The sequence below is a fragment of the Camarhynchus parvulus genome, chromosome 19 (genome assembly GCF_901933205.1).
Source record: "Camarhynchus parvulus chromosome 19, STF_HiC, whole genome shotgun sequence".
NCBI classification, from domain to species: Eukaryota; Metazoa; Chordata; class Aves; order Passeriformes; family Thraupidae; genus Camarhynchus; species Camarhynchus parvulus.
In genome coordinates, this window is record NC_044589.1 from 650,675 (window position 1) to 792,429 (window position 141,755).

At 45.8% G+C, this 141,755-nt stretch overlaps 5 protein-coding genes across 7 annotated transcripts in view; 3 read left to right on the forward strand and 2 right to left on the reverse strand.

Annotated features, from left to right (window-relative positions):
• Positions 1–2,936: 2,936 nt before the first annotated feature.
• On the reverse strand, positions 2,937–57,598 carry MYBBP1A (MYB binding protein 1a). The gene is made up of 27 exons (XM_030962880.1): positions 57,410–57,598; positions 57,148–57,243; positions 56,245–56,328; positions 55,779–55,853; positions 55,250–55,357; positions 54,238–54,428; positions 53,781–53,948; positions 53,482–53,599; positions 51,878–52,167; positions 51,138–51,245; positions 50,428–50,553; positions 49,484–49,687; positions 48,740–48,848; positions 48,250–48,337; positions 47,048–47,199; positions 46,247–46,336; positions 45,492–45,617; positions 44,635–44,799; positions 43,480–43,637; positions 42,488–42,622; positions 41,185–41,290; positions 38,798–38,929; positions 37,236–37,304; positions 16,119–16,232; positions 5,294–5,395; positions 4,081–4,205; positions 2,937–3,556 (listed from the first exon to the last, which is right to left on the reverse strand). The coding sequence occupies exons 1-27, from the start codon at positions 57,596–57,598 to the stop codon at positions 3,058–3,060; spliced, it is 3,927 nt and encodes a 1,308-aa protein (XP_030818740.1). The 3' UTR covers positions 2,937–3,057.
• Positions 57,599–59,487: 1,889 nt separating this feature from the next.
• Positions 59,488–71,082, forward strand: EIF4H (eukaryotic translation initiation factor 4H). 2 transcript variants are annotated; one of them, XM_030962509.1, is made up of 7 exons: positions 59,488–59,633; positions 64,962–65,143; positions 66,074–66,138; positions 66,247–66,346; positions 67,005–67,070; positions 68,936–69,094; positions 69,215–71,082. In XM_030962509.1, the coding sequence occupies exons 1-7, from the start codon at positions 59,575–59,577 to the stop codon at positions 69,349–69,351; spliced, it is 768 nt and encodes a 255-aa protein (XP_030818369.1). In that variant the 5' UTR covers positions 59,488–59,574; the 3' UTR covers positions 69,352–71,082. The 2 variants fall into 2 exon arrangements, with proteins under 2 accessions (XP_030818369.1, XP_030818370.1); XM_030962510.1 differs by lacking the exon at positions 67,005–67,070.
• Positions 71,083–84,133: 13,051 nt separating this feature from the next.
• Positions 84,134–94,038, forward strand: LAT2 (linker for activation of T cells family member 2). The gene is made up of 12 exons (XM_030962905.1): positions 84,134–84,218; positions 85,412–85,451; positions 86,985–87,028; positions 87,824–87,878; positions 88,513–88,556; positions 89,312–89,350; positions 89,901–89,931; positions 90,065–90,144; positions 90,529–90,594; positions 91,800–91,862; positions 92,634–92,718; positions 93,959–94,038. Exons 1-12 carry the CDS (start codon positions 84,134–84,136, stop codon positions 93,975–93,977), a joined length of 651 nt encoding a protein of 216 aa, XP_030818765.1. The 3' UTR covers positions 93,978–94,038.
• Positions 94,039–99,098: 5,060 nt separating this feature from the next.
• On the reverse strand, positions 99,099–107,426 carry RFC2 (replication factor C subunit 2). The gene is made up of 11 exons (XM_030962521.1): positions 107,233–107,426; positions 105,519–105,588; positions 104,671–104,712; positions 104,213–104,319; positions 102,981–103,082; positions 102,187–102,287; positions 101,363–101,520; positions 100,947–101,012; positions 100,398–100,478; positions 99,953–100,066; positions 99,099–99,315 (listed from the first exon to the last, which is right to left on the reverse strand). Exons 1-11 carry the CDS (start codon positions 107,352–107,354, stop codon positions 99,205–99,207), a joined length of 1,074 nt encoding a protein of 357 aa, XP_030818381.1. The 5' UTR covers positions 107,355–107,426; the 3' UTR covers positions 99,099–99,204.
• An 18,594-nt stretch (positions 107,427–126,020) lies between these two features.
• Positions 126,021–141,755, forward strand: part of CLIP2 (CAP-Gly domain containing linker protein 2) — a 78,969-nt gene continuing 63,234 nt past the window's right edge. The window contains exon 1 of one of the 2 annotated variants that reach the window (XM_030962502.1): positions 126,021–126,437. The gene's annotated coding sequence lies outside the window, so the exon portion shown is untranslated. The remainder of the gene's footprint in view (positions 126,438–141,755) is intronic. The other variant, XM_030962500.1, reaches the window with a different exon arrangement.

The window sequence follows — 141,755 nt, forward strand, 5'->3', positions numbered from 1 at the left end:
TGCCAGGGCCTCAGCACCCTCCTCACATTTATCCCATGGCTTTGGCCATTCTCCAGCACTGCACTCTCCCCTGAGCTCAGTGCCCAGGGCCTGGGGCTGTTCTCCTGCACCCAGAAGATCCATGGAGCTCTGAGCCCAGGACAGCTGAGAAGAAAAGGCTTCATTTAAATCAGAGCATGCTCAGTCATCTAAAGCCCTCATGGTCGAGCAACAGACAGGACCTGAAATCAAGTAAAATGAGACTTCTGTGATTATTAAAAAGCCCAAATAAGAGCTGGTGAAGCACAATTTGACTTGCTATATTAGTGACTGCATTCTATAAGCAGTGCAGCAAAGCCAGCCCAAAATCAGGTAATTTAACTGGCAAAAGAGGGCAGCATGACTTGCCCTGTGCCCTGCAGCTCTCCTGTCCCTTTTCCCCTTGCCCACTCTGCCAGTCCTGGAGGCTGAACACACCCATGAACACAGAAAGCAGAGGTCAGCCAGCCTCTGCAGCCTGACAGCTGGCACTGCCCAGTGGCCATCCCTGTGTCAGGAACAGCAGCTGGCACAGCTCTGGCCTCGTGCTCTGCCCTTCCCACAGTGACAGTGACAAACTGATCCACACGAGCTCCTCACTGCAGCGGCCCTGGCAGGAATCCCAGGGAGCTCAGCCAGGCCCTGTGGCCTCAGCGTGGTGGCTCTGGGTGCCTCAGCTGCTGTCCCTGCAGGCAGGTGAGGATTCCCTGGACAGAGCCCTCTCCTCCAGCTCACTGCTGCCTCCCACCCACCACACCTGCCTGCTGTTCCTCCTCTGGTTCCACGCAGCAGAGGCACAAAATCCCAGCATGTCCTACATAACAAGCACAAAGAAAGAAATCATTAGTGAGACATTTCAGATCTGAAGCCCCTTGTCCCCTTTGGAGCCCCTCTGGATCATTAAACCAGGGACAGCCGTGACCTGCTGGCCTCCCGTGGTGCTGCATTTGCATAATACATGAAAAGTCATCACTGGGGACAGCTGGAGGGGCTTAGCTGGGATTGAGGTTTTAACGAGGCAATGAACCAGCTTTCAGCAGTAAATGGCAGAGGCAGGGCAGCATCCCCAGGGTCAATCCCCAGGCCCATTGGAAGCAGAGGTGCCCTTTTTCCTGGAGACAGGATTGGCAGTAATTGCCAACACCTTCTGCCTGGGAACAGAGATTTGCAGCTCTTCTTTAGGCTGCGACAGCAGCAATTCCAGCCTACAGCCACCTCCAGATGAGGAAGGGCTTTGGGAGAAAAGCTCCAGCAGGGTGAGTGCAGCCCTGAGTTGCTCAGACAAGGATGGGGGCACCATGGAGAGCAGGATTCAGCCACCTCCTGCAATGTCCTGGTGACACATCTGCAGCCCAAATCTCCACCTGTCTGGTACCACTGCAAACCCCTCCAAGGCTGGAAGCCAACAGTCATCCAGGGTGGGCACAAGGAGAGCTGCCCTTCACCTCCTGCCCAATCTGTGCCAACCTTGACCTGGAGAGCCCAGAGCCTGCCAACAGCTCCTCATCCAGCCTGCACAAGGGCTGTGTCCTCCAGGGCAGCAGCACAGCCAGTGCCTGACTGCCCCAGTGCAGAGGGAGCAGCTGTGGGGCAGGCACAGGGAGGATTCCCTGCTGAACTTGGGCACAGAAACTCCAGCTTCACCTGCTGCTCACAGGAGCCAGCACACACCTTGGATGTGCAGCCCAGCTTGGGGGATCACTGCTGGGACAGGGAAAGGGGAAGCTGTGGGTCTGCAGTGGGATGTCTGTGCTGCTGTCTCCCAGGAGTTCTGTGCCATTTGAGCAGAGAATCATTGCAAAGGCAGATAAATAGCCCCAGGCAAACACAGCCCTTTGCAGCTCTTCTCTCAGCCCCTCCAAAAGCAATATGACATTTCCAGTGCCCTTATCTCTGCCTGGTGGCACAGACCCACCTGCAGGATGAGAGCTGAAGGCACAACAGGCACAGCCCTGCTCCCAGCAGCAGCTTCTGCCAGGAGCCAGCACCAAACTCCCCTGCAGCAGGGAGGAGAGCAGTGAGGCCTTCAGGGAATCACAGAAATCACTCAGGCTGGAAAAGACCATCAGGCCCAAGCATTAACCCAGCCCTGCTCCCGCAGATGCTGGAGAGGAGTCAGGGCCAGGCACCAACACCCACGTTCTGGATCCAGGAGCAGGGGAGGCTTTGGTGGCAACTGCAGCTTGAGCAGCATTTCAAACACTTGGAGCCTCACCTCTCAACAAGGACCAGGTACCCAACGCTTGGGAGAACTTGCTCCTGGCACTCTCCAAAGGGATGGTGGCATCCCAGCATTCAGGAGCCTGGGGATAAATCAGCAGATGCAATTCCAGGCAGTCACTTCCAGACTGCTGCAGGCCTGCTGTTCCAGGTGCCTTGCATGGCTGCACACAGGCCAATCAATCAACCATTTCAATTGTTTCACTGATTTATTGATTCCCTGCACTACCACAGGGGCCATGACCCCTCCAGCACCCAGCAGCAAAAAGGCAAGAGAAACCAGATCATGGTGGTTATGGACAGTACCAGGGTGGTCAAACTGGGAATAGCTGACCCCAGTTTTTCTGTGCAAACCCACTCAACCCCAGCCATTTCAGAGGCTGCATCTCCCACACTGGAAAAGCTGTGAGCACTGCTGGGCCTGGGCAGGACAGGGATGAGCCTTTAGGAGTCACTTCTGAATCTCCCACAGGGCTTGACCACCAACCCAGCAGTGCCAGCACACCCACCCCAACTCCCCAGGGAATCCAAACCAGACTCTTGCTTCTGCCTTGGGAAATCATGGAGAGAGAATTCTCTGGCACTGCCAGAGAAGAGAGAGTGGCCATCTCCCATAGCCTGGAGGGTATGTAACCTCCTGAAGCTCTCTGTGCTCTACGCTGAACCCTTCATACAATCCAGACCCACAGCTTTAGAGCTCAGCATGATGGAAGGTTTATTTAAAAGTCATGGAGAGTATAAAAACTATAGATATTAAAGATATTTCAGCAGTCTACTGAGCCATGCTAGCCATGCCAGGCCTGGCTGAGTCCATGGAGTTCACTCCTGCACCACTGGAGCTTGTTTCACTTTTCTTTTTTTTTTGGCTTTGTCTTGCTTCTGCTGGGTCTCCTGGACATTCCCCTTGGTTTTCTTTGTAGCTGGAACCTGCTCAGCTTCATCACCTGCAGCACCTTTTCTTTTTCTGTTTTTTCTCTTCCTTTTCTTCTTCTTCTTGTCAGCCACAGCATCCCCTCCATCAGCAGTGGGGAAGTCCCCACCGCCGGCCTTTGCCACCCCATTCTCCCTGCTCCCCCTGTCTGGGTGCTTTTTGCTGGCGCCAGGCACGAGGCCTTTCTTGTTCTTGGGGGTTTGTGTTCCCAGGGGCTGCTCCTCTGGGGCTGCTTCTCCATCCTCCCCTGCTTCCACCCCGTTCTCCTGGGTGCCTTTCTTGCGATTCTTGCGTTTCTTGGTCTCTGGCAGGAATCCTTTCTTCTTCCGCTTCAGCGGCTCCACTCCCTGGCTGGGCTTCGTGGCCGTCTTCTCTTTCTTGGGCTTCCTGCAGAGAGAATGCCAAAAACCAACAGCAACTAAATTTACAGCCAGGGAACAGTGTGAGCCACGTGACAGGCAGTCCACGAACAGGCAGCAGCACCAGAAAGGTGCAGGAAGCACAGGGTGAGGATGAGGGCTGTGAGGATGAGTATCACCCATGGGGCTGGGTACTGCCAGCCTGTGGCCCTGGCTTTGCTGTCTTCTGGCAGCACAGGACAGCAGACATGTCACCAGTCACCTGTCACAGCCCTTCCCATCAGACATGCCATTCCCTGCTACACCCTTCCCATCAGACATGTCAGTCACCTGGTACACCCCTTCCCATCAAGGACAAATCCCAAGATGCAAGCACAGGGAACAATGAGCCCGGTATTATTCCAAACAAACATTAATGAGAGTCTCAGCCCCACCAACCAAGGAGCTCCATTAAACTCCACCCTGAAGCTGCTGCCTTGACTGCCTTTCCCTCCCCAGCTCCCTGCAGAGCAGCAGGACAGGCAGGCAGGCCCAGGGACCCAGCCCACGTACGTGTGATTGAGCCAGCGCATGACGTTCCAGTAGAGAGAGTCCAGCCGTGGAGAGCTCCCAATGTCCTCCAGCTGCTGCAGGGTCAGCAGCACCTCCTCCACCTCTGCCAGCTCCACACTCAGCTTCTGCAAGAGCAACGAGAGGCAATCTGCAGAGTGGGCTGGGGAGGGGCATGCACAGCAGCAGGGCACAGGCCATTCCTAGGGAAGGCTTTGGCAGGAATTGCCAATCCTGCCTGGCTCCTCCTGGAGCCCGTTTGCACCACTTCAGCCTGGTGAGTCACACCACACCTGCAGGTGCTGGGTTTGCCTGAAAACCTGAGTTCCCACCATGAGAGGCAGGAGTCTAACAGAACTGTAGTGGCATAAAAAGAACTGGAGGGTCCTTCAGTCTGCTCTCCTTTCCTGTCCATGGCCGGGAGCAGGGAAAAGAAGACACATGATTGACTCTGTACCCATCCAGGAGAAAAGCAGCAGCATGTTCAGTCTGGTTTCTAAAGATCTGGCACCCTCTTCTGTAACCCACTGCATAATCTCAGTGAAACCAGGCAGAAAGGGCTGTCTCAAAGGCTATTCAGCTCCTACAAGAGCCTTGGAAATAATCTCTCTTCTCCACCCATTTTCCTATTAGGTCTTCACAAAGAAACAGGCTGTGGTCTGAGCTCTGGGCTTATCAGTAGGAAACTGGGCTTCAGCAATTCTGCTGCTTGTGGTGTTTTCCTCCAGTAAATAAGACCACATTAGGCACGTATTTTGTCACCTATAGAAAATCTTTACATGCTCAAAAAGGTAATTTTTTATTAGGAAAAAAAAAAAGCCCCAGAACAAAGCTTCACCTCTGCTCTTAAAGCTATTAAGTCTGGTTTTGGGAACCATGATCTCTGGAGTTCTGTGGAGAGGAAAGAGCAATCACCTGGGATAAAACCCACCCTCACTGTACCTCAGGCTGTATTTCTGCTGCTAAGAAAGCAGATGCCACAAGTGTTTGCTGAGCACTGCACAGATTCTCCTCTGGAGGTCAGCTCATGAAGACTGTGGATCTCTCCTTCAGACAGGAGGGCTCTTCTGCCCTCAGATCCAACCAGGCATTCCCTCCAGAGGTACTTTTGGTAGGAAATGAGGTGGCATGTAGCAATCACATGGCAAAATCCAAGTGTGACATTTGGAAGAGCCCCAAAAAACAGCCATTTGTCACATACTGGTCACACACTCACCTGCCCTTTCACAGTTTTAAGGAGAAAGTTCAACAGCTCCAAGCTCTTGGCAACTTTCTCCTTCTCAGCCTTCATGATGGGTTTTCCAAGTGTTTTCAAACACTGCAAATTAAATTAGAAGATTGAGAAGAAACAGACATTAGATGGGGAAACAAATCACACTTGTCAGGAGAAAGCAGAAAACAAGGAATGAATGGCAGGATTCACCTGTCAGCAAAGTAATTCTGGAACACAAACCCCACCAAACTCTGGAAAAGCTCAGGAAGGCACTTGGTGAAAGCTTCTGATACCTTTTTGATTAAGAAATAATATTACAGAAGCACAACCTTGCTGTATTCCAATCAGATGGGAAACAATTTAAGGACTCAGCAAACTCTTCTCCATCTACATCAGCATCACGTTGGCAAATAAAATAAAAAATCCTTGCAGACACAGAGAGATGTAGGAAATTTATTCCCCAAAACAAATTCTTTCAGGAATGACACAACAGAAAAAATAATGATGGTCAGCAAGAGTGTAGGGAACACTTTTAGCATAGAAAGTGGGGAGACAAGGTAACATGTCTGCAAAACCAGCAGCCTTCAAGCAGAATTATTATATCTGTACAGGCTCCCCACCCTGGGAGTATCTTTTTTAAATAATAAAGACACAGTTATGTCCTTTCAGGATGGTCCACTCAAGCCCTGTATTAGAAAGCCATTCTGCTGGCTGGAATTCAAGCTGCAACTTCATCTGACTATCAATAACTTGCTAATTACTCCCTCCTGATATAGACAGATGCACTGCAACTCTATTCCAGAGCTGTCATTAGCCCACAAGGTCACACAATTCCACAGCTCTGAAGTCTCCCAGGTAAAAACAGAGACAAATATAGGGGCTGTGATTGGAAAAAAAAAATCTTTACATGTAGGATGTAACACCCCATGGGTCAGTTTATTAGGCTTACCACTAATAAAAAAACAATAATAAACAAAAAAAGACTGATTTACATAAACATCTTCTTTCAACATTTTTCTTTGTAATTTGAAGAACAAAATATTGCCAAGCTAATGCTCTTCCTTGTGGTTAGATCACCTTTCAGAGAGATTATTAGGCTGAGCTCCTTATTTTGCTAAGTTGTGCACAAGTTCACAGTGTGAGAAAATCAGCATGGATTGTCAGCTCCTTGGGACAGGAAGAATCAGGGCAGTGCTGTGAGATGGAGCCAAAGTGAAGTCAACTGTCATTTCATCCTTTCAATATACAAACACTTTAGAATTAAAAAGGTGTTAAAAATAAATTGCATTCTCTCTTCACTGTATATGAGTGATGTGGACAAGTGCATTTAAATCATGCTGGTTTGGCTCTGCCTGTTCTTGCTGCCCTGATGCTTTGAAGGGTTTGAAATAAATCCTACTGAAGCCAACAGAAAAGTTCTGTAGCTCTGAAACAACACCTGAGGGGCTGATTTTCAGCAGTACACAAGTTTTCAGGTGCTGGAAAAACTGGGACATGCATCTAGTGGGGGGTACCCAACCAAATTCATGCAGACCTGTGGAAAGAAAAGAGTGGCTGGCCCAGCTGGAGATGGAAAACATCACTAGCCTAGTGACTAAACATCTATATTTAAAGCAGTGTTTTGCATGAATCTGGAAACACAGCCACACTTCCACCAGTATAAATAGCCAGAAGCAAACTGGTACAATTTAGATGCTCTGCAAACAAAGAGCTCCCTGCTGAAATGGATCACTTGAAAACAGCTCTCCAAAACCAGGAAGGAACAAGGAGGGTGAGTGGAGAAGCCAGAGGAGCAGCAGGTAATTCATCCCTGACAGACTGTACAGTTTTCTTTAGCCCAGAAGAAGGACTGGCTTTAAGGAAGCTGGATTCACATAAAGTTTTAGTGTTTCTCAACATTTGCCTCCTCCCTTTCCCTTCTGCTACAAAGGGTGTAAAACAAATTTGCTACTAAAACACAGAACCACCAGCAGCAGCTCTGTATGTGGTGGGCAGAGACAGTCAAGCCTCCCTAAAGACTTGAGCCCAAATCCTGCCCAGCCCAGAGTCTCATTATCTTCATCTGAGCACTCAGAGCACTTGCCATTAGCATTCCATGAGATGCTGTCTCTGATTAGGCATTGCTTCATTCTCCTCCTCCAGCAGCAGGCAGTGCACAGAATGGAGCATTTGCTTCCATGGGATTTGTGTTATTTGTGTTAGCATGAGATACCAACACAAACATGCTCACTCTGGTTATGTAAAAGAAGCTGACTTTGGGCTGGGAGTGCTGGCAAGCCTGAGAAAAGGGAACCCAGGGAAGGAAATCCAAAGCCCCTTCAATGGGAACCGGGTCCAGAAGTCAAAAGCAGCTTTCCCAAGAATTTATATAATTTAATCTCAAGTAATTATAAAACTTCCTACATAGGACACCAACCACAGTCTGCATGCAGTGTTCTGCTCCCTCACTCAGGTCCCTGAAGATGAAATCAGCTCTGCCACCCCAATTGCAGAGGTCAATCATTTTACAGGCCTAGCCTGATTTTATTTGGGGAATGGGCACCATCCAACCATAAAATCAAAGCAAAAGCTATTATGTGACAGATGGCAAACATGCCTTTGAAAGAGAAGTTGTATTTCAGTCCTCTGCAGCACCCTTGGGAGAGCCTTAAACACTGATCAGATCACAAACACTCACACAAGGCTGGTAAAGATGTGTTTTACATAGCAAGACTGAGGCACAGAGCAGGGCTTTGCTTCCAGCTATGCTGCAGGTCAGTGCTGGAGAGTGAAAGGAAAACCCAGAAGAACTTGTCTAACCACTGTTCCTTGATTCTCTGCCATGAGCTGTTCCACAGGTACCCAGCTCCCTGGCCTCTGAAAGCACTACCAGCCCAAGGGTCACACAACCCAATTACACAAGACTAAAAGCAGAGAGACCTCATGATTTATACCCAACAGCTACACTGCCATCACTTGCTGATTTATGCTGCTTTTCTCCCATTTTCTGCCTTTCTTACTCTGCTGCTTCAGGACAGCCAGTCCCATTTCACAGGATAGCTCAGTTCCAGCTCCAGCTCAGCAATACCTGTGATGGTTAATCATGTCTGCACATCTGAGCTGTCAGCAGATCTGGGCAGGTCATTTTCCAAAAGGAAAAACTATGGAGGCAATTTCCACAGCTGGAACTCCCATCTCAGCTCAAGGCAGCACAGCAACAGAGCTGCTGCCTCACCCTGTGTGGATGCAGCTGGCAGAGTTGGTTCTGTCTGGTTGTGTCAGACGTGCTGCTTCCAAAGCCTCTGGCTGTTTCTGGAGGAGGGCACTCCTGGATCCAAAGGTCTCTGCTTCTCAGATTTCTACAAGAACTGCACACTGCCAGCATCTTAACCATCAGTGGGGTTCATTACATCACTCATTCCTGTATCACACATGGAAATATCCCAGCTACTGCAGGATCCAGCCTTCATTCCATGTCACACTGCACTTCACAGCATTCCCCATCTTCACAAAGTGTGGAAACAAGTCAGAGCACAGGAGGTGAGTATCTGCAGTAATTCAGCCACACAGGTAGGACAGAGAGCTGGCAGGTAGTTATAACCACACAGCTCAAAGTCCAAAACTCCCCTGGAACCCATCACACAGCACAGAATCACAGAATGATGAGGCTGGAAGAGACCTCTGAGATCAGAGTCCAACCTATGCCCCAACACCTCAACCAGACCACAGCACCCAGTGCCATGTCCAGTCTTTTTTAAACACATCCAGAGATGGTGATTCTACCACCTCCCTGGGAAGAGCATTCCAGTACTTTATTATTCTTCTAGTGAAAAATTCATATAGCACAAGGGCTGCATGCACACCTGGAGCCAAAGTCAGCATTGCAGGCAGGGCCCAGCTCCCATGCAGGGGAGATGCCAATCTGCTGCCCCAGGGAGCCATGCAATGTTCCTGCAAGTCTCCACACCCACACCTGCCTGCACCTCTGCCCTTCCACAGGGACCATGCTCAGCCCAGACTCAAAGTCACAGTAGAACTCCAAGTGCCACAGAGTGCCCTGCCACCAGAGACAAGCTCAGTTCCCAGCTGGGAGTTTGAACAGCATTTCATATTTATGTGTGGCATTCACATTCTCTGGAAAAATCCCTTCGCCCAGGATTTTTCCCCTGGGAAGCTGAGAAGCCTCAGAGAAAAGGAAAACAATTCTTATCTCATTTGCTTCCCCTGTGTTGTGCTCCCTTGGAATGTGTTTGGAGATTGTTTACCCGATTGTTCCATTGGATTCTGCTGTGAGTTGTTTTCACTCTTTGACCAGTCAGGGCCAAGCTGTGTCGGGACTCTGGAAAGAGTCAGGAGTTTTCATTATCTTTTTAGCCTTCTGTAAGTATCCTTTCTGTATTCTTTAGTATAGTTAGTATAGTATTCTTTCATATATGATAGTATTATAAAGTAATAAATTTGCCTTCTGAGAACATGGAGTCAGATGCATCATTCCTGCCTTCGTTGGGACATTCCCAGCAAATTCCGTATTTATGCATTCCCAGCATGTCCTTCAGCCTAGCCCACTGCTGAAACAAGCAGCCCTTCCCCTCCACGGGATCAGCCTGACAGACCCATCACTGCAGAAGCCCAGCCAGCCTGCATTCCTGCTCTGTTACCTCCATCCCTGCCCTCCTCCCACACAGCACACCAGGAGCTGATGGATCGGTGTGTGCATTCATGGCTGGGCACCAAATCCTCCTGCAGACACAGCCCTGCAGCTCCTCACAGCCCTGGACAGCCTGGGGCTCTCAGGGAAAGCCTCTCCTGCAGCAGCAGAGCTCAGCAAAGGTTCCACCCCACAGAGTGCCAGAGGTCCGAGCTCCGTGCTGCACCAGGATCCCAGAGCAATGGCACAGCCTGGGATTTGGCTGTGGTGTGGCTCAGGTCCCTGGGGTGGAATCACACCCAGAGGGGCCCAGCAAGCTCATCTGGGGTCCTACAGGCTGTGTCCAGTACCTGAGCCTAGGCACAAGATATCCCACGTCACCAGGCAGGTGAGGCTCAGGCAGGGCAGAGCCTTCCTGTGTTACTGAGAGGCTGAGCATAAACTGAGCACCAGCTGAGAGCCTGCAGTGCTCTGTGTGCTCCCAGCTCCTGCCACTGTCCCACACAGAATGCTGGATGCTCAGTATCCCCTCACCTGTTACTCTGCTTGTGCTTCTCCTGAGGAAAGAGGTGAGCCAGCATCATTCCCCATTCACAGGGATGCTGCCACACAAACCAGGACAGAGCCAGGAATCAACTCTGAGCTTCCCAAACCCAGACAAGCCAGCCCCAAATACTTCCTCTCATGATAATAATCACTGCACAACAGATCCCAAACCAGAACTCAGGGCTAAACCATGGAAGACAAAGAAGAAAGGAGGGAAGAGCAGGATGTCTCTTCACTCCAGTTTTCATCCTTCCAGAGCCACATCCATTTCCAAGCCCATGGACACCAGGTAACAGGCACACAAAGGCAGAGAAGAAGCACTGACAGTCCCTCTTCCATCCATTTTCTCTCACTAAGTTTCTGAAGACTGAAAGTATCAATGTTCAAACCTTATTTCCTTGCATCTCTAACACAAACAAGTCATGAAGAAATGCTCCCAAGTCCCTGCTTGCCCCTGACTGAGAAGAAGGGAAGGCAGGGGACTAAGCAGACCCACGTGCTGAAGGGTGTAAATAAAGACATTTCTGGTGATGTGTAATTTGGTGATTTGTAATTAAGAGGGAGGAGACAAAAAATCCAGAAGCCATCCTCACAGAAGATGTCAACACGTTCCAAAGTGTAATGATCTTGATTTTTTTTTATTTTTTCAAATGCCATATGAAAATGCAGCAGGGAAAAACCACACAGGACAGCTGAGGGAACAGAGGAAAAGGAAATCTCCACAGAGACATCCAGTATTCTTAAAGCTATCAGTTAAATCAGTACTGGCCTCATTTTACAAGCTAAGAGGCTGAGAAAGGGCAATGAATTAAGAATTTATAAAGATGGACAGATAAAGGTTCAGGCAATCTTCAAGGAAAAAAAATGAAGGATGGCTTTTTTAGAGATTTGATGAAGCCACTTTAATAATTTATCTCACTACAAATTAAGACACTGATAATCAAATGTGATGCCCTTCAGAAATTAAGGGCATGTCTACACTGGAAGGACAGATAGTGTATCCCTCTCTCCCCCACACATTCTCAGTGGCCCCAGACAGTTATTTTAAATCCCTTACTGAACAACACCATATTAACAAAACCCTGGAATGCTGTACAACAATGATCTTCAGGGAGCACACAGGAACTTCCTCATGCTATGGAAAAGAGCTCTGGGGTTATCTGTGCCATCCCTTCCCAGGCCATGTCATTCCCTACCTGTCCTCATCCATGTCTGCCTTGTCCAAGCCTAACCAACACCTGGAGGCATCAAATGCATCCCATGGGATTATGTGAATTATCTGAATTATCCAGAACTGGTGACTGGGAGTGCTTTGGTCTTGCCCTGAATTTAGGTATTGGATTCTGTCAGTGCAGGGTGCCTTGATCCCACGTGGGTTTCAGACAGCCAAGTGGAACCCTGTCTGCTCTGCCCAGTCCTTATGACACTGCCAAAGCAAGCAAAGGGAAAATGAGCAGTAAAGTTTGTCTCTTCTTATGATGTTCTTATTGCAGAAGAAAAAGGGAACCCTCAGGAAATCACTGTGTTCAAGGCAGAAGAAGCAGTTTTAACAACAGTTTTCTGAGGGCTCCTCTGTTTTGAAGCTCATAACCATCAAAACATGTATTTTCTGGACTACTCCCACTCCCTTTGACTTTCACATCATAACTGGGAGTTTCAGCATAAGCTGGGAGTTACACAGAACACCTCAGTTCAGGAGGACAAGCTGGTCCATAGGAAAGGGATGACAAAAAAAGGTAATGAAATTATGTATTCAGAACCTGGAGCTTCCTGCCCTGAATCTGTCAGTGAGTTACTGAAAAATTGGTACAGGTCACTCCAAAAGCCAAGACAGCAATTTTGTAACAAATAAAAAGAAAACATAAATATGTCTAACAAGGGAAACAAACACCAAAACGTGCCTACAGTGACAAGTGGGAGAGCTGAAAGATCAAATGGAGAGATGCTGGCTAGAGTAAAAAAGAGTGTGTGGGCCCTAGCAGCAAACCCAGGGATGCCTCACCAAACTGGGTGAGAGCTTCCTGTATGGAATGGGGAACTGGATCTCAGGCTCTGCAAATATTTCTCTCTGTTACTGAGGGCAGCCTCAGCCAGCACAGGTGAGCTGGGACAGAGATGACTGCCCAACACTCAGGGATGTTCTGAAGTGATGGGCAGATTGTCCATGCACAAAAAGGGTCTCTGAGATGTCTCAGGAGAACCAAGTTTGATTCTTGGCTCAGCTCCCAGCCAAGGAGTGTCACCTGTAAAACAGGATGAGCAGCTCTACCAAACCAAATCCATTATGTCTTGGGTTTCTGCAAAATACTTTCTCCATTACATCAACAACTCAATGCTTTGAACTTCCTCTGTAAAGCACTTTGAGACCAACTGATAAAGAACAAAGCTCTCCAAGAGGAAGATGTTTCTGTCAAATGTTCCAGCGTCCCAGGTGAGCTCTGTCACTTACAACATGAACTCTGTTTCTTTATACCATGAACACAACTGAACCATCCAGATCCCCAGTTAGAACAGACCTGAACAACTGTAGCAACTTTGTGTAAAGTAACCATACAGGTTTTGGGAGGCTAAAACTGTGCCAGAGGTGTTTTTCTGCTTCCTCACCTTTGCAGTGCAGGGCTGTGGACAACACTTTCTGTCCAGGTGACCCAGCAGCACCAGCCATGAGCACCAACAGCAAGCAGGGCTCTCACACAAACAATTCAACTCCAAAGTACCTGATGGGACATCCAGAGCTGCCTCACTGACTAAGGAGAGGCAAACATGGATCCCTCATGGCTGTGATGTATGTTTTATAAGCATGCTTAAACAATTTGGGAACAAATAAGGTCAAGTTAGCTTATGTAAGCACAAGAGCCACTGCCTTGCAGCAGCCAGAGCTGCTATTTCAGGAATCTGTCTCTTCACTTAATGTTCCTGGCTGTTGATTCTCCTTCATCTGCCTCTTAGCTTTGCCTGCATAATTCAGTGATATCCAAGAGTGCACTTGTCTCACATTGCCTGTTCCCCAGTTCCAGCTCACATCCCTGCCTACCCAGCCCACATTTCCCTGGTGAGGATGCTCCTCCCTGAGGGATCCCAGCAGGTATGCAGTGCAACCCCTGAGGCAAGACAGGCCAAGCAGGCAGACACCAGGAGAAGATATCCTGTCCTCTGTGACAGCCCTAAGCCTGCCAGGGCAGTCCTGCACCTGGGCAGCTACAGCCTCCCAGCTGCCAACGTGCCCCAGGACAGAGTGTGGCACAGTGTCCTTGTGAGCAACAGCACCACCTGAATGACAAGAGCACATCAGTTAAAGAGATGCAAACCTCCCTCTGGGTCAAAGAAAGGTACAAAATTCACTATTATCATTTTTTTCCTCTTAAAACAGTTATTTGTGAGGGACAGTGGCAGGAATGGCCAATACAGACATTTCTACCAGAGGCAGGGCAATAAATATCATCATTTTCCACAGCATCCCACAGCTTCCAGTCCAGGTTCTCCCAGGTAAGCACCCACCTCTGCCAGCACCTACTCACTCACAAACTCACCTCTAACACCACAGCTGACCTAGAATGGCCCATGGAAACAAGTCTCAGAAAAAAAGGGATGAGACTGAGCTGCAGGAGAGCTCAGAGCTCTGCAAACATCCTCCAGCTCAGCAGGAGTGTGTGAGGACAGCAATGGCAGAAAGGGCTGTTCACTCCAAGCCCTTCCCAAACAAACTCACCCCAGAACTTCAACATTGTCCTGGAACCTCTACCCCACCTGCAGCTTCCCTGTGAGCTAAGCACAGAGCTTCCCCCTGGAGACTGAGGGCTAATAAACCCTTCAGCAAGTTACTTCAGTGCTGGAATAATTTCTTTGACAAATACATTCTCCCACAGATTCTAAATTTGCTCAGTTCCCAGCCTCTGACTTCTACTACAAGAGATTTTTTTACCATCTTTAAAAGAGATCAGTGACACTGTGAGTATTGTTTTACTACACCATGGAGCCACTACCTGTTCTTACAGCTCTTAAGCAGAGAAGTGAACATTTCTGCACCATCAAAAAGACACAGCATTTCTTTTGCAGCTTTAGAAAGTCTTTCAGCACAAGTGCCAGCCTTTGGTTATGAATCAAAACTCTTTTTATGTGGAATATAAAGTCCCTGACCCTTCTCACTACAGCAATATTGAATGTGCAGCTGGCCCAGCCCCACAGAGCCACACCAGCTGGGTTAGGTACATGGGGGAAGCAGGAGGAAGGGAGACAAAACCCCCACATGTATGAACACCACCAGCAGTCTGTAAAAATGTTATCTCAGGACTTTTTCAGGCCAAAAAGAGAACCAGCAGCTATATGCCACTGCCACTTCACAGCATGGGAGGCCTCCTGCCCACAGGGTAAACCTTGGACAACCCAAACAAACTGACAGTATTTCTCAGGAATTTTTCTTTAAACACACATGACCACAGAAATGAGAGACACTGAGGAAACTTTAATAGCAAAGCTCATCATAATCTTGGATGGGTTGCAAGTTGCTAAACTCTCCCTGACAAGAACAACATAAAGGCATTGTAAATGTCTGTGGTTTCCCAGTGAATCACTGAGTTCTGCCTGCATTCAGCTGCTAGAGAGAAACATGGAAATGACCAGGCTGGGAGGAGGGGCATGTTTTATGTAGCTGAGAAACAAAATCATACCTAACTCCACCCACTGGATTCCTGATGTAATCTTTAAATAAAAAGTGTGTAATGAAACGGAGGATCCAGATTATAAACAACAACTTTAAATTCTCTGTTTTAAACTTGCTTAGATTTTGTCCCTCCTTGACAGAAACAAACAGATCTAATTGTTCTGTTTCAATATAGCAAATTATAGAACAGCCTAAATTACCATGGAGCCAGCATGTGAGTAAGTAATGAAAGAGGTAATTATTACAGTTACATAGAAACTCCAAGACTGGAATCTCCCATGTCATCAAGTTCAGTCACCACATCACAACATTAATTTGGCTGCTTGGTTCCCCCCACATCAATCCACAAGAATAAAAGTGAATGGCATTTGCTTCTTCAACCTCCTGTCCCCACAGATCATCTCCCAGGTAACAGCTGCACCCAAACACTGTCCTCAGGTACAATTTGTACTTGACTCAGGAGCCCTGCAATTTCTGTCACTGTTTCTACTGCAGAAATGATTTTCCAATGTATTTTAAGGTTTCCCTGATGAGCAATATTAGCAAGGCAGTCTGGTCCATAATATCTGCAACGCACCAGGAGTCACAAGTCCAGTGCACCTCAGCTCTGCTTTTGTGGCCCTGAAGTTCATTCCAACACAGAATTTGCATGACATATCCTGAAATTAATGTTCATAATACCACTCCATTCTTTTTCTTTTTAATTTTTTTTTAACACCCTAAATTGATCTGTATGAGTATATTCCCTAAATTCAAGCTCTGTCTCTTGGATGTATATACAGCCTCACTGAGCTGCACCAGGAACATCACAGTGGTGTTCCAAGAATTCTGGAACCTGGTGGGCACCACTCAGAGCTGCTGCCATCAGGGACAAGGTCTCTAAGACCATTTAAGCTGAGCCCACCCCAGAGTGCAGCTCTGAGACCAAGCAGCAGACAAATGAGAGCAGCACCCATGAGGTGTCAGCTGTACTCAAACACGCTGGGGTTTGTTACCTGTGTCACTTGGCTGATGCTCCTGGTGATCAATTGCTCCCACTCCTCCTCTGTGACAAACAGCTTCAGTTCATGAAGTAGCAGAACTCTGTGGAGAAGCAAACAGGCCATGGCCTGAAAGAGAAAGGGAAAGAAGAACATGAAACTCTCCAGGGAAGGTGTTAGCAATGAAAATACCCTGCTAGAGCAAACAGCTCCACACACCATCCAGGGGAGGCCAGCTGACAAAGCTGCACATCTTCACCAAACAAGTGTCACACACTGATTTGGGCTGGAAGGGACCCTAAAGATCATCTCTGCTCCCCTGCCAGGGACCAGAACAGGGACAGGGACACCTTCCATTGTCCCAGGTTGCTCCAAGCCCCATCCAACCTTGCTTGGACACTTCCAGGGATGGGGCAGCCACAGCTGTCCTGGGCACCCTGTGCCAGGACCCCACCACCCTCACAGGGAAGAATTTCTTGTTAATATCCCACCTAAACCTGCCCTCCTTCAGCAAAAGGCTCTGTTTGAAACATTCTCTAGCTCATTACAGAGTCACCCCTCAGGAGACAGGGTGGTGGGTTATGGTTGAATGCATATCTAGAAAAGAGAAGGTCAGAGGGGAGTGGAGGATCATTACAGTTCTAGATTGAGGCACAAATACCCAAAACATGCTTCACAGCAGCTGCTCCAAGGGCATCACTGCCAGTCTCCCCAAGTTTTCAGGCAGGCAGCACCTTTGAGTGACTGCATCCTTTACTGTGCCCTGACCAATGCAATAGGCACAAATAATAAAAAATAAGAGCTGGCAGGACAGCAAATTCTTCATTTCAAAGGAACACTAGATGGGAACTGCTGTTCAGAGCAGCACTGGGCCTTGCCCTGGAGTCAAACTTGCTCATTAAGCCTCTACATTAACACAGCAATGAAAAGAATGGCCACCAGAAACCAACAGTAATCTGCAATCTTCTTACATATCCTTTTCTATTCCAGAATTCTTATTTTAAGGCTTTCTCAGGTACAAGAGAAAAATGCAGCATTAGTCAAAGGCAAAATGCACAAAATACAGTAATGAGGATTAGTACAAATAGCTTCGAGGATTTAAGGGGGAAATTTCTGCAGCAGCACAGAGTTAGTGAGCAAATTCTACTCATACAAAAAAATGTTGCCTCTAGCTGCCATCACACAGACCAAAATTGAATGCAGTTACAAATATCAAAAACCAGAAGGATTTACAAGAGCTAATCTCATCCAAAGAAAGCAACAGCTGCTGTTCTTTAACCACATATCACAGAAAACAAATGAGCAAAGTTTCTAAAGCTCCTTACAAAAGACATCATTGAGATTAAGAGTCTGAGACCTCAAGGATAAAAGCAACCTGGTGATTCCCAACCTGGCCTCCAGAGACCCCTGGGGTCAGAGAGAAGCAACCTGAAAAACATGGAGCAGGAGGATTAAATCTTCCATTGGGTCATTTCTAGGGAAAATTCCTATTGGCTTTCTAGGGTTTCAATTTCTAGGGAGCTATTTACTGAATAATTCAAAGTGACCAAAGACAAGGAATCCCTGGAATTCCTGGGAGCAGTGTGACCAGCCAGAGTTGTGGCCAGTCAAACAGAACATGTCACAACTCAAGGAGGTCTGTGTTTCCCACACAACACATTCCAGGCTCCTGGGACAGATGGAACACAGGTTGCTCCCTGGAGAGCATCAGCACTTGTATCTGTTTCACAACAGATAATGTCACACATCCTTGTAAGCTTACCTCCAGTTTGCACCAGGATGGCCAGTGAAGAGAATTACCCAAACAGAAAGAGCTTTTATTACACACAGAAATCCTGTTCTTCACTGGAAGGTGAAAATGCAGCAGGGAACCAGTGAGGCCATGTCAGAAGATTTATGTTCATTCAGTGACAGAGAACACCCCAACACCATCTTCAAGGCAGGCAGCCTTACATATTCCTTGTAATTATGGGAAGGCTGTGTCTTACAGAACAAATTATGGCATGTGTCTACCAAATGTAGTGGAAAGTCACTTCAGTGCAATTAAAAAGAGAATGTGACCCTTGGAGCAGATGAAAGACTGTAATTCATTCTGAAAGGCCCAGGCAGGGTCACAAACCCCCGGGCAGCAGCTCTTCTGTGACAATTACAAACACATTCATACTGCAAGTGGGTGTAGAGCAGAGAGCAGGGTTCTGTGAAGGTGTCCTGGGATATCTCAGCACTACAGCTTAACTCCAGAGGCACCAGTGCCAAGGGGCAGCTGGGAGCTGCTCCAGTCAGCAGTGGGCAGCAGCACTGCAAGCTAATGAGGAAAAGAACTGGGAGGAAATCAAAGCTGTGCAATGGAATGGGAGCTCTGGAGACTTGAGACTCATCCAGTGCACTGAGAACAGTCCCTGGATGGCACCTACTCCTCAGGAAGCACTAAGCCTGAAAAGTATTTTAAAAGGGAAAAAAAAAAAAAAAACCAAAACCCTGAGCATTCCCTTCTGTGTGACACAAATGAGGAAGTCAGGCCCCCAACATCTGAGGATCCTGGCTGGTGCTAGCACTCTTTAGTAATTCTGTCACACTCAGAGCTTTCACATCTCCAGCCTGTGTATTGGATTCCAGTAAAGTGAAAATATTTTTTGAGTTTCACATAATTAAAACACTGCTATTGCTCTACTCAATATTATTCTTTTTCCTGATCGTTTTTGAAACCAACGATAATTTAGTACTAAGCATGAACAACTTTTCTCATTTGAAACAACAAAAATAAAATATTTACTTGTTGGTTGAAATAAAATTTGGCTTAAGAACATCTTAATCAGAGAGTAAATACGACACTAATAACTACAGCCTATTGTTTCACAGCAAACGGAACAGTTCAACAGCAAAAGTTAAACCACAGGGAGAGGGACTGGCATCAGTGGACTCAGCCAAAAACATCAGGGGCATAACCAAAACTAAAATCAAGTTCTTCAATCCTGCTCCAAGGATAAACCCAATAAGAAACAACAATTTCTCAATGCTCCTGCTGGTGCCATCCCACCTGAGCAAATTCAAACCAAAGCAGGAGGGGCACCAAGTTTTCTTTAGAAGGTGGTGCAACCATCACACATCAGTCAGAGCATCCATAAACACATGAAAAAGGATCGTGAATGTCATCAGAAAATTGCTTAACAGGGAAATGTACCCAGAGAAAACAATCTAGCAATCAGGAGCACAAAGGTGCCACAGCCCCTTGGAAAGCAACAGCCTCAGCAAAGGCTTTTCAGCCACAATTCATCTGTCAGGGCTGAGAAACACCAAACCACTGGCTGGAAAGGCACGGAATAGCTCCCTGTAGAATAGTGCCCAGCAGGATTTGCAAAAAGGATTTTGAACACTCAAAGAGCAATCACTTTGATGACCTTCAGGAGCTTCACCAGGCAAAAAAAAGCTTTGCTTTATCACCTAATATAAGGAGAGCTAAGAGTTATGAGTGCTTTTCAAAAGTAAGGAGAGACCCAAAGTCAGTCAGATCTTCAGGAACAATCTCCTTGGCGTGGCAGAGAAACAGCTCTGCTGCTGCGTTTCATTTTCCTTGTTTTATCTTCTCAAATACATGGGCACAATGCAGCTGAAAGCAGATGTGTTAGAGGTGTGACATCCATGCACATGGCAGTGAACATTCATCACCCCACACCTGCTTCAGAGGGCTACCCAGAGATACCACGAGCCACTTTCTTGCCTATCTCAACACATCCCACTTTTTGGTAAGGCAAACGCTCAATGTTTTTCATGAAAATAGCCTAAAAAAGAAAATGAGACTGGCTCAGGGGATTTTTGAAGCCATGGAATGAGGATCTTCCTATCCCCAGCCAGTTCTGGGAACACATCACTGGAGCACCACCCAACAGTGGCAGCAATACCAGAATACAGAAAGATCTTTTCAAAAATGAAGAATAGTTAAAAAAAATTACCTATGTTCAGTTCTGTGATGCAGAGGTTTCATTGAGACTTTTGAAAAACAAAACCACACACAGAGCACCTCGGGAGGAACCAAGCCACCCCAGCTAGCTCAAATCTTTTGCATCAATACTTTCAACCCTTGTCATGTCTCACAGCTCATCATTTACCCTTAATATATCCATGATGTGTATTTAAACATGTTTTACCATCAAATCACAGACCAGCGCAATTTGAAGTTTGGAGAGTACTTCCACAAAATCCAGAGCTGGAGTTCAACCACTTGACAGCCCAGTTGTCTCTGTCCCTCCTGCCCTCCCCAGCAACACTGGTATTTTAGAATATCTTACAAGCATTTGGCAATTTTGGAGGCTGGCAGAACAATATTGTCCCCAAGAATGTCAGAGAAGATTCTCTGCAATTTTTCAGTGCCAAGTCAAGCCTGCTGTGTTCCTGACAGAGTGTTCTACGAGAGAGCCAAGCATGATCAACACTTCACAAATGGACAAAAATAGCAGAAGACTCAGGAGTCCCAGCTACCAAACTCCAGTCCAGCTCAGAGAAGAGGACTGTCATCCCCCCCAATATGCACAGTCTCTGAAATGAGAATGTGTGAGAATAGTTACAAGCAGATGACAGCCAGATTAGAGCTTTTTCTAAAGGGAGTTGTGTGCTGCAGTGCATCCTGTGCACTAGGAGCCACTCAGCTGCCTAATCAAAACATTTTCTCCTTAATGTCAGTTTTTAAAAAGATTGTAAAATAGTTAAAATAGTAAAAAAAAATAAAACAAATACAAGGGAAGTCTATACAAGCAGGCACCGTAGATACACTTACAGACTCCCACATATTTTATCAAGCATACAACTAAATAAGGCAGAAAGGCTCATTATCAGTCCATGTGGGAGCAGGGAACAAACAATAACTAAGGGCAGTGCTGACCCTAAGGTCTTCTGTGCCTTTGTTCATTTCCCTCTTATCTACAACAATTACACAAAATACCACTCTGTGCAAATGGCTGTGATTTCTTTCTGAAACAGGCAATGTGCTCTCTGCAGTAACCAAAATGTGCTGGTAACTCCCAGGTGTGCTCACCCACCTCAGCCAGATACTAAAAAGGAGTGTGAGAGGAGTTTGCATACAACCCAGCTTTATCCTGCACAAGACATCTGGCCAAACCATTAAATATGGTAAACATGGATTAAACCCCTACCAAAGCCCCTGCTCTCCCATTGAAAGCAGGTATCTAGCTCAAGTAGGTCACAAATTGCTCTCCCCAGCCAACAGCCAGATGAACTGGATGGAAGGGAACAGATCAAGATGTTTTCAATCACTGCAGTTGTGAAAGAGAAAAAGAACAAAACAAATAAGCCTTTGCAATACTGCAGAGATTCTGTTCGCAGTCCTGAAGAGATGAAGGCATGACCTAAATTCAGAGTTGTTTTTCCAAAGAAAAGCACTCTGTTAATATAAGAACATTTGTTACTGATGCAAAAATACACACTTTTCAGTCCCAGGTGGTTCAGGATACTGGCTGGAGATGGTTTTGCAAACAAATGAAAAAAACCTGCCACCTAGGCACACTCCTGAGAGAAAAGAGACTGAAATCAGCAGCCACCACTGCCACCATCAGAGGAGCAGGAGCCTTAAGATGTGCCTGCACTGTGACACTCCAAAGCCCAGCTCTGAGTTTTCACACAGCTGCTCTGCTGGGTGATCCCAAAGCAGTTTGCAGGCTACAGCTGAGTAACCCTTCCAAATTCCCTGACAGCCAACCCCAGCTTTCAGGAAAGAGGCTGCAAGTTCACCTGGCTTGCCTCAAGCACATGGCAGGACAGAAAATCTCACTGAACCTGACCCAGGACAGTATTAGAGCTTATCACATCTCCTTACACTTTGTAAGGAGTGGGGAGTTTAAATGCTAACCAAAGACATGAAGATGGATTTTCCTCGTCTTTTTGCCTGTTATTTTTGCAGCAAGTTCATCCACATGAAACTTGTCACCAGCGTGGCAAGAGCATCTCATTCCCTTTATGTTAAATATATATAAAGAAAACATTTTACCTGGAAAATTACAGGGTTGTGCAACCCAAATACATTTTTAGAAGTGAAGAAGCATCAGGATTTTTAGTAGTATCAACATTCCACTGCTCTTGGAAGTCCAGGAGACAGAAATACACAGCTGGTATCACACCAGAGAGGCCACTGGTATTCCAGAGCACTGATGTCTCCCTTGTGGCACAGAGCCTGCCCTGCCAGCACATCTGATTCAGTGCCAGCACACAGCATAAAACAGCAGCTCCCAGTGTGTAATCCTCAGCATTAAGACTATTCTACAGCAACAGGGATATGGCAAAAAATAATTGCACTTCTAGAAAATCTCTCCTCCCAAGCCCTCTGAGACTGCAATCTCATGAATCACATGCTGCATTTGTGACAAATGCTCCCAGGAAAGCTGGGTAAAAGAACAGAGGCCAAGATTATGAGTAATTCTAAATGAGTTTTCTTTGAATTTCAGTGAATAATTAAACTATGAAATAAATTTCTCAGCTATCTGTAATTTATTACATGTTTAAAATAAACCAACCAACCCACTCCAAAATCCAAAAGCTGCACCTTACAGTGGTATTGGTTACAAGAGAACAAGCTGTCATTTATTACCACAGAGCAGGAGATCCAGAGCACCACAGCAAAAGCCTCTTCCAATTACCTTTTTATCTTTTTTAAAAAAGAAAACAAAGAGCATCCAAAGCTATGAGCAAGTGCCAATCTACCCCCATTTCTGCTCATACAGTCAAACTATTTTAATTTTACATTCACATTGGAGACAAAGGCTCCAATGGAGCAGTCTTGAGTTTCAAGGTTTCTTATTTCTCAACCACATTTGATTCATCCACTTGAGTATTTCTGAGCCCAGGAGCTACAAGTCTGTTTGATACTGGTTTGGGAGCTAAGTTAGAAACTCAGTCTTGAAGATTATTCAAAAGGACAAATTCTGAGAGGGATGGGACAATAAATCACAACAATGGATCTGTTCCACCCAGCAAGTTCCCATTCCCAGCAGGTTGCTCAGAGGCAGTGGCTGTGTCAGGTGGGCTGTGTGTCCCACACAATCATGGAATTGGCCTACATGGGACACCTTAAAGCCCATCCTGTTCCACCCCTGCCATGGCTCCCACTGTCCCAGCTTGCTCCAAGCCCCATCCAGCCTGACCTTGAGCACTTCCAGAGAAGTGCTGCCAGCTGCTCTGGGCACCCTGTGCCAGGGCCTCAGCACCCTCACAGGGAACAATTCCTAATTCCCAATATCCCATCCATCCCTGCCCTCTGGCAGTGGGAGCCATTCCCTGTGTCCTGTCCCTCCATCCCTTGTTCCCAGTCCCTCCCCAGCTCTCCAGGAGCCCCTTCAGACCCTGGAAGGGGCTCTGAGGTGTCCCTGGAGCCTCCTCTTCTCCAGGTGAACACCCCCACTCTTCTGGCCTGGCTCCAGCTCTTGGAGCACCTCCATGGCCTCCTTGGGGAAAAACAAAGATTCCTTCCAAACTCAAGTACAAACAAGAAATTATGCTTCAAGATCCTTAACACGTGTCCTCACTGAACAAGCACCAAACACCAATTATTTACTTAAAACATACAAAACTTTTTGGAATGTTTTAGATATAAAAAGTGAAAGCCAGAGGTGCTCAAGAAACATTTGCCAAATGGCTTTTCCTCAGTCCCCAAGATGTCACTGCAGTATCTCTCACACAGATGTGATCCATACACATTTCAAATCCAACAGGGAGGGAGGATAAGACAAAGCCCTGGCAGTGGCTTAAGAAAACTATTTTTGGTAACAAAAGATAATTTTTCCCATTTACCACCACTGCAACAAGGCACACACAAATAGTGGAGCCAAGACTGACATTTAGTAGCTGTCTAAAAGGTTTCAGTGTGGAAACTGCTCACACCTTCTGGGATAAGTCAGGAGAAAGTGGCTGGCATGTTCAGCTGTGCAGAACTGCCCATGCAAGGACACCTGAGCAACAACACAACTGTTTCTTGGTTTAAAAATTAGACATCAACTTTTACCCTAAATTTACCCTGTTATCCCTCTGGTTAAGGAACTTGAGAAGAGCCTTCCCTGACCCTGTTCCTGCCTGGCACAAGGACATTGTCAGTCACTGGACAGACTCCTGGTGCCTAAAAACGCAGTCACAGGGAGCCCACACTCCCCACAAAGACCATGAAAACATCTCCTGTATGATCACCTGGCTCTGGAGCTGAATTCAGTAATTCCTGCTACACCCAGTGTCCTCAGAGTAATGAAATGGCTTTTTCAGGGCATTCCCTCAGCCAGCCCTGACAAGGTGTGATGTTGCTGTCCAAGGTCAGCAGAACATGAGCAGGACACAGATGACAATTTCAAGGTCTGTCCTTCTGCCTCCAGAAACAGAGATCACAGAAGAATGCAGAAGTAAAAACTTATCAAAACCCTCAGCCATCATCCACCATCCCACACCTTCACAGTGCTCCCAACATCAGGCTCTGGGCCAGAAAGCAGCAGGTTCCTCCCTCGGCCTGGCCTTGCCAAAAAAATAGATTTTTTTGAGATTTATAAGCTCAGGAATAAAATTCTCTGTGCTAAAAAGTGATGAAAACAAATGATGTTTTACAGCTTAAATTAAGTTCCTGCGACAAATGGATGAGAAAAATTTTGCAAGGCTGGTTAATTACAACATGCAAAGCATTTAAGTGACACCTAAATCACGTTTTACAACCTTGGACAAGAAAGGCAATTTCAGTGTACTCCCACCAAACATCCTAGATCTTCAAACTCTTGTAATCTTCAGTGGTTTGGAACCAGCCAACCCGCACTGCAGCCCAGCTTCAGGCACCTTTACCTGTTCTTCCTTCCCAGGAAAAATGCAGATTTCCACAGATCTGGCAGGAACCTTAAAACCACTCACAACAGCTGACATATCATTAGTACATTGAAAATAATTGCTATACAAGACATGTTTTGCTTATTTGACCATCACCATCATATAGATGATCTGTTTAGGCCTTCTCAAGCACAAAAATGATGAATGAACTCTGTGGGTTTAACTTTTATTCCCAAACCTCTCTCTGGCTGGTTTAAACATGGAGAACAGCAATTTACAAACTGAAAGGGGTTGTGTGTCCTCCTGGGACTGTTAGAACATACATCCATACAGGAATTCCCAGTGCAAGTCAACTTCCCAGTCACTATCTCAGTAATGGAAAAAATGGAAGAGCAATCACCTGCTCATCACCTGCTGAAGTAGCAGGTGAACTGGATCCCTCAGCTCCATGAGAAAGGCTCAAGGCCAAGACTCAGGGATGGCAAAAGTGCCTCCAAGTAGAGGAAAACCCCAGGATGTGGAGCTAGATCAGACCTTGGTCCCTACTTTGGATGCTCTACCTTTGGGTGTCAGGTTTTGCCACCTTTCCTCTGAAAAAGAACAAAGCCTGCTGGAAGCAGAGACAAAACTGGCTGTGAAGGAATCTCCATCTTTCTTCCCACCCCTCCTGATAACTCCCCTCTCCTCTCTATTTTTATTCTCCATAAATCTCTCCACCTGTGGCTCAGATGTCCTGCTCTGGGCAGTAGCAAGGAGAAGTTGAGCAAATTGTTATGATCCCACTACCATTCCCAGGGCTCTGCAGAGCAGCACTTCATTGATCAGATGAGCTGCTCACTTCATTCTGCTGTGACTGAGCACTTGCCAGACAACAGAAAGTTTATCCCATAAGTTACACTGGCTCATCCTCCTCCACAACCTGAAAATGGCTATAGCATGACAAGCACTTTAACCACTGCTGCTCAGTCTGGCTGAAAATGTGGACTGAGCTCCATCCCACACAAACCATCTTTATATAATGCAGCTGCACCTGCATGGGCTGTGTCAGCCCAGACCCTACAGGTAAAAGCACTCATTGATTTCACTGACACAGTCACAACAGATGGGTTTTAAATGTACTTGAGACAGCAGAAATCCCAGGACTAGCAGTCCTGGCAGATATATATACAGCCTGCAGACCATATACACAGCATTCACCCACACAGGTTTCTTCATGCCCTAAACCATCATTACTTTGTTCAACCAGGGACTCTGCAAATCACATTCTGCCAAGGAATGGACTTTTTCCATGCTTGGTTCTCCTACAAACAGTGCTCTGGAGGATGTTCTTGCCAGAGGAAAAGCCTCAACTTGCACTTGACAAACCAGAGGGGTCACTTGGGAGAGTCTGCTCACTGCAGCAGGACATCTATGCCCAATACAGGAGTGCACAGGTACAGCTGCTTCCTTCAGCCCTGCTCTGCTGGCAGCTAGGAGAGGCAAAAAAATAATTAGAAGACAAATTAAAGCTTCCTCCTATGGTCACCAGAGTCTAACAAGATGTAATGGTACAAATAAGAAGTTGCTGTATTTTAAAGGGAGTAGAGAGGAGTCCATACCCACAGAGAGATCTGACAGTGCAGTTTTTCAGAGGATACCTGCATGATAAATACTGGCAGGTTTTCTGCCTCAGATGAAGGGTCTGCAGGACATTTGTGCAGTCAAAACAACAAACATAAAATAATACACAGGACTCCTGGGCCAGGCCAGGTATTAGATACCAGCTCTGAGTATTTCAGTGGCAAACAAACAACAAAATGGTGAGTGTTGGATTAAGCCCTTTTCTGACCCAGAGATGGGGCAACTGAGAGGTGTTTTAATAACTTTTATTCTATTTTCAGTCTCATGTGAAGAGTGAGACAATACAGATGTTACAATTAATGCCATCACAATCAGAAGCCAACTAATTATGATGCACTATAAGTGTTTCTTGGCCTATTATATTTTGCCACACCATGCTGTAAATGCTTTAAAGCAAATCATCTCAAATCACCCCTTGTGAGAATTCTGGGCTGGGGAAAACCTTGTGCTCTTCTTTCACAGAGGCCAACAGGCAGACCCTTGGGACACAGCAATCCAGATACTGGGCTGCTTTGGTCAACACAGAGATTTATTTCTCCCTGGGGTAACCACTCACCATATCATGAAGGCCAATCAGTCTTAACGTTTTGCTCCAAAAAAAAAAGTCAATCTATTATTACCCTAAATTCTTGAAAAATGAAAAGATGCCATAATTAAGTGAGCCATGAGGACACAAGATAAATCAGCAGCAGAGCACAAATTAGCATCCACGAGCTCTGATGTCTTTTTGCTCTTCCTGTAATGCACAGTTACAGGAGTGAAACCCTGGAGGGGAATACTGGTACCATGGGACACACTGAGACCAGAGGAGAAAAGAAAAGGAATGGACTCTGTGCAATGCAACCAAGCCTCCCTTTCCCACATTAAAATAATAATCAGAAAATACGCCCATTTTCTTCTTCTCTCCCCAGTTAAGGATACAGTCACAATTTTAAAAAATAATCTAAAACCTGGCTTCTTAATACGATCCTGTTTATTTTGGAACATTTCTACTTTGTTTTTACAAGTTTCTCACTCTAAACATCAGAACAAGAAATGTTCTTTTGTTAAGAAATCAAAGCAAAGACTCTTGCAGGACATCCCAGTATCTGAAGCTCAAAGAAACATGACCAAGAAACCTCTCAGGAAATCATCTGGGACATTCTCCTTTCTCTCAACTCTGGCTTTCCTATTGAAAAAAAAAACAAAACCAAACCAACCATCCCTAGAGCTTAATTTTATCAATTTCTATTTATTTATTACTTATATATTGTAGTATTGAACACCAAGAGGCTCCACTGACACCTCAAGTTACTCACACACGTTGGTAAGACCAAGACCAAAACTGGTTTATTTTGCTCCAGTTGCCTCACCCTCACTGCTCCTCCCAACACTTTCCAATCCAGTTCTCCTCTGCACAGCAAAACCCTCAATTCAGAAGAGACTTGCAACAGGATTTTCTTGAGGCAATTCAGAAGGCAGCTACAGCATAATGCAGCCTATTTAAGGAGACTTTGCTGAAGTTTAATTTAATAATTTAGGAGATTTAAGAGCAGCACATGTTTAAAAAAAGCCCATGTTGCCTAGGCACTGTGTGCTTTTAGCTGCTGCCCCTGATACACCAGACCAGGCTTGATGCTGCAAGAACAAAGGTTTCCATCTTTTGAGAACATTTATCAGCAGATAATGAGAAATTAGAATTCCAATTCACTCAAACAGCAGCCACTGAAGTTTAGCCTGCATACAGTATAAAAAAAGGTACTTGCACAGTAAAATTGTTAGCTTGGAATATTGAAATGAAAAGCATTGCTAAGCAAAAAAATAAAAAGTTGGAAATTGTACTGGGTTGAACTTTAAAGATTCATTGTTTTGGATGCTCACCAGCAGACCTCTTTTCATTTTGCAGAATCCACTGAGAGAGGCAGGATGACAATTCAGAGGGCACAGTCCCCTTGGGAAGAGGGACAGGGCTGGAAACCCTGCTCTGTGTGGAGGCTGCTGAGAAATCCTGCAGAGACACCTGAACTCCTTTCTTGTGCTTCAATTCTGCAGGGTGGCATTTTAATCTGTGCCAAGGGAGAGCAGAAAGAGAAGCAGCCCAACCCCACTACTCCCACACCCCCATACTACAACAAAAATGGACCTGCCACTTGGTACACAAACACTTGGGGACATCCTTGTCAGTGAGCACAGCCCAGATTGGCATTTCATTTCATGCTGCAGAAGCCCTAATCTTTCTTCACTTGCCAACAAAACACCCTTCCAACACACCTCCTAGTACTCCCACACCAAGATCTCACTGTAAAGGGAACATAAATCAGTCCCCAGAACTTCAACAGGATTCTATCCTGATTTTTTTATATTTTGCAACATTAATATCTCTTGAGTCCATATGAGAGTAGCTCAGTTTCTCACACCACTGCCACTTCTTCCCCTCCTGTGTTTGTTATGCCATTATTAAATACATGGCAATGACCTTGTCTCTGAGCAAATTTATCCCATTTGCTCCACACAAACACCTACTCCTCAAACTGCTGGAGGGGCTGTGTTTGAGAGGCTGAGCACAACACACTTGGGTGGTTCAACTCTTTTTAAAAACTATCAACTTGCTTTTTAAAAACTATCAACTCCCCATGTGTCAGATGGCAGGTTTAACTTAGTAAGCTAGGAAATTACTCAGAGTTGGAAAATCACTGCAATATGGTTTAGATCTAACTCAGCAAGTCCATCCTACGTGCAGGGCTGTCACTGCTCCTGAGCACTTCCCTCCTTGGACAGCTCTCACCAGCAGCTGTCTACAGCAAGAATTAGAGTTTATGTGACCTTTTAATTTTCTTATTTCTTCCCAGCAACCAACTAGAATGTTTTCTCCATTACTGATGATTTGCTACACATGATCATCAACACAACCAGCTGAACAGCAATTAGCAGAATAAATACAGCCCAGATCTCCAGAATCACAATAAAGAGGCAAACAGAAGTTTTTTCATGTTCTCAGAAGCTTTTTCATGTTCTGCTTGTGCTACACTGAGGGCAGTGGCTCTGTGCCAGTCAATTAATGCTGGTATCACTATGGATTTGTTTGTGGGCAATGCAGGCAAGTGTCTGACACTTCTGGCAAAAGACAGAGGCCATTAGAAGGCAACAAGAAGTTCAACAATGACAAAAAACCTGTATGAAGGGAAAATAAACAAAAATAACCAGCTCACAACATGTATGATGCTCCCAAGGGGCCCTGTAGGTTCAGTGACAGGGGTCCCACATTAAACTGAAATACACCACAAACACACCAAGTTCTCAATGCAAATACAAGTGAAAACTCATGCCATGGGATTTTGAGCACTCAGCTTTAAATGCAGTCAGGAGGACCTGAAAAATGTTAACAGACCTTTTTAAATTTCCAACCATCTCACACAAGTAAGAGAGAAACACAGCTTAGAAAGCAATTCCTCAGGGAGACACGTTTTGCTGTGGCATCAGACACCTTTCCAAAGAACATCAGAGATTATTTATGGATGCTGTCAATGTTCTCCCGCTCATCAAAGGAAAATGGTTTTTCTGTGCAACCCACTGCAAGAAACACTCTCAAAAATGCAAGGTTGGGATGCAATAATCCACATGTACAACCCTCCTAAAGGTCTGGGAACTAAAAATCTCCACACAAAAATGTAGAGCACTCTGGCTCTGACCCAGCAAAGCATTTCAGCATTCAACTGCTTTCCCTTCCACTTCAGTGGACAGTTTGCAGATCTAGAGCTAGCTCATGTCACAGGGCTTCGCTGGCTTGTGATGAAATAGATCAAAAGTGCCCAAGAGCCCACCCATAGTTCAGCTTCACCTTGCAAAACACAGACTCCCCTTGACCATCCCCTTACACAAAATACAAACAGCAACAGGACACTGACTGGAGCCAAAGCTTGTCAGTTTGACATAGATTTTCCAGCTGCAAATGATTTCTTTTTACTGAGGAGAGGGCACATACTGACCCAAGGAAGATGAAAAGGATGGATTAGACGGGCAGCAGCCCCTCCAGCACTGCATCCCCTGGATCTCAGTGCCAGGGGACAATTCACCTCCTGAATGTGACCACAGTGCCACCTGACAGAGGACACAGGCACAGGGGTGTGACCTGTGCCAAGGGACAGAGGATGCTCTGAGGGAAGGGAGCCTTTCACTCATGGCCCATTGCTCAGCTCTCCCCAGCTGCCTGCCCAGTGCTCACTCCTCATGCAAAGGAGGTAGAGCTGAACTGGTGCTGGTTCTTATCTGGGGAGGTTTATTTTGCTTCATTTTTAGTAACAGCTTATGCAAAATGTTCTATAACAAGCTCTTCCTCTACTACCTGCTGGCAGCTATCTGTGAGCACACAGGCAGGGCATGGTGCATTAATGTGGGGATCCATTCATCTCCCCCAGCATGAAGTGAAATACTCCCAAACACTCACACAGAGGGGTGCTGGCTTCTGAGGCTTCGCAGCACTTTCACTGCTCTTGCTGTATTAAAGTTTAATTAATTTTTAACTTAGATATTTACATAGAACATAAACTGTTCAGAAGGACAACTGTCAACCAGCCAAGACCTCTCTGGCAGGAATTTGGGATCATATTTTACTCTTCTGGTGATGGCAGCTCTGGCACAGACCTGCTTCAGTTCTGTAAAATTCTGTCTATATATGTTTGATCCCTTTGGGGAGACTGCCAAAGCACCAAGATTAATTAGCAACTTACCTAAAATACACTCTCTCAGATAGATCTTAAAGGGTTCCTTGACACAGACAGCTTTATAAAAACACATTCGGAAATACTAATGAATCTGTATGACATAAGATGACATTTTGAACTCTGTCTCAGTGCCCATTCTCATTTCCACACTAAGTAAAATTACTTTTATTAGTTTCATGACAGCTCTGCACTTACATCAGCTCTGCAGAGTTCCAGCCAAATCACAGAAAATAAACTCACTTGATGGACAAATACTGCCTCATTATGCTTCCAGCTACTGCAACATCCTCAATCAATATAGCTTTGAATGTAAATAAGAAGGCAGGAATGTATTCAAATGGATGTGTGACCACAGCGCAAAAGTAATTGCAGAGCCTCTTAGCAATTGTGTTGATGTGTACACTCCCAGTGCCTTTCCCAAAGGAAAAGAACAAGGGATGGATATGAAACCATTTCTGTAAACCCATGGAAAAAGTTTCACACTAGAAGAGGTTTTAAGTGTCTGCCACGAGCAAGATGGAGACAGCACCTTACTCCTGGCAGCAGTCATTTTCATTTATTAGTGCTCATTTCCAAACTGGCTCCAATACTGCTGGCCAACATGCTGGAGCTCTGAGGGAGAAGCACAGCTGTTCCAGGCCAGGCTTCCAGGGAGGCTGTGCTCCAGCTGGGAGCTGGCAGGTGCCCTGGCCTGCAGGAGCCTGCATCAGCAGCACACCTGGGTACTGCAGTGCAGGGAGCCACACTTCTCCCTCTTCACCTGATCCTCACACTCACAGAGAGTTTTTAGGGTAGAAACATCACCTCATGGACTCATCAGTCCCCATAAATGGGGATAGTGCAGTGAGAACCTCACCACAATAACCAGTGCAGCACTGAGGGGTTTGTGCTGCAACACAGTACTGCACAATTACAGAATTAGATGTTACCGTAGCTCTGCTCATCAGACCAATACAGCTAAAAATAAACCAGGAAGACATTCCTCACCTAAGGCTCAGGAGGGTTCTGGTATGTAGCTGAGTCATGCAATAATCATTAAATTAAACACATCTTGATCCCTGCTTTATGCTCCATCAGCACAAACTAAAAAACCAGGCTTTTGTGCATATTGAAGGAGCAACACTACACCCACCGAAACAGGCACAAGGAAATCTGAAGGTCAAGGTCACCTGGAAAGCAACTACAGCAGTAAGAACGAATTGTCCTAAGAGAGGAGGAAGTGGGGACTAGCTCACACACGTTTTTCTCCAAACAGAATTTGAGAGAATATGTTTAGTGCTTGTGGAGGACATCAGGCTGACAGGAACATCCCTCATCCATGAAACAGCACAATCTCCCCCGTGCTGTCAGCATCACACACTTTCTGCTGGCTAATTGCACTGACAGTGAGCTATCTGTGCCAGACACTTACCACAATCCCCTGGCACCAGGACAACTCCAAGGGACAGTGCAAGCTCCACTGTCATTTTCCCATATCAGCTATCCCTGGGTCTCTTTCCCCAGCTGCCACTTGTGCTTGAGCACTCAGAGCACCAGTGTGTGCCTGGTCACTGCCCTTCACTCTACTGTAGCACTTTGTGTGTAAGGGAAAGCTCTCAGACCTGCCTGGATGTACCAAAACACTGTGATGTGCCAATGGCCCCATTCTCCTGCCACTGAAGACACTTCTGTAAGGACAAGGTCACAGTGTGACTGATTCTTAGGACCTCAGTCTGCAGAACTGCATTCAACAACTTAGATTAGACTGCACTACAAAGTCATTCTTTTCCTCTTTCTTCCTTTTTTTATTTTAACTTGTAGCACTTCTCCCACTCTAAAGGTCCTCTTGAAAAGCTTCACAGTTGCTGCTTGCAATCAAATGATTTTGTATAGTTCATAGTCCCTTCTTTCTACAACAGAGAGCACTGCAAGGGCACATAGCAGGGATGAGCCAGGTCATATTCTGAGAAGAAAGTACAGCCTTAAGTTATATGTTGGTTGAACATACATATGGGATGGCAAGGATCAACAGAAGTTTGTGAAAGGCATCCCAACTGCTACTGTAGAAAAAAACAAAATTAAAAAGCCCACAAACAAAACAAAACAAAAAAACCACCCAAACCACCACAAACCCCACCAGATTTCTCAGTTCAATAAATAAGTGACAACCAAACACTATTTTTTTAAAGCCTGAAGCATTTTAACTTTCACACAGCATGTCTGGGACTTAAACTTCCCACTTGAAGAAAGGCAGAGTTTGAAAACAGGCCAGCCAATATCACTGAGCATTCAGAGCAGCAGCTGCCACAGGCACAATGCATCTGAACTAGCAGAGGGTCCTGCAGCCAGGGTGGTCTCACAATGGGTCAGAAGTCCAGCTGAGAAGCATGAACTGCCTGGAACGAGGTGGTTTTGCAGACCCACTGTCACACACATCTTGTATTTTTCTGATGCAGAGGTTTAAACAGGTAATAAATTAATTCATGGTGGAATGACAGCCCCCCTTCGCTGGTTAAAACATCCCTTGCCTTTGTTTCCCCGCTCATAAATAACACCAATCTCTCCATCTCTTTCCTTTTCCAGGGAAACTGCTGCATTTCTGTCTCCTGCAGGCATCTGTGCCCCAGTAGTAACACCAGAGGAGCAGAACTTGGCCACAGGTACAAGCTTCAGTCTCAGAAACACCACTGCAAATTCACCTTTCCAGTTTAAAACTTGTTACACAGGTTGAGCTTACTGCTAAAAAACCAACCCTATCACTGTGAGCCATACTCAAAACTGCCTTGAGAGCTCTCACCCCCCCTAAAGTGTTGTTTTATCTCACAAATGACTTCCAACATGGAGCTGAACAACCTCACTGCTCCTTTAGGCATGTAGGAACAGTGTCACAAGAAAAGGGGTGACAATGTCAGTCACACTAGCTGAAGTTTAAAAGCTTTTCTTTTGCTAAATTTTGCATCAAGATGCAACCTTGGAATATCTCCAAAACACTCCACAGCGAACACCCAGGCCAAAGGAAAGTAGCTCCCAGAAAAACATGGAACACCCACCCAATAGCTACAAACACCTCTGCTTGTAAAGACACAGCACTGCCACTGAGGGTTTGCTGCTCTCCAGGTTTTAGAGGTGACCAACTGAGGGGCACAGGATGCACAGAAAGGCTGCAGCAGTGCAAGACACAGTTGCCTGGGTCATCAGCTACAGCCAACAGCTCACATTTGTATGAGATTGTTCTCTCCTTTACAATGTTCTTCTACTGACTTCACAGAAGCTATAATTTCATGTTAATGAGCACTGCCTCTGATGAAATAAATCACAGCTTTCAGCCAGACACTCCTGCCCCTGAACAGACTGTCCCTCTGCTGTAAGTGAACTGACTCAAGTTAACTTTAACATGGCAAAAGGGGGAGAAAAACTGTGTGTGCAAGGGCAAGGGAAGTTTTCAGCCAAATCACCCTCATGTCCCATTTTGTGATGTAAATGCAGGAACACCTGGGCAGCAGGCAGGCAGGGAGGTACCCAGGAAAAATGGCTGGGGCTGGAGGGGCCAGGCTGCTCCTCTCCAAGCTGAGCAGCATCTGAATGGCTCCTGCATTTCCCACAGGATCTTCTCTGCTACCTCTGCCCAGAAACTGAGTTTGTCAGACCTGCAGCAGGCACAGGAGGAGTGCACACACAATCCAGGTTTGCTGCTTCTTAACCAGACCCCAGTCTTGCTGTACACAATGTTCTGCAAACCACCTCAGCCAGGCTGGTCCAGGGGAATCTCTTATTGACCAAGTTTAACTTTACACTAGAGGCCCCAGCAAGAGCACAGATTCTCGAAGTAAGAGCTGGGCATGTAGGCCAGTGGCCACAAGATCTTACTTAGAGGCTCTAAAAAGAGGAACCAGTCTGGCTGAGAGGAGCTGTGGAACAGACCCCCTGCCTCCATGCTGCTCTCACAAACTTCCAGGTATAGAGGATGAGGAGGAAGGAACAGCCCACTCACACCCCCTTCACTGATCATTTTCATTTTGTTCACAACCACCTTAAAGCTCAACCTGAAGGTGCATCTCCTTTTCCCCCAGGCTGGCTGGACAGTGGCCAGCAGTTCTGCTGGCCCAGAGCCCCAGGGCTCTTTATCAGGCCAACACAAGACACCTGCCCAGAGCTGAGCCTCCACCTTCTGTGCAGAGCATGGCCCTTCCCAGCTGGTGTGGCCCTGGGACACCCTGCTGAAGCTCTCTGCACAGCCAGGAGATCAGAATCCCTGTGGGATCAGCTGTTCATAGATGCAGCAGCCATACCCAGAACAATCAGCACTAACAAGAGGAGAGTTAGAACAGGAGTTAAGCCTCCAGTCCCTGGGACTAAGCTAGTTTAATGATCAGAAGCCAATATTCAGGGCTAAAAGTGGAAGACCACCCCATGTGCCTCCCGGTCATCAGGGCTGGCCAAATTCAGAGTATCATGAGAGCTTTGGTGTTTTCAGGACCCTTGAATTAGTATAGCCCTTTTGGAAGCTGAGTCCTTCCACCTCATTTGCCCAGAGCCTGCCAGGGAGAAGTTACCCCCCTGCTTTACCAACATCACTTTGTCACATACACCCACCTAGCCTGACTCCTACCCTACCCACTAGGTTACCACCAAAACACATTTGCATTGAGAACCAGTGGGAAAATTTAACTGAAGACCTGACAAATTGGACATTTGATGCTGGGAAGCCAGAATTCCTGAAAAGGAAGCACTGTGTAAAAAATGTAAAGCTGCAACTCCAAGCTGCACAGGCTTCCCTGAGCTCACCCTCCATGTGCCTTTGTTTGAACAGCAGTATATCCATGTTCTGTGCCCAGCTCCCACACACTCCACACGTCCTCCCCTACTCCTCCCACCCACAGGCAAACAGGCTCTGCAAACAAAGCTCAAGCAGCTTGGTGGAAGCCCTGGAAGAAGGAGAATGCTATTCCCTGTGGAGAGGCAAAGATAAGGGAAGCTCCACATAATGGAGCTGTCTGCTTGGGATGCTGTTCTGGTCTCTTGAGGATGGGATCAAGTATGTGCCCTACAATTAATTTGTTGTTTGTGTAACACGTCCTTATTACCATCCACTGAAATTAATAGCTCGATTCACTCTTTTTTTTTTGTCTTCTTTAAATCAAAGCCATTCCTGTTGGGTAAAACAGTCTGAACTGCAATTTACACTGACAATGCAAAGCAGCCCTACTGTGAACACATACCTACCCCTTGACATTCCCTCCAATGATCAGAAACAATAAAACAGCTATTTATGACACAGGGAGATCAATCTAGGATGCATTTCTGCAGGGGACAGACCCAGGGTACAGCTGGGGGGTGGGAAAGTTTGAGACAGTGCTACTGGGGGTAGCACAGAGGGGTTTTGGTTATTAACTGTGTGGAAGGCCCCTCCCAGTGCAGGGGAAATCCAGACAAGCCTCATTCCCTGCTCCAGAACACTGAGCTGTGCACTCACCCTGCAATGTTTTATTGATAAGGCTCCACTAATTTTGTGTTAGTCAGGCACAGGCAACCAACCATCAAAAATCAGATCTGTGGTACAGGTGGTTTTAAACTAAATACAGCAGCACACAGACTTTAAAATGCAGGGCAGCTTGCAAGGCACAGAACAGGCTCAAGAACCTGACCCTGAGGTAGCATGAGGAGGCAGGGACTAAATCATACTCCATTAATACTGAGGAACATCTTACCAAGGAGGAAATCAAGGAATAAGCTGCTGGAGTCAACCCCTACCACAATCAGGCCTCAACCCTGAGAGCTGCAGGCAGTTTTTAAAGGAGATGCTACCAAAGAACCTCCATGATTGTAGATATACTGTGTGGCACTTCCACTACTTCACACTCCTGAAGCAGCAAGGCAGTATTTGCAAAAGCTCTGCCCCCCTGAAAGCCACTTCCAAAACTGGGCAGCCCTAAAAGCACATTATAAACATATTAAAAATCATCTGAGCTGCCAAGTTTAAGTTACTTCTCTGATTGACTCTTATACAGCTTTGTTTGTTTACTTTCATTCTTACCTGCTGATGTTGCCTGGCTGCTGCTGTGATAAACTCAACCAGAGTATCTACTAATGGCTTACACATGATCTGTAACAAAGAAAGACACAGTCTCTCATTAGTGGTTTGTTTTTCAAGCAAAACAGTCTATATTTTACACAGCCTCCTGAGTAAGAAGGAAATGACACAAGAAAGAGAAATGCCCAGAAATCAGCAACAGTTTATTTGAAAATTAACAGCTTTCTTCACACCAGCTCTGAGTGAAATCTTGATCACAACAAAAAGCAGCAGCAAAACTCTTCACCTCTTTTCACCTGGAAAAATCAGGCAAGCATTTTTCACTCCCTGTGTTCTGCTAAGTGAAAACTAAAGTCTGCATCTGGCTGACACTTTCTGTAGTGATGGTTCACATTGTGCACAGCCCCAGTCATAGGCAAAGAAGAACATGTTGAGTTGTAGCCAGGTGTGGGCTGGTCTCTTCTCCCAGGGAACAAATGACAGGATAAAAGGAAAGGACCTAAAGTTGCACATGGGGAGGTTTACATTAGGTATAAGGAGAAATCTCTTCACTGGAAGGGTTGTCAGGCACTGGCACAGGCTTCTCAGGGAAATGGTTGAGTCACCATCCCTGGAGGTATTTAGAAACACATGTGGATGTGGTGATTTTAAAAGATAATTCTACAAGGAACAGTTATCTGGAATCCAGAGGTTTTAGAAATCTGCAGATGGGATCTTAAGTTTGCTGTCCATGTGGGCAACACACAGCCCTGCTCTCCCTCCATTTCTCAAACTTAGGTACAAGGCATCATGGGCTGGTGCCCTAAGAAACCTGGCAAGCACAGGAACTCTCTCCTGGATGGAGTCCTCAGTCTGAAAGCATCCTGCCCCAGTTACATCTCCTCCCACCCTCATATCAGACATCAATTCTAAAAGGTTGGAGAAAGGGTTTCTGTCAGCTGTCTCTAGCATGCTCTGACCTAAAAACCCCTGAAGAATTGTATGACATTCACGCCCATGGCCTGTTTCTTAAAAACTGGCTGTCCTCATGGAGGAGACCAGCCCCAGGCTTGGGTCAAGCCTGCAGGAAATACATCAAATATTTTAGACACTTGCACTGTCTGGCTTGAAGATTAGATTCCAACTAGACTTCACACTCCTCAGCTTTCCTGGAAGAAAACTGAGAAACTGAGCATGCAGTGGGAGCAGAGCTGGACAGGAGCTACATTGGTTGTTCAAACAAGGTGACCTGTTTTGCCTTTGTGCAAAACTAGCTCATCCATGTTGTCTTGAATACTGGTAAAAATTTAAAGCTTCTTAGGCTATGTTTTAAAGAGCAACCTGCTGTTCACCTGCTTTCTGCATGCAGTATCCCAGTCCAAACCATAAATAAGATCCTGGCCTCCTGCAGTGCTGCTATAAAAATTGAGTCTGAGTTTAAGAGTCTGAGCAGGTGAAAATCCAAGGGAACCTCACAGCAGTTTCAAAAGTCTGCAATACAGCAGAGAAGCTTCTCTCCCTACTTTGCCCAGAATTATAATCATACTTTGGAGCCAGCAGAAAGCAACAGAGCCATCAGCACTTACTGGGAAGCGTTTGAAGAGATCATGGAACATGGAGCATGTGAGGGGACTGTTCCTTTTGCTGAGGAACTGGGTCAGTGCCTGCTGATAGACAGCAGCCACCTTCTTCACATTCAAACAGCCTGGGTTCAAAAGCTGGAGGGAAGAACACAGAACAAAAGCATTTCCAGTGAAACACAAGAATGAATCACTAACAATGAATAAATCAATTTTCATCAGTTCTAAGAGGTTTTCCCAACAACGTTATGCTTGAGATATGACACAGAACCATGAATAAACAGCCAAGTGGGCCCCAAATATGCTCTCCCAGGCACTGACAGCCATGTGACCTTGTCACTGACGGGCAGCACAGCTTCCTAGCAGGACTACACACACTCCATGTAGTGTGGGGGCTGTGCTCTAGGTTTGTGGTTGGCATGTCTAGTACACAAAGCTCACAGGGCACTGCAAGCCCATCCTGCAGTCGCTGGGCTGTGCACATGGTGTTTGCTCTCAGCTGAGGAGCTACTTGTACCTGTAAATTTTAATGTATGTACACATCTGTATCTACACACACTCAGCACCTATGTCCAGGACTCCTAGGTACTCAGCAGACAAGCCCTAGCACTGATCAGGGATCCAGCAATCCCAAAACTGTGTCCATGCTCCAATATCCCCCTCTGGTGGGGAACAAGAATCCCAGACACACAGCAACCTGCTCAGGCTACATGGATCTAAACAAACAGGAGTCACTGAAGAGCCAAGTGTGGAGCACTGCATCCCAACGTTCCTGACTGTTCTCATACTGCCAGGGAAGTACTGCTGTTTGGGAAGAGTGAGAAATTAGGGCCCAGGAGGGAAAAGCTGTAATCTTCACAGTAGTGAACCTCTGCCCAAGAAATCTAGCCCCATGGAAATCTAAAGCCAAGTTAATGTGGTGTCCTGTTCTCAGGTCAAACTCCCAGTGCTCCTGCAGCTGAACACTAAAGGCTAAAGTGGAACAAGGAAGATGGGTCTTGAAATATGACCTCAGTTTTTCTAGTTGAGTGTCTCTACTTAGCACTTATTTGACATACACATCTGCAGGGGAAAGATTTCTCCTTCCATGCATGTATTTACTAGAAAAAAATTCTTCTATAGTTTTTCCGTAAATTTGGCTACTGCATCCTAGTGTCTGCTCTAGTTCCACTTTCCTGCTTATTAAAAAGCTCCAAATTATGCTCACAAAGCACAGCTCACTGGAAACACACAACATCTGTCTCTGGTTCTCCACTGCAAAACCTCCCTGGCCTCAACACAATGTCAGTCAGCATCAGCAGCATGACATGAACTGAGCTGTCATTTCCCTCAAACTGGCAGCTCTTGTCAGCTGCTGGATCTGTCCCTGGCTGACCAGGACCAGAGCTCTGCTCCCACTGGAATAAAAGGCTTCCCTGTGAAACTGCAGAAGGATGCTGTGAAGCATGCCTCACTCTAGCCTCAATGTCAAGTATGTTGTTTACATTCCCCCCAGATCTCCTGTTTTGTTTTTCTTTCACAAAAGGCCTGGCACAGCACAGGAGCTACCTGGATTAACACCCTCCACCTCTCCCTAAGCCCTAGAAACACTGGCTGTCTTTTCAGCCTCCAGCAATACTTCCATGTATGTAATTTCCAGGAGGGAGCTCTGTTTATTTTTCCACCCCACAAGATGTCAGCAAGATGAAGGCACTAATTCCTGTGCTCAATGTGAGGGGTTCAGAGGCAAGGCCAGGGTCAGCTGCTGAGACTGAAGCATTGCTTGCTATGTTTCTAGAGGAGGTGACTGGAGTGGGCTGCCCAATATAAAGGGTCACCTACTCTGAGACCTGTGAAATGCAGCAGAGACAGTAGGTAAAAGGGGATCAGACTAAGGGTCTCCTAGTAATGGACACCTGTAGCACAATCAGATGAAGTCTCCCTCCAAACAACTACCACTGAAATCATAGCTGCTCCAAACACTCTTCACCCTTCGCCTTAGCTCAAACCTCAGGGCAATAGGAGTTTACTCTCATCCACCACTGTTCTGTGTCTTCCTGCTCCTCAGCACCCTCTGGAAAAAACTCAAGACTGACTGCCAGGAGTTTAATGGAAAAAAAGCAAATCGGGGAGGAGAACAGCACAAATACACATGAGGCTGCTTTGGATATCAACCTGGATCCACTGAATCAGCAGCCCCTGTGCCTATGGGCAAGCAGGCAGGAAAGGGTGAAAGCCAGGAGGGTGAGGGCCAGAAAGGGATGGGGAACTTTCCAGTGTCATGGAAATCAGGTAGACAGGTACCTGCAAGCAGCAGGCCCAGTGACAATGAACAAGGAAGGCCCACTCAGCAGAACCAGGTAATGCAGCTTTACTGGCAAAAACACATCCTCAGGAGCAGCCTCGTGTCTTACCTGACATGCCTGCTTTGCCTTGCTGTCATTCTGTTTCTCAGGCTCAGGGGGAGGAGCAGTTGAGGATGTGTTTCCTTTCAACACTTTGAGCAGGTACAATGAGGCACTATAAAAGAAAAGGGGAGAACACAGCAGTTACCACAGTGCCACAGTGAAGCTACCTAAGGGCAGAGGCCAAGTGGCACAAGCAGCTTACTCTGTAGCAGAGATGGTTACAGAATTTGAGAGGGTCCCTTCTCTCAGTCTAACCCACTCTGGCCAGACATAAAGACAAAGAAATCTTAGGAAGCTGAATCATTTTGTGTCATCACAGTCATATATCTCCACTGTCAGGCGGGTTTCCTCAAGCTCATGCTTTTGACTGGTACTGCTGGAGGAGTTCTGCACCTTGCCCAGGATCTCTGAGCCTGCACAGCTCAGTCAGTGCTGCAGCATGGCCTCAGCCTCAGCTGCCATGTGCTGGAGAACTCAGGCTGGAGAACTCTCCACTGGGAGAGCATGCAGACCTCTGTGCCTGTGGAAAATGCAGTATTTAGTGGGCACTGCTGGGAAGCTGTCAGGGAACCCTGCAGCACACACAGCCAGCCCCACGCTGCCAGAAGTACCACAGTTTCTGCACAGCCATGGGGGGGTGTGCTGCAGAGCCAACAATGTCCAGTGGGACTGGGTTGACCATGCAACATGGTACCCACTGTACACACAGCTGAGCTGAAAAATCCCAGACTGAGTGTGAAAGTCCTTGTGAAACTGGCTGCATGTCACTAGAGAGCCTGCTGGTAAATGGCACTCCTTTCTACACCATAGAACAGCAAGATCACTCATCTTTCTAACAAATATGTATCTGGCTTATCCTAATTTTCCTCTATTCTACAGCAAAGGAGAAAATACTGGTATGTACAGTAAGGACTCAATGGCTATTGCCCTCATTGTGCTATCATGGAGACAGTAAACACTGCATTTAAAGAACAATCATCACAGGTTAATTAGGAAATACACTCATCCCCCACTGAAGCACACACACTGCATTACTCCCAGAGGAAGCCTCAAGAAAGCACTTCCCACCAGCAGCAGCAGAGCTGTACCAGACCATTTCTGTATCACAGAAGCTATAAAAGACAATCACCAAAAAATAGACATATTTGAAAATGCTTCAGACTGCCAGGACTGACTAGTCCTTATGTAAGACACAGATGCTGGTATGAAGCCTTCTGCAAGACTCTTGCTTCCCAGACCTCTTAACACACATCATCAGACCTGCTCAGATGCCACAGCATCAGTGGAGAAGCTCCTTGTGAACACTCACCTGAAGTAGTAGAGAGCCACTGCAGAGTCAGTGTGCTTGCAGGCTTTCTTGACCAGTCTCTGCACTAAGGCATGCACATCCTCCTGCAGGGAGGCCACTCTCTTGCAGTACTGCTTGTTGCGGCACAGCGAGTTCCTGCACAGCATGAAACAAACACAAACCATCACCTACAGACAGAGCTCTGGGAGCAGATGGCCAGGAACACTGAGCACTTCATCAGGGTGAGTGAGAGCAAAACCAGAACACAGTGAGTGGTAACAAACAATGCTAGCTAGGTATTCAGCAGACAAGCCCTGCAGCACATGGCTGTGGCAAGAAGGGTGAGGACTCCGAACATTTTTCACCTTCAAGCACAAATTTAGATATCAGAGTTTACTTTCCTTCAGAGCTCCCACAAAGGGGACTAACTACCTCAAGCTTCACAACTGGTTCTCAACTGGGGAGAGAGCAGCACTGAAAATGCTTTAGAGAGTGCTGAGGATGTCAAGAAGTGGTGCACAGAGGACACATGTGACACAGCATGCATTATGTCTGTCTAGCTGGTATCATCCCTCACTTCTGGCCCTGAACAGAGAATTTGGACTCTGCATGTCTCAGAAATAACTTGTTGAGAGTTTGTTCCAGCCACAGCAGCAACTCTGTAAGCCTTGGGAGCTGTTCTATGGTCTGACCCAGAGGTCAGAGGCCCATGGAGGTATTCAGTGACATGGCTCCATACCTGCAGTACCTGTGCTTGTTCTTGAGGCTTCCACCTGCGAACAGGTTTGACCCTTCAAGTCCTTTAGCCTAGAAAATGCAGATCCTAATTCCTTTCCTGCAGGTTATGACTAAGCACTGTGTGTGTGTGTGTGGTGCTGGCAATCTAACCTACACAATCTCTAAGCATAGCAGTTGCCTTCAACCTTAGAAAGAGCAGCTCCTGGTGTTCAACCAATGCCACAGGTGTTTATCAAAAGCCATTGTCTATTACCTGGAGGTCTAAGAACACTTACTTGAAGATACTAGCTGTTTTCTGGAGGAAATCCACCTCCTGCTTGTCAGAGTCTGAGCTCATGCACTGTTCAATCAATTGAAGCAGGGGCTCAATGATATCAAACACCAAGGGGCTCTCTGCTTGCTTAACCAGGAACACATCAATCAGATCCAACACCTGCAAACACAGTCATCCATGTGAGGAGTACAACACACAGGGAAACAAGATGGATTTACCCAGAGCATCTACCAGTAGGCTGTGGAGCAGCAGGAGGGGGCTGAAGAAAATTATTTACAGCTGAAATCTATATACATTCTGGTATCCTTTCTACTGTTAAGGCATGGGAAACTGAAAATTAAAATTTGAAACTGAAGATTGAGAGTTGTCTGTTGGTTCCAACTATATTTCCTGCAGTAACACCATTTAGAAAGAACAGTTAAAAGAATCAGTGTCGCCTGGCACAGGTCCCTGTCAGCACCACTGACTGACAGTTCTCACCCCTGCAAGCCCCCTTGAATTACAGACAGTGCACCAGCATAAAATCAGCATTTTTATAGAACAGCATCAGAAGGGAAATGCAGTAGAGCCACTGGCTCACTTCACTATTCAGCCTTGGCTAACTGACTCCTGATACCCATTTCTGTCTGGGAGCAGCTGGAGCTGTCCCTAGATGCTGGAATGTCCCAGAATGTCCATGCTGACACCAGGTGGCCTGACCTTAGCATTACAGTCACAACCAACCAGGGGCTTTAGTAAAACCCCCAATTTTACTGGCAAAAAAAGCTCATATTGCAAAATTACCTTTTTGAGGCACTTTATGCATTAAGGAACACCAAGCTTGTCCAGTTAAAAAAAAAAACTGACAGGCATCTTTGGATAGCTGCAGGAAAGGATCTTATCAATTTAAGTATTTCAGATCAGCAAATGAAAACCATGGTGCCCTTTTTGACAGGACAATCCCGGTTTTCAAACAGGCCTGTGAAGCCCCAGTCACTGACCCCAACAGTGCTGTGCCAGATGCTGTACAAAGCCAGAACAATCCAGCCCCAGCTTCCAGGGGCTCATGACATAGGTGAATGTCCAAGCTGTGTAGTGTTAGGTAGCTGACCGCATGCAGAGGCTTCAACTGATACGCTGTAAGCCAGAGATCTTCACAAAAACACTTGTCTCCCACCTTAGCCTTGAAATCCCTGCGCAGGATCTTCTCTTTCCGCATTCTGTCTTTCTCATCTTTCTTCGCCTGGATCCGTTTCTGCTGCTCAGCAAAAAGGGCTGAGATGTTCTTGTCAAGAGCCATCATAGCCTCATCATCCAGTTCTTCATCACTCTTATCTTCTTCCTTTTGTTTTCAGGAGAGAAAACCCAACACATCAACTCATACACTTCAGAAGGACAGTGGGGAGGGAGCCAGAGCCAAGGCCAGACTCAAGTAGGGGTGTAGCTAACCCACAGTAACACCGTAGGGAGGGAACACAGATGCTCAGACCCAGATATCTCATTTATATTTCCCATCAAGTAATCTGGCTGCACAGCACTAACATGTAGAGAGAATCAGGAGAGGAAAGACGCTGAGGTTTTGACCTGACTCCCTCTGTGCTGTTCCTCCAGTAAAGAGGTTCATATGTTGCTATGCCTGACACCTTTATTGGGATCATTAAATCAAACTCTATCACTGCTATAGTAAGTCTCCAGAGTGGCCTTCAGGGAACACTCCTCCACACAGGCCAGCCAACACACGTAACAGTATCTCAATGCTTTATTTCTCATCAATCTCATTTATTACAGGCAGGAGCACAAGCTGTGTCAGGCTAGACTGAACAAGCTAAAGTGCTCAAGATATATGAACAATAAATAAAAGGACAAGTGACTTATTCCCAGAGCTCACCTAAGACCATGAGTGTTTCAAGTGCCATACAAAGATGGATGCAAGGGTTGAGACTGCATGAGTTCAGGCAGGATGAGGGTTACTAGATCATCTCTCACCAGCCCAACCTCCTGGTATCTGTATCAAGTTAGGCAGTGAAAACATACCAAAGTATTTCCTCCTTGGAGAACTTTCATCAGCTGACTGCGAAAATTATCATCAACTTCTTCACTCTCCTCATCTTCACTGTCAGTGTTGTCTTCATCCGAGGAGTCCTCACTTCCTTCTTCATCCTAAGGAAGGAAAGTTCATCTCCTGAGCCCACCACACAAGCCCAACTCAATTCTCAGAAATAAAACCTCAACCCTCCCCTCCCCTCCTGCCTTCCTTGTAGCCCTCAGATCCAAGGACAGACACCTCAGATAATGGGGTACCAGGTCTCCACAAGGGCTAAAGTGGAATACAATACAGACTTCTCTGTCACATTAAATAAGAATCAAAGAGCAGCTTCCAAGGAACAGCTCCCATCTGACTCTCCTCTCTGCTGATGCCTGTAATGCTTCATGACTTGAATATCTACAGTCCTAAAAATGTGAGATCTGGAATCCAGCTGGCTGTGCATCACAGCCACAATTCTGTCTGTGGATGCAGAAAGGACAGGCCTGTGCTCCTTTCAGGATGCAGCTATTTGTTCTCAGAGAGGCATCTGCTCAACCAGCCACACCTACAACTGCAGGCCAAGAGACTCAAGCACGCACTTCCAACAAGCCATTTGTGTGTGGAACCTTTAAAATAAATCTTAATAGAGGGACAGCCATTTTCCTCAAGTAGAGAAATGATGTTAATCTATTAACACAGCTCAGGAGAAACATTAAATATTGAGCGTATGAGGAGTGTCTGTCACTGGCAATGGCACAATTACCGTGTCCTGGGCAGATTTGGTCTTTTTGTTTGATTCTTCCATCACAACGACTGCACTTTCTTCATTTTGCTCTTGGTTAGGGTCAAAAACCTACAAAAAAAAGGGACTTACGTTTTTTGTTTTGTTTCTAACCATTTCTTGTGTACAACAGACAGAAATTTTAGCACAGTTAAACCAGGTGAATAATGGAATTTTAAGTAAGGGCATTAAATTTCTGCTAATTAACATGCCAAGTTCTTTCTGTAAGTAACAAAAAAGGTGGAGAAAACTGAAGAGGCTGGTGGCATCACACAACTTGGTTTGTTACAAATGAAGTATTAGGTTCATCACAAAGTACCTGACAGCCCATGTTTGCAATCCACATATAATTTTCTCAGTAGGCATCACCTTTCCTAGTGGTATGACCAATTCAGATTTTTAGAGTCACTTATTTTTAGCATCTCTATGAAAAAAGAACTTTACTAAGAAAAAGAAATGTTACCATTTATACTCACATATAAAATCTACCAGTTATATAAACTGACCCAGGAATTTCTTCAGCCTAAAACTATCAAATAATACAGCTTGAAGTTAGCAGATCTCAGGCTCCTGTAAAAAAACAACCAAACTCCTCCCCCACAAAAACAAAAAATAGCCTAAACTCTCTCTAAACTACAGCTCAAATTCAGTAGCACACATCATTGGACAGTTCCTAAACCAAGGAGACTCTAAATTAAACCCAAAATCGAGACGTGCTTGTACATACATGTGTTAGGGACAAAACAGGCAAACAGTACAAAGCCCTGCCAGTGCCTCACTTACATCCAGGATGAGCTGCAAGCCCCTCTTGGTCAGGCTGGGGCATATCCACACAAACACACTCTTGGAAATCCGACGTAAGAGGAGGCTGGGCTGGGCAAGGAGGGAGAGAAGGATTTCCACCATCACCTCAACCCATCCTGGCTCTGAGCTGTCTGCACAGGAACAAACAAACAATGACAGGAAGAGGCATTGGTATAGCAGTAAGAAATAACAGAAAAATTCACCAAGGAATAAAAATTAAAATGGTCCTTTTAGCTGACTCCTAAAGGTACCACTCAGCAATACAGACCAGAAGGCTGGCAGGAAGAAACCACAGGGAGAAACATGTTTGAAATGGTCTTTTGACCACTGCAAAGGCTTACCAGGTAACAAAAGGTACTATTTATTAAATCATTACTTAGATTAGCAGTTCTGCAAGTTGCCTGACACCAATTTGGTCACATTAAAGCAGCTGGTCAGCAAAAGTATATGCATTTTATAGTGTTTCCAGTGAAATCAGAAGTCACAGCAGCCCATGAAAAGTGATGGCACTTGAAATTCATCCTTTAGTCCAAAAGTTTGGGAATCCTGCTCTACAACCAACCAAACCACCAAAGAATTACAGCTTTTATTTTCATAGTGCCCTCAAATAGATTTACACAGATTTCAGGAGAACAAGACCACAGTTGGAGAGGAAATCAAAAGATCAAGGCAAGTTTTTTCCTGGTTAAGTCCCAACCTAGAGGGTCCACAGGCCCCAAACAAGGATCAGCCTCCATCTCCAAACATGCTCTGTTCACACAGAGGACATATTTAGCTTGCTCAGAACTCAAGCTAAGAATAAAACATGTTTGATGCCTGCTGGGTGTTCGAGCCCACAGCTCTGCCAGGCAGACACCACCAGGTCACCACCAGGCACTGGCCCACACAGAACAGTGACTCAAGGAGAATGAACTCCCTTGGAGTGCTCACCCAAACAAGGGCAGCTGTGGAGCTCAGCTCTCCTTCCCAGGGCACACAGGAACACAACCCACTGACAGTGCACACAGAGAGCTGGAGCACAAGACTTAGAATGGAAAGAGAATGAAGAAGGGATTCTTCTGGGGGTAAGTGCATCAAGCCAGAACCAATGCAGGGTGCTTCACTAATGTAGAATTGCCATCTTCTGTCTTTGACAGACCACTAACAATCCCACTCCCTTTCCTTCTGTAGGAAGGACTCACCAGTCTTCTTCTTCTTGGCTTCTTTGCTGAAGGCCTTCTCTGTGCAGTTCAGAAGGTCACTCAGAACCTCTACTGTTTCAGACTGATTCTGTTTGACCACAAGCAGACAGGAAACAGGCTCAGAACTCCCCACTACCAACAACAACAGAAGGAATATGCTCCAATTCTAAGGACCACTCTAAACAGGTACAAATATTACAATCACCTACTGCAACTCTTTCGCAGAAAAAAACCCCATGAAATTAACTAAAAACTGCTCCAGTCAGCAGCAAATCAAGGGCAGAACTAATGGTCAGGCCAAGCTTTGCCCACTACACATCTACAGACAGTGTAAGAATCACAGCTTATTAGCTGCCAGTTGCCCACTTTCTGAAGCCAGAGGTTCAGAAAGGCTGGATCTCTGAACACAGAGGAACTCCCCACCTTGGTGTTCAGAAAGCCCAGCTATCAGCCTATTTTATTCTAGAGAAGTATTCATCAGAGATGTTACCTTGAAAAGATGAATGGCCACTGAAAGCAGAAGTTGTTGGAAAGCACCAACTTTGGCACTGTCTGATTTGTTTTCCTTCTTCTGCAGATTCTTCACAGACTGAAGTGTTCTGAAGAAAGAAACCTCTCTGAGTTTTTCACAATTACAACAGCAAATCATCTCATATGACCAGACTAAAAATGTGACCAAGACTATGGTACTGTTTTGTGTACTTAACATTTCATCTATTGGCATGGGATCCTCTTTTCGTACACAATCTTAATAATAGTATCTGACTGAATGTGAGTTATAAAAAAAACTGCACTTGTGCACAGACTACATTCCTAATATTACAGCAAGGCTAGACCTTTATGGGGAATCAAAAAGACTCCCTGAAAAGAATCATTGAGATGTTTGTATAGGCATTATTAAGAGAAAAGATGAGCAGATTGTTACAATCATGTTTGGGAGGATGATGAACAAAAACAGAAAAGGACATGGCTATCACAGAGTTAACACATAGAAAGAAGAGGAAGAAAGGAATGGGGTGAAAAGACACTCTGAAACCCAGCCATGGGTGCAAGATACTCAAAGACAAGAAAAACAACTGCCACTGCCTGTGAAATGGCTGTGCTACAGCAACCAGAACACCATGAGGCAAAGAGAACACAAGATCTCTTTACTGTCCTAAAGAGAAACCAAGACCAGGGCTTTCCCACCTTTCTCACTTCACCAACCCAGCACCCAGTTTCCCAAGCATCTCACCTCTCCCAGATATCCCTCTGTTCCTTGGTAAAAGGTTTCACAGCTTTGACATGCTCAGTGGAGAGCAGCTTGTTGGCATACTCAACAAGGAGAAAGATCCACAGCTTCCCATCTGCAGTCACACCATGGACGTGCTTCTCTCTCAAGGCTGCAGCCTTTGCTGTATCCCCCAAAACAGGCAGGGTGTTTAATGTCTGAAGTAACCTGCAAAGAAAGACAGACACCATGTTATTGTCAGAGGAACCAAATGGCCTGCTCCTATTTACCAAAATAATACCCACCAGCAAAGCACTCTCATCCCAGAGCTCTGGTCACTCACTGCAGCCCAGACTGACAGTGCCCAACTTTCAACCCACACATCTGGCCAAGACAGCAATGTAGAGCTCATTATCTTGGTGGTCCCAAACCACTTGGTGCTCTCAAAGACACTATTAATCTCAGTTTTTTCTCACTCTGTGTCCCACCATGTCCTCTGCTTTCCTTCTACTGAGGTTTGGCAATCATCTAAAAGCATCTATTACCAACTCTATTTTCCTTTGCACAGGGAGGGCTGTGGAGTCATCAGCTCCTCCCACATGGAGTGGACAGAAAGCCAACAGCCACCAGCACAACCCCAACACCTCCCTCTTGGGTCCTTCCCCTTCCAGTTTGCAATAGAGGCAATGGAAATACTATGGGGAAAAGCAGTATGAGTTTAACTCCACACCTGCCATATCATCTCACATACACTCATCATCTCATACATACTCATCTGTTGTGGACAAAACACAATGTTTGAAAAATCCATCTCCATAAAAAAAAGCCATTTCCTGGTGCTAGAGCCAAAGAAATGCTCCAATAGCAGCCTACCATTCCAAACTTCTTGCCCCACCATTCACAATCTGATCTTATTCTCAGAAAAAAAGAGAAATTTCCAAGCTTAAAGCATGCAATCAAATCCTTACCCAAAGAAGTAGTTTTCTGTCTCCGTATGATCCCGTTCATTCAGGGGCTCTGATGGAAGGACACTAGCCTCAGCTACCTGGGAATTCTTCTTCTTAGCAACAAAGAAAGCATGGAAGAAGCAAAACCTAGAATAGACAGAAATAGGAACAGAATGAAAACCCAGATTGGTCAAACAAAGCAAAATCAGCCCATGCGTGCAAACCAAACAGCTCCACATTCAAGGGAGACCCAGCACTGAAAAAAGCACTATTTACAATGAGACTCTTTTCTTGAGCCACACAGGGTAAAGAAGAGAAAGAGATGCTCAGGACTTCACAAAAGTGAAGCACCAACACTTAAGGCCACAAAACACAATACTACGACTGTCAGATGTGGGTCATACTCTCCAACACACTTTAAGTGACAGATAATTACTTATTAAGACCTGATGTTAAAAACACTATCTTCAAGCAGTTTAGGCAAGCAGGAATGGAAAGTTGATTGAAAATAAACGGGACTGATGTGATTTTAAGTGCCAGCTACTTATGACACAGGTTAGTCTGATTACGCAGAAGGTATTTTGAAAACAAAACCTAGACTCCCAAATGATTTATTATGGAGCATTTCCACTACTGGATTTGCCCAGTGTCATGGGTACAGCTTATCTGGAATACTGCTGTTGAGCTACACAGAATTATCCCAAGCACGTGTGTCTTTACATCAGTCTCACCTGGCAATGTCCATCACAAGGCTCTCTTCTTTTCTGGTGGCACTTTCAATGATGTTAACCAGTCTGTGCATGATCCATCTTCTCAATCGAGCAATCTTCTGTTGTGCTCTTTGAATAAGAAGGAGGGCACAATCAGCAACAAATACAATGCACAATCCACTGCATTCAAGAGGTGACTTACAGATATTTAGAAGGTATACACTAAAGCTGGCAAAGTTATGTAGTAACAAAGCAATAGATACAAAATAAGAGATATAATCTTCTCAAGTTTGCTTTTTACTATGCAAAAGGTGATCTATTTATCCCACAGAGAGCCTGCAGATGAGCAAAAAGCCCTTAAAGAATTGCAGCAGTCAGCAGAGTGAGGTTTATAGGTGCCAGGTAACACAACCTGGCCTGAATGCCAGCATGCCTAACACACAAATAAAAGTGAGGCATAATTCCTACAAAGACCTGAGAAGCTGTAGGGAAAGAGGAAACCATCTGACATATTCTCTAAAGCAACTGTCAGGACTAGAAAAAGAAGAGAAAAGTATCTTTTGGTGATCCAGTCTGCTTTGGGCAGGCTGGCTGGTTCTCAATATGCTTGCAGAATTTCCAGAATTGAATTTTATCCCAGTGAAAGAGTCAGATTCAGCTAAACTTTCTGAGACAGAGGAAATAAACAATTGTCATCTCATGGCAAGGGAACCAGCAAATGCTGAGAGGAAGGTGGGAAGGTGCAGTACCCGTGTACTCACATGTCTGCGTTTTGCCGGTTCTGTTTCTGCCGGTTACTTGAGAAGTCTAAACAACAGTCCAAGTCTGGCCTGAGGAACATGTCTTTGAGCCAGCAGATGTATTTTTGCAAGGCCCCTGCCTGCAGGTGTCTGACTACCCTGGAAGCACTCAACAACACCGGCCTCCCTTGATTGGTAAGGGTAGAGAAGCCCATCATCACAGCCAGCTGCCTCTCTGGGTCATCGCAGCCACTCAGAAATGTATCTATATATCCCTCCATTTCTGCACCAAACTTAAATCCCTGGGGAGACTGAAAAACATGGTCAAAGAAGCAGGTCAGCAACTTCACACTCAGACTGAATGGCTCTGTAAATAAAAATCATAGAATCACAGAATGGCCTGGGTTGGAAGGGACCTCTGAAGTGAATCGGGTTTATTTACTCCCTTGTTGATTTAAAAAATTGAATCAGGAAGAAAACTGACAGTAAATAACAGACTCCAGCTTTGCCTAGCTCCATCTCCAACAATCACCAGAACCCTCATAAGGATCTGCAAGGTAACAGAATTTACTTCTCCAAACAACCAATGTCAAGAAACAAAACAAACCCCAAAACCAGAATCAAATTCAAACAAAGATCTTTTCATCATTTCTCTCATCATCAACAATATTAGGAGCTTCTTCCATTTAGTCTCATTGTTTCCAGGGGATTTGTACACTTCAGACAAGAACCAAATAAAAAAAAATTGAAGCACATGGAAGATCACAGCCTAATTTACTGTGCAACAAGCACAAAAAATAAGAAATAGGAAAACTACTAAGCCAGTGGATAAATCCTGGAGAAAGCTGGTCCATTCAGGGAGGCACCATGGTATGCAGTATTTGCAGAGTAAACCCACACACCTATGGCTGCTCTGATAACAGAACAAGAAGATCACACAGACCTATCTCTCCCAAGGTACAACAACTATTTCTGGGCACATGTGAGGAGGTTTGGCATTGTGTTACCACAAAAACCCAAGCTAAAAGCCAGTTTTATCAGTATTCCCCTTTTACTTTTCCTGTTTATTGCAGGCTTGTGTGGTTTGCTGGCTTCCCAGTAGGGAAAGAGGAAGAGGACCACCAAAATCCAATTCCAAATAATTGTTGTGCTAAAACCTCAGATGTGCTTATTGAAACAAGCACTAACAAACAAAAGCACGAGTTGTCCCTTTTTGTCTTTGCCTTCCAATGTTCATGCGACACCCAGCACAATGATAAACAAAAAGGAGCTTCTGGACACACAGAAGCAAAGGGACTGTTAAAGGACAACACATGACACTGTCAATTTGCTGAGGGCTGCCCTTCCTCTGCCTCCCCCATCATTAGAGCTTTCCTGGCAGCAGCAATGAAAGCAGGTGAGACAGGGCTGAACAGTTTCCACACCCTTAAAATAGGCAATGACAACCAAACACAGGCTATACTCAGTCCACTGCAACCAGTGGTCATACAATAACCTTGCTTTTAGTAAGAGTTCAATGTCTAAAATTACATAAACTTTTTTTATACAAGATGATTTGAAACTAGAAGTGGGGCAGAGACTTCCTCGTGCTCAAGACATGGCCTTTAGCTTGTTCCAAGACCTACCTGAGTTGCTACCACGTGTTCTCCATAGTGCAACATCACCTTCCCTTTGAGAACCACCTGCAGCTGCTCCAGGGACAGCAACGGGAGAGCACTGCCCAGCAATCGGTAGCACATGTAACTGAGTGGGAACAAAGAACATTCCCTCAGGCTAAAGCACAGCACTAAACCCACACACAGGGCTAAGACAGAGAGGAAGTGCTGGGGCAGGGTATAGGAGCGTGCAGGGAGATGAAGTCAAAACTTCTGGGTCAAGAAACAGAAGGGTAACATGGGAAACCACAAACAGTGTATGTTCAAACCTCACAGGTCCTGATTTCTCCTTCAATAGCCCATTCTCCACAACTTCATTCCAGAACAGTTCAAAGGCACCTTCCTTCAGTGCAACTTGTAGCAAATCAAACACTACACTGGGCAATTTCTTGTCTTCCTTCTCAGACTTGGCAGCACTTTTCAGAAGCTCGACAAGTCTAGAAGAAGAAATAAAATAATGTGAGAGATCTGACCTGAAAGAGAATTGCTGAAGGACAAATTCATCCTGCTGAAAGACACAGAACATTTACCAAGAACTGCAGGCTGTGGCCCCTGGGAGAAATGACACAACTATAACTTGGGAACCTGCATAACAATTAACACCTAACCCCTCGCAGCACCTGCAGTGGCAAATACAAGCAGGAATCAGAATCACAGCCACATTTCTCTCACTGCTAGCCAAGAGGAAAATAATGTTCATTTACACCTCCTTATTTAAGAACCTACCTGGAAACATTTTCCTTATTTACAACAGTAGATGAGCCAAACAGCTTCTTCAGCTTTTTAGGTTTCAGAACACCAGGGAATTTCTGCATACCCACAAGCAAAAGGTGCAGGTTCTCTGGAGATGTGAAGGCTGAAGAGAGGTCACCTTGCAAGATGTCAAACAGAACCTCCTCAAACACAGTTTCAGGTACCTAGACAGGAACAAGGGTGACAGCATATAAGAAATATCTGAGGGCATTTTACTAACTTGCAGTGAAGTAAGCACATTAAAGTGTCTGCACTAGAGGACATTTTACTAAAAGCTTGCATTGTTCTGGAAACCCTAGAAACAGTCTTTATGGTGATACAATGAAAAATAAATAATGGATGTGTCCATGACTGCCAGACAGTCCCAGGTGCTGAACCATGGGGAGTAGGACAGGATGCTGTCATCAGACAGCAATTCTGGTCAACTGACTCCAGCTGCAATTGTTCTCTTGCTCTCTGACTGCTTTCCTGTACAGCCAGGCAACCCAGGGACACGGAAACTCTCTATTTTTATTTAACACTGCTAGTCTTCATGTCTACAAATAATATCCACTTTAAAAAAGGAAATAAACTCTTTTCTTTTACGAAACACTCAGAGCTCTTTACTCCTTGTCCCTACATAATTTCATTCCCAACAGCCCAAAGTCCAACCTTAGGCCCAAGTTTGGTGCATGAAAAAAGTGGTTTGCTGTTCAGAGTTTTCAGCCTACATCTCTCCAAAGGAGCACATGGTCTAACACATAATCCAAGCAAGTGAAATGGGAAACATTGTCCATGATTAAGTCAAACCAAGCTAAACCAGAGCACCCTTCCCAGAACACAAGCATCTGCCCACAGGCAATATAGGGACAGCTCCTACAGTTCACACTCTTCCACATTCCCTATAAATGCCAGCTATGAACAAACTACAGGAAAATCTGACCCCAAAGCCAAACTCTCTCTTCCCCCTGCCCCACAAGCCCCAAGCCCCACGCTGTGCCTGTACCTCAGAGGTGATGTCAATGAGAGTTTTGCGTGGCAGATCTCTGAGGTGTGTTTGGTGATTTGTCAGCTGCTGCAGAAGCTGGATGCTCTCCAGCAGAGCTTTCCGGTCCTACAAAGGAAAGATAAGCCAAAACCAGAGGACATATATCAGAAATTAAACTAAAGGCTCAGGTGATAATCCACTCTTTAGAGGTTTATGCCTACTTGTAATAAGAAACACAATTTTGTTCCTTGATTGGTCACTCAGCTTTTTCCAAAATTGTGTTTTCCAGCTGGATATGACAACAGATCCCTTCCTTCCAGGAGAGGTAGAAGCCTCCTGCACTATTTAACACAGTTCCTACATTCTACTCAGGAACAGACATTAAAAAGGCACAAAGAGTCCATGGATGGCACAACAGAAATGAACTGAACTTGATGCTTCAAGTGCCACTGCATCGGTTACTCAGTGATCCAGCCTTTCCCTGTCAATCCTTCTTCCACATCAGAAGCCCCACAAGCAGAACTGACACACCTGACAGCAGTGTTACCTTCACAAGCCGCCCAGACTGGAACAGAGCCATCACTCCAAAAAAGTTCCCAAAAGCAGCATTTCTCACAAGTTTCTGAAAGGAAAAAAAAAAAAAAAAGGAAAATAGGTAAAAATCTGCTTTCCTGAGAGGCTTAGAACTCACAGGCAGCTACACAAACAGCGGAACAAGATGGCAGGAAAATCCAGCCTTGAACACCCCACCATGGGAAGAGAACATACTGAAAAGCAACCCCCTACACCATGTGTAAGAACTGTCCTAAAGTGCCTCTTCATCACACTGACAAATCTCACTTAAAACAGGGTTAGATTACAATGTCATCAACTTCCAATTTCTAGAAATATTTGTCGCTTCATTTTAGTCACTTGCTTTAACATGAACCCCAAAACTACACTATACACCAAGACTTTAAAGAATAGAAACAATTAAAGCAGCAGTTGGCAAATGTTGCCATGAGCTCACTTACTTTTTTCACTTTTTCCAGATTGTGTTTTTCTTTTATCTGTTCCAAAATGCTGCAGAGTGGAATTTCCTCAAAAGCCTGCAAAACCTGAGGAGAAAGATGGAATAGCTGTTTGCAGTTCTTCCATTTCATGACATTATCTTGGGTTAAGATAAAAGAGAGCTGAAGAGTTGTTCAGCACAGCAGCAGATGTGCTGTTTTATCAGGCCAGAATAAAGACAACCAGATCAGTAAAGATGTATAGAATAGGAAGTAGGCTGGGAGAGCTGGGGTTGTGCAGCTTGGAGAAGGCTCCAGGGAGGGCTCAGAGCTTCTCCCAGTGCCTAAAGAGGCTCCAAGAGAGCTGCACCAGGACTCTGGAGTCCCAGAGTGCCAGGACACGGAGGAATGACTTCTCATTGACAGAAGGCCAATTTAGGTTAGGTATTAGGAAGAAATCATTCCCTGGGTGGGCAGTGAGGCTCTGGCACATGTTACCCAGAGAAGCTGTGGCTGCCCCATCCCTGGAAATGTTCCGGGCAAGGCTGGATGGGACTTGGAGCAACCTGGTCTAGAGGAAGGGCAGATATCCCACATCAACCAACCAAGACCAAGAGCAAGACAGTTTTAAGAAGCAGTAATAGTACTAAACACGGAATAATGGAAAACTTGGTCAAAATTTGTAAATCAAGGACAGCCCTTGAAGCAGGATTGAATTCTGTAGTATGAATGTGATATTAGTATAGTTCATAACTTCGTAAGTTTCTAAGGCAGACTAGCACCATTTAAATCCACTACGGTTATTGTGAGAGCCTTCCCTCTCATGTGCACAGAAGAGAGTCCTCCAGCCTTGCACAGACAGCAAAAGAGACCGCAAGCATGGACAGAGGCTGCCGACGGTTCTGACCCGCGCTGGGAAACACTGACCTGCGCCAAGGCCAAGCTGAAGCCAGGGCGGGCGGCCTCGCGGGTCGCTCCCAGTCCCTCCACCAGCCGCTTCAGGGTGTACTTGAGTTCATCATCCTGCAAGAGACACCGAGCTGGGCGGTGTCCGGGCTGCTCCGAGAGCGGCCCGGCCGCCAGACCCCCGCGCCCGGCCCGTGTCCCGTCCGCACTGCCCAAGCGGGAGCGGAGGGATGAGCCGTGTGAGGAGCCACTGCCCGCCCGCACCCACTAGCCCCCGCCTCACCTTCTTGCCCTCCCGCAGGTGACGCAGGAGGCTCTCGGTGGCCGCCAGCCGCACCTCCTGCTCCGGCTTAGCGATGTCCCAGAAGAAGTCGAGGAAGGCGCGGCCCTGCCGCAGCACCCCGCGGGGGTCGGTCACCGCCGCGCCGCCGCCCCGCGGCTCCATCTGCTCCCCCTGCTCCATCCCCGCCATGCCGCCACCGCTGCCGCACGTGGGGCCGCCCGCCCGCTCCGCCTCTTCCGGGGCAGCGCGGCCGCCGCGGGACGGGCTCGGCCGCCGTGTGAGCTGCTCTCTTCGGTCCCCCCGGTACCTCAGTCCTGCTCCCCTCATGGCCGTGCCTCAGCTCCTCCCGGCCCTTCATACCCGCTCCCCTCAGCTTCTCCCGACCCTTCAGCCCGCTTCCCTCAGCGCCTCATGGCCATTCAGCCCCGCTCCCCTCAGCGCCTCATGGCCATTCAGCCCCGCTCTTTTCGGCGCCCCCCGACCCTTCAGCCCGGCTCGCCTCAGCGCTCCCGGCCCCTCAGACTCCGCTCTCCTCATGGCCGCCCTTTCCACCGCGCTCCCTCAACCCCTCGTCCCACAAATTCGGATTGCTTTCCCGGTGTGCCGCAAGCCAGTCGTGACACACTCGATGGACGCATTGATGGATTATTTCAAAGTTGCGCAAGTCACAGTGGTCGGTGGTATTCCACAAATCCAGCACACCCCACCGGCTTTTTCACTCCATTGTTTATACTCAGTTCAGAGTTACTTTTCAAGTACTGTCCATATATCGGGATTGATTAGTAATTTACAAGTTGCATAACCTCAGCAAACTTGTAGAAGTTCCCCACATGCTGCGGGGAAGGGTCTTCACAGGGTCTTTAGAATTATAACGAACATAGATGAACATAGAACTTAGCTATAGGATACATGGACCTTGAGTCTTCTACTAAGTTAGCAAAGTATACACAGACGTACACCAAAATCCGAATTTACTACATCCTTCATGCTCATTATTTCCAGCATGTCCTTGATGCTGGCTGCTGCCTGCCCCACGGCTTGGGTCTCCTTTCTTGCTGAAAGCATGCAAAGATCTTACATTAAACAACATTACTACTTAAGATAATCTTGATATATTCCACATTTTACAACAGTCTCCCTCCCCTCAGTGCCACGTTCCCTCCCTGGCCCCCAGCCCTGCTCCTCCGCAGGACTCCATCCTCCCTCCTCTGCCCTGCCCCGAGGGCTCCCGGGCTCCTCTGCCCTGCCCCGAGGGCTCTCGGGCTTCCCTCACCCGGTTCGTGTCCCAGGAGGGAGGCTGCGATCCAGGATCCAGGATCCAGGCTGGATCGTGTCCTCGCGGGGCTGGCCCGGGACAGACGGGATCGGCAGCGCAGGGTCACGGACACGAGGTGTGGGCATTGTTGGTTACCGTATGAGAATCTGTGTGGTGTGGTTTTATTAGAAAACATTAAATTATGGCCTGGGAAAAGGAGACAAACCAGCTGGTACAAATGGTACTTTTTAAGGAGACTGTGAAGCTCTCGGGTACAGCCCGTTGTGGTAATTTGCAATAAAATCCAGCACTATCCTCCAGCAGCTCTGTGAACACTGCGTGTGGTTGCCAGACACGCGCGGGAGTGCAGGGAATGACCCCGGGGCAGGATCCATCCCTTGATCACTGTGGATGACTGTGACACCTGGAGCAGGATCCATTTCCATGAGCCCGTGATCCCAGCCCGCAGCGACAGCGGGATGCTCGGGGAGTGAGAGCCGCGGGCTGGCCCTGGATCAGCACTGGAGCGTCCAACGCTCACCGCAGCGCAGCCCGGGCAGACCCCCGGGGCGATCCCCGACAGACACCGGGCACATCCACGGGCGGATCCCAGGCAGATCCTCCGGCAGATTCGGAGCAGATTCCCTGGCGGAGCCGCCGGTAAATCCGGCGCAGATCGCAGAGCGGACACCGACCGCACCCCCGGGCGGATCCCGTCCCAGAGCCGACGGGAGCGAGCCGCGCCGTGCGCCTCCCGACAGGCAGCAGCGCGGGCAACCCCGGCGGGGCGGGGAGCTGGAGGCAGGCACCGCGCGGGGCAGCCCCGGCCCGCGCGCCGCCGTATATAAGCGTTGCGGGGTCCTCGGGCGCGGTCCTGTCACGCTCGCACGGGGACGAGGCCGCGGCGGCGATGGCGGATTTCGATCCCTACGACGACCGGGCCTACAGCAGCTTCGGCGGCGGCCGCGGGTGAGCGGGGCCGGGGGCGGCGCTCGGGGCTCCCCCCGTAGCTGGGACGGCAGCGGGGAGCAGCGGCCCCGGCCGCGCGAGACGGGGGGCGCGGTCGCGGGGCCCGGCCTGCCCCGCTCGGCGGGGATGGCGGGCGGGGGTTGCGGGACGGGGGCGCCGCCTCTGGGAACTGTTTGGGCTCGTTCTGCCCCCCGCCCGGCCTCCCCCGGGGCTGGGGGTGCCCTTCCGCTGCCTCGCTTTGTGCGGCGGGGCTGGGGCTGCGCTCCTGGGGGGTCCCGGCCGTGGCCGCGCTGCTCCGGCCGGCGCCGCAGGATCCGGGCCCGGGCGGCTCGGGAGCGCCGGGAAGGGGCGGGAGGAAGGGGGTGTCGCTGTTCCCGCCGTCCCGGAGGCGAGTGGAGGGGGGGATTTAGGGAGGTGCTGGGCCAGAGCCAAGGAAGGCCGTGAGGAGCTGTGCGGGGCCGGGATGGGCGGAGGGAACGTCCCCGAAGGACTGAGCAGGGCCCGAGGCCGCTGTGCCGGCGGGACGAGGCGCCCCCGGGAGCGGGCAGCGTTGTGGTGCCTGCGGCGGGAGGAAATGGGAGGCCTTTGTGGTGTCTCCGCGCGAGTAGCGCCGGCAGCCGCGGTTCTGCGTTATCCGGGGCTCCGGGTGCTGGCTGCAAATCCCTGATCCTGAGGAATCGGGCTTGTCTCGTTTCTTTGCTGAAGAGTGTTTAGGGGAGGAGCTACAGAGACAATAACCCGTAATTAGAAGTTTGTGTTAAATCAAGCTAGGAAGGTGCAATCAAACAATTGATTTTTTTGGAGGCTGGTGCTGTTACAAGTTTCTCTGAAATAAAACAGTAGGCGTAAATCTATGGAATAAACTTCTTTGTGAGCAAATCTTACCAAGTGTGTTACTGTATAATCTAATCTTCCAGGGTGTATTTCCTGATCAAAAGTGTATTCGTGTCCTTTTCTGCTCTCAGATAAATAACTTGGTTTCGTTTCAGACTCTAGGCAGCAGGGAGGAGCTGCTGGAGTTAGAACAGCAGTAAGTTTTTTTTGTCTTTGGAAGGTCTTTGATACTTTAAGCTTTTCAAGCTCATTTTCATGCACTGATACGCTTTGTGTGTAATTCAGAGACAAACAGATAATGTAGCCACTCGCATTTCTGTTATTTTTTGAATTCTGTAACAAAATAGCCTTGCCAGCAGCCTAAAGTGATACTTGACTCTGTATAAACTCAGATATTGCTGCACACTGTGTCTAGTCAGTGTGGGCATATTCTGTGAAGTAATAAAATGCCAGGTAAAATGTTATTCAGGTTCATGTGAGAGAACCTAAATTTGCTGTCAGGGAGGATGTGGATCCTTGCTTGGTAAACTAAAGGCATGCTGTAAATTAGTAGATGTCTTTGCAGGTAAGAAAATGTGCTTATTCTAATTTACCTGCAGTTCTGAACATCAGATACTACCAATATTAGAGTCCAGTGTATACCTCTATCTAATTTGTTCTTGTCACTATTAAGTCACTAATAGCTAACTCACAGTTTACTCTCTGTGTACATTGTATGAAGTTCTCTAATATATGAAGTGTAATGGAAACATGACTGTTCTTGAAGGTTCTGATTAAAGAATCCCATGTTAATTTAAAGTGGCTCCTGCTCATTTTAGGCACTCTAGGAGTGTAGGAACAGTGCAACCTCAGCTGAGGTGTAGTAGTTTTTGTGGAAGTTGCATTTTGCATAACCTTTGGTGTACATAGCAAGTGAGCACAGGATTTCAGTGTGACAGATGGGAAATCAGTGCCCAACAGGTTCTGACATATGGAAGTTATCTGCCTCTTTCTCATCATCATCATCAAAATAATGGTGGAACAGCATCAAGATATGACTGGTGTGATGAGATGGGATTTGCTGCACCTGAGATGTTCACTGACTAAAAGCTGAATCATAACATTAGGGAGATGTTATGAAATCACTTGAAAAAGTCACTTTATTCCTGGTGAAGAATGTCATGCTGACATAAATGACAAAAGGCTTACTAGAAGCTTTTTAGAAAGTATTTTGGAGCCCAGAATTTGACAGGAAAACTTGTAGGTAAGTATACCAAGGCCTAGTTGAAACTGAAACAGTCTCTAGAGCTTCTCAGAGTTGAAAGAAGGGGAGTGTTTACCATTCCTAACTCACCGCTAGGCTGTTTATTTAGGTGTGGCTTGAAGTGCTGGGCACCCTACTAAAGGTTAAGATTCACCTGCTGGAGTGCTGCACAGTTCAGTGAAAATGAGGAGTTGGTCCTTGTGCTTCTGGCAGCTTGGATCCTCTGTCTTACCCATCTAGGATTCAAAGATTACTCCTCATTTTTAGGCTTGGGTAGGAATTTTGCTGAAGACATCTGATACTTACTCCAGACATGTCCTGCGTTACTGGAATAAATTGGGTTTGAATTTGGTGTTGTGGTCTTGGGGGGTTGGCACTGTCACCCTGCTAATCCTTGTGCTGCCCTGAGGAGCTCAGATGTCAGAACCCAGGGCAGGCCATTGTCTCTGTGCTGTGCAAAAGGCAAATCTTGAGCTTTGATCTCTAGGGAAAGACTCTTTAACTCAGATACTGGCTTTCAAAATAGCCTTCATTTTGAACTTCTGGCAGATCTTTTCTGGAGACCTAACTAAACTTTGCAAAAGAGTAGCTTCAAAATGGGAGTTGAGTTGTTTTCTATCCAATATAGCCAAAGTCATTAACTCAGCCCACCAAAGTTTAATTATGGGGCTGTTGTTAGAAGGAAGCTTTCCTCTTCAGCGTTCTGCTTTGGTTTTCTGACAAGGAAATCAAGTCATGTCTTTCAGATTCTCACAGTAAGATGACATAATAATTATTATTACCTAATTGTGTCTAAGCAGAAGTTTAGAGTGGGAAGTGCAGATATTCATTCAGCAATCTGGTTTGCCTAGTTCAGATGTGTTTTCAATTATTTTTTTACTTTTGTCCTACTTTGTTGCAAATGAGAGAATCTTCTTCCAATCTCATTGTTTGGTTACTGAAGTCAGCCCTTTTATTTCACTGTTTCAGTGTTGGAAAAAAATGTAGGGAAGTAGAGAAACAGTTTCTTTTTCTGTTGCTATACCTGAGTTCCATAAGAAACTTGGTTTGAAAGTCAGTTATTGACCATTCCCGTTCTTCAAATGGAAACTGAAATACCAAAGGTATTGTTATATATTTTATAACCAAAGCCTTAATATCAAATTGGAGAAGACTGTTTGATTTTCTGGCTTTAAAATCAGTCTGGGTTGCACAACAGGGCATGGATTTCCACACATGCAGCCCATGGTAGAAAGGAGGTTTGTCTGTAGCACAGAAAATCCTTTTGGGGATTGAGAGTGTGGTTTTAGAAGTGGCTCAGATGGAGCTGATGGAAGTGGTAGCTCCAGTCCTTGCTCCCCTTCTCATTCCTAGCTTGGCAAAGTGCTCTTTGCAGCTGTCCTGATCACCTTGTTGGTCTGGCCATGGACTCAGCTCCAGGCTGGGTTTTTGGGTGACTGGCAGCTCAGGGAATGTCCTGAGAATCTGTACAAGGAGAGAATGCTCCTTTGGAACTCAATTCTGGTGTTCCTGGAGGACATAAACATTAAGATTTTCTTTTTTGGATGCAAGTTAAATGTATGGCATGTTAATAGTTGTTCCTAATGCTGTAGATGATAAATGAGGACAAAGGCATGGAACTGATTCTATGTACTTTGGGATTATTTAGAGCAGCAACTCAGCTTTCTTGGAGTTCCTCCTTAAAACTCAGTCTTCTGACTAAAGTAATTCCAAAGTATCACAGCTTTAGTTCTCCAGTATGTTTTTGACTTGTTAATGAGACAAAGGCAGATGAGGAATATTGTCAAAAATGCTAAAATGCAAACCTGGGTGGACGCTAATTAAAGATATGTAGATTGTGGTTCAAGTAGATTTAGCAGCATGTTGATAGTGTTGGTGACAAATGATTCTTGCATGGAGCTGCTAAATAAGGCACAAATGACAGGCTCACCTAGAGAGTTAAGGAATCTTATTCAAGCTTAATGTATTATCTGATTCATTAGTACTAAAATATTTATTCTTGAGTGAAGAAAATACTGTTCAGTACCTTGCTTCCCCAATGGATTTTTTTGACTGCATGCAACCAGCCAGAATAAAAGGAAATTATAGAATTATTTGACCTTCTGGATTTTAGGAAGGACTCTGCAGCTATTTTATTGGTCCATGTCAGATTGGCAAATCCTTCTTTGGTACTTGCGTTCCATCGTGGTTTTAAATGCATGGGGAGCCTCAGGGAAAGGGAACAGACACAAGCAAAGCCCTGTAGAAGGAAGGTGATAAAGGGAAGATGGAAGAGTAGTAAGTAGATATTTCAGGTAAAGGTCAGGGGTTGCTTATGTGGCACAAATGGTGTTGGAACCAGTGGCATCCTATAGTTTACAAGTCTAGGAGCTTTGACTTCAGGTTGCCTTGTATGTACCTTGCTCTCTGTACAGAAATTCCAAGTTGGCTTTTGGAGACTGGGCTCTGCAGGAAGTTCACGCAGATGTGTTACATTAGGAGAGTAAGGAATTTAGCTGGTACAGTTTAGTTCCTCAGCACACAGTGCCAAGAGTTTCACTGGTACTGAGGGACAAGACAGGAAAGGACCACCCAGTTTACCTCTAATTCACAAGACAAAAGAAGTGGGCATCCAGAGAGCACCTGATATTTGTTCTGCCTCAAAACCTCTTGTTCAACCATATTTTGTGTTCAGTTCAAAGCATTCCAGTCCAGATATCCAACAATTATGGCCACAGCTTCAGACTTAGGGGAAGGTGTTTCTCTTAAGTTAAATGTTGCTGAGATAATTTGGATGATTGTGGAGTGGGTGTTGGTAATATACTCTTTAGTTAAAAGCATTGGATCCAGCTTAATTTCCAGATTAGCTGACAATCCTGTGCCATAAAAGTATTTCTTCATTGCCATAAATTATTCTTAAAATTGATTCTAAAATGGCGTTTTTTAGAGGTAATGTTTTTGAGCAGGGGACATTAGAGGTAACCTTAGGTTGCCTTCCCTAATGAATTGTGGGTTAAGAAGTTCATTCATCACTTCATTAATGAATTCACCTGGTAATGTATTCAGCTTCCCACTGCAGTACTGCATCAGGTAATACTGGAAAGGAGTTGAGCAGCAGTTCAGGTGGCAGCTACAGGCAGAAGGAGAGAAAAACTGAGCAAAGCTGTGGGAAAATGGACTTGCAGCTAAACAGAGCAGCTGGACAGGGCCAGGGCTGCCCCGAAGAGCAGCTGTGCTGTGCAGCTCCAGAGGCACTGTGCTTTTCCCAACAGGTCTCGTGGAGGTGGCCTTGGTTCCCGCAGAAATAAAGAGCTGCCAACAGAACCCCCTTTCACAGCTTATGTGGGAAATCTGCCCTTCAACACTGTCCAAGGAGACATAGATGCCATTTTCAAGGATCTCAGCATAAGGAGCGTACGACTAGTCAGAGACAAGGAAACAGACAAATTTAAAGGTGAGTGTTCAGAGCTCTTTGGAGGTAGATGAAAAATTAGTAGGAAAAAAGTCACTTTAAAAGGGAATTTAGTCTAAAGCACAGTTTTCTGTTTTTATGTTGACTTACGCAGGTTTTCTTATTCACTGCTAATGTGTAAGTGTATCATTTGAATGAGAGTCACTGTTTCATCATCCACAGATACAGAGTAACCTGAGTGAGGAGTCAATATTTGCCCTGACATAACAGAACTTTCTCAAACCTTGTCTGGTATGAATTCTACCAGAGCTGACCCACTTAAATCCTATGACCTTAAGTATTGAGTAATTCCTTTACATCAGAAGATTCTCATTGCTCCAGCTCTTGTCTTTTTTTAGTAGACAGGGAGAAAAAGGCAAGTAGATAACCCATTCAGGCAGTTGTTTTAGAGGATGCAAATTCAACTGCTATGGGAATTGTTTGGAGAAAATGGACTATATTTGTAAGTTACTTTCAGGGATGGAAAAGGTTTACTTTGGATAACAGAGGGTCTTTGAAAAGGAGTAAATTCACTAAATGATGTGATGACACAAAATCACACTGCTGACCACATAAGTATTTCAATTTCTTGTTTGAAAACTCAAGGAATGAAGTGTCAATATTCAGCTGAATAGCTGTTTGAAGGCATAGATCAGATCTAATCTATAGTGAGAACTCTGTGGAAAAGGGAATTAGGCTCTTGGCATTCACAGAGTGCCCAGAGGTCTCTTTCAGGATTTGCCCCATCATTAACAGGTGCAGCTAAATGTGTTCATGGTTGACGATGATTGGTTTCTGCGCCATGTGCATCTTGTATGTGCACATCACAACTCGTGTTTAAAAGAGAAGGAAGCTATTAGCAGGCATGCAGGAGGAGTAGCTTCTTACAAAGACCTTTTAAAGTGCTGTTAACTTGAGATTTGTTTCTTCCAGGATTTTGTTACGTAGAGTTCGATGAGGTGGAGTCACTCAAGGAAGCTCTTACATACGATGGTGCAGTAAGTACACTTGCAATTAATTTGTGAAATCAAAGACAAGCAGAAGTCTCTCACTCTTTGGCAGCCCTTTTGATACATCCTGAACAGATTCTCCCCTTGATTTAACAGCTTTTGGGTGACCGGTCACTCCGAGTGGACATAGCAGAAGGCAGGAAACAGGATAAAGGTGGCTTTGGCTTCAGAAAAGGTGGCGGGCCTGATGACAGAGGTGACTTCCATTTTTCTAAGTAGCTTCTTAAATATGATGGTTGTAGTTATGGCTTCTGGTGCTGACTAATGCTGAGACAAGGCATGCAAGTGAACATGAAGATGATATTGAAAGGTGAAATTTTGTATGTAAATATGTATGTGTTTCTAACCAGCTGCTGCTGCTGCTCCTGAGGTGTCTGAAATTTAGCTGTGCTTTGTGTCCAAAGGCTGGATGTGTTGTCACTCCTAACCCAGGAAGTGAGACCAATACCCCTCCTAATGTGTTGTGTCTTGCAGAGGACAATCATAAGCCCAACAGTCTGATCTGCTACTATTTTATGATGATGTATGAAAAGTGAGTAAGCACATGTAGACAAGTGCTAATTTTTGGAGTATGTCTCTTGTTCCAGTGTAAAAACATTCTTGCCTGTAGTTGAAGGTTGGTTGAACCAGACTCACCAGATGTTTCCACTGAATGTGTACTAAACAAACTTTTCTGGCCACTCATTCTTGGTGGCTGTTTGTTCCTGTGCAATGGAACTTGGTTGTACCAAAAGAAAAGGATTTTCCAGCAGCATAACTTTGAATATTGAAGGACTGAAACATTGGTTTGGTATTCCCTTGCTCAGTCTTTCCCACAGCTTCAGACTTGAACACAATTGTGGCTTTTTTCCTAGGAATGGGAGGAGGTTCCAGAGAATCCAGAGGAGGTGGATGGGATTCCAGAGATGACTTCAATTCTGGTATCAGTATTAACACTTATACAGAAAGGAAGCCTAAAAGGCACTGAAATGTTCTCATTTTCATTTGTCACCATTACTGATTTGATTGAATCTACTGTATGTACCAGTTTTGGACATCCTGCAGCTGTGATGAGATTCCTCATGGGAAATCTTCCGTTGCCTTGAGAGCAAATAGAATAATGTCTCAATAGAAAATTCTGTGAAACGGCCATAAATGACAGAATTCTTGTCCAGGTGTAGCCTATGGATGACTTTGAAACATTTCTCAAGCATACAACTAAGTAAATTTCTGAATAGTAGCAGAAACAGACAGATCATGTAGGAAGGCTGATATTCTGTCAGACCAGAGGCTTTCATCTTCTCAAGGAGATGTGATGTCATTATATGTGTGTCCCTGAAGTAACTGACTTCTCCAAAGTCAGATTAGTGTTCCAAAGCACTTGTAAATGCAAAATGTTCCTGAACTTTTAGACCTGTTTAGGTGATGCAGCTGCAGCAAGTGACTGAGCTTGCTGAATGAAGGTAGTGACAGAGCCACTGGGTTTGCTCTTAATTTCCAGTCAGTTCCAGCTATTAGAATGCAGAGTGGCATTACACAATTGCTTTTGTCCTCTGAACTCATGGGTTTGGTCCATTTTCTGATGGAGAGATGTTGGCAAGTACAACTTTGCAATGTCTGGTCTCTGCGTGAGTGGAATGAAGGATGCAGGAGGAGCAAAGTGTGCCCTTGTCCCCAGCATGGATTGGAGCATGGTGCTGGAGAGAGGAGCTTGCTGCAGTGCTGTGCTTAACCTGCCTTTGGAGCTAAGCATTCTGTGTCACAGCTTCATACCTTCCTTGGCAGCTTCTCCAAATGTGGATGCATTTCAGCCTGTTAAATGCTGGATGAGTGATTTGTGAGCCAAAAGTTTAGCATTTCAATCTTAGCTGCTACAAAAGCTTTTCTTCTCAGGTTTTACAGCCTTGCTCTAGATCAAATCTTTAAAGATGGCTTGTTTGGCACTGAAGTAAGTAAGGGACAGCTCTGCAACTCCACCAAATACTGAAGTGGAAAGGAAAATCTCATTTGGGAACCAAACAACTTTCTCTTCCAGGCAGCTTCTGAAAATCTGAGTGTATTCTGTATGCTGATAGCCTGAAGTATCCCCTTCCCACTCCCAGGCAGTGGGGGCTTGGAGAGATACTCAAGGGTAATCACTGGTACAGACTGGAACTCTGGTCAGTGACAGATAGTTCTTGATTTACTTCTTTTTTGTAATACATAAACTGAAGAAATGCAGTCAGTTTAAAGTCTGAATTTTTAAAATTATATTTTATTTTTTCCCCAGCTCTTTAATTAATTTAGTAAATTCCTGGCCAGTTTATAGTACAGCTAAGCAGCCCTGGGATTTTACTCTGTTTTATAAGTGTATTTCACTACTCCCCAGCTATTTTCCAATTTGCTCCTGTGGATTTCACGCTGAGGTTGTAGCCAGTGTGATGATCTGGCTATGGAAGTACTCTGAGTACTGTCTGAGTACTACTCTGTAGTGCTGTCTCTCAACTCATGATGTTAACAAACTCAAGTTGCAGCCAAGGTTCATATTTTAAACTCACTTGATCCACTGTCCAACACTCCAATAAGCCTCTAAGTGGATAAAGCACTTTCTGAAGTTGATATAGTATACTTGGTTTCAAATGGAACCCGAACAGCTCCTCCAGAAGGTGCTAGAGCTCTGTGCAACAATCTGTCTGCAGACAAAGGCTCTCAGTGAACCACCTTGGACTGACAGCGGTGACTAGCGAGGTTTTCCAGTCATCCAGATAAATCTAGATTGAATACATTGCAAAAGGTGCTCTTTAAATTCACTGTTTTCCATCTTCAGGATTCAAAGATGATGACTTCCTGGGAGGTCGGGGTAGAGGAACCCGCCCTGGAGACCGGCGGCCACCAGGTGCCTCCATGGGGAGCGGTGGCACTGGTCGTTTCAGAGATGGGCCTCCCCTTCGTGGCTCTTCCATGGACTTCAGAGAGCCAACAGAAGGTAAGCTCCTCCTGTGTGTGCCTTGCTCTTCCTCCTCAAAGGAGACTCCTGGTTTTGTTGTCAGTTAAAGCTCCTGCCCTTCCCTGGCAGATCTCACAAGTGGAATATTTTTCCTTTCAGAGGAACGAGCACAGCGACCCCGGCTCCAGCTCAAACCTCGAACAGTCGATACTCCCCTCAATCAAGTAGCCAATCCAAACTCTGCCATCTTCGGAGGAGCCAAGCCCCGGGAGGAAGTAGTAAAAGAACACGACTGAGTTTGGGGTTGAGAGGGAATGGGGAGGCGGGAGAAAAAGCAAGACAGTACAGAGTGACTAGCTCTGCTGGAATGTCAACCCTGCAGTTTACCATTCCTGCCATCTGGTATTTGTCCTCTTTGAAACCGAAAACACAGAGCTTGTGAATGCATGTCAGCTGTTAACAAGTGGTTTTTAGTACGTTCTTGGCTTTGCTGTATCTAGTGCCTGCTTTGTGCTGAGTTTCCCTCTTCTGTTTCCTTCCAAGCAGCACAGTTGCCAGTAGATAAGGCAGTGTGGCTGCTTCCACAAGTGTGGAGGTCTCTGGACAAAGGTGCTGCTTCACTTCTTCCTTTCTGGGTTTGTTTTACTTTAGAAGCACAGGTTAGACTTAGTTATTTCCCTGTATTGTTTCCTTTTACTTCCTCAGTGTTCCTCTTCTGACTTGCATGTCTCGTTCTGTATTGCTGTGGCTCTGAAGAGGAAAACTGAAGAGTCCAGATGAGTTGAACAGAAATTTACAGTTCTAACCAAGTAGTGAAATACCATTTACAGCAATTGGTGATAGTCACTGTTCACAGCAGAGCCCCTTATGAAACTAAGGGGGGCAGCTGCCCTTTCACATGGGTTGCCAGGAAGGATCAGTTTAATGGATGCCTTACCTGGCAAGCCTGGTGAAGAGCTGGTGGAATCAGTATGGATAAAGCCTCTGCCAGCAGCCTCTTCCTGCTGGCTCTTGACTTCCAAATGGTATGATGCTACTACAACTCTGAGCTCAAGGTTAGTGCTGCAAAGCCATGCCTGTTTGAGCACAACTGCTCACTGGCTCTTTCTGCTTACTTTTTTGGGTTTTACATGTTTGGTAAATTTTTAAATGAAGTTTCTACAAATAAAATTGACTTTTTTATTTTTGTTGAAGGAGTGTATACTTTGCCATGCAGTATTTGATCGTCACTATCCCCTGTATTTCTTTGCCCAGTGGGGTACAGTTTTAGGACCTCAGCTTTCAGAATACCTTGAAAATGGGCAGATTAGAAATCTTTCTGCTATAGATTCTCATGTAGAAGTTTGGGTAAAAAGCATCTCTTGTTACTACACCTCTCTTCCCTTGAAATGTTTCTTGTCAGTGTTGTGTGGGAGGAGGGAGGGGAGGCTGAAGCAAAGGGAGAGATCATTAATTTTGAAAACCAAAACCTGCTTCTACCACACTGAAGTTTGGACATGTCCAGTGTATGGGAAAAGCTTGGGCCCCCGTTGCCAGTGCTGAGAGCCTTCAGATAAACCAGCCAGCACCCCAGAGTACTTACAAGAGGAGGTTGGAAGCACGGCTGCCCCACTACCAGCACCATTGCTAGTGATGAATTTCTTCCCTAAGGTTCCCATTGCAAGTCAGAGTCCCAGCAATTTACAGAACTACTCTTTCCTTCTTTCTGCCTTTCACTTAATCTGCTTCTGAGATAAGAACCATTTGTCTAACACTAATACTTAATTTAAGACAGACATGCATTTGTGTGGTTGTATTCCAAACCAATAATTGATCTATTTACATCTTCAATGTGGAAAAGATTTTAAGAACAAATTCCCATATAAAAAAAACTCACTTCTAGTCAAGACAGTTGACTTTTAAATGTAAAAACAAAGGAAAAAAAAAGAATTCCAAACACTTAGCACATTCTGCTTCATAACAAAATAAATTTATGGATATGGTATTTTGTGAATGATCTTTTAAATAAAAGAAAACATTAAGTAATATTTAACATTGGTCTTTATTTGAGTCTACTCTGACATGTTTTTCCCCCCCCGAGTTTTCAAATATTGTGTTAATTTGTCCCATTTTGATACAAAATAAGGGGGGGAAGAGGAAAAGATAAAGGGGAGGAATCTAAAGAGTGCTGGAACAGTGAAGTAAAAATTAATGATGGGTGGAAATGAGCCCAACTTCTTTGTCCTGTGACTTCAGTGTCACTTGAGTGCATTGCTAAGGCTGCCAGGTGCATTTGGAATTCCTGCAGCCTGCAGGTCGTGCAGCTGCTCAGGCTGTGCTCTCCAGGCAGGTGCTGCTGCCCTGTGGCCAGCACCAGGCAGGATGTGTCCTTCCAGCATGAGTGCTGAGACAGTAAAGGATCAACTGCTGCTGTTCTGCCAACTTCCTCCAGCCTTTTCCAGCTGCCCATTTCCCAGGAGGCATCCTGGCTAAGGAGGCTGCTGTCCTGGGGCTGTGGCTGTGCTTTAATGCACTGCAGGGGAAGCTGAAAGAGGTAGAGCCGTGTTTTTATTGAGGAAATGAGCTCTGCTGGTTTTACTGCTTTCCATAGCCTGAAAGGATGGGAAGTGTTCCTGCTTCCAGCTACTCAGTCCATCCTCTCTTAGAGCTGCTCTTAGCACAGCTTGAGCAGAGTCCCAGTCCTGAGCTGGAGCTGGAGCTGGCTGTGGCAGCCCCTGGCTGTCCTGCCTGTCACCCTGGGGAGTGTGGAAGAGCAGGGCTGGGTGAAAGTTGGTCCCCTGCAGCTCTTGCCACACTTACCCACAGCTGCTCTGTCAAGCTGGTGCTGCTGGAAGCAGGGATTTCATCACTGCATGGAGAAAAGGAACCCTGATGAATGAGAGGTGGCAAATGGGTCATCTTAGTTCTAGATGGCTTTTTCTGTATTTGCTAATACTGCTTTGGTTAAGGGTTCCCCACTAGTGAATGCACCCTGATCCCAAAATCATTGTGTCATCTTTCTTTTTTTTTCAGTAATTTTTCATTTGCAAACATTCATGTATTGCCTGGTTTCTTTGGAGCATTCCACACTGTGCTTTCTATGTGGCTCAGGGTCAGACTCCTCCAGTCCTTTTTCTTTCCCTCCTTCAAAAATTCAGTGGATGAACACTTTCCTGTACAGAAGCTTATCAAACCAGCTTTTGTCAACAGTTAATTATATTAAATATATGGATGTGGCATTTAAGTTTTGTAGGAGAAAGCAAGATTATTTTCTTCCCATCCTACCAGGAAAAGCAGTTGAGGTTTAACCTGTGATGCTTAACTTTACCTGCTGCTTAAAGCCAAGCCTGGCATGGCAAAGCCCAGACTGAGGAGGTACCAGCAGTGGAGCAAATGGATCATTCACTTTGTGGCTATTCATGCTCTCACTGAGTTATTTCTGGTAGCTGTGCAGTGCTTTCTTCCAGCTTAAACTTAGAAAAATAAACAAAACTGAAGGCAGGAAGGCACCAGGCAGGTTTTGGAACTGAAGCCAAGTTTGCTTTGCTACTGTAGGAAGTGCTTTGCCATGTTACTCCAGTTTGGTTGCAAGTGGGGAAGGTGGGAGTGTGGAGGAGCTGCTGGACCCTGCTGCAGTGGACAGTAGCATTTAATGTGCTGTAAAACTCTGCTGTTAACCAGCAAAAAATAACCCCCACTGAACTCCTGAGTCCAGGAATGCCCTTGGGAGAGCTCATCCCAGTCCTCAGGGCAGCACCCAGTGCTGGCGCGGGTGTGTTGCTGACTCACTGGGCTGTGCAAGCCTGGAGCAACTTCTGAGGGGGCTCTTTGTGCTTGTGGCTGTCAGGGTTGTTCTGGTGGCTGAAGAAAGAGGTGGAGGAGTGTTCACACACTCCAATAATGGGCTGGTGATGGTACAGTCACATTAAATTCATGCCCTCAAGTGTGGCTTTCCGGCCTTCCTAAAGCAGCAACAACTTGCTCACCAGTCTGCTCTGAAACCCCAGTGCTGACTGAATTTCTGAAGTTCTCCAGGTGTCCCAGGGCTGATGGTGATTGTGGCCAAGCTTGCTGTCCCAGGCACTTTTGGATGATACTGATACTTCTAACTTCAGAACACTGTTATAGTTTCAATCCTGACTTTAGTACATAGTCTAGTAGAAGCATTTGCTATCTGTAGTACTGGCTGCTGACTTGTCTTCAGGAAAGATGATAAAACTGTGAGAATTTTAGAGCAAATCCTGTAACATTGCAACCCTTCCTCTTTGTAGGAAAGATTTAATACTGAAGCCAGCAAATTTTGGAATATATGTGCAACCTCTTTAACCAGAGTGCTGGCATGTTGCAGCTTGCAGAGCAGCCCTTGTCCTGCTGCCTGCTTTGGACAAATCTGCTTGGAGTGACTTTGCTGGAAACCCCCTGTTCCCCTGGGTGTGTTTTGGGCACAGGCTCTGTGTGTCAGGTGGCTCCAAGGCACAGTCACAGGTTTTCTGTGCCAGCCCCATCCCCTCTCTGTGCACAGAAGCTGTCTGGTGGTTATTTGCACTCACAGCAAGAGCAGGGGAGAGGAGCTGTTAACACTGAGCATCTTGAAATCTGTGTTGATGTTTTACATTCTGATGGTTTCTGTGTTTCACTACCAGTGGAGTGCAAAGGCTCTGAAGGAAAGGGACTGCTTGCCTATTCCAGCATATTCTAGTGTAGAATATAGAGTTACCTTTGTACTTCTCAAGGGCTTCCCTGGGATGGATTCTCGGGATGCAATTTAGTTGGTGTTGCTTGTCTTAAATTTTTAGAAAGGGGAATTTCTGTGACTGAAAAAGAATTTGATTTCTAGCTGAGAGTGGAACTTTCTCATCCCCTCCCCTCAAATGTCTCTTACCCACTGCAGGAATGAAGTATATTAAAAGTGGCAGAGAGACATCTTTTATTTGGTGCATACATTTTATTTATATAATCTGTAATTTATTCTGTTGTTCGTGATAGCACTTGCTGTAGCAGTACTAAACCAAACTGAATAGAAGCATTTAGGATGGTGTAATCATATTTTTGACCCTGCTTGCTGAAAGGCTTTAATCCTTCAGTGCCAGTCACTTGACTCTGAAGCCTGATGCACATTAGTAATAGCAATACCTTGATGGCATTCTATGTTCAGCCCCTCTCCTGTGCATTAGGGCCTGCAGGGAAGCTCTGCTGTTCTCCTGTGTGTGCTCACAGGAACCCAAGGTGGATACAAGACATGAGCCATTAGGTTCTGCTGGTGTCTCAGTGGGCACATGGTGTCAGCATTATTAGATCTGAAATTGTATTCCTCATCTCACTGTACCTGTTTGAGTGACTAAATCTGAAGCATTTTCTGGTTTCCTTTTCCAGCTCTGTTCTGTGGCATCACCTGCTCAGCAGCAGGTTCAGTGTGACATCAGCTTCCCTCATTTCTGTCCCCTCTGCAGCAAAGTGCATCCAAGGGCTTCGAGGACTTTCAGCACTGTTACAGGAACAACCCTCTTACCTGTGTGCTCACCAATTCCTGTGTAAAGCTCTAGAGTATCCCAGGGTTGATGTTTTCGGGATGTTAGTGCTGGGAATGCTACCACCACCTTCCTGCCCAGTAGGTTTCAGCCAGGTTAGTGTTCCCTGTGGTCAGGATTTGCCTCCTACCACAAGATTGTTTTGTTCATGTCACCGTGCTCCCGAGATCTGCCTCTTTCTTTTAAATAAACCAAAAACTCACAAAGTACCTCTATAAACCCCTGCAAAATCTGTACTGTAACAAATCTGTATAATTTGTATTGCTGTATAAAAATTCAAATAAAAGCATTCAAACCTTCTAGGTTTTTGTCTTCAAATTTAAGGATTATTGTGTCCACAAGGATGAACTCAGCAGGATAAGAATGGGAAGCTTTGTACCAGAGGGATGTTTGGGATTAGTCTTTGCAAAGTTTGCTTGGCCAAACTTTTGTGAAGCACCCAGGCATCCTGGCTGTGAGATGACTTTCCACTGGGTAGCAGCATTTATTTTCCTTCAGCAGGAACGGAGCCACTTTCAGTTTCAGCTCAGAGAGAGCCAACGTGCAGCTGGGGCAGGGGAGGAGGCAGCACTTCCCCTTTGCCTGGGAAAAGCTCATTCCACTCCAGCAGGGAGAAAAGTTTATTGGTGAATACAAAACCATCCAGCACTACTTCAGCACAGCAGAAAATTTCCTCCAAGATGTGGCTTGTGTTAGATTTGCTGTGAAAATGTTGCTAAACAAATGGAATGCATTGTAATCCCAGTTAGTGGTTGGCATGAGACACAAGCTCATTCTGTCCCAGAGCAAGAGGGGCTTGATGCTGGTGCACAGCAATGCTTGACTTGCAAGGCTGGTGAGCTTGGAGCCTGATGGAACTTAAAAAACATGTTGGAGCTTTCTTAAACCCTCCAGCACTGGGTGTGTTTGTGCAGAAGAAGGGGTTTAGATGATGCCTTGTTTTCCAGTCCTTGTTTCACTACTGATTTTTGATCAGTGTTAGTCACAACAGCTGATACCAGCAAAGTCAGCTGGTCTTTGAGCAGCCCCCACCTTTATTTGAAAGAATGTAAATCAGCTCTCAGGGCATTTGGCTTCCCAGGGCCAGGTAAGCTGAGCCCTGTAGAAGATGGGTTCTGTTGAGTTTTCTGGACCCAAGAGATGTCTCTGCAGCTTGTCAGCTTTGTATGAAAAGGTGAAAAATATGATTAGGTTAACTGGTGAACCTTCCTGAAGGAGTAGGAACTATGTTATGGGGGGAAAACAAACCCAAGTTGAAATGGGTGAGCTTTGAAAAGAACACAAACAGTGAAATTACAATGTGGTGTTTCTGTAACTTACTGCAGTAGATAAAAACATGCAGCTCCTTTTGTCAAATCAGAAATTGTTTCTAGCAGCAGGTCTGGATGAGGCAGAGGGGTTTCAGGAGGGTAGAGCCTGGTTTCCCCAGCTGGGTTTGACCTGAGGGTAGTTTTGTGTGTGTTGGAGGAGAGTTGGTCTGGCCTCATGAAGAGCAGACCCTGTGGCTGTGCTGAGAAGTGCTCAGAGTCAGGACTCACCCTAAACCTTTACAGGCAGCCCTTCTTGGGAGAAATGTGAATGAGGGAGAAGGGATCCACACAGAGGCAGGGGCTGCTGCGCTAATTACCCTCCTGTCAGGGTGGCGGCCTCTGCAGAGGACTGATGCCTTTGAAGGGCACCACTCTGCCCAAGAGCTGTTACCTCACGCTGGGGTGACCCTGCTGTGTCACTCCTTGGGCACAGGAGCAGCTTCTGCCTGCCCTGGGGGGGCTGAGTGGTCCCTCAGGGGACATTTGGGGACGTACACAAGGTGCAGCCCAAGCCAGCCAGGGTAATGTCCACACCACAGCACTGAGGCTCACTTGGAGCTGTCACCCACCACAGAACCTGTAAACAAATATGTGGCACCTTTTTTAGCACTGGCTGTTCCTGGTGAAATTGATTTTGGCTACAAAAGATGAACTTTAAATGTCTCCAGCATATTTTGAGTATCACTTCTGCTATAAAGAACTTTTTTGCAAATCTTCTGTTGTCAGCTTATGTGTGAACATGTAAAAACCCTGCTAGAAAGCTGATAATAAACTATAATTCCTAAGACCTCTGCAAGAAATGCCAATTTTGTAACAACTCTTTTGGCAGTGAAAGAAACATTTCGCATTTTGCAATGTCCTTTACACAGAGACCACCCAGAAACCATGTGAGAAATTAAAAGCTGAGTCTGCCTCTTTTTATCTTTGGTTCAGATTATACTGGTTTCAAGATAGGCTTCAGCACCCAGAGTTTGTCTGGGAATGGCTCTGGAATGTGCATTATTTCTGCATCTCAGGTTAGAACTGGAAGACAGAAAGTCTATTTGCACATACAGTGGATAATTATCTTATTGAAGTAACATTTCCCCTGAAAGTTTGATTTCATCCCAGAGTTGCAAAAATCGTAACCTGTTGGCTCCTTAAAAATTTTTTTGACGAAGAGTCACCTTCTTGCACAGAGAGCTGGGTGTAGGTGGCTGCCCTAATTTAAATATAACGAAATTTCCCTTTACTGAACAATTTACATGTCAGAGAGGCTTTGCAGAGCCTCAGTGACAGCAGCATGAAACGTTTTGTTTATGGTTGTAACTCGTGTGCCCCGTGGCTCTTGTACAACTGCACGTTGATGTGTGTGTGCAGACTTCCCTAGTGCCTGAGCAGGATCCAATCCTGTGTCATGGACTGGGACAGGGCTTTAAGCCAATACACAAATTCTCAATAGGGAATTCATGAGCCCTCAAGCACCAAAACATTTGAGGAATCACTTTTTTTAGGAGTGCAGTGAAATCGTGCCAGTTATGCTGAAGCGTTAGAGCTGCTTTTATTCTTACAGCACTGGAGCTGCAGCTTTGGCCATCAGCAGTAGCGACCTCAGGCTGTTTGCTGCCTCTGTAATTGTCTCCATCTTTTCCACAAACCCCAGAGAGGGATTGCAGTTTGTTCTGAGCTTTTCCTGGCAGCACCTGCCGCTTCCAGCGCGCAGCGTCATTCCCATGCAGGCTCTTTGCTGAAAGGAAACCTCAACTTTTGTGGGGCACCCCAAGAGCATCTGAAGCTCAAGGGAAGTGACCTCATTGCTGTGTGTGGTCCCACGCTGCCCAAGCCTCCTCCTCTCCCCACAGGAGACAAAGTGACCCTGGTGGGTTTGTGCAGGCGTCGCCTCTCGGGGCCGGGCAGCGGATGTTGGGGTTGGTGATTCACAGGGGACAGGAAACCAGAACTGCAACGAGCCCTGCAGGAACCAGCTCCAGCCCCGGCAGCTGGAGCAGCTGGAGCAGCTGGAGCAGCTGGGACAGCTCAGGGACAGCGGCTGAGCTGTGGTAAGGTGGGTGAGGGAGGCAGGGATGGGCAGGGGAAGCGCCCGGAGGCGCCTGGGGCTGTGTGGGGACACTGGGGTGTCCCAGTGGGCTCAGATCCCCCCTCAGACCTTGGTGACCTTTTAAAGAGCCTCAAGGCCATCCCTGTGAAACCTATCTAAAAAGCAGCCTGGTGGATGTCCCCTCCTCGCTGCTCCAAGGGAGGATTCCCACCTCTCTCTTCCCAGCAGCGTTTAGACCCCTCTGAGAGGAGCCCACCCCTCCCAGCCTGGACTGTCTGTTTTACAGCACTGCACTTCACCTCTCCTCGTCCATCTGCTGATGCAAGCGTGGGTTTAGTTACATTATTTCTGCATTCACATCTTCTAAAATCTTCTGGAAGGTTCAGCCTGTGCTGAGCTTCCCTCATCCCTGCGTGGTCCTTCTGGCTCCTGTAGCTTCTGGGACTGCTGCAGCCCACGCTGCTCCCCCTCCAAAGCCCAGTCCTTAAAAATAGCTGATTCAAACAACACTTCCTGGGTTTTCCATTGATTTCAGGGCTGACTGGCATCATGGATATGAACGTATTTATTTCACTGCGTGTAAGTGCTTGAAATAGCTAATTCTAGATAGAGAGAGATTTGGTTTTGCATCACTTTTCTCTTGTGTGAACAATGTTCAGTGTAAGATGGGCCTTGAGGAAGGTAATTTGGCAGAAGAGGATAGTTTTGGGATAATCTGGTGTGAGATTGGCTCATTTTGGTGGTTCTGGAGCCTGTAGTTACTCAGGGGTTCCTGTGTTGCTAACGTGGCATCCCCTGGGCTCCCAGTGGAAGTGAATGATGCTGGGAGGCTTCAGTGCTGCCTGGTACAGTTACAAATACAAGATATGCCTGTGAGTTACCTTCTTGTGCTGCCATGCCTGGTGTGATGGGGGTTTTGCGCCGTATTTTCCACCCAAGGTTCTTTTTAAAAAGCATTTTCCAAAGTTATAATCTATGTGGAAGTTGGTTTATCAATTCCAACTTTCCCCTTTTATCATAAGTTCTACTGAAATGCATCTATTGGCACGAAAGCCTGATCTGCCTGAGTAGCTGTAAAAACCCCAGGGTTTTACTCCATGGCAGCAGCTTTCCTAAGCAGCCTGACACTGGCACAAATCTGGTAGGAAATGAGATGTGCAGACCTCTGGAAAGGAGTTTTGCTGAAGGCTCAGTGCTCCTCATTGGAGTCATTCCAGCCACAGCAGAGATTCCTTGGTCTGAGACTTTAATTCCTGAATTGATGGGACTTTCTGTGGCAATCTGTGCCACACAGGCAAACAGAAAGTGGAGTTGCTTTTCTTAGACACGTTAGAGACATCGACTCAAGCTGAATGTTGCATCTGTTCAACAAGTCAGAGTGCTGAATTTCATATGGTGAGTCTTTAAATACACTCTCCACTTCATATTTCATAGCAGTGACTCATCCTACCAGCCTGAATTAGAATTAATTTACTGCAAACTGGTGCACACCACAAAACTTTCTGCAGGGGGGAGAAAGTGACTGGTTTATATCTGCCTTTTGGGCATTTTTTGATTGATAGATAGAATACATAATATCAATACATTATTTTAGTCTTTGTCTTGCAATGTGAACTCAGGGGTGGGCTTGACAAAATGTCTTCATCAGAAATGATCTCATGGAAAACCAGGCATTGCTGAGGCCACATCTACACATTCCTCACGCTCCTGGTTTCTCAGCAAAAAGATAAAGCTCACTTTAAGTGCTCTTGCAGATTTTTTTAGTGAGCTTTGTGCCTCTTCTGCTGCTTTTGGGAAGTTCTTCCAGACTTTCCATCCATTAGGAATTTTATTTCTAGCCTGTGCATATCCAGCTTATATCCACTCGTTTTATAAGCCAGAATTGTCTTATTTTAATTGAAAAGTTTTTCTCCCTTTGTTGTGTTGCTCTTGGAGAGATGGACAGTGAGTGTCCATGTCCTCTTACTCCCCATTTCAGTGCAATTAAAAGCAGAAGACCTTTTAGTCTTCCTGGACAAAACCACCTCTCCTTCCTTTGGATCTTCATAGTGAGTCTTGTTACTGGGGTGAATCCTTAAATTAGCACAAGACCTGGCACAGAGCAGATAAACTTTTGCAAGTTCATTAATTTTCCCAATATTTTTTATTAGTGAGAAAAAGCCTGTCTCCTTGATTGCTAAAAATACCCGAGGCCAGAGAAGGAGCAGCCCCTGTTTGGGGAGAGCGCAGCTGGATCCAGACTCTCCCGGGAATTGCTTGTCTGGAGCAGCTGCTCCTGAGGGATTTGTGGGTGTGCCCTGGTCCCACTGCACTTCCTCAGCACAAAAAGGGGAAAAACGGGCAAAAGGAGAAGAGAGAAGTGCATGAACAGAGCAGGGCATGGCGACACAACCCGAGTGTCCCTCCCAAACCAGATGGGATGATGCTGGCAGGGGGCTCTGTACAAATTACAAACGGGATGGGACTGTTGTGGAACGTGTTTTGAGTTGTTTTCTTTTTTAGCATTAGTTTTATTACATGGTTATGACAATGGGAAGATGTTAGTAGCTCACATTTTAGGCAGCAGATTAAGAATTTAATGTTACGATTTATTTTATAAGTTTTTTGACTAATTACACAAAGCAAAAGCACATTGACAGTAGTTTTATCTAATTACTGTAAGCACATGTACTTTTGGTTAAAACAATGCTTGCTTATTTTGAATACAATACTAATTTGTAAGCTTTAAAACACAAAGCACAGAGCTCCATTATTAAGCTTTAACTTTCTTAATATCTTGCTAGATAAATTTTTTTTGTAGCTTGGAGAGTTATTCTAGACAAGCCTTAATACACAGATCATTGTTCTATTTGTTCTTGCAGAAAAATTATTTAAACTATAAAAAGGCAAGAACAAATAGAACAATGATCTGTGTATTCTGACCAATCTCATGGCTGCTGCTTAGCTCCAATCACAGTTCTGCTGCCTCTGGGGCCTGCTTTTTGCAGTTTTCCCAAAACCCTCTGATTTTGTGGATTCCTACATGGGAGAAAACAGGTTCCCAATACTTTTTTTAAAGAGTGCAGTGAAATTGTGCCAATGTAGCATCTTGGAAGCAGGGCTGGCCATCCATGAGCTCCACACATCCCTCTGTGCACAGACCTCCGTGGCTCAGGGCTGTTTGTTCTGCTCTGCAGCTCCCCAGGGCAGAGCACAGGGAAGCACATTCAGCCTTTCCCAATATTTTATTTATATCCTGCTAGCCGTGAGTAAGTGCTTCCAGCCTTCTGCTTGTCATAAATCTGTTCATCACCTCCTTCTGTCAGCTCCTTACCAGAGCAGGGCTTGTACCAGAAGGAAGGATTTTCCATGGACTTGGGTGTTTGGGGAGCACAAATGATCTCTGGGCTGATGTGTGTGTGAGACTTGGGGGATTTCTTGGGGCATAAAGCTGTGATGGGGTGGGACACACCATGTCCTGTTCATCAGCCCCTCAAATATCCACTTTTTGTGTCCCTGGGCTCAGGAGCAGACAGGTTTTGCTGCCTCACTGCCCGTGACCAAAATAAAACTGGCTCTGGAAGGGAGCAGGAGGCTTGCCATGAACAGGACAAACTAGGTCAGTGCTGTCAGGTGTCTCCAGCTCTGCCTTGCTTTCACTTTGAAGAAGAAAAAAAAGAAGAAAAAAGAAAATAAAAAAAAGGCCAGGAAACCCACAAAGCAGCAGCAATGCAGCCCTTTGTATTTTAGTCACCAGCACAGGACCAACTTCCCTCAGCTCCCTCTTGGAGATGCTTTAGAGATGAACCACAGCTCAGGATTTCCATGGGGGATGCTCAGCAAAGGAAAAATGATGGGAAAAACCACATGGTTTTGACTAAAGCCTTTCAGCTTTTGGGTTCTGGTCTTGTGTGACGGAGTTCACAGGGCTTCTTGGATGAGGGAAGAGACGAGAATGTCAACTCCGTGTTTCAGAAGGCTTGATTTATTATTTTATGATATATATATTACATTATAACTATACTAAAAAGAACAGAAGCAAAGGTTTCATCCTAGAAGGCTGGCTAAGAATAGAAAGGAATGAAAACAAAGGTTTGTGGCTCGGACAGAGAGACAGAGCCAGCTCTGCCGTGAGTGGTCACTAATTCCAAACATCCACCCAAGACCAAACACAGATGCACCTGTTGCATTCCACAGCAGCAGATAACCATTGTTTTCATTTTGTTTCTGAGGCCTCTCAGCTTCTCAGAAGGGAAAAAATCCTAAGAAAGGATTTTTCATAAGAAGATGTCTGCGACAGTCTTGCACCTCTGGGGTAGGAGCGTGGAGGTCTGGGCAATTAAATTTAGAATAACTTCTCATCTTCTTCAGAAAGTGCTGCAGAAAAACTGCAGGGAAAGGGAGGCCTCTGGGGGCCTGTAAAAGGCAAAGCCATGGTGGAGTGAGGGCTGGTGGCTGCCAGGTCCTGCAGAGCCCAGGGAGCCTGGAACACAAGAGGAACAAGCCCAGTTTGATCGCAAGCAAAGGTGAGGTCACTCCTGGGCAGCCAAATGGTGTTTGGGAACCACTGGGAAGATCTGACACCAAACCCCTTCAGCCACTGCTGCTGGCTTTCCCCAAGGTCTGTCTGAGTGGAAATGAGGGATTTTCCATCCTCTCCTTCCCCTGCCCCATGCTGATTTACACCATTATTATTTTCACCCTGCCCTGATAATTAGGGTTGTGGCACAAGGCTGAGGGTTCAATGCAGACTGGAGCACAGAGCTCCCACCAGCACCCTCAGCTGCTGCTCCAGGTGCCCTGCAGGGACAGGAGGAAGCTGCTCAGCCCCACAGGCTCAGCTGCCATGGGAGGCTTTGGGTTTTCTCTGACATGAACAGGCTGTCAGAGCAACTTCCAAATTTCTGCTGAGTTTGGGCAGAGAAATGTTGTTTATTCCACTTTAATCAAGCAGAAGCAGAAGGTGCTGAGCAGGGCAGAATCAAGCTGCTGCTTTCTATTGTCTGCTACTGGCATTTGTTTGGTTATTTTGAATTATTTTAATTATCAATTGCTATAATATATCTTTCCTCCTTCATTCACCAATTTAATACAGGCTAAAGTTGTAATAAGAGAGGTTGAAGGCAGGCAGCAGGAAAACTTCCTGATGTTCTGGCCTTTGGCACATTGAAGTGTCTCCATCCCTAGGGAAAAAAGAAAGTTGATCAAACCAAAAATAAATTAAAATAATCTGTAACTAAAGAAAATCTGACCCCGAGGAATAGGAATGGGTAAATGATCCATCTCAGTGCCAGCAGGCTGCTTTCTGTGATATTTGTAGGATGGTTTGTATTTTAAAGGAAGAAGTTGAAGCCAAATCGTGCTGATTGTTAAAAAATGTGAGCTGCTGTTGGTGAAAAAGCCTGTCATGGAAAGGAGGGGAGAGCCAGCTCAGTGCAGAAAAAGGAGTGGGGAATTTCACACTAGGAGTCCCTCTGAGCTGCAGAAAGAGCCAGAACACGTTGTGCAAAGGTCTTGACTGTTTAAATACTGCCGAGTGCCTCCCTTTTGCCCTCTCTTCTGGATATTAAAAGATTACTGTCTGCTGACAGATCTGATGGCAGCAGGGTGGGTTTGGGGACTGGGAATGAGTAATTCAGAGCAGTGCAGGAAAGGGCATCGCCTCTGCTGCAAGGCCACAGTCCCTTCTGCTTCCTCAGCAGCTCCCTGGGGGTGGGAGGGCAAACAGCACCTGGATTTTTGGGGCTAAAAGCTCTCTGAGGGATTCTTGTATCTGCAGGGAATGCCCCGACAAAGGCAGGAATGATGAATCTGACTCCATGTTCTCAGAAGTTTAATATATTACTTTATAACACTATATTATATTAAAGAATACAGAAAGGCTACTTACTGAATACTAAAAAGATAATAATGAAAAGTCCTGACTCTCTCCTGAGTCCTGACACAGCTTGGCCCTGATTGGCCAAAGAGTGAAAACAACTCACAGCCGAATCCAATGGAACAATCACCTGTGGATAAACAATCTCCAAACACATTCCACATGAGCACAACACAGGAGAAGCAAATGAGATAAGAATTGTTTTCCTTTTCTCTGAGGCTTCTCAGCTTCCCAGGAAAAAAAACCCTGGGAGAAGGGATTTTTCAGAGAATGTGAATGCCACGAGGGATGGCCTCACAGCCCCCTGTGCCCCCACAGCTGATGGGGTCCCCTGGCTGTGTGTTTCAGGCTGGGTTTGGCTGGGCCATGCTGCAGCTGGAGCTGTGGGCGGCCGCGGCGCTGATGCTGCTCGGGGCGGCCGTCAGCCTCTGCATCAGGTGCCAGCTCTCAGGTAAGTGCTGCCTGCCCCCTGGCTGGAATTCCCTCTTGGAATGTCCCCAAAATGTGTGGGTTTGGCTCTGCTCAGCTTTGCCCTTCTGGGGATGGGTTGTGGTCTATGGTGGTGGTGGGCAAAACCTTCACCCAGAGTGTCCTGTGCCAACAGGTGGGAGCCACGAGAGCACCAGCAAAAACACACAGACAGACAGACAGACAGACAGACAGACAGTCAGAGAGATACAGAGACATGCACACACACATGAAACAACTCAACAGTGAGGATGCAGGAGGGTCCAGCTGTGGAGTTCCTCCAATGAGAATTTATTGGGGTCTAATTCTGAAGAGATCCAGAACCCAAAGACACAGACTAGGGAGGATCTAGGGTATAAATACAGAGAAGGGACCAATAGGGAATGTCAGGGTGGGTGGGCAGGGGTTACACAAACCAATGGGAACACAGGGAAGGGAGAACTCTCTAGAACATGAACATATAGGGGAAAAAGGGGTAGGGAAGGCCATCAGGCCAATGGGGAGGACAAGACCAGGATAAATTACCATAGTGCTGCAGAGCATCGTGGGACAAAGTATCTTCCCTTGTCCTGAGCTGTGAGGAGTGCCTGGAGCCTGTGGTGCATCTCTCCAGGGCATTGCTGTTGCCTTCTCCCCAGCAGGCTCCCAAGTGTGCACAGTGATGCTCAAGAGCACAGAAGAGGCTCTGCCAGGAGGGAAGGAACACCCAAAAGTGCAGCCCCCCTTCCCTGGGGCAGATGTAACTCTGAGATCCCTCTGTGTGGTTGTCCTGGTGGGTGGCTTTGGGACTCCACCAGGGAGGACGAGCTCCAGTGACACAAATCCTGCAGGGTCTGGCAAGGGGAGCCTGGAGGATAAATTCACACAGAGAGTAGGGTGAGAACCAGTGGGGTTTGAGCCCCTCCCTGAGCACTGGGAGGGTTTTAATGGGGAGGAGGCTGCAGTTTGGGGTTTGGGGGCAGGACTGGCTGCTTTGCTCTGTGGGGTTTGAGACAAAAACCACAAAGCAAGCACAGTTTCAAAAAAATTTAATCAAAAGCCCTACTGCAACTGCTTCTCCCTGCCTGTGCTGTCCTGACGTGCTGAAGAAGCTTTGTGAATGTATTTCATTGGCCCTTCTGATCTCTAACTCCAAAACCATCCTTTCTAAGAGCTTTTTGTTCCCTTGTCTTCCAGCTACCAAACGGGAGGCGCAGCTGAACAAGCGGAGGAGCCAGTAAGTTTCCTTTCCCAGTTGTGTTTCTCCCAAACAACTCAGCCAGGGTGAGCCCCAGCTGAAATCTGGGTTTATATAAAATAAAATAAAATAAAATAAAATAATGTCAGGATGGGATGCAAGGCAGTGTGCCCCAGCCCAAGGTGCTGCTGGAGGGGCAACGCCTTTACAGAGAATAAACCAAAATGAAAGTGAAGCTCTGACTGTGATGACATTGAATCATTAACTAGTTGGAAAAGGTCTGGGAGAGAAGGGCAAGTTCTTATCCTGTTCTTTTGTGTCCTGAGATGAGATGGAAAGATTATTTACTCCATAAAGAAGCCCCTGCCCTTGGCTGGGGCTGGTTGGACCATGTACCAGAGCAACCACTGACCTGCAGCACAAGAAATGAAGGAAATGCAGTGGACACACATGCCCTGCCCCTTGTTTCCTTCAGCAACAGACAAACCACAGTAAACGATGTCAAAAAAAGAAAAGCTGGGTTGTAAGCTTTGTTACAGGAGCTGCAATGTGGCTCTGCAAAGGCCTCCAAGGGGTTGGGGTTTTGTTTCTGTGGGGAAAGGCTCCAGAGTGATCCATTGCAGACTGATGGAGCAGCCACTGCAGGCTCCATCCCTCATGGACTCTTGCTGAATTGTCCCAGCTTCTTGAAATTTATACCAGGATTAGGTGGTTTGGGCTCAGGTTTGTGGGGTTGTGTGCTCTTTTGGGAAGTGTGGTTTGCAAGAAAAGTGGTTTGACTCCATGTTTGGGTTTTTTGACAGTTTTGGGCCGTGAAACCCAGCTGGGTATGGGGCAGGCCCAATGAAAAAAGGGGGAAAAGGGTTCCCAAAATTGGAATTTATAAGTACCTGTGTAGAAACAGCTGCAGTAGAAAAGGTGTTGACTTCTCTTGTGCTCTGAAAAGCAGCTCTCCTATTAGCTGAAAAGTAAAGAGATTCCAGGGCATAGGTTATCATTGATAATGTTATTTTATTCATGTTGATATTAAGGGATGATGGGAGGGACAGAGGCAGCAGTGCAGGTGAAGCAGTGGGGTTTGAAGCCATTTCATGCATGAACATCCTTTTCTTTTGGTGGGTAAAAAGGTTCTTCTGGCCTTTGGTGGCTGAAGCGTCAGGATGAGAATTATCCTAAATGATGTTTTCTTATGGGAATTATCCTAAATTATGTTATCCTATGGGAATTATCCTAAATGATTTTTTTCTTATGGGAATTATCCTAAATGATGTTTTCCGATGAGAATTATCCTAAATGATGTTTTCCTCATCCCTGGATCCTTCCCTTGCTGATGTTGGCTGCTCTACCAGTGGTCCAAAACCACATCTTGTCTTTAAAGAATCAAAGAAGAGTCCAGGAAGATGCTCCCAGCTCATGCAGGCCCTGCATGAGATGCTGAGCAATGCAGCTTGGCATCTCACAGAGCCCAGCGTGTGCTCTCTGCCCTCCACTCACCACTCAGCTCCCTTGTATCTCTTTTCCTTGTCATAAACCCCAAAATTCAGCTGAGCTTGTGCTGCTGTTTTTTTCCAGGCTTGAAAGCCAGCAGAGATTTGAGGTGATTCGATCCCACACCAGTGAGTATGAGCACTGCATGTGGCTCCTGTCTCGTAGGGTGAGGGCCCTGCATGCACAGAACAGGGGGAAAGTCATGTTCAGAGGGTCACCTTGAGGCCAGGCCATGAAACGATGAGACCTGGACTGTCCAAGCCACCTTGGATGCTTCTAGGTGCGTGAATTCTGCGCTCTGGTTTTAAAAGTGCCCTTTGCATTGAAAACAATTCACTAAAGCGATGTTGTTGAAAAGCGACGCCTCTTGGAACCATGCAGGGCACCCTGTGAGACTGAAGGTGTGGGTGACAGAGTGACTCACCCGTCACCCCCTCACTGCTTCCTGCTGGGTTCAGCACTGAAATTGTGAGTTTTGTGTCACCAGGAGCAGCTGCCAGGTCCCTGTGGGATGTGTCCATCTGCAGGTGGCTCTGCCCTGCCCGAGGACTCTGATGGCTCCAAGCCCCTCAAGCCCCCTGCAAGTCTTTCATGCTGACCAAAGCTCTCAGCTGCCCCTTGCAGTGAGGAGGGAGGGCAATGGCCCCGAATCAGGCCGGTTTGGGGACAGTAGGTGACAGCAGCTGGGATTGGAGCTTCCTCCAGCAGTGTCTGCGAGCTCTGTGGTGTGCACAGCTTTTCCTCTAATTGTTCATTGTTTTGATCATTTTTGAGCATTCAAGGAACACTCTGGAAGCTATTTTAGGATGCATTAAGAAAATGCCAGTCCCAGGGATCCCTCTCTGGTGGATGTTCTGTGCTCTTTAACACATCTGCTGCTGCCATAACAATTAACACAATAATTTTGTTGTTGTTCTTGCCAGTTGCAACCCGAAGGCTGGAAAAAAGTAAGGGACCTGAAGACTTATCAATAGCAAGGTAGGAAAAAACCCAAATAAAATCTAGCTCTAGAGCCAAGGTTGGATGAAATCCACCCAACATAAATGAATATTTGGGATTGCACTCTGGGCCCTACAGATATGGCCTGGGCTGTATTTAGAATCAAAGAACAGTTTGGCTTGCAAGGGACCTTTCAAGGTCACCTAGTCCAACCCCCTGGTGAGGAGCAGGAGCATCTTCAACTTGGTTGGGTTGCTTCACTTGTTGATGGTCAATAGTATATTTAGACTTTTTCTGGATTTTGTTCATTCTGGCTGCATTCTTCTGGCAACTGATTAAATCAAACCCAGGAGAGTGAGCTGTGGCTGATAACAGATACATCATGGAAAAGAAATGGCCATTATTCACTTACAAGCAGTTTGGTGTGATAAATCCCCTTCTCCCCATCACCAAAACCCCCAGTAACTTCACAGCCATTGTTACTCTGCTCCAATATTCAAGCATAGTTATTCCCATCTTGGGATTTTATCCCAAATCCTTAATCCCCCCCTTGCTCCATGTGTGTACTTGCTAAGCTCACAGGGAGGTTTCATGGGTGGTCCTGCTGATGGTATGTAACTGCTGGTAGGGTTTGCTCAGACCTGGCATTTTAGGTCTCTTTTCTCTCTTTCAGTAAAGCCACCAAGGAGCTCAGTGCTTCCCATCACCCTGGATATGGTGAGCAGCTTCCTGGGACAGGCACAGGCACAATGAACCTCAGAGCAGTTGGAGGTGGAAGGGACCTTAAAATCATCCCATTCCACCCCCTGCCATGGCAGGGACACCTTCCACTATCCCAGGTTGCTCCAAGCCCCATCCAGCCTGGTCTTGGATGGTTCAAGGGATGGGGCAGCCACAGCTGCTCTGGGCACCTGTGCCAGGGCCTCCCCACCCTCACAGGGAAAAACCTCTTCCCAATATCCCACCTAACCCTGCCCTCTGTCAGTGGGAAGCCATTCCCCCTTGTGCTGCCACTCCCAGCCCTTGTCCAAAGTCCCTCTCTCCTTTAGAAGGGGCTCCAAGGTCTCCCCAGAGCCTTCTCTTGTCCAGGCTGAGCAACCCCAGCTTTCCCAGGCTGTCTCCAGAGCAGAGGGGCTCAGCCCTTGGAGCATCTTTGTGCTCTCCTCTGGACTTGCTCCAGCAGGTCCATGTCCATCTTAATTTGGGTCTCTCCTGGGTCTGAGTTTACGGCCCAGTGCTCATCCTGCTGTGTCTGCCCAGTCCTGGTTACAGCCACAGGCACAGATTGTTTAGAACATCACCCCTGGCTGTCCCAGCTCCTGGAGTGTCCAACCTTGCATTTGTGTCCCCGGACCTCAGAGCTCAGGGGATGGAGCTGCTGCTGCTGAAATACTTGGTGCCTCCCTCCATTGTCAAAGTGCTCCCATCACTCAGCTTGAGTTCATGTGTAATGTGCCCCTCTCTGTCCCCAGGGAGCAGGGATGAGCCCAGGTACCAGAATTTCCTGGCAGGTAAATGGTGCAGCCACGCCTGGGGGTCTGGGAAGGAAGGCTGGAGGGGATGGGGGGTCCCAGGGGATGGGGGCTGGCAGGGAGCACACAGGCAGGCAGCGCTGCAGCTGGCAGAGCTCTGGCTCAGTCCATTTAGAGATTGCTTTGTGAGCCACACGCTGATCTGATCTGATCTGATCTGATCTGATCTGATCTGATCTGATCTGATTAAGGGCAGCGCGGAGGGGGATGGATGCTCCCGAGCCCGCTGCTCCCTCCCGGGGCAGGGTGAGCTGCTGCTTGCCCTAAGAGGATTTTTGGTGTGTGTGGGGCTGTGCTCTGCTTTCCCGAGCCAAGGAGCATATTCCTGTGTCCTGCCAGCTGGCAGGATGTGCCCATGAGAGGGGGAGAGCCGGGGTTTTCCCAGGAGCTGAGCTGGATCAGGGCTCCCTGTGCTCCCTGCTCTGCTGTGGGCAGGCGCTGGGGCTGTGCTGGGGGTTTGTCCAGCTGTGCCCAGCTGTTCAGGTCCATGCCATGGTGGGGTGCTGACAGCAAACCCTTGTTCTTGCAGAGAGCTGCCTGCAGGAAGACACTGCCTATGTGTAAGTAGCCTGAGCTGCTGCCAGCACGGGGCAGTGGAGCCATCCTGGCCCCTGTGCTGTCCTGCTGCTCCCAGAGCTCAGCCTGGGAAGCCTGAGCTGGGCAGGGGGAATAACAGAGCTGCTGTCCTCGCAGGGAGCCCATGGCTCTGGATCACTACTACAACTGCAGCAGGCTCTTCAATCCACCCCGTGTGAGGTCTCCAGGCAAGCAAGGTGGGTTCCTCACCCAGCCTGGCTGTCCCTGGGCTCCAGGAGCTGCTGAGACTGCTCTTGCTGAGCTCTGTGGATGCCTGAAGCAAGTGGGGGGCCAGGGGACACATTCATTAAAAGGGTGCAGCAGAGCTGCAAAGGGGATTTGAGGGATTCCCCCATCAGTCCATCTGTTGCCTGTAAACAGGACAGCCCCAAAACATTGGTGATTGTGCTCCTGTGCACCCAGTTCCATCCCTTGATCACCACAGGCTATCAGTAACTATTTTTTAGCTAATCTACGTGTCATTGTGGGAAACAGCCCCCTCCTGCAGGCGCTGAGGGATCTTCCCAGGTCACTTACGCTTCAGCAGGTCCTTTGTGACTTCTCTTTCTTCTCTCCATCAGAGAAAGACGAGGATTCCTATTCCTATGAAAATGTCACCATTGGAGTGTCCCAGGGCTCTGATCCAGGTAAGGGTGCTGCTGTCACAGGTCAGGAGTGTCACACAAAGTGCACCTGAGGAGGATGGTGACTGCTCAGCCAAGGGAAACCTGCTTGTTCCCAGCTCAGCTCTTCCTAGCAGCTCTGTGCCATGGAGCTGGCACACAGGGGCTGCTGCAGGCACAGAGCAGGCCTGGAACATTTCCCCTTTCTGCAGGAAAATGCACATGGTGATACTGTTTTGCAGAGATAACTAAAATCTCCACAACTTTGTGAAAGTTGTAAAGCTGGTATGTTTATTACAGCGCTGGATGCATGTGGAGATTACTCTCCTTAAAAGACTTCTGGGAACTTCAGGTCTTTTTTTATCTCTTTCTCAAATACATATGCATGCAATTTCACAATAAGTTTATACATATTCATTTTTATAAATTTCGCGTGACATTTGTTGCTAGTTCTTCTTTATCAGAAAGAATTCTTAGGTCAAGTTGACCTGCTCTCACAGCAGTCTCTCTGTCTTTCTTTCTTACCTTCTGTCTCCCCCTTATCTCTGCCTTTCACTGAAGCAGTTTGCAGTTAAGCTACATAGCTATGTTTTCTAACCACAGACTCAAACATGTACATTTCACTTAAATCAAAATAGATTTTTACTCTAAAAAATTTCTACTCTGTTTCAATACCTCCATCCTGGTGCCTTTGACTTGGTGGTTTCTGCAGCAATTCAGGAGCTTTGGGGTCTGCATCTTTAGTGTTGTTATAGCCAGGATGATTACATTTCTGGCCCCTAGCTCAGGTTTCTCACCAAATCCAGCACAAGAAGGCTGCAGCCAGGAAGCTTGTGGCGGGTGACACTGGACCACAGTGTCCCTTTAGGGCTTCCAGCATCAGTCCTGGGGTGTTGCAATCAAAGTAGGAAGCCAGTTTGGTTTCCTTCTGTGAGCTAGCTCAGGCTTTCTGCACTGCTGAAGGCTGCCCTGCTCCCGCCTGGCTTTGTGCAGTGATGAGAGGAGGCAGGAGCAGCAGGGACCTGTCTGATCCCCATCCCTGCCTGCAGAGATCCAGGCACGTGGCCAGGGCTGGGAAATGATGAGGCAGCAGCAGCAGATCTGAGCTGGCTGGAAGCTCAGCCATGTGCAGGGTGCAGTGGGGCAGTGACAGGAGGGTTTCACAAAAGTCCCTTTTTTTGTCCATTTGGTGCTCAGTGTTGTCCTGTCCAAACTCTTCCCTGTCACAGATGATGCTGTGGACTATGAGAACAGCATGGCAATACTTGCATGGAAACTCCAGCAAGGGCAAGGTAGGTTCTCAGCTGTTATTTCTGTTTGGGGATGGGGCTTATGGGCAGAGTGCCTGGGGCACTAGGCCAGTATAGACCATGCTAGGGCAATGCAGCCACCACCCTTGAGTTAATTTTTCCCTGAAGTTTCCATGATAAATATCCAAGGCAAGGTGCAAATTGTAACACACTCCTGTAGCTGAATGCTGCTCTGCTGGGACGTGGTGTCTGTCATACTCAAAAGGCACCTGCCTAGACCCTGACCAGGGGATGCTACAGAAAAATGTTGCTCTTCAGGTCTGAAATCCTCTTAGAGTTGAGGTTGCCCCAGCACAGGCACAGCTGTGGGATCCCCTGTGCACACACCCAGTGGCTCTGCTGTGGTCAGGGGCCCTGTTTCTCAAGCTGACCTTTTAACAACAGTTTCCTTTAATGTGTGGCTTCCTGTGAGGCATGAGGGTAGTTCTGGCCTGGGGGACAGTGGGGAATGCACACACATACATTTAAGAGCTCTGGTGTGAAAGTTGTCTAAGCAAAGTGATTCCTGTTTGCACACTCTCTTTTTTGGCTCTGAAGAGCTGCCCAGAGTGTCTGCAAATTTGCTGTGATCATTTTGAAGGCTCTTCAAGGAGACCTTGACACTGATGTGAGTTTTCTTAGCCCAGGCACAAAAACTTGTCAGCAGCAAAGGCTGAATCCTGGCAGGACACATGCTGTGTCAGTGGTGTGTGTGTTTTTTACATTGTGTGTGTTTACACCACTCACTGACAAGTGCTTCATCCTCACCCACAGCCCCCCTGACAGAAAGCCTGGATGATGAGCCAGACTACATCAACACAGCTCCTGGGTCAGGCCCTGCCCTGCTGCCAGAGCAAAGGTAGAAACAGAGTAAATGTCAATGTAGGGTGGAAGGATTTGGTTTATGGTGTTTATTTAGGGGTGGGAGGATTTGGTTTATGGTGTTTATTTAGGGGTGGAGGATTTGGTTTATGCCCAAGGGGGTTCAGCTGGAGCTCTGTCCTTGCTGGCAGCACCAGCACAGCAGCCCACGTGGGCAGTGAGGAGCCCACCCTGTGCAGTGCCTCACCTCTGGCTGATGCCAGGCTGACTAACAGGGGCCATGGAGACAAATCTGTCCAAGTCCATGCCCCAGCTCCATCACTGCCCTCCTCCAATGGGCACAGGAACCCCAAACTGCTCCAGGGCACCTTGAGCCAGCACTGCCACACACTGTGGGCAGGGACACCCAAACCCCCTGCTCTGAGCAGGGATTCCCTCAGCTGAGCCCTGCCTGCTGTGCTAAGACCACACATCCTGCCCCATCATCAGCACCAGCCTGGTGCTGCTGATAAAGAATTACTCAAGGCAGAGAAAGTAAAAACTCTGCAGAGAGCTGCAGGAAGGGTGCATGACACTGAGGGACAGTGAGTGATGTGCTGGTTAGTGCTGCCCACCCTGCTCCAGACTGGACCAGGACTCCAGCTGGGGGATGGACTGGGACCAGTATCACTCTCCTTGTTGGGTTTTTACCCTCTTGAGCACCTACAGAGGCCCAGTGGGACTGTCCTTATGCCACGTGCCAGCTGCTCTAGTTTTAGAGGGTTTTATATTCCCCAGACTGTCCCAAAATTGGATCTTTCTGAAGCCATGCAGAATACTTAAGATTTGTCCCCACCATGCAAAGCACAGTCATCCTATTCTGCACACTAGGGCATTTGCTTCTGCTGGATGTAGCTGGACATGGAAAAAGCCACCCTGAGAAACCTGACCATAACTTGCTGCCAGGCATCTTTTTGCCATTATGATGATGCCTGTGGTGTAGCCTTTGCTAGCAGAGTAATATTCTGAAATCTCAATGTCCAGGCAACAAATGGCAGCAGAAGTTCTCCACCAAGGGAGGCTGAACTGAGAAATGGGCTCCTGGTGCCTCTGTGCCCCCTGCTCTGATCAGGGATCCTCCTCCAGGAGCACGACTGGGGTTTCTGCTTAGACATGGACATTTTGTAGTGTATGTCACTACTTGTCCCTGGAAAGAAAATGTAGCAGGCAGCAGAGTTAAGTTGAAAGCAGGGATTAAAAGTCAGTGGGCTCACTGTTTTTTCTCCTCTTATTTCAAGTGTTCTGCATAAAGTCTGAAGAAATCTTTTGCTGAGCTGTAAGAGTGCACCCAGTGAACAAGCACACAGGGAGGGGGGAGATTTCCATCCCTCAGTGAAATCCCTTCTCCAGACTGTGCCTGCAGTGACACACAAGGGGTGTTACTGAAAGAAGAACTGCTCTGCTTGAAGCCCCACAGAAATCCAACTGCAAACCAGCAACTGGAGGAAGCATTCTGCCCCCAGTGACCACGGGCAGGCCCCAGGCTCCTCATCCCCATCTCATTTCCCTGTGTGTGCACTTGAAGATGGGCAGTCTGGGCAATGCTTTCTCCTGGCAGGCATGAAATGAATCCTTAACTTGCTGAGCAGTAATGCAGCCAGCTACTTAATTTGTCAGGGTGACTCATGCACAGTGTATTAAGCCAGAGGGATTATGTTCTGATGTAGTTCCTGTGCTCTCCTACAGAAGCAGTTTCCTACGAGAGAGGAACTGGCGAGGCAGAGGTGGTGTTTGTAACAGCAGTGGCTGTCTGGAGCTGAATGAGATTCCAACCTGTTCACAAAAGCTAAAGAGGATTAAATGCCTGCTTATCCATGGGCATGTAATTCACAGTGTTGGTCTATGGCAGTTTTCCTCATGTTTCAGTATCTGTTTTAAAATGATACAAAGAACCAGCAGCAACTGTGAGAGTCAGATCCACCAGCCTCAGAAACTGCACCAGTCCTTCAATGTGGCTGTTGGAACACCATCCCAGAAACAGAATCCCTGGCTCCTGAGCCCTGATGTACAGATCTGGAATACTTATTTATTAAAACTGAAAAGCTTCCAAAGAAAATGTGTTTTGCTATGGTTTGCAATGATAGACATTTGTATGATCAGGTGACAAAGAAATGGGAGGACATGAGGTGACGTGGAGTGATGTGTAGGATCTTATGGGGAGAAAATGCATTAGAAGCCTTCTTCCTCAAAATCAGATCAGAAAACGGTGCTTCAGGAAAGAGCACAGCCCACACTCAGGGTGAGTGAGCAGAGAAAGGGAGCTAGGGGTTAGAGAGCTGTGGTGTGGGAGAAGGGATGTCAGGTGCTTCCTGCTGCAGATGACTGGGCTCCAATTTTAGCAGAACCAAGAGAGACCACAGGTGCCCACCGTTGGTGTGGCTGAAATGGTGGCTGGGCTGGAGCTTGGCTGAGAATGAGGTTTGCTAGTGATCCCTACAAATGCTACAGGTTTCCACAGGACTTTTACAACAGAGGAGATCAGTGCACTTCAGGGATGCACAGCGTGGTTTTCTGCTCACCGCAGCCCAGCTTCTCCTCTCACCCTTAGGTTTCCTGATGGTCAAATGCTCTGCAAAACATCTGCACAGGTGCATGGCAGCAGGGTCCCCCTGAGCCAGCAGCACAGACAGTGCCATGCAGAGGGTGCTTTTGTCACTGAAATCGTGCCTGGACCTCACAGGGCTATGAGACCTTTGAATTCATCCTCAGCACCTGAAGAAGGTTCCACTTTCCATGAAGTGCTGCAGTCTGTGGCTTGTTCACTGCAAGGGAACAGTGAGCGAGCTCGTTGTGAGTGATGCCTGGTGCTGTTACCCACTGGTGATTCATCTCCCAGCCAAGGGAGCCATTCATGAATGGGAGATTAGCAGCAGTGACAGATCCTTGGCACACAGCAATAGATCCAGCTGGAGACCTCCCAGAAAGTTCTAGGCATTAGGTCAGTGCACGGTCAGAACGTGAAAATACAAGATTTATTGTTCTCCTCACGAAGCAGGGAGGCAGATTACACCAGTTAGATTTTCTGGGTACGAGAAAATTGTACAATTTTCCAATCCTCCATTGCCAAAGCCTGAGTTTGAAAGCTGTGGAGCCAAAGCAGGCAGGGCAGAACTGGATGTGGAGACTCTTCCCTTCACTCACTGGGGTCTGAGCAAATCCCCCTTTGCAGCTCTCCGGAGCAGTCAGCTGAAGTGAGGTGTAAATCCTTTGTAAAGCTTCCTGGAGCCCTTCTCAGGCAATCATCTCATTACACTGGAAGGTATCCAGGGACTGCTTCAGGAACTCTCATCAATAACGTTTGTTATTAGTCTGGCTCTGAACAACCTCAGTTTTTCTCTGCAATGACTGGGTGTGGATGTGTGTGTTCACTGACAGGCTGCCCTTTTGGGACTGGCTTTGGGTGTGCAAGGGTTTCTGGCGCTCAGCCAGAATTGCCAGACACTGTTGTTTGAACCTAATGCAAGGAGACTTACATCTCCCCTGGGCCCACCTCTCTCCACATTAGGCAGGCAGTTAAGTGAGAAATTCACTTCCTGTTTTCAATTTAAGGTGCTTTAGAAAAGCAGTTCTGGCTGGTGCAGCTCTGAAAATGGAGCTGGGGAGTCTGTGCTGAGTGCTGGAAAGCAGCAGCTCTGCACTCAGAGGGGGAACAAACACCTGTGGAGAGCAGGAGGTGTTGGTGGCCTCTGGGATCAATACTAGTCCTCTTCTTAGGAAAAGTGAGTGTGATTATGTCCCTGCAGAGCTGGAAAGGATTAGCCCAGAGGGGAGTCTGCTCCAAACTGGAGCTGTGAAATGCAGCAACTGATTACAGTTGAGGAGAAACCCTCTGAAACCAGGTAGGAACAGGAACCTGGCCCTTCGTGTTCCTCACCCTTCCACTGGCACCACCACTGCGGGCAGGCACATCCCACAGGGTAAGGACTGCCCTTGAGTCATCCAGATATGGTGTTTGCTGGTTTATGAGACATCCATGGTAACATCTCTTCCTTCCCCATTCCAATGAACACATTTAATGAGAAAGCAAAGACAGAGTAGGCTGGCTGTGATGTGCAAAGGGAAATTAACCTTTTCTAAATTTTTGGGGACAAAAGCTGTGATGCTGTGTCTGTAGAGAACTCAGCAGCTCAAGCCCCAATACTAAACTATTAGTTGTGTATTTAATAGAGTTTGTGCTGATAGTAACTCACTGGGTGGGAACCAAAGCCTAAATTCAATAGGTATCTAGTGAAGAAAGAATGTACTTTGAGCATTACATCCATCATTCCAGGTGCTGCTTGCTGCATTCCTTGCACTTCAGCTGCCAATTCCCTTGCTATCCTGCACATTGAATCACAAATGTCTCCTGCAGGTTCTGCCAGAGGAGCTGCAGGAAGACTTGAGGGGAAAGTCACGATGCCACCAGTTCTTGCTGCTGGAACTTGTGACCCCCTTGGCTTGTCAGAGAACAGGAGGGTGTGCCCAGCCCCTGCCTCAGTGCAGGACCAGCCCCCAGGCTGCAGCCAGCTGGTGCTGCCAGGCAACATCCACTTGGCACTGAGACAGCTGCAGTGGGGAACTGAACACTTGGGGTGGAAATCATCAACAAAGTGGGCAGAGTGAAGTGCAAGCACCAGCAACTTGTGCCTCTGCACTCTTCTGTGTGACTGCTGTAACCAGACCATGCTTAATTGCAAGGCCTTTGACACTGTGTCCCACAGCATTCTCTGGAAAAGCTGCAGCCCAGGGCTGGGACAGGAGCACTCTCTGCTGGGTTCAGACCTGGCTGGATGGGCCCAGGGAGTGGTGGTGAGTGGTGCTGCATCCAGCTGGCAGCCAGGCACCAGTGGTGACCCTCAGGGCTCTGTGCTGAGGCCAACTCTGTTCGATATTTTTATTGACGACATGGATGAGGGGATTGAGTCTTTCATTAGTAAATCTGCAGATGACACCAAGCTGGGAGCGTGTGTAGGAGGGCTCTGCAGAGAGACTGGAATGGTTGGAGGGATGGGCAGAGTCCAATAGGATGAAGTTTAATAAATCCAAGTGCCAAGTCCTGCATTTTGGCCACAATAACCCCTGCAATGCTCTAGGATGGGGATGGTGTGGCTGGACAGTGCCCAGGCACAAAGGGACCTGGGGGTGCTGGTCAACAGTGACTGAACATGAGCCAGCAGAGTGCCCTGGTGGCCATGAAGGCCAATGGCTCCTGGCCTGGATCAGGAATGGTGTGGCCAGCAGGAGCAGGGAGGTCATTCTGCCCCTGCACTGGGCACTGCTGAGGGCACACCTGGAGTGCTGTGTCCAGCTCTGGCCCCTCAGCTTGGGAAGGACCTTGAGGGGCTGGAGCACATCCAGAGGAGGCAACGGGGCTGGAGAGGGGCTGGGAACACAAACCCTGTGAGGAACCACTGAGGGAGCTGGGGGTGCTCAGCCTGGAGAAAAGGAGACTCAGGGGTGACCTGATCACTCTCTGCAGCTCCTGAAAGGTGCCTGTGCTCAGCTGGGGCTGGGCTCTTTCTTCAGGCAGCACTGACACACCCAGAGGACACAGTCTCCAGCTGCACCGAGGGAAATTTAGATTGGATATTAAGAAAAAGTTTTTTATGGAGAGGGTGATGAAATACTAGAATGGTCTGCCCGGGGAGGTGGTGGAATCACTGCCCCTGGATGTGTTTAAAAAAAGACTGGATGTGGCACTGGGTGCCAGGGTTTAGTTAAGGTGTTTAGGGCATGAGTTAGACTTGATATCTTAAAGGTCTCTTCCAACCTTGTGCTTCTGTTAATTGTATTAGGATGTATCTGCTTGGAGACACAAGTCTCACATCTCATATTAGGTGGTCAAATTCAATTTATATTTACTTTCTCTCTGCATTTCACAATTAAGTGCCCATCTACACTGGCAAGGTGTCTCCAAAACTGGACAGGCAAACACGATTCTGTAGCTTTTTGGCAAGCTGAAACTATGACACCACCTAACCTAGACAAGCAGGGACAGGAAAAGGAACTCAAATGCAGAGCATCCCAGAATTTAGTAAAGATTTTTAAAGATTACAAAAGGAATATACAAAATATAGTGGCACCATTAAGAAACGTGTAATATTTCTCCTGTATGTTTGCTGAAAATACCTTCCCTATCCACAGGGCAAAGCAGCACTTGTTCAATGTGTCTCAATTATAACTTTAATTTTGTGCAAAAAAATTTCCTTCTTGGTCTGGTAAGATCACTCATGACCACACTTGAAGTGTAATCCCTAACAACAGGATTCCATTTTTGTTTCTTCTGCTTAGCTCTCAATATCAAGGACATAAGCAGTTTTGCTGAGTGCACTGGAGAGACCTTAATTGCTCTGGACTGTCACAGGCCTCTCTTCTGTCCTGCTTATAAAACACATACAATTTCTTGGGTTAAAGTAAATTTTAAATCTTTATTGGTCTAAATAAAAAAGTATGAAACATTTTTGCAGCAAATCCTGCTTTCCTCCCAGAAGGCAGGAGGAGGTGCCTAGCTGGCTGCAGGGGCTGCAGTCTTCTGGCACAGCCGGGCCAGCAGCCCAGCCATTTGTAACAGGGAGTTCACACCTTCTGCTATCTTCATGTGGGTGTACCCAATTTCCTGGTGACAGAGACATTGTCAAGCCTGCTGTTTACTCCCCCAGTCTGTGTATATTTCACTAATAACTAAACAGAACATACCCCTTTCTTCTGAAAGACCAGCTTTGAGTCACTCGTACTTCAGAGAATTCATCTACTCCTATAAACCAACTAAAATGCCTTTTGCTTTTAAAATCAAAGCCTGTATTTCCCCACTTCCTTTATAAGAAGCAAGGTGCCTGCATATGAGGACAGGTTTCAAATATGAAGAGTGATTCCATAACACCAGCTGTTTGTCAATTCTCTGTTAATTTAGTATTTTGCTGTCTATTGGACTAGAATCAAGCATGCACTTGAAAAACATTTTCAAGGAGTTATCTGAGGCTTTGAAATAACTAATAAATTCAGCCTTACATCTGCTATTAATTTTAGCTGATCACTAAAGTGACTTCTGGCACTTCTGTGGGTGTTGAGATGCTAAACTTCAGGTGACTTCTCACTGACAAACTGATGATGCAGTGAGAAAGAAAGCAGGCATGAGTCAAGAAGCACTTTCTCTGTGCTAATATACAACAAATTTTAAACAGAAACCCCTGAGCCTGCCCCTGATCACATTCTCTTCTTAAAAAGGCCCCATCAGGAACTGAGTTAGTACCAACCTTGATAAATTCCAGTTTCAGATATTCTGGCATTTGATAGGTCTTACACACACGGAAGATATTGCCAATGACATCTTCTGGAGAGTATCCAAGGCGCCACAGGTGGGCAAGAATCTATGCAGGCAAAAATAACCCCCCATTTATCTGCCAGGTGAGTCAAGGAGATTCACTTTTGGAACAGCTGTATATCATTACTGAAATTGTATGTACTGTTTATCAGCTGATTTAACCTCAAGCATCTAGAAATTGATTTCACTACAACGTCCTTTTTTGCTTGTTGGCTTACTTATGTGATCAAACTCCTGCCCAAAAGTTTATCAACTCATCTACATGGTATTGCCCTTATCTTAAAAAACAACACACATTGTGAATTCCTCAAAGCAAACAAAAAATTTTGTAGAGAAATAATGCCTGGCTATACTGAAGACAAGACATGAAAACCAACCTTGTATGCTTCATCAATATTTGCATTTATGCAGTGTTGTATCATTTCCTTCACCAGCAGAGGATGAGGCTCATCACATACCTGTATCCAAGAGAAATAGTACACTTAAAATATCAGAAGACTTTGCATTGAACTTCTGGTATTTTCATCAAGTTTCTATAGAGCTGAAGTACTGAATCAGAAATACTCCATAATACAGACTAAATTTTAAATAATCTGACTTTTCAGATTCTTCTGTATTGGGATTCTGTAGTTCTTCTTCTATATGGCAGAATCAACAGCATGAAATAACTAATTCCCACTCAGATTATCACTGAAATTTCTCAGCAGTAATTGGATTTGTGTGCTTTGAGAGAGCTGCTAAGGTCTCAGAAATGCCATTAGAGATGCCTTTTCAAAAGGCACAAGGGCTGCTTAAAGTCTAATGCTGTAACTGCTACATACACAGGGCTGTCTGCAAGCTAGCAAAAAGGTTTATGTGTCCAATAGAATCTCTCACAGAGCCACAGGGATAAACTTCTGGCAAAACTGTTTTCAGCTATTACTGACCTTAAAGACATTTTCACTGTTTATAAAGCCAAATCCAGAGTATGTGGACTGTAAGTTGTTTAATGCCTGTGAAAGAAAAAATAAGACTTCATTTATTTTTTGAAGTGCTCTACTTCTCACTCTCCTCCTCAGGATGAAATGCAGTTCAGGAAATGATGCCAAATAAGCAGTTTGCCATTAAAAAAACAGAAAAAAAAATCACAAATTCATGCTGCCTTTATTTCCTCCCACAAATCTGGTATCCACATCCCACCAACTCACTTTTAAAGGAGCGTTTTAAACCCTCACAAAACCAAACTGTTTAGTTACTCTTGGGCCACAAGTCACATCCTCTTTACCTCTCCAGAGAAATCCTTGGGAATTGCAATTCAAAAGTTTAAACAGAAGCCTTTGTTTTATTGTCCTTCTCCTTTTACCTGTCTCATATCACCTTGGGCTGTGAAGATAATGGCTTCTAGTCCATCATCTGTATATGCTACATCCTCTTTCTCAACAATTTTCAGCAGCCTGGCAAGTATTTGTGCATCTGTCAGCTTGGTGTAGCGCAGCACTGCACACCGAGACTGAATGGGTTCTGAGGACAGAGAAGTGGCATTAGCTTCTCTCTTTTTGTCAAAAACCCCACAAACAAACATGTCTTCATTTCACTTTCCAACAATTCTTTTGAAGAAAACAGGACATGTAAGCTCCAAGCAGAACACAGCCTCTCCTTAAGCACATTCAATTTTTATGGTCCTTCCCTTGAGCCCAAACGTGCTAATGGAATTTTCCCAGATATGTGGAAATATTTACAAAGTTCAGCTTCCTCTGTTCTCCTGGATTTCTCAATATAGATGTTTATCACGTTATTTTTTCAAGTGAAATCTAAGGTGCAATGTGTTCACCTATAAGCAAACTTAAGATTGTGATTCAGAAATGACAAAAAGGGTTCAACACCCAGTAAAAAATACATCAAACGTCCTAAACTGTGGCAGAGTTGGATGCAGATTAAGCCCAAAGCATGAGAAATCTGCTTCTGCAGTCACATATGGCACCATCCATCAAAAACGGCTGCTCAGAGGGTTCCCTGACTACAAAATTAAACTCTTTTATCTGCTGAAATACAGGTGGCTTGACTTTTCAGAAGCACCATGCTTTCTTGCAACAATCTGGATCAATCTATTTCTGGCAGCTGCCTTGGCAGCTAGCCAACAGTATGGAGAACACATGACATGGACACCCAGGAAGCAGCAGCACTTACCTATGATTTTGTCAGAGGCATTGCATGCCAGTGCAAAACGTGTTGTTTTGGAATAAATCTCCATTGTTCTTCTCAATGCTTGCTGTGCTCCATCTGTCATGCTGAGGGGACACAAGGAGTTAGGGCAGAATTAGTTATTTTGCCCTTCACTCACTCACAGGTGCAGCCTAAGAACTATTTTCATGTAAGCCTCAGTTCACTGATATTAAGCTGTGCTTTGATAAACTAAGCAGCTTTTCCCAGTCTGAACAAACCACCCTGCAACACATGCAGTCGCTGAGACCTCCACAACATGCAAAATGAAATCATTAATGCTCTGAAGAGCACTGCTAAGAATATGGAGGAGGAGAATGTCCCTTTTTCATCCAGTAAAATTCTCTACATGAGCCAAACTCTTTCCAAAGAGGAATCACAGAATCACAAAACGGTTTGGGTTGGAAGGGACCTTAAAGCCCATCCAGTTCCAGCCCCCTGCCATGGACAGGGACACCTTCCATGAGATCAGGTTGCTCCAAGCCCTGTCCAACCTGGCCTTGAACAGTTCCAGGGATGGGACATCTTTCCAGTGAACTGCTCTGTTTCATATCCAGAGCATTCCATGTCAATATTCAGCATCTCTTGTCAAGCAATGATCTCTTCTTGCTGTGAGTGCTCCTGTAAGATCACTGTTCAATCCATATTCATTTCCTAACAAATTATTTTGAACAGCTTGATAGAAACACTCAATACTGTCCAAGACAGGAGAGATGCAGCACATTTCACACAGGAGCTGAGGTCAGGAAAAAACAACATACCTGTCTGCTTCATCAAGGATGATTATCTTATGCCGACCTTTTGGAAGTGTGACCTTCTGCTGGGCAAACATTTTGATTTTGTTTCTTACAACATCAATACCTCTGGAACAACAATTCAATTGATTCATGATAAGTTAGGTGAAAATACAGAATAGATTTTTTCAGCAGCCACAGCAGCTGAAATGCTCCTGTTCTACCACTGTTTGTTCCTGCCCCTTTGGCTGTTTCAGCACAACTGCTGTGGAACCACGTTTCAAGCCAGACTGTCCCACTGATTTGGATTCAAACACCAACAATCCTTGGTTTTGGTGGTCTTGAACAAAATAATTTAACAGTAGCAATATAAATATATACAAAGCCAGTAACCTTACTTGCAGTACGACCACAAAATTACTTAGGTTTGGCACAAGGGTAATAAATAAACAAAGGCAGAAGCATTTAAGATTGCTTTGCCAGTTCTTCCCACAGCTCCATCCACAGCCCCAGCTGTATCTCAGAAGAGTTTAAGAAAAACATCTGGATAGACTGAATCAGATCAACACAACACAGACACTTTCCTAGAGAGAGTCCATCCAAAGACCTACTTTTCTTAAGGAAGGATTTTACCTTTTTTGTTCTGTTTACAAAAAAGAATGCTGTGATTCTGTAGTTGTTCTGTAAGTGATAATAACAGAGTGGGTAAAGTGTACTGTGCTCAGACAACCCACCAGGAAATGTCAGAATACTTCAGGATGGGTCTGAACAGAACTTGGGAAATATAATCAGCCCTTAGTGCCTGATCCTTGGAATACAGTCAGTGTCCTCTACACACCTCACACCCTGACCCTACATTTTAACCCTCAGCTGCCCTTATAACCCCCATTTCTCTCATTCTAAGCACTGAAGAGTTTGACTATAAACAACCCGTTCACTTTTCATTCTTAGGATCCTCATGAATGCAGAGGGAAGCTTAACTCTTTCAAATAGATTTGAGAAAAAAGTTCCATTATGGATTCTGCACTCTGTCTGTTTATCTTTTCACGTATGAAAATATCTATAAAGTTCATAAAACATCAAGAAATAATATCTGTGTTGATGGGTGAACACCAAAGACTGCCTAACTTTTAATTGGAAAGAATGCACTAAAATAAGTCTTAAAGGCCTTACTATAGCATTAAGCCCATGAAACTGGCCTCAGTTTAATGGAAACTGGCTTCTTCATTAAAAGCTTGGTAAGGTTTATTCATTCTCACCTGTCATTTGAGGCATTCAGCTCCAGAACAGCATCCTTTAATGCAGGACCAAGCAGAGCACGAGCCAAACACAGGATACTGGTGGTTTTACCTGTTCCTGGAGGGCCCTAAAAATGTGACAGTGCAACAACTGCTGGTAAGTTTAATGAAATTTCCTAAGCTGTGCTCTCTACAAATCTCCTCAGTCATGAAAAAAGGCTTCAACAGAGGAACTGCAGAGCAATCCTCAGCCTGGAAGCTGTGCCTGAGCTCAGGATCCTGCCCCCAACAGAGGAGAGATGCTGCAGGGGGAAGCATAGGACGTGTGAGGTAGATTTAAACTTGTTTCCCTGTGTATTCTGCCAAGAACATTGCTCCAAAACCCCACAACCAACATCTCCCTCAGGCACAAAGCCCATCTGTACTGGGAGGCCACCCTGGCTAGATTTCAAATCCAGGCCCAACACAGCAATACTCACAGCAATTATAATGTTTGGTACATTCCCCTCTTTTGCAAAGACCTAAGAAAGAATGATAAAAAGAAATAATGTAAGACAGTAACAAATAGTTTCCATTCTGTTCTACTTTAGCATCAGAAACAAGCTTCTTTTTTCTTCTTCCTATTTTAATTTTTTGAACCTTGCTGCTTTCATTGCTTTTTTTTTTAATTGAACTGTTAGAAATCAGCCCCTAGAACAATATGGAAATATTTAAAAGCACTTAATGCCACAGATCTTTAGTACTCTTGCCTTTCCTTCGCATCTGTTTTAATTATATACTTGCTAGTATAATCTTTCTGTTAACAAATATTGTGTTCACAGATTAATTTGGTGTAGAATTATAGAATCCTGGAATAGCTAGAATTGGAAGGGACCTTAAAGTCCATCCAGTTCCATCCCCCTGCCTTGGACAGGGACACCTTCCACTAGACCAGGTTGCTCCAAGCCCCATCCAACATCATCTTGGGCACTTTCAGGGAAGAATTGATATGGCAAACATTTCTTTTCCAAAAAAACTATTATGTTTCTTTCTGTTGTTATATGAATTGTATTTATTAATTGAAACAGTATTATTGTAATAGCTACAAATTCTCTAAACTGTATCAAATGCCTTTATTTTAAACATCCCAATTGAAGAAGACATATTTCCTTACACACCACTGAAATATAATGTAAAATTAGTAATTTTTTAAGTAAATGAGGAAGCTTTCTTCCACATACTCAAGTACAAATGTAAAAATACAATAGTGTTTTTAGTAGCCTGTGGATCTACACAAAAATATGTTTTTTTAGATAACCTGTAAAAAGCTACAGGGACAGCTACACACCTCCAACCTGCTCACAGTATCTTCATTTCCAACTATTTCGGACAGTTTCATGGGTCTGTATTTTTCCACCCTGTAAAAGTAAAACCCCACACACTTCACCACATCTAATAACACTTTAATAATGCTTTAGAGTGATGGACAAGGAGGATTATGCTAAGAGAGCACGAGACAAAGATGGCTGGACATGAGTTCAGTGCAAGTGCTGCAGGGTGTCTGTCATTGCTACAGCACTAATCACTGACTCAGAGAACCCCAGAATGGTTTGGGTTGGATAGGACCTTACAGCCTGTGAAAAACGCGGATTTTATGATTGGCTTTCGCGAATATTATATGTTTTATGTTAGGAAGTTATGTTGTATTAATTTTTTTAAGTAGTGTGTTAAATATAGGTTTAGGTTATAGCATAATGTTAAAATAGAAACTAGGCTGTGTAAGATACCAAGGTAGCAGCCACAGGACACCTCAGTCTTTCAGAGAAAAAGAATTTATTGCTCTCTTATTGAGTTCTTCCTGCCTTGCTCAGACCTGAAGATGCCGTCAGGGTTCAGAGGAAGAAGTTGACACTGACCAGACAGAATCCTTTGTTTGAATGGAATTTATGCATCATGTTTGAGATGTATGAATATGCAACAGGCTATTTTCTTAAGGGTTAATCCTCTGTTAACGTGTGTCCTTTCTTTGGTCTTATTTTGCCCAGAAAGAGGTACCTGAACTGTCCGTAACTCTTTGGTTTTATTGTCTTGTATTGTCCTAAATCCTAATTGTCCAAATTTTTATTACTCTAATTATATTACTATTTTTATAACCACTTTATTACTAATAAACTTTTAAAAACAAGTGACTGGCGTTTTTCACAAGCCCATCTCATTCCACCCCCTGCCATGGGCAGGGACACCTTCCACTGGGCCAGGCTGCCCCAGGTCCAACCTGGCCTTGGGCACTTCCAAGGATGGGGCAGCCACAGCTGCTCTGGGCACCCTGTGCCAGGGCATCACCATCCTCAAAGGTTTTACTTCCATTGGTATAAAAAAGAAGAAGGGAAAAAATGCTCAACTCGAACGGGAATTCGGTGCCTCAGCCGGAGGGGAGAAGCCACCCTGTGTGCTGTCCCATGGTCAGCACAGTGCAGGGCTGACTTTCTGTGTGTTACAAGGTAATGGGATTTCCTTCCCGTTTGTTTCCAAAGGAAAACAATGGTAAACAATGGGATTTTCTCCACTATTGATTTCTGGAACTGTTCCAGACCAGGTTAGACAGCGCTTGGAGCAGCCTGGTTAAGTGGAAGGTGTCCCTGCCCATAGCAGGAGGCTGAAACGAGACGTCCTCTAAGGTCCCTTCCAACCCAAACCATGCTGTGATTCCTGACTTCCCAGCCCCGGCAACAGACGGGGCAGGTCACAGTGCACAGGAAGAGCCCCGGTTGCGAACCAGACTGAGCTCTGGCAACCCGGCGGGCACCGGGGAACAGCGCTGGACACGCGGGTCTGACCGTGACCGGCTCCGACCGCCATGGTCCCCTCGACCGCCATGGTCCCGCCACACCCCCCCGCCTTCCCGCCACCAGCGCCCGCCCTCACCCCATTGGCTCTGCCGCGCAATGTCCCGCCCCCCTCCCCGCTCTGCACCAATCACCGCGCGCCCCGCCCGCCCTTCGCCCCGCCCTGTCATGGTGGCTCAGGGCGGCCGCGCTCCCTCACCCGCTGTCCCCGCTCACCAGGGCAGCTCGTAGTGGCCGCTGCCGCCGCCGGGCGCGGCCCCCGCGGGGTCGGTGGGTCCCCGCTTCTCGCCTGCCGACGGCCCGGCCTTCTCTTCCTCCTCCGCCATATCCACCTCCATGGTGGCGCAGCTGGTGCTCCCGGCCTGTCTCCCTGTTGTTGCCGCCGCCGCCGTGAGGGGAGGGAGGGCCGCGGGCGGGCCCGCCTCCGGGGCGGGCCGGTGGGGGCAGCCGGGATGCGGCTCCTCGGCCGGAATGTGTGCTCTGCGGCCGGCATGTATGCTCTCCGGCACGGTTATGCGCTCCCCAGCCGTTCTCCCGCTTTTGTGGCTGCCCAGTGAGGCGGGGAGGCGGCAGCCCAACCCGTGAGGGCCGTGCCGTGCCATGCCAGGACTGTTGGTGAGGGGAGGCCGCTCGCAGCTCGGCTGGGTGGGCTTGTACTCGTCCGTTTGGACTCTCTGGGCTTCCTGCCCTACTGCGTGTTAAGATAATAACAACAAGAAAACAATAATATGTTTGCATTTCAGGAGTCTAAAACTTTGCTTTTTCTATCTACGTCTATTTAGGCCCCCCTCCCCCCAAATGAAAACAACAGAAGATGCATTGCAAAATATTGTAAGCAGTTATGTTATAGTTGGGGGATGATTCTGGCTTTATTTATTGGACACCTATAATGTATACAGGTTGCTAGGGAAGCTTTGGCTGCCCTGTTCCTGGAAGTGTTCAAGGGCAGGCTGGATGGGCTTGGAGCAATCTTGTAAAGTGTCCCCATGGCAGTGGGTGGAATGAAATGGGCTTTAAGATCCTTTCCAACCCAAACCATTCTGAGATTCTATGATTCTAAATCTCCTTTTCCAGTTTAAGTAAAGGTGGCTCATCCAGCTAAGTCAAGACTTTTTTTTTTTTTTCTTAATTTATAATTTTGATGAGGTGTTATGGTACCAAGCTCATTGGTGTCCCTACATGCTACCAGCCCCTGACAGAGAACTGGGTTGTTGTTTCCATAGCATTAGAATTTGGAAATCAGTACAGATTTTCAACCTCAGTAGTTACTGGGGCCTTGGTACATCTTTCAGCTCTGTTTATGCTCCACATAATTAATGACATTTGTGTTAGCTCAGTGCACAGAGCATCTGTCCTTCAGTCTGGGCCCCGATTCCTTGGGAAGTGTTTCTAATTTAAGATTGGTGTGAGGCAGGAACTCAGAACTGACCATATTTGCAGCTCAGTGTGAGCAGTGATGCTCCTCTGAGGGAGTAACTTCCTCTTACTCATCACAACGTTTGTATTCCTGTGTTACTGTCAGTGCCTGTTATTGGTATTTTGAGGCTGACATATGAGCATTTGCCTTCAGCCTGTAAAACTGGCTGACAGTGATGGAGTTTAATGAGTTTCTCCTGAGACTCTAAAACTCTGGAGGGTGAAGTTTCTGTTTTGCAAAGTGCATTCTCATATGTGAGTTTTTATGGTAAGTGCTTTAATTTTGTTTTGCACATTGTTTTGTTAATAGCTGTAGTTGTTCCTAGTGGTTGTGAGATAACTGTTATGTAAGGGTAAAATTGGAATTGTTCTGCACCCTTCATGTGTCTGGCTGGGTTAACATCAACAGTGGATTAACCACCTCCATTGGAAGTAAAGAAGATAATTAAATAACACCACAATTATATTGCAATATTGCATGTGAAGGGAAGAGTTTGCTTTTTTTTTTTTTTTGGTATTTGGACTGATCATTCCTGTAATTCTCAAACTCACTCTGTTGCTCCTGTCTTTAGATTTCATTTTCTGCAGTGCTCATCAGAACCCAACATGAGACAGTGCAATACTGTTGGTCATAACAGCCTGTCAGTGCAGCACCCTGGGTATGCTTTGATTTCTTGCCAAATTAAACAGGAGTTCTGCTCTTAGGAAGTACCAGCTTCTAGAAAAGCTATCACTTTCCTGGCCAGCATTAATTCTACCACTCCATGTGTGGAATTGCTGCTGATAAGCACTCAAAGTACAATAAGCAAGGCTAATGATAAGAATTGTTGCAGAGAGCCTGATGACAGATTGTGTGATGTGTTTCTGCTAACAGTTGAAATGTGGTTTTGAGCATGGTCTCCTAAAGAGCTGCAGCCCTAGCGTAGGCAGGAGCTCTCACAGTGGTTTATCAAACACAGAACAAGTATTTCTTGAAAGCACAACAATATTGCTAGGGATATGTGGACAGGCACATGTGAGCTGAAAGCTTTAAAACCCATCATGCCCAAAATCCAAACAGTTCTTATTGTAGTCTGAGTTGAGATCACAGGATACATCCAGAGTGAAATGAATTCCAAATTCAATGCTGAAATAGCAGAACTTTTGATGTCTCATCAGCAATGCCTAAGTACATGTGTATGCAGATGTACTGTGTTATCCTGAAAGGAGAATACTCCTGAATTTAAGATGATCCTTTCAGAGCTTTCTCCCTCACACCCCAAATGATGTATAGAAAAGCTTACTAAGTACTCATAATCAGCACAGAGTACAGAGAAAGGCTTTTTGCTGATGGTTTATTCATCAGTGGGAGTGATCCTCTTCAGTCTATTCAAACAGCATCTATTACTAGTAGTGGAGATCCCCATCAGAGAAATAAATCATGATCTTGGCCAAGCAGCAAGGAAGTCCCAGCTGCAAATTCTTGAGGTGTGGGGAACAGGTCTTCTTCAGATCATATGGAAGCTCCTCTCACACCAGCTCTAGTCCCCACAGGGAAACTGAAGCCCATCACAACATGTTTTGTCAGAAAATTGGGTAAATGCAGAAGTTGTGACAAAAGAATTGCTAATTTGCATGCTATGGTTGGTGAAAGTGAGTGTGGCTTGTTTGGAGTTTGAACAACAAATTGAAATTAGAGCACACTAAAAGTGAGGCAGTATCTGAAGACAGTGAAAAGCAAGAGCGAGGGTGATGTGAGGTGTAAAACCCAGAAATCAATAGAAATAAAGCATGAGAGCAAACTAACTTCAGGCATTTGTTAGCAAACAATAGGGATCTGTATATTCAGTAATAAAAATTTCTCATGTGCAGTGGTTTGGGGAGGGAGGGGACAACAGAACCATCTACTATTCAAAGTTGTTTTGCTTTTGGGTTAAATCTGTGAGTTCAGCTTACTGTTACTGCTAGGGCTAACACTCATGCATGTTATGCTGCAGGTGTACAAGGCCAGGGGCTGAGACCTTGAGCTGCAGTACTGAGAGAAGTGCAGAGTTCCCTGGGCTGTGCATCGCTGGCCCCACTGCTCCAGCTCCAGCTGCAGCCACTGCTGTTTGACAGCCACAGGTGGGTCACAGAGCACAGATCACCTCGCTGCCAGGGACTGTGCACTCTGCAGTCCCCTTGCAGGCTGCTCCCTCTCTGTGCTCTCTCCCTTTCACACAGCTAGGCTGGAAAGGGGAATGAATTCTCGTGCTACCAACCATTTCATCTTGTGGTCACTGAGGCTGAAAGCAGAGCTAGAACAAATAGTGGGAGTGAAAGTAATGGTGGGGCTGTTAGAAGGGAGGCTGGGCTGGTGCTTCATGAACTGAGGCATCACCACATTAGAGGTTTCCTGGGCCTGACGTGTCTGCACCCAAGACTGACAGGGGCCCTGATTCCTGCAGAGCTGCTGTGCTTGAGCTCTAGAGCAGAATGGGAGGATGCTGTCAGCATATACAGGTATTAACTTGTTCTTGTAGCACCATGAGCCCTGTCCATTCTTCATGTGTTTATCCATACATGGCCTTGGGGGTACAGCTGTGCTGAGCTAATTTTATGGGTACCCTTTAAAATCTCTTGCTAAGTGTAATGGCTGAGGTCCCATATTTATTTCCCTTTTTATTTCCCCATCCACTGCCTCATCCTTCCTCTTGTGCACCTCCAAGAGCTGCAGAGCAACAGCAGCTCACCAGCACACTGGGTAAATACAAAGTGACACCTGAGCACTTCTATTTGCAGCATCTCATTGCTTTTTACATTTTCATTAGGTACCTTTAAATCTTTTTTAATGCTGCCACACAAAATTTTAAGCAGCGTGCCACCAACATCTGCAGTTAGGAAATTCATAGTGCTGGAAGTGAGGCAAGGCACAGGTAGTGGTGACAGAGCAGCTGGAAAGATCAAGTTCAGCTTATTGCTACTGGGAGACTCTAAAGTTGCACATGTTTACAGTTCTTTTCTATAAGCATCTGAAAATATTTCATTATTTTAAGCCAGAGGAGCTTTATTATGATTTTTCCGCATGTGTTGAGGCATTTGTCCAGAGCTTTACACTAGGTTACAAGAAAAGGATGCAGCAGCCGTGAGCAGCCAGTCCTACTCTTCTGCCCTTTGGATGCTTAAGACTGAAAATGTGACTGAAATTTTCTTTTTCTTTGAGCACATAATAGAGAGCAACGAGTGTCCAGCCCAAGTCCAGCTGCGTGGTTACAGCTTTAGTCAGTAGAGGGAGTATGGAAACCTGGGTTAAAGACACATAGGTCACCTGTGACATCCAAGAGAATTGACTTTCTCCTAGAATTCCTCTTCGGTCTGCAAAACCAGGTGAATTCTCTACACCTACTTTTTTCCTATATGCCCAAATGCAGCTGTTGGCTCATAACACAGCTGATGAAGCTGAAAGTGTAGGAGAGGGGAATGGTCTTTTGTGCTTGCCATGCTTTTCTTGTGGTGCAGCCTCCCTGGGAGCACCTGCAGCTGGGGCTGGTATGGAGCATCACCTTTTCTCCTCTGTGTCAGGATCTTATGTCACCATTAGTGACTGCAGCAGGGTTCTGTTTGCCTCCAGGGAGGACACAGCCTTCACCTTCTCACTGAGGAAGCTGAGAAAGTGACTCTGTGCATGACTCACTGCCAAATGTAGATGTTGCAATGAGCATCCTGCAGAGCAAGTGCTTGCTGGGGCTCCCTTGTGCAAGGGGAAGGATCTTAAAGAAGAAGAAGGAACCTGATGGCTCTGTGAGCTTTCTGCTTGAAGACTCAGCCCCAAGCTGGTGCAGAACCAGAGGAATGATTTGGGGGCTCTGATGAATGGTACAATCCAAGAGTTTGAAATGGAGGTCGGCAGTATGGGTTCATCCATTCTTTTACCAGTCTGTCACTCTCTTTGTGTTTTCACATGTAACACTTGGTCTCTGTTTCCCATAAAAATGGGAATGGGGAGTGGCTTGATTTATGTTTACCAGAAACTTCAAAAGGAATTTGCAACAAATCTGATACAAAGTGAATTGTACTTTTTAATGTTACAAAGTAACATTATTCAAGTATTATTCAAGTCCAGTATTGCTGGACTTTTGGTCAGACACCATGTAGCCATGATACAGCACAGTACTGACAGAGTGCATCCAGCATTTGTACTTTCTGTGCTCATTCATTGCATTAGCAGTCTGAGAACATTCTCCCCTGACTGCCCCTAATTGGTACTGCATGACATTATGCAACTCATTTCAGCTGCATCTAATCTCTTAAAGGCTGGGCAAAACTTCATCAGAGACCTTGTTTGGCTGAATGCAACAGAATAAATCTCAACATTCATCTGCACTCATTCTGTACATGTCACAGATGGAAATGAAATATCAATATCAACAGCCAGGATTTAACTTCCAGTCCAGGCTGTGGAACTCTGGATTCATTCAAGTTTGCAGAGCATGGATTTAGAAGTATCAGAAGGAAGAGCTGCTGTATTCCAAGGTATCAAGTTCCTAAAGCATAAAGGATGAATTTAGCAAAAGGTCAAGGTAAGGGTCCAGTCTGGTTTGATTTAAAATGCTCATGATAGAAAATCTGAGAAAAATAACAAAAATAAAAAAGGATTTATTATCTTCAGTTCTCTGTGTGCATTTTCTGCCTCTCTCATGTGTGAGGGTTTTTGTGTTGGTTTTTCCTCTTCTTTTCATTCTGACTGCTCTGCTATGACTTATTTCTCATTTTCTCAGCCATACAAGGGAAATATTCTGAGGGCTAAAATTCATTAGGCAGTAATTAAAACAATGGAGAAGGCATGTTAATGTAAAACATTACATTTCTTCTGTAGTTTTCAAGAAACAACTCTTCTGCATGTGTCATGTTTTAGGAAGTCTGTCAGAAAGTAGCAAGTAGCATCTTTCTTTCCCTTAAGATTCCAGAAATCACAGGAAGCTCAGACTTCTCAGAAAGTTTTTGTTAAAAGTGTCCTGTGCAAAGTAATTAAAGTTCAGAACCAGGAAAGGCTCCTGAGGGGAGGCACAGCCAGTGCTGGGTGTTGGGTTTGATCTGTGAGGGACTGATGGCTGTTCCTGTGCACACAACTAGAGATGACAAATGACATCTGCACCTTCATGTCATCTTCTCAGGAAAGCAAAGGATTGCAGAGGATTGTTTTCTCTACTGGTAACAAGGGGGGTCTGTTATTGGGGGCACAAGGAAATGGAAGAGAGCTGTCTGTCTGCCTGGGAAGAGATCTCTTTTCCATGAATGTGCTTATTCTGGCCTCAGGAGCGGTCCTATTCTAAAAGGCACTTTTCTATTCTAAAGGCACTTCTGCAAGTGCCTGTAGTCCTATTCTAAAGGCACTTGCAAAACAATCTTTAGAGTGATGTGATTTTGGGACGAGTGAAGCGTGGCAAAACGGGGAGAGGAATTACCCAGAGAAAGTAAGAGCTTGTGCAGGTGGCTGGGGTCAATATTAAGCTCTCCCAACTAAACCTTGGAGGGATCCCATCCTGTAGTGCATCTGTGCTGACTGCACATCTTGGATTGCCCCTCTGAGGCAGTGACTCCCTGCAGGATCCCCACTGCAGGACACCAGCTGTGTTTCCTCCTGGGTCAACACAGGAGACATTCTGGGTGCAGTTTGCCCTTTGTGATCCTCCTTCCTACCATAGCAGCAAGGCTGCAGGGAAAGCAGCTTTCATTCTTCCACCCTGCACCCCTGCCCCTCCTTCTTGATGTCCTGGACATTCGCCAGCCTGTGACCAACTGTCCCCAAGAAATATTTGCTTCCTGTTTTTCTTTGCTTAGACCTCCAGAGGCCTCGTTTTTCATGAATAAAATATGAGCTGTTCTCCTGGAGCCATGAAGGGAGGAAACCACTGCCAGTGCTTTTTATTGCTGTGGTTGCTGATGCCTCTGGCCTCACTGACAAGGAGAACAGAGGAGAGAGGAAAGGGTTCGAGGGTTTATTCCAGTGGCTGTTTGCAGTGTGAGCTGTGCTGTCTGGAGCCAATACTGAGGAACAGCTGACTTTGTAATATCTGATTTCAAGCAGTTTGTAACTAAGGAATTAAAACTTTTTGTTTCAAATGAAATTTTTGATGGCTAATGCTTAGTTTTCAGTCTCTTTGCCACCGTTTTTTTCCTTATTATTTTATTGTTTGTCCAGATGAATTTAGAGTGGTACAATCTCTTGCCATCACTGAATCACACCTTGATTTTTCTGTCAGTTTCAAGAGTTTATCAAGATTCTTTTGCATTTGCTTAATTTTTCTTGCAGCTCCTCTTGTCTTGGCACTTTGTTCAGATTTAATAGACAGGATATGCAAACAATAATATTAAATAATAATGTTTACCCTGTTGGTTACTGTGCTTGAGCTCCTACTTTGAAGACTTAATGGATGAAGTGAAGGGATGTCAAATACTACTTTCTTACCCATATGAGTAAATACCAAAAGTATTTACTATGGGTTTTTTTTTTTCTGGGCTTTAGGAACTATTATCCCCTAAACATCATTTGTCCTGGAAATTTCCAGGCTGCTAAGCAAAGCTTTTCATGTAGGTATTTGTTTTGACTGTTATACTGGTACCAGAGCTGAGATCTGAGACTGATTCCCACACTATTTCTGGATCCTTAATAAGTCTCCTAAGACACTCCCTGAATTCAGTACTCATATCAGCTAAGAACAGGTCAGTTTGGTAGATGTATTTTCCTAATTGTTTCCAGGCCTATTCTGGGATTTAGCTTTCCAGTTCTGCATGTATGCTTGTCAGTGATAGAAACTGTGATTTTGATAGAAACTTTACCTGAATGGCTAAAATCCTCTTTCATCCAGCTGGCACATTTACTGGAAAAAAAGATGCTGCCAATATACACGTGGCAAAACTAAACCAGGAAAGTTTGAAATGTCTTGCCCAAGAAGAGAGAGGTTTGGCCTTTATTCCCTATACTGAGCACATGTGACTTCCTTCTTTAATGACTTAAATAATTACATTTGTGCAGGATTTATGCATATTAATAAGCATGTCTATATGCATGTATTTACATATTTGTACATGCAGAGTATTTGTGTAGGGTGCTGTACAGGTTTGGTTAAATACAAGTTGACCAATAGCTCAGAAAAAGGTCTTAGATTTTGAAGAATATTAGTTTTAATCCCTAAACATGAAATGCAGATTCCTTCACCCCTACAGTGCATATTTGGTGATTATTTGGTTATTTCATCCACTTCTCTATTAAATTAAACAAAGTTTTTCAAGACATTTACTCAGTATTTCAGTTGTTATTAATGTAAAATATGGTTTATTGCTGCACTAGAGGAGGATTCTTAGGCAAGGTGCTTCCCAAGCAGTAGGGCTGTATAAACTGTGTGCTCTAAGTCCTCTGTGACTATACTGTTCTTCAGAGACATCCCTTTTTGTCTGATCAGTGAATTCCTGTTTTAAAACCTCCTGAAATGCCATGGCATAAGGTGATAAAGGTGCTGAAATGTCACAAAATGTTACATATTGTCATTAGGGTGAATGTGAGCTGGGCTTGTGCTGTTGCTTTCTCTGCCTTCCAGGGTTCATCTCCTGTTGATGGGTGATACAAACACTGATGCCACCTGCACTGAGTTCTTTCACTCTAGGAGACTTGTTGGAGTGGAATAGAGAAATGCAGAGCTGCAAACACAATCTTTGTTGTAAAGTGCATCTACAGCAGCTTTAAAAATGGGATTGATTGTACAGATTATCTGCCAGAAGCTTCACTGGGCTTAACTGTGAGTGGATGGTTTGACCTAATACAACCAGAATACAGCAAAATCCCCCTCATGAACTTCCCTTGTATCACTGTAATAATCACAACTGTGCTTAGTAAATCTCATCTCAGAATGGAAATATTACTTACAGAAAATAACCTCAGGCTACAGTGCTACAGCATGTTGTGTGTACACATGCACATCAAGTGAAAGATGTACAGAGGAACAAGATACACCTCACCTGGTCTAGATTGTGGGTTATAAATCAGTTTATTAAAACTGGAATTTTATGGAAATGAATGATTGAAAAGGTAGCTGCCAGAAGTAGACTATTTCCCCCATACATCAGTCAGTGTAAGCAAGGTATTTGACTTCTTTATGTAGCTGGAAAACAGAGTAGAAGGGAAAAGTATAATTAGAAAATCCTATGCTGCAGCAAAGTGGATCTTTATTGAAGAAATGAAGGGTTTAGAAAATAAAAGCTTATGCTGTCTCTTAATGACATCCCACTGCACCTCAAAAAATATGGCACAGGGAAAGGCCTGATCCTGATTAGGGAACTGTGCACTTGCTGTGCAGCTGATTAATCGAATTGATTTCCTGGAGATACTTCCTGTAGGTGGAGTTAAACCTGGATTTATGACTTTTTCTAAATTTGGGCTGCTATTTCTTGTTGAACTCAGTAGGCTGGGAGCACAATGTGCTTCTAGCACTGGGTGCTTGGATGAAGTTTCATGGCAGTGGTGACAAAATCATTTCTCACTGAGACAAGCCCATACAGGCCAGCTGTGGGATGTGGCTTGTGGAGCTGGGAAGTGATTTTGCAAACTGCTGCTGCAGAGATCAGGGATTCCAGGAGAGATGGGTGGCAGCATGTCCTTGCTGAGGCCTTGGCTTTGGCAGTCTCCAGGCACATTTCCTGTGAAAACAAATGGCACAATTGTTGTGGGACAGGTCTTATTTTGTGTTGAGAATGATGCCTGCCTCCTGCAAGCCCACACTGGTACAGCAGAAGTATTTCACTCTTCTCTCTGCTTCTGGGATATAGGCTCACAAGATTTTTCATACACTTGGCACCTCTCAAAACAGCACAGTCCCAAGGCAGCAGTGATGGAGTGAATCCAACAAGGTTCTACTTTTTTTTCATCTGCTGCCCAGATTGACCTGCTTATGTACTTCTAGATCTACCAGGGACAAAAACTGGCCTTTAAATATAGCAATATGGGGGTTTTTTGCAATGTGGGGATAGAGTGAAACTGCTCTGCAAGTTTGAAGTGCTGTTTACAGGGGTTATCTCTAATATCCTCTTTATATTCCATGAAACAATTTCAGGGCTTCAGTCACATCAGCCCTGTGAAGAAGGATCTGCATGAGCAGATTTTGTAAGTGGGGAAATTGTTAGACTTCAACTCCTTGACTATTGGGACTTGAAAGTCACAGCAGTGTGTCATTTGCAAGGCAATTCTCTCTGGAAGTACAATATGGCTTTGTCTTACAACCTTGATGTCACAAAGCATTAATAATGTCTTAAATCTACCCCACTTGCAAACAAACAAACAAACAAACAAAAAAAAAAAAAAAAAACAACCAAAAAACAAGGTACAATAATTTGTTTGGATTTTGGGTTGGTATTTGTAGTCTGCTTAAAAATCACAGCTTTTGGTGTGATACCTAGGTGTGAATGCAGGGGGTTTCTCTGCCAAACTTTCCTGGATACAACAAATAAATGAATTTCAGTCTGTTGGGATGACAGCTGTTTCCATGACATTTTGAGCCCAGTTTGGAAGTATCTTCATCTCTTTTCTTAGCATGCTAAATGGGCATTATATGGCTTAATTTATACTTGTCTTTTGCATAAAATAAAAAGGGTTCTTTTAATTTCTTATTTGCTTTCTTCAATAAACATCTCAGATAGTAACCTGCTATTTCTATTTTGTTACCACAAACATTCCTAGAAGTATTGCAAAAGATGTGAAATGAAAGGTACAGGTGAATTACTGACTGGAACAGGCCAGATGCCTGTTCAAGCAAACACCCCCTTTGAGAAGCTCACTGTTACCACAGACTCAAAGAAAAGAGAAACAAACCTCAAGTGTGATATACAACAATCACAGAATCTGTTCAGAGAAGTTTACGTTTCTTCAAGAGTTGAGTTGTCTCCTCCTTTTAAATTTAATTAGAATTAACATTGTTACTGCTGCAGTATAACTATGCTAATTACCTTTAATATATTCTGGCATTGAATTCCACAGGATAATTTACCTTAATTGTATTTTCCCAGTTGTTAGCTTTATATTGGGGTTTTTTCACTTATTAACTTCATATTTGCTGTATATTATATTGAGCTCATCTGTCAGTAATTAGGGCTGGAACAGAGAAGGCAGCATTAGCTATTTTAATATGTGCCTTCCATATTCATTCTGATGAGTTAAAGCACTTTACAGATCAGGTCAGTATCATTGTTTCTCTTTTGCTGTTGTGAAAGCAGTTGTTGACATGGAGTTTCTGTTTTACACCAGCAGTAAAACCAAAAACTGGATTAGGATCCAATTCTCATGTGTTGCTGAGGAGTGCTCTACAGAACATCACACTGGCTGCATTTTCACAGTGACTCTTTCTTACTGGAACATATGTAGTTCATGTAGTGCAATTAATACAATTAAATTGACAGGAAACTGAAGAAGTGTGTTCAAGTTCCTGGATCTGGGTTATATCACAGCATTTGACAGCTGAAATCCATGTCATAAAGGATTTTCTGTAATAAACATTCTAAAATGAAAATGAACACCTGGCAAAGGATCAAGCTTTCTCAGCCTTTCTACATCTGTTTTAGTAAGGCTGGGATTTTTGGAAATCAAGGCTGCCCTTACCTCCTGGCAATCCCTGCAGCAATATCCAGTTGGTGAGTGAGGTCATTTGGGGCATCTTGCTACTCTCCTGTCACAGGACATAATATTTCTGCATAAAGAAATAACCTCCTTTTATAAACCTTTTAATAATATTTCTACATTAAAAAACCCCTCTTTTTTATAAACCTTTTCTTTAAACCTTTTACCCTCTTACTGAGAACTGACAGCAGGGATCAGAGGATGGTTCTGCAGTGCTCTCCTGGTGACATGATAACAAGCCTGTTCCATCAGTACTGAGACATGATGTGCTGAGGGTTTGGGCAGGGTATTTATGCTCTGCCCATTACTGTGGGCAGTAATTTAATTAATTAATTTATTTATTTTTATGCTCTGCCCATTACTGTGGGCAGTAATTTTATTTATTTATTTATTTATTTATTTATTTATTTATTTATTTATTTATTTATTTATTTTTATGCTCTGCCCAACACTGTGGTATTTAAATTAGGCCAGACATGGTCTTTGGTTGAAACCTCTCCTAAATTAAAAGTATCCCTTTTTTGGCAGGAAGCAGAGGGCAGTTAGTTGTACTCCTACCTTTTCCAGACTCCTCCTGCCTTACACAGGAAAATTGCTGCTATTTCATACCTCACATACAGCTCTGGCAGAGCTCATTATTGTGAGATTTACATCCCAGCCACTACACAAACCTGTTTGGGACCAGCTGGCTGCTTTAGTGACTGGGCATCAGTGGACTGGAGGTGATCCTGCATAGGACTGTGGGCCTTCATGCTCCAATTTTTCTCATCTGTAAGTTGTTACAAAGATTGTTCCTTGTGTGCCTTGGGATCTTCTGGGAAAGTATTCCCTATGTTAAATTACAGTGTCAGAGCCTTTTTTAAGGATAGTTTTGCTTTTCTGGAGAATTAAAGGCTGAGAAACTGAACTGGATGTTTCAGTGCCCACAGCCACAGCAGCAATCCAAACCATGTCCAGGCACTGCTGGCTGACGACATTTTAAAATCCTGGCTTAAGTGTCAGAATTGAAACCTCATTTTCCTCCCCTTCCCCATTAAACACAGCTTTGGTTGTAGATACTGAAATCTTTTTTGAAGTTTTGGGCAGACATAGGAAACTTTTTCATCCTGGCTCCTGTCCCTCAGCTTTGATCTTCTAACATGCTTCAGTTCATGAAAAGGAAACAGGATTCTCCTGCCTCTCACAGTACATTCTGTAGCTCTGCTAGAAAACATCTGGTGCTTCTTTTGGGTCTAAAACAGTCTTTGTGGCAAGGCCCAAACAACATGGAAATAAACAGCTTTTTTCTTTTTTTCTCACAAAGTACAGGGTGGCTCCAGTTTGTTACAGAACTTATTTGACGAGGTCAGAGAACACAATAAATCTTGACACCCCTGGTGACAACAAGAAGAGCTATATAGAAGAGAATAATTTTTTTGATATCTAGTGAAAAATATTGATTCAGAAGCTATTTTGATTTCCAATGCACTGAGACTGAGCTTGGACAGTTTGCAGGCATGCCCATGATGCTTTGACAACTGGAAAAATGCAGAGTTGCCCCATTATGGTGGATCTTTGTCTCCCTGCTTTTTGGAGGACTCATGGAACTATACAGGGAATTATCAGAGGTTTATAAAACAGGCTATGCTTCACCTAATCAATAGATTGTAGGAACCACACTGGGAGCCCTAAGGCTGGATTGAATGTGTATAAAGAGAAGTGCATGAACTGGATAAAGAACATGATAATGCCAGGATCTGGTTACCTGGATTCTGTGTGTTAGTGGGGCCTTTGGACAATAAACTGATCCCTCTCAAATTGGATTCCAAGTCTACAAAATAAGGTGGTTTTTGCTCACCTTTGAGGTCAGGAGGTTTATAAGTCTCTTTTATCTCTAGGCCAGCCTGGGTAAGTGCAATTGCCAGTTGCCCTGATCTTTGAAAATGAACTAAGTAAAGGACAGTGTGCTCTTTAGTCTTGATTTAGACAAGCAACAAGGTTTAGGGCCTTTAGGGCAATGATGGAGTGGTTCCAACAAGGTTCTACTTTCTTTTCACCTGCTGCCCAGATTGATCTGCTTATGTACTTCTAGATCTACCAGTGACAAAACCTGGTCTTTAAATATAGAAATATGGGTTTTTTGCAATGTGGGGGTAGGGAAAATAAACATAACAGGGAAAATAAATATGTGGTACTGTGCTGGAATGGTTTGTTCACTACTTAACCTCTGGTTTTTTGCTGTGTTGTTCCCTGCCACCCATGAATAAGATGTTATGCTCATTACTGCCAAATCTCCCTTCAGTCTCTCCATGCTCTGATCCTCCTGTATTGCTTTTTTTCAGTCATGCTTAGTTGTAGATGTTTGACTCTGAAATGCAGATGTCAACCAACACATTTCTGTTTCAGCTGAATGAACAGCTATGTTCACAGATATTATTTCTCCTCTCTATGAGTCATTTACTTCATCTGTAAAGAAGAGCTTCATCCTCAGGTGAAAGACTGACAATAATCTACTGACTTAATAAAAGAGCTATTCCAAGTTCTCCCCTGCCAGGGTGAACTTGCATAGGGTATTTGGACGAACACAGAATTTCAGAAGGCCTCCACTTAATGGATGCTGAATTTCTCTGAACATCCACTTGCCTTTGGGCTTGCAGGAAACATGAAAATGGCACTATTTCTTCAATCCTGCAGCATGATCCATCTTATTGTTTTATTTTTGTGTGGAGTGCTGTCCCACATTCCTTGGAATCACTGCTACTGCAGCAAGGTAGTTTACTTTCAAAATGTGGAACAACAGGAACTAGGCTGTGTTAATGATTAAGTTATACTGATGGTTGGAGTTTAAGTAACAGCTAATGCACTAATTTCAGTATAGGAAACACACTAAAAAAGCAGTAAGAGCTCCTCTTGATTTTCATAATTAATGAGAACTGCCATGATACTTCAACATATTTCTACCCACACTTCCTTTTATGTTAAGAAATAGACAGGAACTCACAGAAGTCAGCTGTAGAAAGCCCTTCCCAAAGCACTTTCCAGCACAGTGCACAAGCCATGTGTGCTCCCCTAAAGGGTCCTGGAGCCAGACCTTGCTCATGTTAAATCCTGGCCAAAAGTCTCATTTCTTGTAGTGAAACACAACAATGTGAGGCCTTCAGACAAGAGTGCACCCAGCACACACCTCTGAGCTGTGTGTACCCAAATAAGCTCCATCAGCTGTGCTGAGTGTTCCTGGAAGGGAGATGAGTGGGATTCTCATCACTTACCTTTAAACATCTCATTTGGCTAGTTCTCAAATATCTCTTTAATTCATGGATGTGGGACAGCATCATTAGAGAGAAATTCATCCATTTTAGGTGCCTGCAGTACAGTGAGGGGAGTTCTACCCCAGTGCCTGTTCCTCTGCACTCATTACATAGAAAGCCTAGACAGTTGGCTTGGATATAAATGTCTGAAGCTGAGAGGTTTCTCTCACCTATCTAGACACAACACAATCTGCTGGATATTAGAGGCCTTGTGGTGGCTCTGGGTCAGATAAAATGCCTGAAAACATGTTGCCACTTGGCTGAGTCATTGCAACCATGCAAGATCTTAATTTTCATTTAAAGACTGTTTATAAGAAATTTCTGAACTTTAGTCTTAGCCTAGAATGAGTAAGGCCTAAAGCAGCCACTGATCCTCAAGATAAGAAGATCTTTCAGCAGCTCTGTAATCAAAAGAAAAAAACAGCTTTTCTTCAGATCACTGCTTTAATCTTGTTCCTCCCACCAGTGCTGGAATTTTGTGTTCTGCCCCCAGATGCAGAAGGCTCTTTATAGTGTCAGCCTGACTGAACAGTAGGAGCCTAGGCTGTCATTGCAGCTGCACCTTTGAGGTGCTGGAAATCACATAACTGAAAGTTGACATTAATGAAGTTGTGCAATATTTTCAAATATAGTTTCTGCCACCACTCAATTCCCACAGTACAGAGGCAGGGATTTCTAGGCCTGTGGTAGGGAAAAGAATGAAGGGATTCAATTCATGACCCTTGTTGGCACCTGGGGTCTTGTTGCCACCCCTTCATGTGGCCTTTATGTGAACTGGCATCTTGAAAAGTTGCTGCCTTTGGGGAACAAGTGAAGGATTGGGGCATTAGGGTGGGTAACTTACTGCTATGTGACAATTTGAGTGTTTCATCAGCTCTTTGCAGAGAGGTGCTTTATCTCTGATGCTGGTGAATAAAATGGAAAGGTACTTCAACATTTTGTCTGTCTTTATTTAAACACTATAGATAACAGCAAAACACAAATGTTTGCTCTTTTTGTTTCCCTAGATGCAGGCATGAGTATTCCCTTGGTTTTTATGTTACATTGTCTATGTGATGCTTCTCTTTGTCAGAGTAATTTAAAAGAAAACAGCAGTGAAGTTTTTTAGAGAGCCCAACAGCTAATGCAAATACTTGTCAAATCCCAGTAATGGATCAGTCAAGTGGAGACAGTTTTGCCTATCTGTGAGAAGCCACCTTTCAAAACAAGATATATATCATATCACAGAAAATAAGAGGGTAGTAGAGGGTATTATCAGGAAAATGTGATAGCCCAAAGATGTCAGAGATTACATACCAGCTCTCTACATATAATGGTTTAATTAAAGTTATTATTCTGCTCACCTGTGTAAAATTAACAAGGCTGGAACTTAAGTGTCTCCTGTGCCCTCCCATGTCTGGGACATCAATGAGGGGTTCTTTTCCTGCACATAAGGCCCTGTGAATAAAGAAATGGTTATTGGGAAATAGTAGTGTCTGTAGGATGATGGCATTTCAACACTTACAGTCACCCTGAAGCTCTGTGACAAGCAGGTACAACAGAAGCTGAGGGACAGCTTTGTGGGAGCACTTGATAGAAGACACAAATTCAAGTCCACAGGCACTTCAGCCACATCACTGCCACAGCTCTGTCCCTGGATGATCCTTCCTGCTTTCCCCAGAAATTCCCCAGAGAAACTTTAGCAGAGAGGCAGATTTGTCAAAATGATTCAAGGAAATGACTGCAAGAGCTGTGAACTTTTTCTAGCTTCATCACATTGAAGCCAGTGGGATTGATTCTCCTCCCACAGCTGCTGTGGGTACCACATACTTTTTGCAGGCAAAACATAACCCCAGACCTGCTGACCTTCTTTGTCATGCAGAACAGGGCTGTAATTTAAACATTTATGCAGAAGTTATTTGTACTGAGAACAAATTAGTGTATATAAAATCGAGCATAAAATTGTACAATTGATCAAAAATGAGGTTTAACTTCTAAGTAATTCCTGATTTGAAATCCTACCCTGAAGCACCTGAAAATATTAAAGAGGATATTTTTTTTCAGAACTTCTTTAAATTTATACTCCTCCTTACCAAAGGCATGTCTGCATGTAATGCTTCTTGTTAGTCTCACAAAGGGAGGTCACCATCATTGCTCTGCCACCATTTGGATAAGGAAAGCGACTTGGACCTAAGGACAGGGACTGACTGAGCTGGCAAACCAGGGGTGGAGCTGGATGGAGAAGTCCTGTTGGAGCCCAAGCCTGATTCAGTAGGCACCTTCTCATCTCACTCTTCTCCTGGTGCCATACTGTCTCCCTAGGCAACTATAGATTGGAGGGGAGACAAAAATTCTTGTACACAGACTGCAAAGCAATGACTTGAGCTTGGATGTAGGAAAATGTCAGGGAAATACAGTAACTAGCAGTTGAAGCAGAGGCGTTGAAGTCAGGTGTTCAGGTTCTATTTCTGGCTTGGACCAACCATTTCACTTCTGACTTTGGCTTCCTCCCTGCAAGATGAGAAATGAGGATGCCTACAGCTGCCTCCTGGGACTGGATCATCTTGCTAAAGCCAGGACCGTCAAATCTCATATTCTGGGTGATGCTCAGTTGACCTCAGCTCCATTCTTCTCTGCTTTGGTGCCTGCACCTCCTTCACTTCTATCTCTGCTTTTTTGGGCTCCTGCCGGCAAATCAGAGCAGCGTCACAGCCACAAATCTGGGGATTGCTGCTGGGTGGGAGCCTCCTCTCTTTCTGCATACCCTGGGGCCTCCCACCACAGCATCTGATGTGCAAAATATCCTGGGCTGCCCCTTGGGTGATGTGGGTGTCTGCAGAGGTAATGAAGTACACTGAATGGAGTTATGGCCCTTGTGCAAAGCACTTCCACTCCTGTCTAAATTAGGGATGCAGTTTGAGGGCACAGGCACCAGACAGGTGCTGGAACATGTACAGAGAAAGGCAGCAGAGCTGCAAAGGGTCTGGCACACAATTCTGATGAGGAGCAGCTGAGGGAGCTAGGGATGCTCCTTTCCCTGGAGAAAAGGAGGCTTAGGGGGGACCCTCTCACCCCCCACAACTCTCTGATAGGAGGGTGCAGCCAGGTGGGGTCAGGCTCTGCTCCCAGGGAACAAGGGACAGGACAAGAGAAAACAGCCCCTAGGAGCACCGGGGGAGGTTTGGATTGGACATTGTGGAAAATTTCCTGATCAAAAGGGTTGTCCAGCCCTGGCACAGGCTGCCCAGGGCAGTGGTGGAGCCACAATCCCTGGAGGGATTTAGCACATGTGCAGAATTAGCACCTGGGGACATGGAGCAGTGGTGGCCTTGTCAGTGCTGGGGACTCCAGGAGCTTAAAGCTTTTCCATCCTAAATGATTGTATAGCCCTGCTCCCTTGTATCTCCGTGCAATATCAGCCCGGGCACGGCTCTGGGAGGGAGCAGCAGGAAGAGGTGAAGGCCAGGTGATGATCACCACCCCAGCACGGCCATCCTTGCTTTGAATCAACGAGTTTCCAAGCTGCAGATGTGTTCTCTTTGCTGCGTTCCCCGTTAAATCCCGGCTAATTAGAGGGCTTCTCCTTTTTTTTTTTTAATAGGAAGCATCTCTTGCCCTTCCCTTTTTGTATCAATCAAAATCGCTACCACCTAAATTCAGGTGTGCCTGGAGAGCTCCTCCTTCCCAGAGCCCCATCCCAGTGCCGCGGGGAGGGAGGCGGCGGCTCCAGCGAGCAAAAGGCGATTTTACGATTATTTCAGATTTTAGAGCAGGAGCCCTCGGAGCTGCGGGCAGCCAGGAGGAGCCTCGGCGCTGCCTTTCCACCCTCCCACCCCATTCCGGGAGGCGCCAGGGCCCGGCAACCAGGAGGATTTCGGCGCGGGGCGGCCCCGGACCGGCCCCTTTGTTCGTGTGGGCCCGGCAGCAGCGGCGGTGCCGGCCCCGCATCCTCCTCCGCCCCCGCTGCCCGAGCCGCCGCCCAGCTCCCTCCTCCTCCTCCTCCTCCTCCTCCTCCCGGCTCCGGGCTCGGCCGCGCAGGGAGTGGCAGGGCGGCTGCCGGCCGGGCTCGCATCCTGCGGCGGCTCCGAGCCCCCTGCCCCGCAGCAGGGCGGCACAGGGTAAGGGGGACAGCGGGAGGGACGGCACAACAAAGGCATGGAGGGACGGATGGAGAGGGTGCGGGAGGAGCCCGGGCAGCGGGGATGCGCCGCTCGGTACCGATGGGCGGCATTGTCCTTGGGCTGGGGAAGGCACCGAGCATCCCCGGCAGCCCGGCTGGCTCCCCGGCCCCGCGGGAGGGGTGCGGGCCTGCCGGGGGCGCGCACCCTCAGAGCCCCGAGCCTGCCGGGGGCGCGCACCCTCAGAGCCCCGAGCCTGCCGGGGGCGCGCACCCTCAGAGCCCCGGGCGGGTGCGGGGCGCGCTCCCCGCTCCTGGGGCACGGGAACGGCGCCTTGGAGCGGCCTGGTGCCATGGAGACCGAGGTGGGAGGGGGTGTCAGCATCCATGGCCGAGCGAGTTTTGGGTTCGGAACGGGAGGGAATTTGTCTTTTGTCTCTGTGAGGCTCGGCTGCTTGCTGGGCTCAGTGTCCTCGCTTGGTTTTTCTTGTTTAACGATCCAGATATGACATTAACCACATCCTGCAGGATCTGATGTGGGTTTTTTGTCTGTTGCGAGATGTGCCTCTGAGGAAGGCCCAGGTTGAGCTGCTGACATTGGCATGAGCAGCCAGGCAGGTGAAGGAGGGCTCTGCCCCTTGTGTCTCCTGACCCCAAACAGCAAAGGGTGTTTGGGGCAGCATCCAGGGATGCAGGCAGAGGCAGGAGTTGTTATCTCCACAGTACCCAGAGAGGCTGCAGCGGCGTTTTGGAAGCGCTGGGAGACAAAGCACTGTGTCAGCAGCGAGTGTTATTTGCTGCTCTGCTGAGCATCAGTCTCACAGGCCTACAAACCTTGGCTCAGAAACTCATCCTGCTGGAATGGATGTCAACTTTTACCCGTCCATCCATTCCTGCCGGCTAGAAGTGTTTCCTTGAGGGTGACTTGCAACTCAAGAACAGGTCTGCATGTGGACAGAGATACATCTGGGGTGCCTGGCCAGGCTTGTTGGCCTCAGCCTCTGCCCAGCTGCCTGGTAAGAGCATTCCTGTCCCCATCAGTGCTCCAGGAGAGCCCCGTTAATCAGCACGGGTCTGTCATTGCTGGTGTGGTGATGCTTTTGAACATAGTGCAGCTCCTGATTTTACAGCTGGGTCTGAGATGCAGCATTTTAAGAAATTACCTGCCTGCTGTTAGAGCCTGCCAGGGATTAGGAAGGAGGGACTCTGCATCAAACAGCTGTGTTCTCATGAAAGTTGTCACTGCCTACCAGAAATCTCTGGGAGTACAGGACTTCAAAGGCTCGGCTCTGAGACGTGGCACAAGTGACAACATTAGCACCAGCCCCTGCAGCACAGCAGGGAGAAGCTGTGCTGGAGCCTGTCTGTCATCTCAGGAGCAGAGATGTGGGGCTGCCTTCAGTTAAGGGAAACTTCATGTGTTTTTCCAGAAGATGCTCTTAGAATCAGTATGGATGGGATTATCTGCTGAGGCCAAGGTTGGTATGGGCTCCTCTAGCCTTGGAGGCTGCCATAATGTACAAGCAAGGAGCAGTTCCTGGTGTGTTTCCTCTTTATCCCCACTTGTGCTTTTTGGTTTGGCAGAAGAAGTGATGGAGAATCCAGAGGGGGGGTTTTTGGTACCAAGGGATGTGGCTCTCTAAGGAGATCCAGGTTGATTCTTTGTGGTGTTGTTGGGTGATTAAAATGGGTCAAGGCGTGTGTTCTACCCCCTGATTGAGGCTGTTGGGTTTATTTATCAAAATGCTGCCTCTGTCCATGAAACTTGGGAATTTTTTTTTTTTTTGAGAGGGTGTTTTATAATTCTGGTGAGGACAGGAGACAATATAAAAAGTGAGTTCCATACCCCAGGTACCTGATGTTGGTACCACTTTGCAGAGAGTACAATGCATGGCAAGGTTTAGATGCTTTTAAAGCTCTGGGAAAGGCCAGGTATGGGTAGCTAGACCTGGATGTGACTTGTTGCCAGCCTGTGTTAGACACTGGTGTGCACTTATCTATAGAGATATCTCTAGATATTTATGGAGAGATCTATTTTTTCATGGATGCCTTTTATAAATACCTTGTGATTCTTTCCCTCTTCATCTCCCAAGGGCTCAAGAATGACCAAGGAAGTTGCTGACATGGGTTGAGAGCACTGTTTTTTCCTCTGTTGCTGACTTAAATGCCCCCAGTAATCAGTTTCTGGCTGTTATTCTTTTGTCACTGTTCTTGTGGTGTTTATGGTAGAATTTCAGGTCTTGTTGCCCAGGGAGAGCACCTTGGTGATGATAGTCCTGGTGGTGTCAGACTCCAGCGTGACTTAGCCTTTGTTTTACTGGTCAATTTTGTAAAACAACCACATTAAGTTGCTGAATAAAGATGAACTGTCCATGCTCACTCCAGAATCCCGGGTTAGAGTAAGGAATTGGGCTTGATCTTTTTTGTGTCCTACTCCATTCCTGTTTTCTCCATGTGGGTCCTCCCTGTCTCATGCCACGTGGAAGCTCTTTCTCCGTGGCTGACACTGATGGGGACACACAGAATTCTCAGTGTGCCACTGTACAAAGTCTCTTTCTGCAGCACCCCCGTGCTCTTGGAGCCTTTCCCTGCTCTGCTGAGAGCAGCCTGTGTGCTCTGAGCAGTGGTGATGCTGAACAGGACAAAGCAAATGCACTTCCCTCATAGCTGCATTTCATTTCTTGCTTTTATATGATTGTGCAGTAGCTCTTGTTGTGGAAAAATGACTTCTGTGCATGTGACTGATACTTTCTGCTATTCTTGAAAAAAAGATCCTGTAGAAACCCCTTTTAAACAAAACTTACCGCAAGCTACGATGTTTCTGCATCAGACTTTTTGGAAATCATTCCCATACACTGGTACAGTTTTTATTACCCTATTTTAAATAAGTGAAACTGTCTATAAAACAGCCATGGCTGGCTCAGATGCAACATAAGCAAAGAAAGATGTGTGAAGAAATAAAGCCAACTTTTTCTTTTTTTTTTTTTTTTTTTTTTTTTTTTGGTTGTTTTTTGTTACTTCAGAATGATGGAATTAAATATGATGCTAACTTCAGCCGGCACTGAAATTAAGTGATACTTTTATTTCAGTTATTTATTTGTATTGAGCCAATGTTTAATCACCTGCATAGTTGCAGAGGAATGTGGCACAGACTGGCAAAATTCCATGTTGCAGTTTCTGAGCCTGCCATGGAGTCCCCATCTCCTCATCCCAGTCTGCTGAAGCACAAAGGGAATCTAAACTTTGGTTTATTTTGAGAGTTTATGCTCTGAATTCTGCTGTTGATTCCCTGTGAAAGCCAAATGATTATTTTTGAAAATATTTATACTTTGTGTCTACAAAATAGACACTTCAGAAAGACTTCCCAAGTGCTTTGATGGGTTAGATATTCAGGGAGATAGTGGTGCCATCTCTGCCACTGTTTTTTCAGAAGTCTTGAGACAAATAATTTCTTTCTATCTATTTCTCCCAGGTCCAAAAAGGGTGTTGGAATTCTGACCTCCTTTGAGGTTTGTGAATGAAATGCTCTGGGGATGTTGGGTATGTGGATCTTGTAATTTTTAAATCCCTTTCTGCTCCTTATAAATCCCTTTCCTGTGCTTTCACACATGCTTCCTTTAAAAAGGTAATGCAAATTAAATTGTATTGCCTGTGCCAGAGCTCTTGGTCGAAATTAATTCTATTTTATTTTACTGAATAACTTGCATAGTGTAGTAAAGACCACGTGGATATTGGTTACACTGGGAAGATTTCACAGAAACTTCAAGAAATCATTTGATCCATCTGTCTGTTCCAGATTGGATCTGTCTTCACCTGTCATTCAAGGCAGAGGTTTGAAGATTTTTATTTTTCAAAGAATAACATAGCAATGAAGGAATTTGCACAGCCTCTCTGGGCAGTCTGGCTCAGTGTGAACTGTTTTCTGTCGTGTTTTCCCCTTTGTTTTGTTGTTGTCATTGTCACTTTGCCTATCTGCCTGTTTCTGTACAAAGGACAGAGTTGTTTCACTGACAAAAAGCAACACAACTTCTTTTGCAGCATGAACTTCTTTTGCAGCACATCCTCTGCTGGGGCAGGGAAGGTTTCCAGCCTGAGGCACCAGCTCCTGACATAGTCACTGACAAAGGATTTCTCTGGCTGATCTGTTCTTTTTCTTCCTTTGGTGTATTCCTCCCCTATTTCCCTGTTGCATCATGCTCTGACCACGTCTGTGTGCTGTAATTGGTACTGGAAACTCTTCAGCAGCCCGACAGGCACAAAAAGCAGCTGCCTGTTGAAACCAACAACATTTCCCATCCCTTGTGAACACTCACATTGATGACCTGCAAGTGCCTCCCCTGGATGCAGGGACTGTCCTGGCTGCAGAACAAACCTCCCTAGAGAAAGAGGCCTCTCCAGTTGTGTTTAATGAGCTTTGTAGCCTCATGTTTGTTGTTGTATATTGTGTCCTGTGCTGCCTCTGTGGCTCCCATCAGCATGAAGCTGGCCCTGGTGAATCAAGCCTCCTCCTTGGCTATATTTAACATTTAGCTATTTGTTTTATAACTGAAATCCTTACTATGCAAATTGGAGCAGGTCAGTCTGCAACCTTGCATAAGTGCCTTTCTTTTTTTTTTTTTCCCCCTCTGGACTTTTGTTTTTTGTTTCCCAGCTGGTAAGTTTGGCATCTTGAGCTGATCCACCAGCCATCCCTAATGGAGATTTAATGATGGACAGTATGGCACAGAAATGCAGGCTTGTGTGGAAATGCTGCTGAGACAGAGGATGCCTGTTGGAGGAAGGATGTTTTGCCTTTCACTCTTTTATCTGTCTGTTTATGTGGGCTTTTACTGGGGCCCCTGTAGTAGCTTTTTCAACTTGCTGAGTCTCATCCATAGGAAAACTTTGTTTATATGTGTACATATATTTAGGTATATTTCTAGTAAATACTGGCAATATCAATGCCTCCTGCAAGCTTAATCTTGATATCTCTGAAGCATCTGCAAGCACTATTCCTTTTTTAATTCTGAATCTCCCCAGAGCATATTGGCTAGGTGCTGGGAAGGTGTAGGAGCACTTCCAGCACACTGACATGGAAATGTCAAAGTCAAATGGTGCTTTTTGGTGATCATATGATTCAGGTTTATGGAGTGCTGTGATGCACTGTGCCTCAGGGTGTCAGCAGCTTTGATTGCCATTGTTAGGAGTGACAATTCAGTTTTTGCTCTTCCCTTTTGGCTGAAACACGACCAGTTTGAGTTAGAGATGTTGTGCCACTGCTCTGCATTGTGATGTAGGGAGGCTGCTGTTGTAAGGGCACTGTACTTGCTTGGCTAGATGAGATTATATCTGATCTCTGTACACAATCATCATTGTGGCTTTGCCTGCACTAGTGGTACAGAAGCAGCCTGTTTCTGTAAGAAGTGAGGGAACAGCCAGGGCCACGTGGTGACTCTGAAGCTCCAGCTGGAACAGGTAGTGCTGTGGTACTCCAGGAGTAGGGTGGGCTGCTCCATCTGTCCTGCCTACCTGCTTGCAGGCTGAGTGCAGGCTCTTATCTCCAGAGATATGAGCAATTAAATCTCATTTTTAGCACTGATCTGTCTATGCAGACCCTTTCTTTTTGGCTGTTGGCATCTACACATCACAGACTGCTGTGTGTGCTCCTCAGTGGCATGGCAGTGTCTGGACAGAGCTGCTGGTTGAAGCCACCAGAAATGGAGCACCCCAGCTCCTGCTGGTCCCGCTGCTGTGGGAGGAGGCTGGCACTGACAGCCTGGCCCAGATGTGGCAACATCTCCTGTTCCTGCCAGCCCAGCAGGTCCTGTGGGGTGGGCATGTCGGGTCTGCACACCTGCTGTGCAATCTGACTGCACAGGGTGGGGATTTGTCTTCTCCCTCCCTAGAAGCTGCAATCCCAACCTCCCCGTGCATTTCATCCTAGGGAGCCATCCTGTGCTGCTGGTGGGGCTCAGTGCCCAGAGGCTGAGCTGGGATCTTGCCTCTCTCCCTGTGGTGCAATCCACAGGAAACATTGGCTTTTGCGAGGCAGGGTGTGAGGAAAAAGGATCCGTGTGGCAGGAGGAGATAACATATCAAATTGGATCCTATCTGTCAGTATGATAACTTGCCAAAATTATGATTTTGGTCATTGATAGGAATGTAATTTGAATATGATAGGGGTGTAATTTGAATGAGATATGTTTTTTCTTGTACTTTAAGGTCCCTGATCTATCCATACTCCTGTTGTGTGAGAGGTGTATGACATGATTGAGGTTACAGTGGTAAATTAAGAAACTCTATGATTAACACAAAATGACTGGAAGCAAACTCTCCAGATTACTGTTCTTGTCTGCACCACTGGTTGTGGTGGGAGCTGTGTGGATATGGCAGTGTCAGTGAGGGTTAGCAGTGTTTGTAGAGAAAGCAGCAATTAATGCACACAGCCCAGAGGTCATTGCTGAAATGGAAGGCTGAGTTTGGGCTGGTGAATCAGCAGGGAGGAGGAGGAGGGTGCTGCTGGGAACAGCTGTGTCCAGCATTGCTCTGTTCCATCAGCACAGCAAGCAGGATGCTTGTGTGGGGACAGGGCATGGGGCTTGCACTTGGTGTCCCACAGGGAGAGGGGGTTTGCTGCTGCTCAGTGTCTTTGCTTTGGTGACCTCAGCTCTTTCCAGAGGTACCAGTGGTGTAACCCCCTGCTCTGCCCCCTCAGCTGGCAGACTGGCACTGTTACCATCCCTCTGTGTGCAGCCAGGGCATCAGTGACCCCTGTGGCAGGAGGAAGCAGGAGTCCTGGCTGTCAGTGCTGGATCTTAGCTATGGGTCACTAGAGGTTGGATCTTTAGAGGTCCCTTCCAACCCCACTGGTACCACCATAGTCTGTATTTACTTTTTAGCTTCCCTGCTGTTGTATCTTAACACCCAGAGTGTGAAGGGGGGTTAATTGTTCTTTAAACTTTTGTGAACAGTTGCTTTGTTTGAAGGAATGAGATTCTGTCAGCTCACAGTATTTGGCACAAAGTTTGTCCCTGGCCTGTGAGGTTGCCTGGGATGCAGCCTGCGCTTTGGGTTGCCCATGTCTAGAACAGACTGAGTTCAACTGAGGAGGCTTGGAGAAGTCAGCTGAGATGACCCAGAACTGGTGAGTCTCATACCCCAGGACTCCTCAAAGGAGAGCACTGCTTGCTCACAGTGGCACAGAGAAGGCAGAGCAAGGGCAGAGCTCTCCTGGCAGCTGGGCACAAGGGGAGGGGGTCGGAGCTGTGCAAAGGGCACAGGTGGGCAGAAGGCTGGCTTGGATAAATTGGGACTGACAACTTCTGGGGGCTTTCCTGGGCAGCAGAAGCTGAAAAAGGAATGAAATATCTCGTACAGTGGTTTCAGAACTCATGGAAAGGGGCTGCAGCAGGGCAGGGTTGTGTTTTCCCATCCTGCATCCCTGCCTGAGCTTTTGGCAGTTTGTGGAGAGGCAGGGCCAGGTTTCCCTTGATGTTTGCACTGGGGTTGTTCTGAGGAGATTCTGTAGTAGATGTTACACCTGCAGTGGCCCAGGGCAAGGTTTCTGTTTCATCCTGGGATGACCAGGTCTCCTTCACACAAAAAGGACTGCATTAACATGGTGCCTTTTCCTGGCGCACTTGAGGGTGTGTGTGGACACTGGACAGCATTAGTGGAGCACACTGAGGACTTCAGGGCAAGCCCAGTGTGTCCCAAGGCACACCAGAAACTTGTTGCATTCTAGTTTTATTAACCAAATCATCTGCAAGTTTAAAGTGGTGCAACTGCAGTGCCATCAGACAGGCTGGCCTGCAGAGCCTGCCTTGTAAAAGGGGAAAAATCAGGGCAGAAGAGACCCAGGTCCTGGTTTTGTTTCATAATCAAAGTTCAGGACAGAGGTTATGTTATAGAAATGCACAAATTAAAATATATGTATTCATCTGAACTCCAGTTAGTAACAGATAAAGTGCCAGGGTGAACTTTAGTGCTGTGCTAAATCAACAGTCAAAAGCTAGGAAATTCCAAAAGTTCAGATCCTTCTGCAGCTCTGCACAGCACAGCATGGCTGGGTTGTTGTATAGCTCATATTTAATTAAAGAAATTGTTTCTCCAGCAGACAAATGCCAAGCCATTATAATGGAATATATATGTCATGTATCCTTGTGTTTCTGCACTTGGCTTGCTCTCCTCATGTTTCTCTTCCAGATGCTGTTTTTGACAAATAAGACTTTCTGTGAGTAGGGAACTTGGATTTTATCAAAGCCTCATTCTCTAATGGAATAGAGTGGTGATAAATCAAGTCTGAACTGACCTGCAGGACAGCAGTTGTGAAACCTCTGTGTACATTCTGTTCCCTTCCTGCAGCTTTGGTGTCGTGCCCCTAATGAGTCTCTGCAGGGACACTGTCCCCTGACCCCAGGGATGAACTCCAGGGAGCAGAAACTCCTCCAGAACCAACACCATGTCCAGGATTTTCCCCACAAATTAGACATAGTTGTGCTCTGCAATTAGTACAGAACTGTTGCTATCTGCTGTATCAGTCCACAGGAGGCATTCTGCCAGTGTGAGGAGCACAAGCTCATCCAGCCCATAAATTGCTCCACAGGTCATGTCATGACTTCCTTCAATGTACTTTGGCTTCTTCTCTCTGCACTCTGCCTCAGGATTTGCATTGTGGTTTTTAGAGTGCAATAGGAGGGTTTTGCATATTGTTCCTTTAAAAAAATCTTGGTTTAGAAGTAAATCACAGGATGTTTGGTCTATCAGTGAGGTTAGAATTAGTTTTAAAAATACCTGAGCTTTTAAATTAAACTCCTCTAGGCTTTCTCTTGGCATTCTGTGCTATTTTTTACAAAATTTGAGTGAGCAAGAAGACTAAACACACCTTCTCTTGAGGTTAACAACACTTCACACTTGTCAGGGAAATGATGTAGTGACAATGGAGCTTTATGGCTGAAAACCTATTTGAATTCTGCAACTGCAAGAGAAAAAAACCTGATGGCTGACAGAATTCCCTGATTTTCCCTACATGAAACTGTGAGCAGTATGTTTCTTTTGTGAAAAACACCAATCACTTGTTTTTAAAATTTCAAAAGTTTAATAGTAATAAAATGGTTATTAAAATAGTAATATAATTAGAGTAATAAAAATTTAGACAATTTGGATTAGGACAATAAGAGACAATAAAAACAGAGTTAGGGACTGTCCAGGTACCTCTTTCTGGGCAAAATAAGCCCAGAAAAGGCCCCACGTTAACAGAGGATTAACCCTTAAAAGCAACAGCCTGTTGCATATTCATGCAGCTCCCACATGATGCATAAATTCCATTCAAACACAGGATTCTCTCTGGCCAGTGTCAGCTTCTTCCTCTGAATCCTGACTGTGTCGAGGGCTGAGTGAGGCAGGAAGAGGTTCATTTCTTCTGATAATGGAGCAATAAATTCTTTTTCTCTGAAAGATTGAGGTGTCCTGTGGCTGCTACCTCGGTGGGAATACCTCGTTCGTCTCCTTAAAAAAGTATCTCACATTGCATAGTTTCTATTTTAACATTGTTATAACCTAAAACTACGTTTAACACACTACTTAAGAAAATTAATACAGCATAACTTTCTAACATAACACATGGAATATTCATTTTAATATTTGCCAAAAGCCAATCATAAAATATGCATTTTTCACACCTTTCATTCTTGCAGTGCTTTGTCTCCATTCCCTCTATGGGAGAAGGAAAGGTTTTCTTGGGAGAGGAGTCTGACCTTAATTAAAAATGAGTGTCTCATTTCCTCTATACTTGAGTTAAGTGCAAGGATTTACTCCTAATCTGCCACGTGCTTCAGAAATGGGTTTCTGCTGGCTTGTCACGAGTAACTAATCAGAGAAGTGAGAAGGGAATGGTAGAATTACCTTGGATGGGATGGAGCATCTTAAGGAATTAAAAGATAAAATGGCCTTTTCTTCTCAGCATAATCTCTGTCTCCATCAGCAAAGCTGCAGTTTGGCGTTATCATATCCTGTCTCTGATGGGATTCATTTCCTGGCCCTTTCACACAAGTCTGGCCCTTGGATTTGGATTTCAAGGCAAAATTCTGTTCTTGAAATCCCTAACCCACCTTTGCAGCATGGTCAGTGTTGCGAGGTTGGGAGCTTGGGGCACCAAATCTTTATTTGCTCCTGTCCCTGCCATGGGACATTGGCAGTAAAATATCCAGGAGTAAGAACTTCAGGAGATGGGGCTTTGCTGCCTGAAAATCTCTTTTTCCTGGGAGTGGGGAAGGTGCAGAAAGGCTTGGAAATATGGAGTGGATGCAACCAAATGCTCAGAAACAAGAAATAAAAGAACTTCAAAAAAGAAATCAGTATCTTTAGGCCAGTAAAGGTTTTATATAAGGCCTAATAAAAGAGCACCAGATTTGGCTCTGAAAGCTTTTTGCCTTTATTCTGTGTGCTTATACTCCAGTGATCAGGGGATCACATTCTTCTCGAGCATTTTATTTTCAGGGAGATGCTGAGCTTCACCTGCTGTTTTGAACATTCACAGTGCCTGATGCTGAAGGTTTCTGCCTTCAGTGGTGGTGTTTGATTCAGAGGGGCAGCAGGGGTGGCTCCAGGGCTGTTCTAAGGTGAGTTTGCTCTCACCCAGAGTCCCACAGTCTCTGACAGAAGTCAGGGGATGAAACCCAATGATTGTGAAGAGAATGACAGAGATCAGTGGATGAAACCCTGAAATCTCTTGGAGGCTAATGCAAGAGCCTTTGTGTAGACTGAGCCATGATAACCCTGAAAAGGGCTGAAATTCCACTTGCAAACGTGCTGCATCCCAAACCCTGGTGCTCCTCATCTGTAGCATGCACATGAGGAAAGATGGAATAGTGTTTAAATAATGGCACAAGCAATTGATTCTCAAAAAGTTGTCTTAGATACTTTCTTGTGCTAACCTTTCCCTATCCAAATAGTTCTCTTTGAAGTTACTGATTATTTGCAAAAGTCAAAATTCTTTTTTAAAAAGTGTTGTTCTGTTTCTCTGCATTGTTGTTATCATTAACCTTTCAGACAACATGATAATGTTGATTTCCCTCAGTCTGATAATTAAATGCTGTTCTTTACCTTTTTTTCCTATGGGGCTCATCCCTAAAAAGGTCTGTGCATCTCTGACTGAAAAATTCAAATTTAATTTCTTACATGTGAATTTTCAAATTCAGAAAATTAGAAACCTAAATCTAGACCAGACTGTGAAGCAGTATTCAGATACAGCTGGCTGGAATTCCACATGGTTCTGCTCTTACAGTGAAATCCCCAGGGCTTGCCCAGGGTGTCATGCTGGGTAAACACTTCTTCCACCCAGATCCAGCCAGAAGGAAGCACCAGGCACAGGATGGGATACAGGCCAACTCAGTCTGGTGTCTGGAAACATGTTCCTGTGTCTTGCAGTTGTTGTGAGTGGAGGTGAGGAGATCCTTATTTTGTGTATACCCATGAGGACTTTCCTCTGGGGAGTGTGCTGGGTCTGGGTGTCTGCTTTGTAACTCATTGCTGTCCTGAATAGATGTTACTCCATCTGCCAAGCAAGCACTGGTGTGCCTTCCTCAGGGTAACAGGGATGGATGAAGCACAGAAACTGTCTGTGGATAAGCTGTGTGGCCAAAGACTTTTTCTTCCAGTCCTTGGTTTGTGTTATTATGAAATTATATCAATTATATATTATCTATTATGTCAATTAATAAATCGGTATAATAAATAATATAATTATTTATTATATCAATTATGAAATAATTGACTCTGAGCACCTCCAGTTGTTTGTTTTTAATGTGTGCTGGCCAGGTATATCCAGATACATTGCTCCTGGTGAAAGGTTTTTCTTGGCTGTAAATCTGTACTCAATTGAGAACAGTTCCTGTCTCAGTTTTGGAGACAAATTTCAGGAGATTGTGCTCTGGAATGAGTGTTTCCTCCAAAGAGAAAAGGGCTTCAGCAACACCCTTCTGCCACTGAGAGAAATTGATAGTAGTGGGAAAAAAAACCCCAAAAACTGTTTATTAATGAAAAAAAAAATGGGGGGGTAAAGGATTGAATAAATGCTAGATATGAGCTCCCAGGAACTTACCCACCCACAGCAGAACAAAAAAAGCCAAAAATGCTCAGGGAAGAAAAGGACAGGGCTGGCCACATGGCCTGGATCATGGTGACAGTCCCTTTGTCTGTGGGAGGGACGATGAGCTCAGCCCGGAGCAGAGCAGATGGGAAAGCTGCTGAATTTCCTCTCAGCAGCCGAAGTTGGTGGGTTCAGTGCCCTGTTGGTGGGTTCAGTGCCCTGTTGGTGGGTTTAAAGCCCTGTTGGTCTGTTTAAAGCCCTGTTGATGGGTTCAGTGCCCTCTTGGTGGGTTTCATGCCCTTTGTTGAGGTGGTTCAGCTCCTCCGAGCTCTCCCATTCGGGGCAGCCCCACTGCTCCCCAGCCGGGCCGAAAAGATAAACAAGCCAAGGCAGAAAGAGATCAAGGGAACAAAAATCCAAAAAGGAGGATTCCTGCTACAGCCTGCAGGCTCAGGGGAAGAGAAGAGTAGATAACTCTTGCTTCAAGCTAGCAAAAAACCCAATCCAACAAGAGGAACGAGGCAGCATCCCCGGAGCATACTGGAGTGAGATTGACCGGAGCGGTCCCAGGCTGTGAGACCAGCTCCTCTTAAAGATAACACCAAAATTCTGAGCATAAAGCAGATGAGTAAATAAAATATCATCATAAAATCACCCCAAGACAGTTCCCCTTTTTAATCTGAGCCAATGTGACTCACATTCCCCGGCCCATGGCATTCGGAGCGCTCTGGAGAGAGCGACTGAACGGAGCAATCCAGGCTGCAACCTGCCCTGGATCCTCTTAAAGATACCCCTGATATTCAGGCCATAAAGCAAGTCAATACATAAAATATCATGATAGAATTACCCCCAGACAGTTCCCCTTTTTTAATCTGAGCCTACAAAGCTCACATCCCTGGAGCACACTGTTGAGTGAGGCTGAACAGAGCGATCCCAGGCTGCGACCCTGCCCTGGCTCCTCTTAAAGACACTCCTGACATTCTGGGGATAAAGCAAATGAGTAAATAAAATATCATCATAAAATCACCCCAAGAGAATTCCCCTTTCTGAATCTGAGCCGATGTGACTGACATTCAGCTGTCCCCTTTTCTGGTGGAAAGATGGGGAAGGGAATATTTTGGTCATTTGATGCTGGGTTTTGTGTTGTGCATTCCTGGGATGCTTTTCTTGGTTGTGGGAACAGACAGAACCATTCATCCCAGTATGGAAAGACTGCAGGAAGAATCTAGCAGAGATCTAGAAAATGCTTGTTGTCTGTCATATCTTGTAAAGGAAATAAAAAAAATAAAAACAAAATAAGCAGAGCTGGTGGCACTGGAGTATCCAGAGGAGCAGATGGGATTTTCTTTACAGTGTATCAGGAGAAAGTCACATTTCCATGAGGTTTTGCAAGTAGGCAAAGTGTACAGCTTGTGCAGGTAATATGGGCAGTGAGAATGATAAATAACACAGAGAATAGGAGCAGATGGGGTTTTCTTTACAGTGTATCTGGAGAAAGTCACATTTCCATGAGGTTTTGCAGGAAGGCAAAGCATACAGCTTGTACAGTTAATATGGATTGGAATACAGGAATGACAAATCACATAGAGAATAGAAATTTTCTGTTCCCCTGAAGTTTCTGGATAGAGCTTAAAGACTATTCTGGCTGACTTCAGTACCAGGGAAGAGGGATGGCTCATGTGTTTCTTACACCACATTATCTGCCTGTGTTCAGCCTCTGCTGCTGGAAGCAGATTTTTTGGAAGAGCTGGAAACAGGTTTTTCAGGAGGGCTCTGCTAATAGAGCCTGTTGGGAAGCTGAGGGTTCTGTATGGGAGCTCAGAGGATGTTGTTATCTCTAATGGAGCAGGGCAGTGCCCTGTGGAGATGCTGGCCTGTGTCCCAGGCCAAGGAGATTTCTGCAGCATAAAAGCTGCATCACTTGGCCAGGAGCTAATGTGGGACTAGGATGGCTCAGGCAGCAGTGCTCTGGGTGTGAAGATGACCTACTGGTGTCATTTGGAAGAACTCAGTGTTCAGAGCTTCCCAAAAATCTGCTCATGTATATTTGTGTTGAAGTGGGGGAGAAGCTGGTGACAGAGAAGGAGTATCTGTCCTTAGCAGCACGCCCAGACTTCTTTAAAGCATCCCAGACATTTATTTTTATCTGTGTAGCACTGACAAACTGCATTTATAGTAAAATTTACTCCACTTCATCCTTATTTCCCTGTGTGGTAATGAATGTGCAGGGTGTGCTGAGGCAGCTGTCCCTGGCTGTGGCCAGCCTGCAGCTTGTGACAGTGACACTTCAGCTGGAGGGGTTTGCCCATCAGACCCTCCCCATGAGCTGACATGCAGTGGGCACAGCCAGGCAGGGCATCTGCTCTGGCTCCCAGTGGCACTGGAGAAGGTTTTGAATCTGTGACCCCAGAGAGCGTGGCCATGAACTGTGTGAAAAAATGCCTATTTTATTATTGGCTTTTGGCAAATATTAAAATGAATATTAGATGTGTTATGTTAGAAAGTGATGCTGTGTTAATTTTCTTAAGTAGTGTGTTAAATATAGTTTTAGGTTATAACAGAATGTTAAAATAGAAACTATGCTATGTAAGATACTTTTTTTAAAAAGAGAGGACTTGCAGTGAGATAGCAGCCACAGGACACCTAAATCTTTCAGAGAAAAAGAATTTATTGCTCCATTATCAGAAGAAATGAACTTCTTCCCACCTCACTCAGCCCTGAAGAGCCGTCAGGATTCAGAGGAAGAAGCTGACACTGCCCAGACAGAATCCTGTGTTTGAATGGAATTTATGCATCATGTATGAGCTGTATGAATATGCAACAGGCTGTTGCTTTTAAGGGTTAATCCTCTGTTAACCTGGATCCTTTTTTTGGGCTTATTTTGCCCAGAAAGAGGTACCTGGACTGTCCCTAACTCTTTGTTTTTATTGTCTCGTATTGTCCTAATCCAAATTGTCCAAATTATTATTACTCTAATTATATTACTATTTTTATAACCATTTAATTGCTATTAAACTTTTAAAATTTTAAAACCAAGTGACTGGTTTTAAAATTTTAAAACCAAGTGACTAGTTTTTCACAAACTGGCTGTATTTCAGGATAAAAGCATCTGTCTGTTCCAAGGGGAGCATGATTAGCAGCCTGTGGAGTTCATTTGGTTCTAACATCAGTGTGTTGAAAGCAAATGTGTTTGTGTAAAGATTCCTGGCAGAAATATTTATGTGGTGGGAATACACTTCCTGTTGTTTCTCT

Excerpts from the sequence above, each read along its gene's own strand:
- MYBBP1A (XM_030962880.1), bottom strand. The coding sequence starts at position 57,598 with ATGGCGGGGATGGAGCAGGGGGAGCAGATGGAGCCGCGGGGCGGCGGC. Across the intron at positions 55,358-55,778 it reads AGTCTGGGCGGCTTGTGAAG|GACCGGAAAGCTCTGCTGGA; the intron begins GTAACACTGCTG and ends TTTCCTTTGTAG. Across the intron at positions 48,849-49,483 it reads CAGAGGGATATCTGGGAGAG|AACACTTCAGTCTGTGAAGA; the intron begins GTGAGATGCTTG and ends TTCTTTCTTCAG.
- EIF4H (XM_030962509.1), top strand. The coding sequence starts at position 59,575 with ATGGCGGATTTCGATCCCTACGACGACCGGGCCTACAGCAGCTTCGGC. Across the intron at positions 66,347-67,004 it reads TGGCGGGCCTGATGACAGAG|GAATGGGAGGAGGTTCCAGA; the intron begins GTGACTTCCATT and ends CTTTTTTCCTAG. Across the intron at positions 67,071-68,935 it reads CAGAGATGACTTCAATTCTG|GATTCAAAGATGATGACTTC; the intron begins GTATCAGTATTA and ends TTCCATCTTCAG.
- LAT2 (XM_030962905.1), top strand. The coding sequence starts at position 84,134 with ATGCTGCAGCTGGAGCTGTGGGCGGCCGCGGCGCTGATGCTGCTCGGG. Across the intron at positions 88,557-89,311 it reads TTCCCATCACCCTGGATATG|GGAGCAGGGATGAGCCCAGG; the intron begins GTGAGCAGCTTC and ends CTCTGTCCCCAG. Across the intron at positions 89,932-90,064 it reads CAGGAAGACACTGCCTATGT|GGAGCCCATGGCTCTGGATC; the intron begins GTAAGTAGCCTG and ends CTGTCCTCGCAG.
- RFC2 (XM_030962521.1), bottom strand. The coding sequence starts at position 107,354 with ATGGAGGTGGATATGGCGGAGGAGGAAGAGAAGGCCGGGCCGTCGGCA. Across the intron at positions 100,479-100,946 it reads ACAGTGAAAATGTCTTTAAG|GTATGTGATGAGCCTCATCC; the intron begins GTCAGTAATAGC and ends TCTTGGATACAG. Across the intron at positions 99,316-99,952 it reads TGAAACTGGAATTTATCAAG|GAAATTGGGTACACCCACAT; the intron begins GTTGGTACTAAC and ends CTCTGTCACCAG.